The sequence below is a fragment of the Triticum aestivum genome, chromosome 5D (genome assembly GCF_018294505.1).
Source record: "Triticum aestivum cultivar Chinese Spring chromosome 5D, IWGSC CS RefSeq v2.1, whole genome shotgun sequence".
Lineage (NCBI taxonomy): Eukaryota > Viridiplantae > Streptophyta > Magnoliopsida > Poales > Poaceae > Triticum > Triticum aestivum.
The window spans coordinates 200,751,965-200,896,143 of record NC_057808.1 but is presented as its reverse complement, the minus strand read 5'-3'; positions in this window follow the sequence as shown (position 1 = coordinate 200,896,143).

Genomic DNA, 144,179 nt, shown 5'->3' with positions numbered 1-144,179 from the left:
CACATCGTTGCTTTTTTTAGAGTGACCACTAGTGTACCTATGGATCCTTGTCCATCTTCATCCATAAAGCTTTTAACCTCTTTTAATTTCATTGCATTTATTTTCCTATTAATCTCCATACAATCTTTCCACTGTTGTGTTTAATTCCTTTTGTAACTAGCAGGCTAGTGAGGTTGACAACCTCGCTAGTTTCGTTGGGGACAGAAGAGAGTTTTACTTTGCGTGTGCAGGTACTGATCCTTGATTGTAATTGTGTAGCTCCTGTTGGTTCGATAAATCTTGAAGTCACTTGAGGGAAATTGTTGCTTGCTGCAAACCCTTACACTTGAAGGCCCAACACCTTTCTAGTTGAGAGAAAGCGGTGGGTTGCAGAAGTGGGTAGAAGCATTGTATGAAATAGGCTGGATCCCAAAATTATTGCTTGTCCCAAAGGGTTGTGAGTGTCTCATTGTCATGCACTTGATGCTTTTCGATCATCACCATCCAGCTTCTCTCAAATTCTTCTAGGGTCAACCTGTGGCTCACGCATAGCTCAAACGCTCTCTAGAGCTCTTAATGTTCAGCAAACAAGGGTCCAAGTGTTTCTTGGGCTTTCTACAAAATGTGCCATCGACGACGCCTCTGGATTGTTAATGGGAAAACCTTCTCGATGCCTCCACGCATCCCTAAATCTTGATATGTTATTATGTTGAGAGGCGCGACACCACCCATGCACTCAAAGAAAGTACTGATTAGCCATGTGTAGCTCGCTATGTCTTTTCTGATGAATCCACAGCCAAAGCAGAGGGACTGATTGTGGTTGTATATCCCAATGAAAGAGGCGCAATGCACCTTGTCACTACTAGGGAAAACCTTATACACAGAACTTTTGCAGTAGCGCTTGTTAAAAAAGGGCGCTAGTGCTAAATAGAAGTAGCGCGTGCAGGATAAACATGCTACAGATACAAACGCAGTAGTAGCGCGTCTAACTTTAAACGCGCTACTACTAAAGTTCTCACTACTAAGCCAATAGGCTACACATAGTAGTAGCGTTCTTGTAAAAACCGCGCTACCGCTAATTTTATTGTAGCAGCGCGTTTACGTAGAAAGGCGCTACTGCTAACGAAGAGAAAATAAATCGAAAAACAAATAGAAAAGTAAAAGAAAATGAAAGAAATAGAAAAAGGAGAAAGGAAAAAATAAAATGTAAAGAAAAATAAATGAGAAAGGAAAAAAAAAGAGAAAGGCTTAGCAGTAGCGTGTTATGTGAAACGCGCTATAGCTAACTTAGCCGTAGCACGTTTTCTGTAATGCGTTACCGCTATGTTTCACTTAACCGGCAGTTTTCCCTCCCCCCGGCCACCACTTCTCCCCCAAATCCCTCGCCCCACTTCGCCGCTGTGTCCCCAATTCGCCGTCACCGCACTTCGCCGCCGTCTCCTGCCGCCGCCGACGCCCCCGGAGCCACCAGAGCCGCGTGCCGTCGACGCCACCAGAGCCGCCCCCAACGCCACCGGAGCCACGCCGCCTCATCAACGCCACCGGAGCCACCCTCGACGCCCCTGCCTCCCTCGCCACAACTGCCTCCCTCGCCGTCACCGGAGACGCTCCTGCCTCCCTCGCCACCACTGCCTCCCTCGCTACCACCGGAGCAATCCTCTATAAGCACCCCTCCTCTCTCTCTCTCTCATGCATAGCACAAACATTGGACATACTAACTAGTTAGGTTAACTAGTTTAATTAGGTTAATTATCTAGGTTAGTGCAAAAATTTAGTTAGGGCTTGAGAGAGAACTAGTTAGGTTAACTAGTTTAATTAGGTTAATTATCTAGGTTAGTGCAAAAAATTAGTTGGGGCTTTGACAGAGAATTAGTTAGGTTAACTAGTTTAATTAGGTTAATTATCTAGGTTAAGAAAAAAAATATTTACGGACAGAGAACTAGCTAGGTTAACTAGTTTAATTAGGTTAATTATCTAGATAAACTAGGTTAACAAGCTAGGTTAACTAACTAGCTAGGTTAATTAGGTTCGTTAGTTTAACAAGCTAGGTTAACTAGGTTCGCTAGGTTAGAGGAAAAATTTATTTTAGAGCATTAGGTCAGAAGGGTTAGAGAAATGGAGTTCCTTTGCAATTTAATTGGGTTCTGTCCTAGGCAGAGAAGGGTTAGAGAAAATAATATTTGTGTGTGTGTGTGTGAGAGAGAGAGAGTTAGAGAGGAATAGCTAGAACAGAATTTGGGTTATGTCCTAGGCAGAGAAGTGTTTAGTAAGATCATTTTGCAAAGGTTTTTGATTTTTGAAAAGACCACTATTTTTCTAGGAAAAGAATTTAGGCAAGTTTTATTTTAAAGATGACCCCTTCCTAGACTATTATTGTTGATTATATCTTTTCATTGAAGTGGTCATGTTATATCTTTTCATTGAAGTGGTTCTATTGTGCCCAAGTGGCCTTTTATTGTTTCCAGGGAATGAAGCCGAGTGGCCTATGTTTTGCCGGAATGTTGATTCATTTCCGTTCCGGCAAATTTCAGGTGCTCGATTTGTCCACTTTTTAGCAAAGGTCATGCCGAAATTTTCCGGGAATTTCAGCATGACTTGTGCTACAAACTAGGAGATATCGAGTGCCCGGGATTTGCTGCACCGGGAAGGAGTCAACGTTCCTGCAAAACATAGGCCTTTTTATGTCATTATTCATTTTATTAGGTCTAGAATTAATTGACTAGATTTAACCGTAGGAAACATGGCTAGCAACGATGAAGGACAGGGTTCTGGTGATTGCGATGACGTCTACCTGGCGGCAGACGAATTTTTGAGCCTTGCCGACGATCAACGGATGTTGTTGCTGGGCCCACCTATCACATCGGGGGCTGATACCGACATGCAGACCAGCGATGGGACTGAGACCGGCACCGACACCGGCGCCGAGACTAGCGGAGCTGGTCTAGAACCGAAAGCAAAGAGGCCACAACGCCCAAACCAGCTCATGACTACTAGACTGGTGGTCACGGAGATGGAAGATGGCATTTTGAGCCAATAGCGCCCGAGGAAGCGCGATCGTGCTACGACAATCAAATAGGCTGCATCGTACGGACAACCGCCACCATCAACGATGAGAAACTACAGAAGATAGATAATATGAGGCCCTCCCTCCTAAAGAAGCGGCACCAGATATTCTTGTTCCCAGGCCAGAATGAAAAGGATTATAAAGATCCAGATAAGGACCCGGCAATGAATAAGATAAACAAACACGCCATGACCAAGTTTAGCGACACGTTGGCCGCCTGGAAAACAAGGGTGAAACATCGGATCGTCAACAAAAAGGAACCCTACTCCGAGATTGTAAAGGATAATCCGACAATCACAGAAGAGCACTTTGAAATATTCAAGGCGTCTTGCGAGGACGAAGCTGCCAAAAAAAAGTCAAAGTACATGAAGGGGCTTCAACAGAGGAACTTGGGGTGCCACCACCTCGGAAGCCGTGGTTAGGAAGACACTCCATTAGTCGCTGGTGACGTCGCCATAGATGAGGATGAGGATGACGATGACACTCAACAGTATCTCAATACTGGCGCCTACTTAGGGTTTGAGCGTCATGAGTCGGTGCCTGAATTGCCACCTCCGGAGGCTGAACGTATTATAGACGACCTTCCGGTAGCAAAGAAGCCTAGGAAGAGACCGAGGAAAGGCAACAAAGCTACTTCTATGATCCAGCCGCCTCAGCAGCCTCGGGTTCAAGACCGTATAGATATCCCCGGTGCGGCAAAATGGCATATCCTCGGTGAACCAATCCTACCTAAAGCAGCGCTAGGGGCCAGATTCGGCGATCTAAGTGAAAGGCAACAAAGCTGCTTCTATGATCCAGCTTCTTCATGATGATGTGCTGCGGATAGAGAAAGGCCTCATCGCCTCAAAAAATCCAGGATACCCACTCTACATGGTTAATGTGTCGCGGCAATTGTCGTACATTAACACATTCCCCGCGGAGAAGTTCTTCCTTCAATTTGATTACATCTTCGACATGTTTCACTTGAAGAAGCTGGATTTTACGTTTGTCCGCCTTTATGCCTTGCACATGAACTACCTCATCGGGGTTGAGCAGATACCTCATATCTGTGTCGCTGACCCATACTTCATGCACGAGGGCTTCTTGGGGGTCTGCGCAAAGCACCGCCAATACGCGAGGGAATACATCGTCAATTTCATGCTCGCCAATAAGGACAAGGAGGCGATTCTCGTGCCTTATCATCCCCTGTAAGTCATCCGCGCGGATATCCTTCCTTCGATTTCAATCATTCATTTGCATGATGGAGGCTAATTAATTTGAGGTGTACTTATTTTGCGCAGCAGCGGGCGCGCCGTCCTCATCATCCTCTACCCTCGATACTCCCACGCTCTTTACTTGGACTTGTCGAAGAACATTAACAAAAAGGATTACACCCACATCAAGTCTGTTCTCGACAGTGCTATGTTTTACTATGGCGCACGGGGTGGAGAGGTAAAGGATAAGAAGAAAAGGGACGGCAAGCCCGCCTTCGGCCATAAGACCGACTTCTGCTGCATCCAGCAACCGAGTGATTCTCTAAATGATGGATTCTATGTCCTAGACCACATGCTGGAGTACAGACGGGATAGCAAGAACCTTCGCATGTCACCTAGATCCGGCAATGCCCATATTCTGCAATGGGCAAAGAACTTAGGAGATATCGAGGATCATCGACTTCGAGCTGAGTTCTATCACATCCAGCGCGAACTTGCCCAAATCATCATGAAGGAGGTCGTCGAAAAAACAGACATGTTCTATGAAGAAGGACAAATGTCGCGGGAAGACGTCCGAACACGCGTAGCCATTCAGCGTCTCGACCTGAAGCCTTTCACTAGGCTCGGGGACTATATCCCTGACTTGGATGGATGGCACGACATGTTGGACTGATTGTCGATATATGACAATGTGTCTGTTTAGTCCATACTTTCTGTATGACGAAACTTTGAGTTATGCACGACGAAACTTTATTTGTGATGTAATTAAACTGTCCTCCTCGACTAGCGAAGATCACTCTAGTTAGGGCATTTTGGGTAATTCCTCTTGCATCGCTTGAATCCACTCAGGCTCCAGAAATGCCTCATCTACTTCGGTGGGCTCTGTGATAGAGACAAAAGCAAAGTGCCCACAAAAGTTAGACAAATGTGAAGCCTTTGAGCGTGTGAGAGGACCTGGTGCGTTGATGTCGCTGATGATTTTCTCGATCTGCACTTCATTTGCAACGCGAGGATGAGCGGGTTGACGACGTTGAGTGGGCTCAGCATTTTCTTCAGGTGCACCAGCATGATGTTCTTCACGTTCTCGAATGACTTCTTCAGCGGATCCTTCGGTATTAATGACATCCTCAGTAGCCTTGAACTTAATGGATTCCTCAGGAGACATTTCATCTAGCACAGGAGGTAGGTGCTCTCTTTGCGAGCCGTTAGTCTCATCGAACCGCACATCTATAGTTTCAACAACCTTGTGGTGAACAGTGTTGAAGACTCTGTAGGTGTGCGAGTCCTTTTCGTAACCAAGCGTAAAACCTTCATGTGCTTTCGGTGCAAATTTAGAATTGTGATGAGGATCTCTAATCCAACATTTAGCATCGAAGACTTTGAAATAACTCACATTGGGTTTGTTGTCAGTGAGGAGTTCATATGAGGTCTTTTTGAAGAATTTGTGAAGATATACCCTGTTGATGATGTGGCACGCAGTATCAATTGCCTCAGGCCAGAAATGACGAGGCGTCTTGTATTCATCAAGCATAGTGCGAGCCATCTCAACAAGAGTCCTGTTCTTGCGGTTCACGATGCCATTCTGCTGAGGAGTATAAGCAGATAACTCATGAGTAATACCAAGTTCATCAAGATAGTCATCAAGATCAGTATTCTTGAACTCGGTCCCATTGTCACTTCTGGTGTGCTTGATCTTCACACCAAAGTTGGTTGAAGCCCTTGAGGAAAATCGTTTTAAGACTTCCTGCACTTCAGTTTTGTAAGTGAAGATATGCACCCATGTGTAACGAGATAGTCATCAACAATAACAAAGCCATATAGAGATGCAGCTTTAGTGAATGTGGCATAATGAGTAGGGCCAAAGAGATCCATGTGAAGCAATTCAAATGGACGAGTGGTAGCCATGATAGTCTTTGAAGGATGCTTGGCCTTGGTCATCTTTCCAGCTTCACAAGCTCCACACAGGTGATCCTTGAGGAATTTGACGCCCTTGATGCCAATGACATGCTTCTTCTTTGCGAGCGTGTGCAAGTTCCTCATGCCAGCATGACCAAGTCATCGATCCCATAACCAGCCCTCTGAAGCTTTTGCAAGTAGACATGTGGCAGGTTGTGGTCCTGTAGAGAAATCAACAATATACAAGTCTCCTCTCCTAAAGCCTTCAAAGACTTTGGAATGGTCAGCTTCCATGATCACAACACAACGATACTTGCCAAAGACAACAACCATATCAAGATCACAAAGCATTGAGATAGACATGAGGTTGTGTCCTAGGGACTCGACAAGCATGACTTTGTCCATGTGTCGATCCTTTGAGATCGCCACCCTACCTAGACCCAATACCATGCTTTTGCCTTTGTCAGCGTAGGTGATATGCTTCAGATGCGATGGAGATAAAGCAGTGCCCATCAATAAGTTCTTGTTACTAGTCATGTGATTTGTACATCCACTGTCGAGGACCCACTCAGTAGCTTTGGGTTGATCATCTTGTAGATGAATTAGTGCATCTTACGAACTCATAAACTTCATCAGTGAAGAATATGACATCAAATTCATCAGATCAATTTCATCAAGCAATGCAACAGTTAAAACAGTATGAGGACGTGAGAAATGAAAGTTCATTTCTTCATGATTAGTTTGCACCCTTTCAAGCGTATTCAGGTCTCCAGCAAATTCTTCGGACATTTAAGCTCCTCTGGAGACCTGACCCTGCATAAGAGATTAGTTCTTTTTCTTCACCACCCACATCTGGAGGGGTGGCAAAGAATTCATCATTCCGCGAGCTCCATAAGAAAAGGTGGCATAGAAGCCAGTCCACTTCGTTTCACAGAAGAGGGGTTAGAGTAAGCATATGAATAAGCAGAGAAATTCTTCGAGGACTTATGAACATAATGATTTGAAGAATAATGCTCATATTCATAGCCCTTAGGCTTTCCCTGCGAAACAGAAGTGTTAGCACGATGATGTTCATATGAGGATTTTGATCCATATGAGGAATTTGATCCACGTGAGGAATTTGGTCCATATGAAGACTTTGGTCCACATGAAGAATTTGATCTGGGGTTCCTATTCTTCACAGGTGGTGTCATGATGACATTCACCTGAAGACTTTCAAGGCACCTTTTGGGAACCCAGATTTTCTTCATAGGAGGACCATTCCTGCAATTAGTGCCAACATATCTAGCAAATACTTCACCATTCTGATTTTTGAACAGTTTATAGTTGGAGTCAAATGACGCATCAGAATAATACGAAGATTCACATGTAAAGCCAGATAAAGTGGATGGATCTACGGGAGGTCCCTTTGCAGCAACCCACGAGGTTTTGGGATACTGCTTAGGTTTCTAGTAGGTCCCATCAGCATTGAGTTTCCTCTCAAAGGCAATACCCTCTTTCCTAGGGTTCCTGTTGAGGATCTGCTTTTTAAGCACATCACAAAGAGCCTGATGCCCTTTGAGGCTTCTGTACATGCCTGTTACATACAATTCCTTCAGCCCTGCATTGTCAGTGATACTAGTAGCATCCTTAGATGAGGAATTTGTGATAGCAGAGATAGTTGAAGAATTTGCAGCAATAAAAGCATTTGAACTTTCAGGTGTAGAATTAGCAGATTCACGTTCAATGCATTTCAAACATGGTGGAATGAATTCATCCTGAGCGGCACTGATCTGTTGAGCAAGCAATGAATCACGCTCCTTCCGAAGATCTTCATAACTCGCCCTTAGCTTTTCAAGATCCTACTTTCTTTGAAGAAATTCATAAGAAAGCTTCTCATGATCAAATAAGAGAGTGTTATGATGACTCTGAAGGTTAACAAACTTGGACTAAAGTCTCTGAAGATTATCAGTCAAGGTTTGAGTTTGATCCATTTCTTCACCCAACATATCATCGCTTTTGTCTAGCATATTTTGAACCTTTTCAAAAGTATTTTGTTGTTTCACAGCAATCTTAGCAAGTTTGGAATAACTAGGCTTGAGGTTTTCATCGGATTCATCCTCTGTCGGCGTCCTGGGAACGGGGGTGCCCAGACTTGCCTGCTAGTGGCCCGCGGCGTGGCTCCACCAACGGCCCGGTACGGCCCAGCTTCGGCAGCAACAACTCAAGACCCTCACGAGAGGCCAAGCCTCGCGAGGCGGACGACACCAAGACCTGCCTGGGGGCGGCCTCACTAGGCCGGCTCCTGAGGAGCGGAGATATCTATGCAGGGGGCACCTCGCGAGGTTCACATGACGTGAGCCGTGACGACCAAGGCTAGGCGGGCGCCAGTGGGTGCGATGCACCAGTTTCCTCTTTGGTGCTAAGGAGGCAAGTGCAGGCGCGGGGTCCCGAGGCATCAGGCAAAGGTTTCCATATCGGTGCAACAAGGCCAAGACCGCTAGGACGGCAGGACGGAGGTCACCGCAGAGCCCACAGCAGCATCACCACCATAGCCTTTGGCAGGCGAAGACTACTTTTGTCTGGATAGCTTGTACTAGTTGTCTCCCTTCAAAATTGGCCGTTGTGGGATCCCTTCCCACCTACATTAGGGAAGAGGACTAGGGCCTCTATAAATAGGACTAGACACCACCATAGGAGCCAACTAATCTTGGATTGGATCCATTCCATCCTCACATCCACCAACTCATCGAGCTCAAGAACACCTCTCCTCCTGAGGCGGTTCATCCACTGTTCTAGTTCATCCTCATCCCTCGAGGCAATCCACCACACACTGGAGTAGGGTATTACACCGCAAGGCGGCCCGAACCAGTATAAACCCCCGTGTCTCTTGTTCTTTGGGTCCGCCGAGCTAGGCCGTGGGATTGTTGAGCGAGCGAGCTAGGGAGAGAGTGTTCTTCGTGCGCACCCCAGAGTTCGAAGCTCACAAGGGTTTGCCGGAACCCGTAATCCGACATCCTCACTTGATTCAGAGGAGGGATATTTGAGTACCTTGGCACCCTTTGCCATGAAGCAATAGGTGGGAGCATAGTCATCATCGTCGTCGTCAACAGTGTTGGGGAAGTCATTTTCCTCAAAGTTGAAGATAGACTTGCTGACGAACGCAGTAGCGAGGGCTAGGCTCGCCACACCAGAGTCTGACACCACATATGCCTCCTCTTCCTCATTTTCCTCAGATTCAGCTTCAGAGTCCATTTCCTTGCCAATGAATGCCCGAGCCTATTTGGAGCTACTCTTCTTGTGAGATGAAGACTTTGAAGATTTTGACGATGAAGACTTTGAAGATTTATTCTTCTTCTTTGCGTCATCAGAACTGTAATCCTTGTATTTATTCTTCTTTGATTCCTTCTCCCACTGAGGACAATCAGTAATGTAATGACCAGGTTTCTTGCATTTGTGGCAAGTTCTCTTCTTGTAGTCAATGGATGAGGAATCTAATCTCATGTCATCACTTCTTGAGGATTTACCAAAGCGACCACGCCTTGAGAACTTCTGGAATTTTCTCACGAGCATTGCTAGCCCCTGGCTCAGTTCTTTAGGATCACCAAGGCTGCTACCAGAATCCTCTCCTTCAGATTCAGAGACTGCCTTGGCCTTCAGAGCGCGTGATCTGCCATAGCTCGGTCCATAGATATCTCTCTTCTCAGCAAGTTGGGACTCACGAGGGTTTAGCATCTTGAGGATATCAGCGGGATCAAGTGACTTGTAGTCTCCACGTTCTTGTATCATCAGTGCAAGAGTGTCAAATGAGGAATCAAGCGATCTCAACAATTTGTTCACCACCTCATGGTTGGTGATTTCAGTGGCACCAAGTGCTTGAAGCTCATTTGAGATGTTCGTGAGGCGATCGAAGGTTTGCTTAACATTTTCATTGTCGAGTCCTTTTAAGCGGTTGAAGAGATAGTGAAGAACGTCAACTCGAGAGTCACATTGAGTTGAGACAACTTCATTGACCTTTGACAGCCTGTCCCAGATGATCTTAGCTGTCTCCAAAGCACTCACTCTGCCATACTGCCCTTTGCTCAGATGGCCACATATGACGTTCTTCGCTTGAGAGTCAAGTTGCTTGAATCTCTTCACATCAGCAACGTTGATGGTAGGAGTGACAGAGGGAACGCCATTTTCCACAACGTACCAGAGATCATTGTCAATTGCCTCAAGATGCATTCACATCTTATTCTTCCAGTAGGGGTAGTCCGTCCCATCGAAGGTAGGACACCCAGCAGAGACCTTGATCATACCTGTAGTCGATATAACTAAAACTCCAAGCGGTTAAACCAAAATCACACAGAACAAGGGGGTACCTTGCTCTGATACTAATTGAAAGTGTGTTATATCGACTAGAGGGGGGTGAATAGGCGATTTTTATAAATTCGTCACTGAGTAATTTCAAGGTGAGGAAATTCCTAAGTCACGAACAACTAGCAGCGGAATAAGTACTCAGATGCAAGCATAAAAGAGCAGTAGCACAGTCATCATGATGAAATGAAAACAAGCACAGAGTACAAGTAGCGTAAACACAGGATAAGCAGGCTTAGGACAAAGTGACTGAAGAATTAGAACTGAGCAAACTGAGAAAGTCTTCAGTCAAAGTCTTCAAACAGTAACGATCAAGTACAACAGTATATGAATGAGGAAATGGAAGGGTTGAGGAAATGGAACCAGTAGCTCGGTGAAGACAGTGATTTGGTAGACCAGTTCCAACTGCTGTAACAGTCGTATGTCTGGTTGGAGCGGCTAGATACTTAAACCTGAGGACACACAGTCCTCGCCGTATTCTCCTTGAGCAAAGGTCACACAGACCTTGCCCAATCACTCGTGGTAAGTCTTCAGGTGACTTCCAAACATTCACAGACTCGGTCACTCGGCGATCCACAATTTCCTCTTGGATGCTAGACCATGACGCCTAACCATCTAGAGGATGCACAGTCCTCAAAGGTAACAAGCGTCGGTTCCACACAGGAACAATCTCTCCAGTGATGCTCAATCACTTTGGGTTTGTAGGTGTTTGGGTTTGGGTTTTCCTCACTTGATTTTCGCACAAAGTCCTAGGAGGATGGGATGCTCTCAATGACAAGTGTCAGTTTCTCTCGGAGCAGCCAACCAACTAGTGGTTGTAGGGGGCGGCTATTTATAGCCTAGGGAGCAGCCCGACATGATAAGACATAAATGCCCTTCAATGATATGACCGTTAGGTGGGTAGATATTTTGGGACAACTGGCGCGTAGCACGGCAACGGTCGGATATTTGAGTATCAAATTCCTCAGGGCTATCATGTTCCTCACTTGTAGGCAATCTGCACTGGTGAATTCCTTACTCCTCAGTCATAACAAATTTCTCAGAGACCAGAAGATCTTCGTCTCTGTCACTGAAGAAATTGACTGAACTGTATGAGATTTCCAATGGCTTCACTCGAAAGGATTGGTAGGTGTAGGATTTTGAGATGAGCATCACTTGGAAACTTTTCCTTAGTTTTACCTCGACCCCCTTTAACAGTATGGTGTTTCCTATGACTCAAGAAAGAGAAAAAGAAACTACGAAAACAAAAGTCTTCACGCTTCATGTTCCTCCCATGAATATCAAGTCTTCATGGTCACACCAATTTCTTCACTTTCAAAGTCTTCAGAAAGCCAAATCTTCAGTTGAAGACATTCATTTTTAGGGGCCGACTTTCTGTGTAAATATCAAACTCCTCATAGACTTATAGGCATGTGTACACTCACAAACGCATTAGTCCCTTAACCTATAAGTCTTCAATACACCAAAATAACTGAGGGGCACTAGATGCACTTACACTTCCGGCCTGTGCCCTCGCCCCGGCACCATCATCGGCGCCGCCCCATCTCCATCACCACAGCGCCGCCATCTCCATTGTCGTGGACTTGACACGGCAGATGTCCTAGCGGAAGGACTTAGTCATGGAGCCATCGCAACTAGGTTATCTTAAAGGGGTTAATCGGGACAAAGGGCACAAAGAGTTTATACTAGTTCGGCCCCTCGCGGTGGAGGTAAAAGGCCTACTCCAGTTTGGGGTTGTATTGCTTGGGTTACGATTACCAGGGAGCGAATACGCTTGACCTAGTTCTTGATCTGTTGTTTCCTGTCCCTAAACGGCCGCCGGGTCATCCCTTTATGTACACAGGTTGATGCCCGGTGGCTCAAGGAGTCCCGGCTGGCCCATACGCAGCGTGTCCGGCTCGGTGACTAACTACGCTTGCCTTACAAAACAAGTTATACACATATGGTGGTTCATCCTCTTGGGCCTCAAGTCGCCTCTGGGTCTTGGGTCGTCAATGGGCTTGTATGAGCCGCCATCTTCATTGATAAATCGCCAGTGGTATGTGATGACCCACAAGTATAGGGGGTCTATCTTAGTCCTTTCGATAAGTAAGAGTGTCGAACCCAACGAGGAGCATAAGGAAATGATAAGCGGTTTTCAGCAAGGTATTCTCTGCAAGCACTGAAATTATAGGTAACAGATAGTTTTGTGATAAGGTAATTTGTAACGGATAACAAGTAATGAAAGTAAATAAAGTGCAGCAAGATGGCCCAATCCTTTTTGTAGCAAAGGACAAGCCTGGACAAACTCTTATATAGAGAAAAGCGCTCCCGAGGACACATGGGAATTATTGTCAAGCTAGTTTTCATCACGTTCATATGATCCGTGTTCGGTACTTTGATAATTTGATATGTGGGTGGACCGGTGCTTGGGTGCTGTCCTTACATGGACAAGCATCCCACTTATGATTAACTCCTATTGCAAGAATCCGCAACTACAAAAGAAGTATTAAGGTAAACCTAACCATAGCATGAAACATATGGATCCAAATCAGCCCCTTACGAAGCAACGCATAAACTAGGGTTTAAGCTTCTGTCACTCTAGCAACCCATCATCTACTTATTACTTCCCAATGCCTTCCTCTAGGCCCAAATAATGGTGAACTGTCATGTAGTCGACGTTCACATAACACCACTAGAGGAGAGACAACATACATCTCATCAAAATATCGAACGAATACCAAATTCACATGACTACTAATAGCAAGACTTCTCCCATGTCCTCAGGAACAAACGTAACTACTCACAAAGCATATTCATGTTCGTAATCAAAGGAGTATTAATATGCGTAATGGATCTGAACATATGATCTTCCACCAAATAAACCAACTAGAATCAACTACAAGGAGTAATCAACACTACTAGCAACCTACAGGTACCAATCTTAGACTTAGAGACAAGAATTGGATACAAGAGATGAACTAGGGTTTGAGAGGAGATGGTGCTGGTGAAGATGTTGATGGAGATTGGCCCCCTCCCGATGAGAGGAGCGTTGGTGATGACGATGGCGATGATTTCCCCCTCCCGGAGGGAAGTTTCCCCGGCAGAACAGCTCCGCCACAGCCTAGATTGGTTCCGCCAAGGTTGCGCCTCGTGGTGGCGAAGTCTCGTCCCGAAAGCTTGCTTATGATTCTTTCTCGGACGAAAGATTTCATATAGCAGAAGATGGGCACCGGAGGGCCAACAAGGGGCCCAGGAGGTAGGGGGCGCGCCCAGGGGGGTAGGGCGCGCCCCCCACCCTCGTGGCCAGGGTGTGGGCCCCCTCTAGTATTTTCTTCGCTTAGTATTTTTTTTATTTCCAAAAATAACTTCCGTGGAGTTTCAGGACTGTTGGAGTCGTGCAGAATAGGTCTCTAATATTTGCTCCTTTTCCAGCCCAGAATTCCAGCTGCCAGCATTCTCCCTCTTCATGTAAACCTTGTAAAATAAGAGAGAATAGGCATGAGACCATAATGTGTAATAACAGCCCATAATGCAATAAATATCGATATAAAAGCATGATGCAAAATGGACGTATCAACTCCCCCAAGCTTAGACCTCGCTTGTCCTCAAGCAGAAGCCGATAACGATAAATATGTCCACATGTTTAGAGGTAGAGGTGTCGATAAAATAAAATACGGACATGAGGGCATCATGATCATTCTTATAACAGCAACATATATATTTTGTCATATGGTCTCTTATGCTCAAGTAATAATCTATTCACAATGTCAAGTATGAATCAGAAACTTCATTGAGAACTAACAAACTATAATCTCAGTCATTGAAGCAATTGCAATTTATCATAACATTAGAAAGAGTCAATATAAGAGCTTTTCAGCAAGTCCACATACTCAACTATCATTTAGTCTTTCACAATTGCTAACACTCATGCAATACTTGTGGTTACGGAGTTTTAATCGGACACAGAAAGATAGGGGCTTATAGTTTTCGCCTCCCAACTTTTTACCTCAAGGGTAATGTCAACAATAATAGTTCATGCTAACTTACATCCAATTGGATATATATATATATATATATATATATATATATATATATATATATATATATATATATATATATATATATATATATATCAGGATCTTTCCAACACATTGTGCTTGCCAAAGGATAAAATGTAAAAAGGAAAGGTGAAGATCACCATGACTCTTGCATAAGGGTAAGAGATAAAAGTAAAAGATAGGCCCTTCGCAGAGGGGAGCACAAGTTGTCATGCGCTTTCATGGTTGGATGCACGAAATCTTAATGCAAAAGAACGTCACTTTATATTGCCACTTGTGATATGGACCTTTATTATGCAGTCCGTCGTTTTATTTCTTCCATATCACAAGATCGTATAAAGCTTATTTCATCCACACAAATCAATCATACATATTTAGAGAGCAATTTTTATTTCTTGCACCGATGACAACTTACTTGAAGGATCTTACTCAATCCATAGGTAGGTATGGTGGACTCTCATGGCAAAACTGGGTTTAAGGGAATTCGGAAGCACAAGTAGTATCTCTACTTGGTGCAAAGAATTTGTCTAGCATGAGGGAGAAAGGCAAGCTCAACATGTTGGATGATCCATGACAATATACTTTATTTTAGATATAAGAAAACATAACCCATTACGTTGTCTTCCTTGTCCAACATCAACTCTTTAGCATGTCATATTTTAATGAGTGCTCACAATCATAAAAGATGTCCAAGATAGTATATTTATATGTGAAACCTCTCTTTCTTTATTACTTCCTATTAATTGCAACGATGACCAAAGCTATGTTTGTCAACTCTCAACAACGTTTAATCATCATACTCTTTATATGTGAAGTCATTACTCTCCATAAGATCAATATGATCTCTTTATTCTTTCTTTTTCTTTTATTCACTCAAGATCATGGCAAAATAATCGAGCCCTTGACTCAACACTAATCTTTATTATATAGCTGACGGACTCGATTACATAGAGGGATCATAAAGCAAAACTCAAACCTAGATCATACCAAAACTTTATTCTACTAGATCAAGATATTACTAAAAGGATCGAACTAAGAAAAACGGTAAAGATAGAAATGTGATGGTGATACGATACCGGTGCACCTCCCCCAAGCTTGGCAGTTGCCAAGGGGAGTGCCCATACAAGATACTTAGTTTTCCCTTTTCGGAGGAGGTGATGATGGAGTTGTTGATGATGACCGTTGTGTCTTTAGCTTCTTCATACTGTAATTGAGAAGAGCAATTTCCTCCTTTAAATCATCGACCTCCGATTCCAGCTTCAAGATCTTGTCACATAAATCTCCTTTGCTTTTCTGCCAAAAACGAGAAGGAATAGATCGGTTGTTAGATAGTTTAGCCCTCTTAGGGAGACTAGATTTCTTAAACTTCACGTGCATATCCCCAGGTTGAGGTAGAGGGACATCCTCCTCCTCCGAACTTGAATCATTGATCCTCATCAAATGAGCATCCTCCTCCTCATCCGTAGTTCGACCGCAAGGAGATAGACCACCATAGATCTTTGGGTCAGCAATGAGGTGTGAGACATAGCTCTCTCTGTCGGAATCCTGAGATGACATCTTGCTCCAAATCTTCTACAGAAACAACTCGAAACAAAAACAGAGGATAATTGAGCAATACGGGAGTCAAAACCTTCGGGAGATTATATAATGAATTTTTACCGACCAAAATACGTAACGTGCAAGAAAACGGAGTCCGGAGAGCGCACGAGGTGCCCACGAGGCAGGCGGCACGTCCAGGGGGTAGGGCGCGCCCTCCACCCTCGTGGAGGCCTCGTGTACTTCCCGGACTACTTCTTATTTTCCTATTTTTCTAAATATTCCAAAACGGAGAAAAATTGCCATTATAACTGTTTTGGAGTCGGTTTACTTACCGTACCACGTACCTATTCCTTTTCGGAGTCTGAAACGTTCTGGAAAGTGTCCCTTATGTATTCCTCCGGGGTTACGGTTTCAATAATATTAGTTTCAACATTTATAGGATTACCTGAGATATAATGTTTGATTCTTTGACCGTTCACCACCTTCGGATTTGTGCCTTCGAAGTTGTTGATTTTTATGGCACCGGAACGATAGACCTCCTCGATAACGTAAGGACCTTCCCATTTAGAGAGAAGTTTTCCTGCAAAAAATCTTAAACGAGAGTTGTATAGCAATACATAATCACCTACATTAAACTCACGCTTTTGTATCCTTTTGTCATGCCATCTTTTAACTTTTTCTTTAAACAACTTGGCATTCTCATAGGCTTGGGTTCTCCATTCATCAAGTGAGCTAATGTCAAATAGCCTCTTCTCACCGGCAAGTTTGAAATCATAGTTGAGCTCTTTAATAGCCCAATATGCCTTATGTTCTAGTTCGAGAGGTAAGTGACATGCTTTTCCATAAACCATTTTATACGGAGACATACCCATAGGATTTTTATATGCAGTTCTATAGGCCCATAATGCATCATCAAGTTTCTTGGACCAATTCTTTCTAGATCTATTAACAGTCTTTTGCAAAATTAATTTGAGCTCTCTATTACTCAATTCTACTTGACCACTAGACTGTGGGTGATAAGGAGATGCAATTCTATGATTAACATCATACTTGGCAAGCATTTTACGGAAAGCACCATGAATAAAATGTGAACCACCATCAGTCATTAAATATCTAGGGACTCCAAACCTCGGAAAAATAACTTCTTTAAGCATCTTAATAGAAGTGTTATGATCAGCACTACTAGTTGGAATAGCTTCTACCCACTTAGTAACGTAATCAACAGCAACTAAAATATGTGTATACCCATTAGAGGCAGGAAACGGTCCCATATAATCAAAGCCCCAAACATCAAATGGTTCAATAACAAGTGAATAATTCATAGGCATTTCTTGACGTCTACTAATATTACCAATTCTTTGACATTCATCACAAGATAAGACAAACTTACGGGCATCCTTGAAGAGAGTAGGCCAATAAAAACCAGATTGCAATACCTTATGTGCAGTTCTATCTCCAGCGTGGTGTCCTCCATAAGCCTCGGAGTGACACTTGCGTAGGATCTGTTCCTGTTCATGCTCAGGTACACAACGTCTAATAACACCATCTACTCCTTCTTTATAAAGATGTGGGTCATCCCAGAAGTAATGTCTTAAATCATAGAAAAACTTTTTCTTTTGCTGGTATGTGAAACTAGGTGGTATAAATTTAGCAACAATGTAATTAGCATAATCAGCATACCATGGAGCAGTACGAGAAGCATTTATGACATTTAATTGTTCATCAGGAAAGCTATCATCAATAGGTAGTGGGTCATCAAGAACATTCTCTAACCTAGACAAGTTGTCTGCAACGGGGTTCTCAGCTCCCTTTCTATCAATAATATGCAAATCAAATTCTTGTAGCAAGAGAACCCATCTAATAAGTCTAGGTTTAGCATCTTTCTTTTCCATAAGATATTTAATAGCAGCATGATCAGTGTGAATAGTTACTTTAGAATCAACAATATAAGGTCTGAACTTATCACAAGCAAATACAACTGCTAAGAATTCTTTTTCAGTAGTAGCATAATTTCTCTGGGCATTGTCTAGAGTTTTACTAGCATATTGAATAACATTTAATTTCTTATCAACTCTTTGCCCTAGAACAGCACCTACAGCATAATCACTAGCATCACACATAATTTCAAAAGGTAAATTCCAATCAGGTGGCTGAACGATAGGTGCAGAGATTAATGCTTTCTTAAGTATTTCAAATGCTTCTACACAATCATCATCAAAGACAAAGGTATATCTTTTTGTAATAGATTAGTCAGAGGCCGAGAAATTTTTGAGAAGTCCTTAATGAACCTCCTATAAAAACCGGCATGACCAAGGAAACTTCTTATACCTTTGATGTCCTTGGGACATGGCATCTTTTCAATAGCATCAACTTTAGCTTTATCAACTTCAATACCTCTTTCAGAAATTTTATGCCCCAAGACAATACCTTCATTAACCATAAAGTGGCACTTCTCCCAATTCAAGACAAGATTAGTTTCTTCACATCTCTGCAAAACTCGATCAAGGTTGCTCAAGCAATCATCAAAAGAGGATCCATAAACGGAGAAATCGTCCATGAAAACCTCACATATCTTTTCACAAAAATCAGAGAATATAGCCATCATGCATCTTTGAAAGGTAGCAGGTGCATTACATAAACCAAAAGGCATACGTCTATAAGCAAAAGTACCGAAAGGGCAAGTAAAAGTGGTCTTTTCTTGATCATCAGCTGACACAGGTATTTGAGAGAAACCAGAGTAACCATCTAGAAAGAAAAAATGTATATGTTTGGATAATCTTTCTAGCATTTGATCAATAAAAGGTAAGGGGTAATGATCTTTTTTAGTAGCCTTATTTAATTTGCGGAAATCAATTACCATCCTATAACCTGTAATAATTCTTTGCGGAATCAATTCATCCTTATCATTAGGAACGACAGTAATACCTCCCTTCTTAGGGACACAATGGACAGGACTTACCCACTGACTATCAGCCACGGGATAAATTATACCTGCCTCAAGGAGCTTTAGTATTTCCTTTCTTACCACTTCTTTCATCTTAGGATTCAGCCGTCGTTGATGATCAATAACTGGTTTGGCATCTTTCTCCAAATTTATTTTGTGTTGACATAGAGTGGGACTAATGCCCTTAAGATCATCAAGAGTACATCCAATAGCAGCACGGTGCTTCTTCAGAGTTTTCAATAATTTTTCTTCCTCCTTCTCTAAAAGGTTAGCACTAATAATAACAGGATATATCTTCTTTTCATCAAGATAAGCATATTTAAGAGTATCAGGAAATGGTTTAAGCTCAAACACGGGATCGCCCTTGGGTGGAGGAGGATCCCCTAGGATTTCAACAGGCAAGTTGTGTTTCAGAATAGGTCCCTGTTTAAAGAATATTTCATCTATTTCCCTTCTTTCATTCATAAACATATAATTTTCATGGTCTAGCAAATATTGTTCTAAAGGATCACTAGGAGGTACGGCAATAGAAGCAAGACCAATAATTTCATCTTTACTAGGCAATTCCTCATCACGAGGTTGTCTATGAAATTTAGAGAAATTAAACTCATGAGACATATCATCCAAACCAATAGTAAAAATATCCTTTTCGCAGTCTATCTTAGCATTAACAGTATTCAAGAAGGGTCTACCAAATATAATGGGACAAAAGCTATCCTGTGGGGAACCAAGAACAAGAAAATCAGCAGGATATTTAACCTTTCCACACAAGACTTCAACATCTCTAACAATCCCAATTGGTGAATTAGTATCTCTATTGGCAAGCTTAATGGTGACATCAATTTCTTCTAACTCAGCGGGTGCAATATCATGCATAATTTCTTTGTATAAGTCAATAGGTATTGCACTAGCACTAGCACCCATATCACACAAGCCATGATAACAATGATCTCCTATTTTAACAGAAATAACAGGCATGCCTACCACAGGTCTATGTTTATCTTTAGCACTAGGTTTAGCAATTCTAGCAGTCTCATCACAGAAATAAATAACATGCCCATCAATATTATCAGCCAAGAGATCTTTAACCATAGCAATATTAGGTTCAACTTTAACCTGCTCAGGAGGTTTGTGTGTCCTAATATTACTTTTGTTGACTACAGTTGAAGCTTTAGCATGATCCTTAATTCTAACAGGGAAAGGTGGTTTCTCAACATAAGCAGTAGGAACAATAGGATCATTATAAGTGATAGCCTTTTCTTCAACTTTAATAGGTGCAACTAATTTTACTTCAACGGGAGGATTATATTTAAACCACTTCTCCTTAGGGAGATCAACATGAGTAGCAAATGGTTCACAGAAAGAAGCTACTATCTCAGAGTCAAGTCCATATTTAGTGCTAAATTCACGGAAAACATCGGTATCCATAAAAGTTTTAACACAATCAAACTTAGGTCTTATACCTGACCCTTTACCTTCGTCGAGGTCCCAGTCTTCAGAGTTGCGTTTAATTATTTCCAATAAGTCCCATTTGAATTCAATAGTCTTCATCATAAAAGAACCAGTACAAGAAGTATCGAGCATGGTGCGATTGTTGTCAGAAAGCCGAGCATAAATTTTTGAATAATCATTTCTCTCGAGAGCTCATGATTGGGGCACGAATATAACATTGAATTAAGCCTCCCCCAAGCTTGAGCGATGCTTTCTCCTTCGCGAGGCCAAAAATTATATATATAATTACGATCACGATGAACAAGATGCATAGGATAAAACTTCTGATGAAATTCCAATTTCAATCGTTTGTAGTTCCATGATCCCATATCATCACATAGCCTATACCATGTCAATGCATCTCCCTTCAAAGATAAAGGGAAAAGACCTTCTTCTTGATAACATCATCGGGCATACCTGCAAGCTTAAATAATCCACAAACTGCATCCACATAGATTAGGTGCTCATCAGGACGTAATCTTCCGTCTCCTGCAAAAGGATTAGCTAGCAGTTTTTCTATCATACCCGAAGGAATTTCAAAGTAGAAATTTTAATTTCCAGTAGGTTCAGTAGGTTGAGGAGCAACTCTTTGCTCTACTGGTCGAGGTGAAGATACCCCGAACAAGCCCCTCAGAGGATTACTTTCCATAGTAACAAGTGACAGCAAATTTCAGCAAACTATATAAATTTTTCCTTACCAAATTCCATCTACCAAAGGCGCTTCACTCCCCGGCAACGGCGCCAGAAAAGAGTCTTGATGACCCACAAGTATAGGGGATCTATCGTATTCCTTCCAATAAGTAAGAGTGTCGAACCCAACGAGGAGCAGAAGGAAATGATAAGCGGTTTTCAGCAAGGTATTCTCTGCAAGCACTGAAATTATAGGTAACAGATAGTTTTGTGATAAGGTAATTTGTAACGGATAACAAGTAATGAAAGTAAATAAAGTGCAGCAAGATGGCCCAATCCTTTTTGTAGCAAAGGACAAGCCTGGAAAAACTCTTATATAGAGAAAAGCGCTCCCGAGGACACATGGGAATTATCGTCAAGCTAGTTTTCATCACGTTCATATGATTCGCGTTCGGTACTTTGATAATTTGATATGTGGGTGGACCGGTGCTTGGGTGCTGTCCTTACTTGGACAAGCATCCCACTTATGATTAACTCCTATTGAAAGCATCCGCAACTACAAAGGAAGTATTAAGGTAAACCTAACCATAGCATGAAACATATGGATCCAAATCAGCCCCTTACGAAGCAACGCATAAACTAGGGTTTAAGCTTCTATCACTCTAGCAACCCATCATCTACTTATTACTTCCCAATGCCTTCCTCTAGGCCCAAATAATGGTGAACTGTCATGTAGTCGACGTTCACATAACACCACTAGAGGAGAGACAACATACATCTCATCAAAATATCGAACGAATACCAAATTCACATGACTACTAATAGCAAGACTTCTCCCATGTCCACAGGAACAAACGTAACTACTCACAAAGAATATTCATGTTCATAATCAGAGGAGTATTAATATGTGTAATTGATCTGAACATATGATCTTCCACCCAATAAACCAACTAGCATCAACTACAAGGAGTAGTCAACACTACTAGCAACCTACAGGTACCAATCTCAGACTTAGAGACAAGAATTGGATACAAGAGATGAACTAGGGTTTGAGAGGAGATGGTGCTGGTGAAGATGTTGATGGAGATTGGCCCCCTCTCGATGAGAGGAGCGTTGGTGATGACGATGGCGATGATTTCCCCCTCCCGGAGGGAAGTTTCCCCGGCAGAACAGCTCCACCAGAGCCCTAGATTCGTTCCGCCAAGGTTCCGCCTCGTGGCGGCGGAGTCTTGTCCCGAAAGCTTCCTTATGATTTTTTCTCGGACGAAAGACTTCATATAGCAGAAGATGGGCACCGGAGGGCCAACATGGGGCCCCGAGGTAGGGGGGCGCGCCCAGGGGGTAGGGCGCGCCCCCACCCTCGTGGCCAGGGTGTGGGCCCCCTCTGGTATTTTCTTCGCTCAGTATTTTTTATTATTTCCAAAAATAACTTCCGTGGAGTTTCAGGACTTTTGGAGTTGTGCAGAATAGGTCTCTAATATTTGCTCCTTTTCCAGCCCAGAATTCCAGCTGCCGGCATTCTCCCTCTTCATGTAAACCTTGTAAAATAAGAGAGAATAGGCATAAGTATTGTGACATAATGTGTAATAACAGCCCCTAATGCAATAAATATCGATATAAAAGCATGATGCAAAATGGACGTATCAGTATGACCCGGCCCCTCCTGGGCGGTTCATACCCAGTAGTTATTCCCCAACATTAGGCCCCAGGTTGATTTGAACTTGTTCATATCAATCTTCAATACCTGACTTGTCAAAATCTTGCATCGTTTGTTTGATAAACTTTGCTGTAACCCGCCATGGCGTCAGCTCACAGAATCTGCTTAAATTGCCATGACGTCCTTTCGCATTAATTTTGCACGAGGCCCAGAATATCTTTAACTGGTCCTTATCTTAATGACCATCCCGAAAGTCGAGGCATCCATATAGTCACATGATAATTTCAGCCTCCTCGATTCCCGCGCATGCCTTGTATCCATCCTCTTATAAATAGGGACGGGGGTCCTTTTCATTTTTTTCCTCGCTTCCTCGTCTCCGTCTTCCTCCTTTGAAAAGCCGCGCATGCACTCGAGCTCTGCCGCCGCCGTCTTCCGTCCGCTGCATTAACCCAGGCCGCTACATCAACCTGACGGGTCCAGAGAACGCCGGCGCTCCATCGCAGTCCATCTGCAACTGTAAGTGTTCATCTTCTTCAACCTTAGATCTGCATTAGGGTTAGCCTTGTTCATCGGTGTTCTTCATCGTTCTTCATCTTCTCCTTTAGTTCAAGCAGCCTTTGATCTGAACATGATATGAAACTTATGCGGTAGCAGTTTACCATTTGTTTTTATCATCAGAATACTTCCTTTTCATAGAAAATTCCATCGGAGCACACGAACTTTTCTGCTGCCGCCACCTTAGGTTTAGCATTTACTGTCTTTTCTGAATTGTTGTAGATCTAAACACATAGCCCCAGTCTGTGAAATCTGTTTCTGCATCACTTAGCAAAATTTTCACTGATAGATTTGAAGTACCATAACTACCATGGTGTCTTATATCATAAACCGTGATCCACCACACAACACTAGGCCCTGTTTAAACCGCCATCATATGCTTTATAGCTTGCATAACCCAGCAATACTTCTCCGGTTTAACCATGCTTGCTTATTTATCCTCATAATTTGGCTCTGCACAATACACTTGATTTTTAAACTCTGTCCGGCTTAACAGCAGAAACCTTAACCCGGTGGGTACCATTAGTCCCCTTTTAAGCCGCCAATATGAATATCCTCGTACTTCAATGTTCATCGCCTGGCTTAACCTGTCAGCCATTTATAGTACCTTACCTTTGAATCCATGGTCTGGTCTAACAGTATAGTTTTAAACCGGTAATGTTTCTTTCTTTTAGGCTTTGAATCTCCAAATGGGCAAAACTATCACTGCTTGCAATTGGGTCGTTTCCCGGGTCACCGAGGAAGACTTGAACGAATATGTTCAGATAGGTGTTGATGCGGAGCATCCCTCGACTACCCACAATGACACTCCATCACCACCGCAAGCACTGAGAGGACAGATGACAAGAGCATGTGCACGCAACATCGAGAACAAGGTCACTTCTTTCCTCTCCGAGTTCCGTTTGGTTTCAGATGAGAATGAGATTCTACCTCAAAGAGATAAACGCGTTCTTAGGTACATCGAATATCATCGTGAGGAAGCAAGGATGAAGACCCAAGCACCCACAGAACAAGAGAAGGAAGAAGAGGTCGAGAAGAACGAAGGAGAGAAGTCCCTGGCACCCCGGGTGCCCGGACGGGAGGACCCCGGGTGCCCGGACTCGAAGACGAGGGGAGGACCAAACCCCCTGGACACCTCGGGTGCCCGGCCACTACCTGGGCTACGCCCAGCTGGCCCCGGGTGCCCGGCCCCCTACTGGGCCTCGCAGCCCACCCCGGGTGCCCGGCCAACCGGCCCCGGGTGCCCGGCTAGCCACCTGGGCCGCGCCCAGCTCCACTCTGGGTGCCCGGGCCCTCAACCCCGGCTGCCCGGGCCCTCAACCCCGGCTGCCCGGCCTGCATCGCCCCAGCCACCTGCGGCCACCATGGGTGCCCGGTCCTCCTACTCCCAGCGCTCCTGACCAGTCCGGGTGCCCGGCCGGTTTCACCCCGGGTGCCCGGACCCCTCCGGAGCAGCCAGTGTGCTTTTTGACTTTTGGCCCTTGTACCCCTCTCTCCCTCTTGTCTCGTCCCTAAGCTTTATATACTCATCTCCTAGCTCATTTGGAAGGTTGATTCACATCTTGGAGTCCCATCCCCCCATTTGCTAGCTTGATTTTGTTGTTTTTCGTCCAAATTCGAAAATTCCCCACACGAATAGCCCCAAAAAAATTTCTTGCAATTTGTTGGATCTTGTGAGATTTGGTTGTTTTGGTCCATGGATTTGATGTTTGGCAAGTGGATCTAGCCCCTCCCCAATAATCCCCACCCTTCCAACCACGAAATCCACGAAATCTTGCAAATCCCCAAAATTTTCCGCCCAAATCGGCCACCACCGGGCGCCCACACCTCGAACCACCGGGCACCCGCACCCCCGGGCCATTCCCTCCTAACCACCCCGGACACCCGCACCTCCCACCCCCGGGTGCCCGCGCCCCTCCCCGAATTAGTCCAACTACACCACCAATTTGACCATAACTTCCAACTCCCAAGCCCGTTTTTTGTGTGTTCTTTAGCTCGTTTGAAAGCTCTTGACATCCCCCATCCACTCATATCATTACCACCACCATTAGCCTCCATCCAAAAAATCATCACAAAAACACCCACCTTCCGCATTTGACCGATTTTGAGTTGCAATTTCCGTTTCCTAAGGTGTTTCGGCTACTTAGGAGCGTGTGACATCGACATCACCGCCAATCATCATCACCTCGGAGTCTTCACCGCTAACCGTAAGAAAGTACGGTAACCTAGACGACACACACCTTTGCTTTTGCTTCATCAAGCATAGAAAAAAAGAAAGAAAGAAAAGCTTTTAAGCAAAAGAGGAGAAACAAAGAGCTTGTAAGCAATAGCATTGAGCCATTTTGCATAGTCATATCATCTTGGTCACCGCATACAAAGCATAGTTGGGATTGAAGACGGCACGTTTCTCTCATAGGTTGGTGCACAAGCATATCTTGCCCATTTGAGCAATCGAGCTAGCGTCTCTCTAGCATTCGCACAACAAGAGCATTTTCCATGGTTGCACATATTGAGCTCACCCTTGGTTGTGCGGATCCCATCTATCTTCCTTGTGTGTGTTCCTAGTGATACTCTTGGCTTTGATCTATTTGCTTTACTTGCATTTTTGTGAACCTTCTCAACCTTATCGATATCTTGACTAACATTTGCTTGAAATTTTTGCCACCATCCTAACCGAGCTACTCCATAAGCCTTTTATTTGTAGGTGTGAGAAACATACCCGGTTCCAATTCTACTATTGTGGCATTACATTGAGTGACACTTGTTACATCCTCAATCCTCGGAAAAGGTAACTTCGGTATTGTTATCTCATTTTCCTACTCACCCCACTTGGTTATGATGGATAGGCCAAGTTCGTCGGTGAACCCGCTTTTCGAGGAGCAAGGTGATGATACCGGCTACATCACCAAGAGCCACTTCTTCATCGCGCAACGAGCTCTCCATCAAGAAAGTGAGCCTTGGGTGAACACCTTGACCAACTCACCGCCGACCTTCGTCAATCAGAAGCAAGGAACCGTGACTACATCGATGACAAGTTCTCTACACAAATGGAAGAACTCCGCAACATGATCGTGCGGCGCCCATCTTCCTCATCCTCGTCATCAAGATCGCGCCACTCAAGCCGCCGCTCAAGTCGGCAATCTTCGGACTACTCCTCTTATGATGCAAGTCCACCACGAGCTCGAGTCCCTCGACGTGATGATCCTCAAGATCGCCAAGCTCAAGAAAATCCTTTCCATGGCAATGGCTTACAAGACCGAGTCCGAGCACGTGAAAGGGCGCGACAACAAGCGCAAGAACCAAAGGAGCAAGAGCAAATACCTCCACAAGTGCCTCGTCAAGAACATCAAGATGACGACGCCATCCGTCAAGCACAAGCACTCAAAGCACAACGTGCACTCCGCGATTCCACTAGAGCCGTTGAAGAGCGCAACGACCAAGTGCGAGAACAAGAGGAAGCTCTTCGTCGGGAGATCCAAGAAGAAGCCGCGCATCGCGAAGAACAACAAGAAAGGCGCAACCAAGCGCATATTCCTCGTCCTCCTCCACGACAAGAACGACACCAAGTGGACCAAGTGCTTCAAGACCCTCCTCCACGCCAAGAGGGACATCTCGAGGAACGAGCATTTGAGGACCTTCCCCCATGGCAAGAGCGACATCAAAACCGCTACTATGATGAAGAACTTTGCTACGGCAAGCTCAAGTTTACCATGCCCAAGTTCTTCGGAAGCAATGATCCCAAAGAAGATCTCTCATGGGCCTTGAAGGTGGACAAGATATTCCGTCTTCACAACTACGACGAGGAAAAGAAGATAGCCATGGCCTCCCTCGAGTTCCAAGACTACGTCCTCATTTGGTGGGAACAAGTGATCGAGCAACGACATACAAGAGGCGAACCACCAATCACAACTTGGACAGAAATGAAGGATGTCATGAGAGCTCGCTTCGTGCCTACACACTACACCTGTGATCTCTTCAAGAAGTTGCAACTCCTCAAGCAAGGCACGAAGACGGTGGAAGAATACTACCAAGAAATGGAGATTGCCATGATACGAGCCAATGTCAAGGAAGACGACGTGCAAACAATGGCACGCTTCTTGAACGGCCTCAACCACCCAATCAAGCGGATTGCCGACTTCCAACCATACCCAAGCCTTCTCGAGCTAGTTCATCAAGCAACCAAGGCCGAGTGACAAGTGCAAGATGACTTCAAATACGCCAAGTACTCGTCCAAGACCTACGGCTCCTACTCTCAAGCTCCTGCGACTTCGGCAACTCCTACCCCAACTAGAGCATTACCAAGTACCGGTGACAAGTCAAGTTCCAAGCAAGCTACGCCTTCCTCGACTCGTCCTCCGGCAAGCACCTACAAATCCAAGACTTCCTCATCTTTGGCACCACCAAACGACCCCGTCAATACAAGTTCATTCAAGTGCTTCACATGTGGTGGCCGAGGTCACAAGTCCTTCGAATGCACCAACAAGCGGACAATGATCTTCAACGATGATGGCACATATGACTCGATGAGTGAAGAAGAATGCAAGCCCTTAAGAACGTGGCCACGCACCGGTGCGTGAACGAAGATGAAGATGATCAAGTCTTTTGTGACAACGATTCAAGTCCCTCTCTCGTGGTCTCCAAGGTCTTGATGCTCCAACACCATCAAGATGAAGACCAACGGTGCCGCATCTTCCACACCAAGGCCGGCATCAACGGGCGTTCCGTGAAGGTCATCATCGACGGAGGAAGTTGTCACAACTTGGCAAGCGAAGAGTTATGTTCCAAGATGCAATTGGTCAAGAAGAAGCACCCTCGTCCCTACAAGGTGCAATGGCTAAGCGACTCCGGCACTATTCAAGTGGAGCATACGGTGCAAGTTTCTTTCAAGATCGGCGCCTACGAGGACACCTTGGAGTGTGATGTAGTTCCTATGTCGGTGCGCCACCTTCTCTTGGGACGACCTTGGCAATTTGACCGCGGAGTCATCCACAACAGAAGAACCAACCACTATAGCTTCAAGATGAAAGGCAAGGAATATGTGCTTCGACCAATGTCACCAAGCCAAGTGATCGCCGACAAGCAAGCATCCACCCATCGTGGAGATCCTAGTGAGAGAGTGAACCACCAAAAAGAAACTGAGCGCCACAAGCTAACATTGAGCGACTCTTCGCCAGGAGAGAAAAACTTAGTCCTCCTAGCCACAGAAAGAGAGATGAGAGAAGTGTGTGAGAACCCATCAAGTGTCATCCACTTTGTCCTACTTTGCAAAGATGAGGTGGCAAAAACTAATACTCCTAATCATCTACCTCTAGTGTTTTCTAACTTGTTGCGGGAATTCGAGGATGTCTTCCCCGATGAGCTACCTCCCGGTCTTCCTCTCTACGTGGCATTGAACATAGGATCGACCTCATCCCCGGAGCGCCTCTTCCAAACAAGAATCCCTACCACGTCAACCCCGAAGAAACTAAGGAGATCCAATGGCAAGTACAACAACTCATCGACAACGGCCATGTACGTGAAAGCTTAAGCCCTTGTGCCGTTCTGGTTATACTTGTGCCCAAGCAAGATGGTAGTTTTCGCATGTGCTCCGATTATAGACCCATCAATGCTATCACCGTTAGATATAGGCATCCCATACCTCGCCTTGATGATATGCTAGATGAACTTAGCGGTGCCACCATTTTCTCAAAAATTGATCTTAAAAGTGGCTATTATCAAATCCGCATACAAGAAGGTGATGAATGGAAAACCGCTTTCAAAACTAAATTTGGCTTGTACGAGTGGTTAGTTATGCCTATGGGTTTATCGGAAGCTCCCGGTACTTTCATGCGACTTATGCATTTTGTGCTTCGTCCTTACATTGGAGTGTTTGTTGTGGTCTACTTCGATGAGTAACAAAAATGCTCCTTTTGTTTGGGGAGTGTTTGTTGTGGTCTACTTGCGGGTTTCTATCGTTGCTTTGTGAAAGATTTTACAAACACTCCTTTCACAAAGCGATTTTAGCACTATTGCTGCACCTTTGCATGCCTTGAGTAAGAAAAATGCTCCTTTTGTTTGGGGACCTTTGCAATCAACCGCTTTTGATGAGCTCAAATCCTTGCTTACTCATGCTCCGATTCTTGCTTTGCCTAACTTCGACAAAACTTTTGAGGTCCATTGTGATGCTAGTGGTAATGGAATTGGTGGAGTTTTGATGCAAGAAAAGCGAGCTATTGCATATTTTAGTGAAAAACTCGCTGGTGCTCAACTTAACTATCCCATCTATGACAAATAATTGTATGCTTTAGTGCGTGTGTTACATGTTTGGGAACATTATCTTAGACCGCATGAGTTTGTCATACACACCAATCACGAGACACTTAAGTACCTTAAAGGTCAAACCAAGTTGAATAAACAACATGCTAAATGGAGTGAATTTATTGAATCTTTTCCCTATGTGATCAAATACATTAAGGCAAAGAGAATGTTGTGGCGGATGCCCTTTCCCGCAAATGCATGTTACTTACTCAACTTGAATTGAATGTTGTTGGATTTGATCATATCAAAGATTTGTATGAGCATGATGTGACTTTTGCTACTCCTTATGCTAAGTGTGTGACGCATACTTCTTGGGAACGATACTATATCAAAGATTGTTATCTTATGAGAGCTAACAAACTATGCATTCCCGAGTCTTCTCTTCGTTTGTTACTTTTGCAAGAGGCTCATGGAGGTGGACTCATGGGACATTTTGGACGCGACAGGAATTTTGCCACGCTCTCCAAGAACTATTTTTAGCCCAAGTTGTTTCGCAATGTCGCCCGTTTCACCAACCGGTGCTCTACATGTTGCAAAGCTAAGTCACAATCTCAATCCCATGGTTTACATATGCCACTACCTATTCCACATCAACCTTGGGAAGATATTAGCATGGATTTTGTGCTTGGATTACCTAGGACTCAAAATGGCAAGGACTCCGTATTTGTTGTAGTGGACCGCTTCTCTAAAATGGCTCATTTTATCCCATGCAATAAGATAGACGATGCTTCACATGTTGCAAATTTCTTTTGTAGGGAAATCTTGAGGTTGCACGGCGTGCCAAAGACAATTGTGTCGGACCGAGACGTCAAGTTCTTAAGCTACTTTTGGAAGATGCTTTGCGCCAAGCTTGGAATCAAGCTACTCTTCTCTATGGCGTATCATCCTCAAACCGATGGCCAAATGGAAGTCACCAACCGAACACTTACCACTCTCCTACGCGTGTTGATAAAGAAGAACATCAAGGAGTGGGAGGAGTGCTTACCCATCGCCGAGTACGCCTACAACCGTGCAAGACACTCTACCACCTGCAAGTCCCCCTTCGAGGTTGTCTATGGCTTCAATCCATTGTCACCGTTGGACATCCTTCCTCTACCACTTCAAGAACGAGCAAACATGGACGCCAGTGCAAGAGCCACCTACCTCAAGAAGATGCATGAAGAAACACGTTCCACGATCGAGCGCCAACTACAATGACTCGCCTCCAAGCTCAACATCCACAAGTCTCCGATGGTGTTCCAACCGGGTGATCTAGTATGGATAAATCTCCGCAAGGACCGCTTCCCCAAGGAGCGCAAGTACAAGCTACTCCTGAGAGTTGACGGACCATTCAAGGTGCTCGCATGCTACAATGACAACGCCTACAAAGTCGACATCCCACGCGACAAGTACAACGTAAGTGACATCTTCAACGTCAAACACTTGGCCAAGTACCATGGTGATGAAGAGCACGATCCGTGGACGGATCTCTCCCAAGGGGGGGGGGAGATGATGCGGAGCATCCCTCGACTACCCACAACGACACTCCATCACCACCGCAAGCACCGAGAGGACCGATGACAAGAGCACGTGCATGCAATATCGAGAACGAGGTCACTTCTTTCCTCTCCGAGTTCCGTTTGGTTTCACATGAGAATGAGATTCTACCTCAAAGAGATACACTATGCGTTCTTAGGTACATCGGAGATCATCGTGAGGAAGAAAGGATGAAGACTCAAGCACCCACGGAACAAGAGAAGGAAGAAGAGGTCGAGAAGAACGAAGGAGAGAAGTCCGTGGACACCCCGGGTGCCCGGACGGGAGGACCCCGGGTGCCCGGACTCGAAGACAAGGGGAGGACCAAACCCCCTGGACACCCCGGGTGCCCGGCCAACTCGGCTCAGGGTGCCCGACCACTGCCTGGGCTGCGCCCCGGCCGGCCCCGGGTGCCCGGCCCCCTACTGGGCCTCGCCCAGCCCACCCCGGGTGCCCGGCCAACCGGCCCCGGGTGCCTGGCCCGCCACCTGGGCCGCGCCCAGCTCCACCCCGGGTGCCCGATCCCTCAACCCCGGGTGCCCGGCCTGCACCGCCCCAGCCACCTGCGGCCACCCTGGGTGCCTGGGCCTAGGACCCCGGGTGCCCGTTCCTCCTACTCCCAGCGCCCCTGACCGGTCCGGGTGCCCGGCCGGTTTCACCCCGGGTGCCCGGCCGGTTTCACCCCGGGTGCCCGGACCCCTCCAGAGCAGCCCGTGTGCTTTTGGCCTTTTGGCCCTTGTACCCCTCTCTCCCTCTTGTCTCGTCCCTAAGCTTTATATACTCATCTCCTAGCTCATTTGGAAGGTTAGCAAAGTATTAGATAAAACATTGTGAGCTTTGCTCCTTGTATCCCCTCCTCTTGGAGATCAAGCCCCCTCTTGGGAAGAATCCTTGTGGATTACAAGACCTCCCAAGGGAGTAGATCATCATCAAGACCTCACCTCCTCTAGGAGTGGGAAGAACTTTACCTAGTGCTTGTTTCCTTGGATTGATCTTGTAATCTTGTGGATCTCATGTATGCTACTCTAGTGGATGTGATATTTGGGTTTGTTTGAGTGATTTGTGCCTTGTGTTATTGAGTGTTTTCCTCTTTCCCCCCTCCAAGTGTGAAAAGATCCCCTCTAGGGTTTCACCCTACAATAGGTGTCCTGGCCAAAAAGGACGTCATCCATTGGAGGGTCCCAGGCACCAAAACTACTCCCGAGCCCAAGGATGGTGAAGTAGTTGTCTTTATTGATCATATGCTTCGGGGCTTCAGCCCTCCCGGCTCAAAATTCTTTCGCGACATGTTGCATTTCTTCAAGCTCCATCCACAAGATATTGGCCCAAACTCCGTTTCAAACATCTGCAACTTCCAAGTATTCTGTGAGGTGTACCTTCAACAGGAGCCCAACATAGAATTATTCAGGGAGTTTTATTATTTAAACCGGCAGAACGAATTCATAGATGGGCCCAGCCTAGAGCTAGGTGGCATTTCCATACAGCGACGGAAAGAAGCCACTTTCCCAGCCGCCACCTTGCCGAGTCATCCCAAAGACTGGAACCATACTTGGTTTTATTGCAAGGACACTTCTCCCAAAGGGGAAAATCCTCTGTCGGGTTATCGCGGCAGCCGACTTAGCAACAGGCATCCCCATGCCAGTTTTTTCAAAGATCCGGGCCTTGATGGCCAACGGCTTGACTGGAATTGATCTGGTTCGATGCTGGGTCGCCTGGAGAGTATTACCTCTAAGCCAGCGTCCCGGTTTAATGCATGAATATACCGGCGAGTTATCAGATCCTCAACGCCACTGTCAAATTGAATTGACTGATGAAGACATTAATGACATGACCAAGTCTCTATTAAATGAGAGCTTGGAAGATTGCAGTAAAGTCGGATTAAATCCTTTCTGCGTTCTGAACAAGCCGCCAGCTATAAGATTTTAATCAAGTTCACACTTGAATCATGTTTTTCACTTGTACTGCTTGTTCATACTCATTCAATTTTTGCAGGCTGATTCACCTTTTTGGACCAAGAAACTGCAGGATAAACCGGTCAAGAAGACCTGGACAAAGAGCAAAGCTATCAAAAAGCCTGCCAAAAAGAAGACCAATCCCGCCGAGTTATTTAACTTGGATGATAACGATGATGATGAGTCGGAGGTAGAACTTGATTCCCTTGGCTCGTTTTTTGTACATCTTATTGACAATGACCATTATCAGGATGATGCAGAGGCCAGCCGTGTAGATGATGAAGAGGTAATTACTCTTTCCTCCGGCTCAGAACCTCTGCCAACACAGAAAACCTGACAAGCAAGCCGGAAAGTAAGATTTTCTCACCCTTTAGCTTACTTGGATCCCAACTTTATTTTGAAGAAGCAGAAACATGAAGCTCGCCGCACAACCCGGAATAGCGGCGGTGGAGTTTTATCCTCCGGCTTACCGAACACCCCAGCACCTCGCAAACGTCGACCGGAGGTTTCAAATATTTCTGACTTATGTTATCCAAAGGCGGGTCTTTTTCGACAACCTCTTAACCCGTCCGATTCAAACTATCAGGGAACGTCTCATTCTTCCTCCGGCAACTCAACTGCGACTCAAATCCCGACCTTCAAAACTGTGCCTGGGTGAGCACATTAAATCTTATCCACTTTGCATCATGCACTTAATTGTCATATTAACTCTGTCTCATGCTTCCTTTTCAGCGCTATGGCCAAGCCCAGCAAGAAACAAAAATTCGAAAAACCGGCTGAAGAGCCCAAAAATGTTGACCCGGAGCAACATGCTAGGACTGAGACAGAAGACCACCCCGTCACTCAAGACGCCATGGACGTTGATCCAGAAAATGATAAGCCGCCCAGTCCTCCTCAACCGGCTCATGACACTGATGATATAATGATTACTGGGACGGCTTATCAGGCCCCAGGCAACCCCATCGCCATGTCCGAACACAGCGCCAAGGAGGAGTTCTCTATTGTTGACAAGGGAAAATGGAAAGTTGATTTGGAAGGCTGTGCTCAATTTAATGCTCAAGAAATTCACTCTGGTTATTTGAATCGCGTTCACACCAGCCGTGACTTCGAAGCTGGCTTGGTCAACCTGATGAAGGAGCGTTTTGAGGTAATCCAACACAATCCTCTTCATAAATATATCTCTATCAGCCGCCAAGTCTTATAGGATATGATAGAATTGAATACACTTTAGACTTTCAGATAGTCACAAATAGATGAACATCATCACTTGTAGCCCCCAAGGGCCAGCTTAAACTGTCAAGTTAAGCCGGGACTTCAATTAGCAGTGGTCAACTTTGCATCTGTAGCCCCCAAGGGCCAGTTTAATCAGTATGAATAAACTGGGACTTGTCACCATGGCTGAATAAAATCCAATTATGTAGCTTTTATAACCCGGGTCGTACCATTTTGCCCGGGCCATCATATAAACTTGTCTTGAAAAGAGCAATAGGCATTAGCCCCCAAGTGCCAAGAAAAATACTTGTATTGTGCTTGGGACTTTAAAAAATAATCATGATCATAATACCTTCCATGTTGTTCATGTCGCAGGCTGAACTAAATGAGAAGGAATCCCAAGTCAAAGATCTGAGGGCCAATATTCAAACTCAGCAATCTGAGACTACAAAAGCTAAATCAGAACTAAAGACTGCATTGGAAAATATTGAGCAGATGAAACAAAACTTCAGCAATGATAGAACCGGCTGGGAGACCAAAAAGGCAGCACTATTAAAGAGAGCAGAGGATGCCGAGGCGGCCCTTAAACCGTTAACTGATGATTTGTCCGGTTTAAAGCATCAGATCAATAGCATGACATCAGCCATCTTCGGTAAGTAGAAAAAATGACTCTCCTTTGCACCAACATGCATATCATAATCATCTGTCGGTTTATCAATAATTTTCCTGATGCAGGCTCCCGAAGTGTCAAGTTGGGCTCAGACATGCGCATCAAGCTTAAGGCTGTCTATACTCTTGTAGAACAGCTATACACTGGTGCTCAACGGACAATTGCTGCTGCTATTCATAAGAAACATCCGCCCACCCTCATCAAGGAAACATTGGAGAAATTATCGGTGCTGCCCCAAAGGATCAACGAGTTAAAATGAGCATCTGCCAGAGCCGGCGCCATGACTGCCTTAAGCCGAGCAAAGGCATGGCAAGTAGATCTTGATCCAGAAGACTTAGCCAATGGTTTCCCAGGTGTAAAAGAAGACGGGTCTCCCTTCAGTGCTGATGATTTTGCACAAATAGCAAGGGAAATGCGTCCATTAGCAAGCTAGCTAGCCGAAGAAACAAATCTATCTAAATACCAGGCGGCTTATGATGCTGAGAACAAGAAGATAAAGGCGTCGGTTCATCAAGAGGTGGATCTCATCCCACCGACGCATAAGCACACCTTCGCTCCTAACATTGATCCATCAAATCTTATTGATGATGAGGCTGTGTTTAGAGCTTTGACTGGTATCAACTGGGCTACGCCTGACTTCCAGCCAATGGATAACCAAGGAGATGAAGATGAAGCGGCGCAGAATGATCCAGAGTCTTCAACCCGCCAAGACTAAAAGTCTTAATTCATGAGCCGGTTTAAAAAAGATTTATCCTTTTGGGCCGTCAGATGCCTTGTAATAGGCTAGTCAAAAACAATGATCTGCTGTGCCATCGTGCACGTTTATTTACATAGCACTATTGATCCGTTATCCGAAGATCTGCCACTTATGCTTATAATATCATCAATTATACAGATCATACTTATCATTTTTTCTGCACATAAGCAGATAATAGGTGCCTTGGCGGTTTACCCCAGGGCGGGTCATAATACCCTATATAAAGACCACTGATGACTAAATAGCCCATAACCAGGGCCGGTTTATCAAAAAAACTCAGATAATCATAACAGAATGAATATCATACCTGTGATATTTGTTCACACTGCCGGCTTATCATGCATCGTGCAGTAAGGGTCACAGCCCAAATATGAGAGCACAACACCCTCTTCAATTTATTCATACCGTCGGCTTATCATGCCATATGCAGCAAGCACTGGTACGCATCGGTCCTAAACAAACGGTTTTTAACCCCTTTCCGCGACGGCATTTGGAACCGTCGCCAAGTGAGTGTGGCCGATAGGGGGGTCCTTCCCACACGACCCAGAAACCATCGGGGATATGCCCTCCTAGCACACACGCTCCGCAAAATGAGGTCGTGTGCGACCGGCGAGCGCTCAAATACGGAAATACATACAGTAGAGCTTAAAAAATACAATTATACAGGCAAAATTGTTTCCGGTCGCAAGTACATCCCACACAGTCAGTCCCCGCTAAACGTTTCCGTTCGTATGTACATCCCACACAATCGCTCCAAGGAAAACGTTTTCGTTCACAGGTACATCACACACAATTTTCCCCGTTAAATCGTTTGTGATAGCGTTGCCATTGCACAGGATATTAATAATTGTATCGTTTGCGTTATTGAATGCATCACACACAGTGCGTAGAACAAACTGTGTGGCAACGGATGTCCATCATACATAGTTTTAATGTGGTAAACGTTTGCGCAAGGTGGCCTAATGCAAACAGCTTTCAAGAGAAAGTCGTGTGTGTAGTGGAGATTGATCGCACATGTGGTGGATCCTAGAAATGTTTCTGATCTCCACGTATATCGCAGATGTTTCGCTTTCGCAAACCGTGTGCAGTGTAATCCCTAATTAATCCCAAATTTAAAAATCACATGTTTTGAATTTGAAAGTAGGCAATCACTTATTTCATATCCAACCATGTTTATTACAAATATAGGTTCAACAATGAATGCGTAATTCGATGCACAGGTACATACACTGAAGAACTACAGAAGCACCAAGTAAAGAATGATGAACCACAGTTGTACTAAAGACAGTAAAGAGAGAGGCGAAAGACATTCTGGTTGCTGGAGAAGGTAAAGCGGAATGCCCATATTGTGCCCTCCTCCATGCGTAATGCATGCACGACTCTAGGCCAACCCCTTGTGATGGCTGCCCGTCCATCCTTCACTGTCTTCATTAGGACTTCTCGATGCTCATTGTAGTCTGGATGAAATACTTTAACCTTCATTGTGTGTCCACCAATCATGTACTTTGCGAGGTAATCTTGAGTGAACTGCTTCGGGAACCACTGGGAACGAAAAAGATTCACACATTGTTGTCTAACAACTCATTATGGGCAGTAAAAAGAGAAGGCTGCAGAGTTTGTAGTTACCATCCTACAGCTCACTGTTGTGTTGGGTAGAGCATAAACAAATAATTTGCTTGCCACCATTCGTATCTTTTTGCTAATAATCCTTATCAGTTTCCTCACTTGATGCTTGTTCATCAATATCTCATTGCCCCATACGCAAAAAGGGTCGATGCGTGGATCCTTGCCAAGGGCATATGCACCTACAAGAAACAAGTCAATATTAGAAGCTAACTAGTGTCCAGGCCTGGATCTATATGAACTACATTATGGAACGATGAGGGGGGGTACAAGCCGAGGGATGAAGCTAACCTCGGCGGAAAATGGTGGCCACTCCCATTGTTGTCCTGCATAAGTAGTGGAAATGCATGATAAGTAAAGCAACCTTAACATCAAACAAATATAGCAAAGGTAAACAACATCATCTCCAAATGATAGCTTGAATGTGTTGGTTTCAGCATGCTATTAAAGCAGATATAAAATGGAAGGCAATGTTACCGACAGCAGGCTTAACAGCCATCAAACATTGCAATTGAAACTGGTATTGTTGAAAATGAATAGGACGTAGGTAATGCTTAAACATCACACTAGATAAATGTGTAAAACTGAAATAAAGGGCATGTGTTAACTACACCAGGAATAACTGGAACCAAATATAGCCGTTCAAACTGGTATTGATGAGGTCGAGCGGCACAGTTCCGACTTGCACATAATGAACAACACATTGTGACTGACTGAAATAAACAAGGCATAAATGACCAGTATAACAACCAAATATAGCCATTGAAAACTGGACAGAGTCTCACTGCAACCAACCTAACAAGCAAATACAGATAAATAGGGCATATGCTTGAAAACTGGACAAATGCTCACTGCAACCAACCTAACAAGCAGATAAAGATAAACAAGGCATCTGCTTGATAACTGGACAAATGCTAAAAAAGCAACCTAACAACCAAATACAGATAAACAAGGCATCTGCTTGATAACTGGACAAATGCTAAAAAACAACCTAACAACCAAATACAGATAAACAAGGCATCTGCTTGATAACTGGACAAATGCTCACTGCAACCAAATTAAGAACCAAATACAGATAAACAAGGCATCTGCACGATAACTAGAAAAATGCTCACTCCAACCAACCTAACAACCAAATACAGATAACCAAGGCATCTACTCACTATAAACAACCAAATATAGCCATTCGTGAAACTGAAGTGGACAATTCATACTAAACATCACATAGACCTACTGAACAATACATTTTTGCATAACTGAAATAATTAAACACGGCACAGTTAAAGCACCGCATGGCAAATGCTACTACAACAAAGGGTACGGGTTGGCAAGTTAGAAAAGGTAAGATTTGCTGATAGGATGTTGCCTCACATTTCATGGACGGGATCCTTCCAGTTGGAAGAGCACAGACCCATGGTGCGCTCTCTGATGTCACTAATGGGATGATTCACCTTGGAATCGTGGGTGCCCTCCTCGTGGTCGTAGTCGTGGTCGATGAGATCTGACTTGGCAATTGAGGATCCCAAGCCGCCGCCGTAGAACGTGTCCTTTAGAAGTGACAAAATGGGCTCGATGGCGTATAAAGCTCGCAAATCCTTGACTGCTTGCCGGAGAAGATCAGTGGCAGGGCGTCGAAGAGATCGAACCAGAGGGGTTGGGGATGGACCACTTAACCTGTGACATGGCCCACGTGAACCCGTCAATGTGGACGAGCTTGATGTCGTAGCCAGCTTTCCCGAGATACAGTAATACGCTCGCCCGCTGACATGAAGCCTTCGGCATGGCAACGTAGTCAACGTCTTCGCCGGCTTCCGCGGCGACGTGTTGCTCTGGGATCGACAGGTCGGGGCGAACGGCGGCCACCTCGCCAACGTCTTCCGAAGAGGCCATGATAAACCTCTTCTTGGCCAAACGCTCGTCGGGCTCCTCGGGATACGTGGTCGAGCTTAGCCTGCGACATTCTGGAGCAGGGGATGTGGAACTGGCGGGGAGGGACACCGCATGCCTCATCTAAAAACTCAAGGGAGTGGGGCAACGGTATGGGAATCGCTGGGTAACCTGAACTTTATTATCTAAGCTAGGACGAACGGGCAGACCGGGAGGGGTTGGCGGCGGCCGCGAGCTAGGGTTCGAGGGGGGAGGGGCGGGTGGGGGACTGTGGAGGTGGGTGGTGTTTGAGGATCTACTGAAAATTTTAGTAATGGTGGGTGGAGATGGTGGTGGACGAGGGAGGGCGACGGTTCAAATGCCTCGGCTACTGCAATTTTACTATAAGGTCGGTGTTGGAGGAGTGTGGGCGGCGGTTCAAGTACGGCGGCTACTAAAATTTGGGTAAAGGAATTGATGCAGGGCGGGAGTGCCTAAGATCGCGCACGGTCCAATAACAATATCCGTGTATGATAATAAGGAAAAGTGGCGCGGATCCGCTGATTTTTGCAGCGCTCAAGGCGGGTAGTTTGTTTTTTATATTTCTAGCTAGTTGGTCTATCGCACACGGTTCGTCCTAATTTCCAAATAAACTTACCCGTGTTTAGCTTGCACAAGTGGTGGTTTTACAGTGCACTTGCATCGCACACGGTTAAGCCAGTACTGAAAGTGCGTTATATCGACTAGAGGGGGGTGAATAGGCGATTTTTATGAATTCTTCACTGAGGAATTTGCGGGTGAGGAAATTCCTTAGCGAAGAACTACTTGCAGCGGAATAAGTACTCAAGAGTAAACATAACAGGATACAAGCATGGTCATCATGATGAAATGAAGACAGCACAGAGTACAGAAAGCGTAAACACAGGATAGCACAGGATGAAGACAAACAGACTGAAGAAATTGAACTGAGGAAATTGAGAAAGTCTTCAGTCAAAGTCTTCAAACACAGATATGACAAGCACACAACACAGTAATGAGGAAATGAAAGAGTTGAGGAAATAGAACCAGTAAGCTTGGTGAAGACAATGATTTGGTAGACCAGTTCCAACTGCTGTCTCAGTTGTACATCTGGTTGGAGCGGCTAGGTATTTAAACCTGAGGACACACAGTCCCGGACACACAGTCCTCACCGTATTCTCCTTGAACTAAGGTCACACAGACCTCGTCCAATCACTCGTGGTAAGTCTTCAGGTGACTTCCGAACCTTCACAAACTCGGTCACTCGGCGATCCACAATTCCTCTTGGATGCTCTAGACCATGACGCCTAACCGTCTGGAAGAAGCACAGTCTTCAAAGGTAACAAGCGTCGGATCCACGCAGGATCAATCTCTTCAGTGATGCTCAATCACTTTGGGTTTGTAGGTGTTTGGGTTTGGGTTTTCCTCACTTGATGATTTTCGCTCAAAGTCCTCGGAGGATGGGATGCTCTCAAATGACAAGTGTCAGTTTCTCTCGGAGCAGCCAACCAGCTAGTGGTTGTAGGGGGCGGCTATTTATAGCCTAGGGAGCAGCCCGACATGATAAGACATAAATGCCCTTCAATGATATGACCGTTAGGTGGGTAGATATTTTGGGACAGCTGGCGCATAGCACAGCAACGGTCGGAAATTTGAGTATCAAATTCCTCAGGGCTATCATGTTCCTCACTGTGTAGGCAATCCGCACTGGCGAATTCCTAACTCCTCAGTCAGAACAAATTCCTCAGAGACCAGAAGAACTTCGTCTCTGTCACTGAAGAATATGACTGAACTGTATGAGATTTCCAATGGCTTCACTCGAAGGGATTGGTAGGTGTAGGATTTTGAGTTGAGCATCACATGGAAATTTTTCCTTAGTATTTCCTCGACCCCCTTTAACAGTACGGTGTTTCCTATGACTCAAGAAAGAGAAAATGAAACTACGAAAACAAAAGTCTTCACGCTTCATGTTCCTCAAATGAATACCAAGTCTTCAAGGTCACACCAATTTCTTCACTTTCAAAGTCTTCAGAAAGTCTTCAGAAATCCAAAGTCTTCAGTCGAAGAACTTCATTTTTAGGGGTCGACTTTCTCTGTAAATATCAAACTCCTCATAGACTTATAGACCTGTGTACACTCATAAACACATTAGTCCCTTAACCTATAAGTCTTCAATACACCAAAATCACTAAGGGGCACTAGATGCACTTACAATCTCCCCCTTTTTGGTGATTGATGACAATATAGGTTAAGTTTTCAACGGGGATAAACATATGAAGTGTAAATACTGATATTGAGGAATTTGATTGCAAGATATAGAAGAACTCCCCCTGAAGATGTGCATAGTGAGGAATTTGCTTTTGAAGCAATGCACACTTGAAGAGTTGAATCATGGAGATCTCCCCCTATATCTTGTAATTCATACACGCATTTGACATAATATATGAAGAATTTGAAATGCATGATGAAATATGGTGACTGATGTAATTCAGCATGCGTGCAATAACATTAACGAGGAATAAGCATGCAGAAGAAACAGCAAAAGTATCAGGCCACCATAGAGTTTTAAGTTTACAACTCGATCCAACAAAGTCATCAGAAGAACGAGAGTTGCAACTTAGAAAAAACGCCCATAAAAGATAGACCCGCTTGAAGACTAACTCAAATTTCTCCCCCTTTGTCATCAAATGACCAAAAGGGTCGAAAATGAGGACTAACGCCCCTGAAGAATATCAAGTTGATGAAGGAGCGCCAGCGTTGTTGGGGTCGTTTGTTGATGTAGGGCCTGCCGCAGTGTCGTCCAAGTCTTCATGCTCATCAGTTTCGCGCGATGAAGAATAGGAGCTGGCCACCAAGGAAGGAACCTTGACCTTCTTGTATTTCTTCGGTGGAGGTGCAGACCAGTCAAAGTCCTCCTTGAGACCCATGTTCTTCAGATCTTCTGCGCTATAAATGTGAGACAGAACAGCCCAGGTGCGTCGAAGACTTCATGGAGGTAGTAATGGTTTTTCTTCACTGCATTATGTGTAGCAGTCATGTTGTGAAGAATTGAACCAAACTGACGCTTAACCCATTTATGGTTCGATCAACCTTCTGGTGAAGACTGAGGAGAAGCTCACGGTCAGTCATCACCTGGGAGCTGTGCCTTGAGGATTTGGCTTGGTGCATGGGCAGCAGAATCATGGGTGGCAGAGTCATCATTGGTGGAGTAAGATGCAGCCTTGCGAAATTGACCATCCAATGGACGAATGCCTTCATCAATAACAGCAGAAGCCTTGCCCTTTTCATCAGCTGAGGAAAATGTCCGTTTGAGGACTTCAATTGGGGGCAAGTAGCTGCAATGGTTCAGTGTATCAGCTTTGTAGTTGAGTGAAGACCTTATTCTAATGAATCTCATAATCCACGGAGCATAAGGCTTCAACTCAAACGGTGACATTGCGACATTGGCCAGAGTCCTCATGAAGAAATCATGGAAGTTGACGGGAACGCCATGAATGATATTGAAAAGCAGATTCTTCATGATGCCAACGACTTCTTCTTCATTCGAGTCGTGGCCCTTGATAGGACTCAATGTCTTCGTCAGAATGCGATAGACAGTCCAAGGCACATATAGCAATTCCTTCACAAGGAATTTAATTCTTGGGGCCTGACCTGGCTTCAATGGCTTCATCAGCACTTGCATACAGTGATCCGTAAGCTCAGGTTCACTGTAGACGCAATGAGCAGCTTCAAGGGGAGGACTGAGAGGCAAAGCACGAAGCAATTCAGTAGCTGGTGCCTTGTAGTGAGTATTTTCAGACATCCAGTCCAGCACCCATGAATTCACATCTTCAGAGTCTCCGGTGATGTGCAGAGTTGCATAAAATTGAAGAATGAGCTCTTCATTCCAATCACATATATCCGTGCAGAAATTTAACAGCCCAGCGTCGTGAAGAACACTGAGGACTGGCACGAAGCACGGCAGCGATTCCATATCCACGTGAGGAATGTGCTCATGATCGAAGACTTTGTCTTTGTTGAACAGCACTGAGGAATAAAATTTGCCTGGCTGGCAGTCCAGAAAGCGCTCTTCCTATGACGAGCAGAATCATAGGGATTGTAATCAGTGAAGAATACGTGCTCGCCAAAGAAATCATTAGCCTTGAATTTTGCTTCCTTGAGAATGGATCCTTTGGCTTGGGCAGAGGAGTGTCAGTCAGTTGCATTACAACCTCAGGAATCGCAATCTCAGGTTCTTCAGGCTGAGGAATTTCTGCTTCTACTCCAGTGACAGCCTGGGTCTTCAATTCTTCATGTACATTTTCTTCAGCACTAGTGGCTGGAATTTCTTCATGGACAGATGGGGTTGCACGAGGTTCTTCAGATCCCATTTGTACTTCAGTAGCAACAGGGGACTGAGGAATTTGCTGTAAAGGTGTGAAGAGTGGAGAGTTGGGGTGCTGACTTTCCCAAAAGTCATCATTCATCACTGGTGTGGTACAGCCAATGTCCACGTCTTCATCTTCTATTTCTTCAACGCCGGCCTCTTCAGCAGTAAACTGAGGCATAGGCGAGGAAACAGCTGGAGTTGAAGGGATTTCATCCACTTCAATTTCTTCATCCATCTGCTCTGACGAAGCAGCAGAAGGATTTTCTTCATCAGATCCGCTAGGGATCACATATTCTTCATCAAAAGGAACAAGGTCCTTTGATGGCATGGTTGAGATCGGAACAGCATCAATGGGGTTTGCAACTGAGCTGGTCAATTTCTTCATCTTCTTCGGAGCTGAAGAATCTGATGAAGCTGATGCTTTCCTTTTCTTCACTGCTGCACGCTCTGCAGCCTTGGTCTTCTTCACATCTGATGCAGATGGAAGAATTGGAGTTGGGGTAGGCGCAGGAGGAGCAGAGGAATGTGGTTGATTTTCTTCAGGCACAACTGATGCAGTTGCCCTGACCTCTTCATTTTCTTCAGGCGCACCACTAGTGGATGCCCTGGCAATTTCATCAGCGGCTGGAATGCAGTCATCAGCCCTGGAACTCACATTTTCTTCAGCAGCCTGAATGTCATCAGCGGTGCTGGCATGTTCTTCAGTTGGCTGAGCAGATGCTTCAGTCTGAGGAATTTCTTGTTGCGATGGGGCTGCAACATTGGAGGTGAACTTCTCAGTCAGTTTAACAAACCTGACCTTGGCTCCTTGCCAATCAGCATAGTAAGCATTGAAATCATTGCTGAGGACTTTGATTTCAGACTGGATCTTCACAAGATCATCAGTTGTCATAGAGACAACGTTGTTCTTCAGGAATTTCTCCTTCCTGTACTGTGCTTTCTTGATCTGTCTGGCCTTCTCAAATTTCCATTTCTCTTCTTGGATGAAGGCAGTCAGCATATGATTTTGGCCAGGAGTCAGCTTGAAATCAGGCATAGGAGTGTTTGGGTCCTTGTGCCAGAGATCAATGTAATCGAGGATCAACTTTGGATCCAAAAGCAGAGGCACATTTGTGCCCTTGGCTCTAGCGGCCCTGACTTGCCTATCTCTGATGATTTCAGCAAGTTCTTCATCATCAGCTTCGTCTTCTTCAGACGGCACTTGGAAGGCGACCTCCTTCTTGTGAGGACTTGGGCGAGAACCTCGTCCAGCAGTGGTCTTTGTCTTCAGCAGAGAGGGTCCTGTTGAAGAATTTGGAGCAGCTGAGGAACTAGCTGAAGCTCCTGAGGCAATAGAGATGCCAATAGTCCTTTGGCATGTGGCAAGATGCACAGGTGCTAAGGATTTGGTCGGAGCAGCTGAGGACTTATGCGGAGGAGCTGAGGATTTTGGAGGAGCAGGAGCAGCGTGAGGAATTGGCCGTGAGGGCTTTGAGGATTCTGGCGTGAGGGCATTGCTGAGGAACTTGGCCTTGAGGGCATTGAAGGTGAAGCACTTGGCTTACGCGCAGGCTTCTTTGCCATGGATTTCTTCGGCTTGACAGAGGCCTCAGCGGCAGCAGCAGCAGCAGAGTCTTCATTGAATTTCCTCACTGCTTCTCTGGCTTGTCTAGCCAGCTTGGCCTGGCGCTTGGCCCATTCATCAGGATAATCCTCACCACGCTTGAGGCTGGTGGGATCAGCTTCTTGGCCAGGTGCCAACGGAGGTCTTGGGCATGGAGGATTGAGTGCGAATTTCTTCATGTACTTGGGAGTCACATACCTGTACTCCCTCCACTCTCTTGCCCATCTCCTCTCTATCTTCTGAATGCGCACCTTGCGCTGATTTTTATCTTCCTCAGGGGGTGTGCAGTACCCAGCATAGATGTCCTCAGGGATTTCAAATGCAGTGTTGACCTCAGGCCTCTTTCCTCCTTTCTGTGGCTTCTTTCCATCAGCCATTTTCTTCAGATGAGGAATTTGAACAATTGAATTCTCTGAAGAAGTATGCAACTTTTCTTCGAGGAACGCTGCAAATGAGTTAAGTTGATGAGAACCTAGAGATTCAGCAGCGGACATGAGTACCTGTGAACAGAGTATAGTTGCGAGGAATTTGGAGAGGTCATATGCGTTCTCAGAAGGTTTTTCAAAAAGAACAAGTTTGAGGAATTTGACCAGATGAGTCTTGAAGAATTTCACTAAGCGTTCTTTGTCTTAGGTTCCAGAGTTGTATAGATCGAAGATCCACACAATTGAGGAATCTTGAAGAAAAATTATTGCTTAGAGAAACGAATCAAGAACAGATGACATGTGAGGTGTTTAGTGTGTGAAGAATTTGAAGAATAAACACCTTTGAAGATTTTGTAGAAATCATTTGAATCAAAGAGGGCAGTAAAAGTAACTTTTAATTACCCTGGACGAAGAACACGACGAACTGTGAGGTAGAGATGAGAAGTTCGTCTGTGCAGATCTTCCACGCCCTAACTCGGCGGAGGAAGACGGCTACGGCGGCGGCGGAGTGAAGATTTCCGCGGCCGGCGCGAGTACGGCGGCGACGAGGTCGAGGCAGTGAAGCTCTTCCTCACCGGCGACGATGAAGTAGCGGCGGCGCTAGGGTTTGAGAAGCTCGAGCTGGAGAGAGGTCGAGCGGAGTAAAGGAAGTGAGGAAGGGGAGAGGGGGTATTTATAGCCACGGTGAAAAACTGTTCGCCCGAAGATTTTGGACGAACGTGCCCCTGACCCTTCTCATTCGCTTGACATGTGTCACCCACGTACTGAGAAGTGGAGATCGTGTTAGATCGTGGGTGAATAGATAAGTATTTCGTGGGATGCGGAACGGTTTGAGCGGCAAAGCCGAAAATTTGGATAAGATAAGTTAAAAGTTCCGTTCGCAAATTCTTCAGCTGACAAGGACACAGTGAAGATTTTGAACGAGTTTCAAATAGAACGCACATGAAGAATTTGTGAATAGATTGGGTTGAGTATAGCATAGAGGGCGAAGGGTCCGATCACATTCACTTAGCAGAAAAACACAACTTGAAGAATTAGCCATAAGTGAATGCTGTAGAGGACATAAACATATATATATATATATATATATAGCCAATGAAGAAAAACGACGGAAACAGTGAAGACAATGCAAAGTTGAAGAAAATGAACAACTGAGGAATTTCAACTGAGGAAAAACTCAAATTGAAGATTTTCAACTTTTGGTGGTGGCGTGACCCACCGTATAAGAATGATGATTTCAGACACCGCGTACAATTGTCGTAGGGTTCTGAGAATCAAATTCTTCGTTAATTTCTTCACACTTACAGTGTTATTCTTCATTGATTGAAGAAAAACGTTTCTTCATGTGTTGCACATCTAAGTCATCACTTTTGCATAAGTGTTAGGATGAGTGTCCTTTTCAAAGAACATTCGAAGATTCTAAGATATTTAGCTCACACCGCAACTTGCTAAATCTCTTCTCATCCAAGGGCTTTGTGAAGATATCGGCTAGCTGTTCTTCAGTCTTCACATGCTCAATAGAAATGTCGCCCTTCAACACATGATCACGAAGAAAATGATGACGAATCTGAATGTGCTTTGTCTTCGAGTGCTGAACTGGGTTGTGAGCAATCTTGATGGCACTCTCATTGTCACAGTAGAGAGGCACATTCTTCATGTTGACGCCGTAGTCCTTGAGAGTTTGCTTCATCCACAGCAATTGAGCACAGCAAGAACCAGCAGCAATGTACTCAGCTTCAGCAGTAGACAGTGATACGCAGTTCTGTTTCTTCGAGGACCAACAGACCAAAGATCGTCCGAGGAAATGACATGTACCAGATGTTGACTTGCGGTCCACACGATCACCAGCATAGTCAGAGTCAGAATATCCAATGAGATCAAAAGCCGAGCCCTTGGGGTACCATAATCCAAGTGTTGGTGTGTGAGCTAGATATCGAAGAATATGCTTCACAGCCTTATGGTGTGATTCCTTCGGTGTAGCTTGAAATCGGGCACACATGCAAACACTAAGCATAATATCTGGCCTAGATGCACATAAATACAATAAAGAACCAATCATGGAGCGGTATACCTTTTGATCGAAGTCAATACCATTTTCATCAGTGCACAGATGGCCATTTGTGGGCATCGGAATTTTGACGCCTTTGCAATCTTGCATGCCGAATTTCCTCAGTACATCCTTGAGGTATTTCTCCTGAGATATGAATATGCCATTGCGCTGTTGACGAATTTGAAGACCTAAGAAGAATTTCAATTCTCCCATCATAGACATTTGATATTCTTCACTCATCATATAGGCAAATTCATCACTATAACGTTGGTCAGTACAGCCAAAGATAATATCATCAACATATATTTGGCACACAAACAATTCACCATCATAAGATTTAGTGAAAAGAGTAGGGTCGAGTGAACCGGGTTTGAAGCCTTTCTTCATGAGGAATTCCTTCAAAGTATCATACCATGCCCGAGGGGCCTGCTTGAGGCCATAGAGGGCCTTATTGAGTCTGAAGACTTTGTCAGGATGCTTTGGATCTTCAAAACCTGGGGGTTGAGCAACATATACTTCTTCCTCAAGCTTACCATTGAGGAATGCACTTTTCACATCCATTTGATATAAAGTGATATCATGATGGTTAGCATAAGCAAGTAATATGCGAATAGCTTCAAGTCTAGCAACAGGTGCAAAAGTTTCATCGAAATCAATTCCTTCAACCTGTGTGTAGCCTTGAGCTACAAGCCGTGCCTTATTCCTCACCACAAGGCCATTTTCATCTTGCTTGTTGCGGTAGATCCACTTTGTGCCAATGATATTGTGCTTGCGAGGATCTGGACGTTTAACCAGTTCCCAGACGTTGTTGAGCTCGAATTGATGTAATTCTTCTTGCATGGCCTGAATCCACTCAGGCTCCAGAAATGCTTCATCTACCTTAGTGGGCTCTGTGATAGAGACAAAAGCATAGTGCCCACAAAAGTTAGATAAATGTGAAGCTTTTGAGCGTGTGAGAGGACCTGGTGCTTCAATGTCATCGATGATCTTTTCAACTTGCACTTCTTTTGCAACGCGAGGATGAGCTGGTTGTCGTCGAGGAATTTGATCAGCATTTTCTTCAGCACCATTTTCTTCAGCATTTTCTTCAGGTGCATTAGCTCGACGTTCTTCACGTTCTGGAATGAATTCTTCAGCAGATTCTTCGGTAGGAATGACATCCTCAGTAGCCTTGAACTTGATAGTTTCCTCAGGTGCTGGTTCATCTATCACAGAGGGTAGGTGCTCTCTTTGCGAGCCATTAGTTTCATCGAACCGCACATCTACAGTTTCAACAACCTTGTGAAGAACGTTGTTGAAGACTCTGTAGGTGTGCGAGTCCTTTCCGTAACCAAGCATAAAACCTTCATGTGCTTTCGGTGCAAATTTAGCATTGTGATGAGGATCTCTAATCCAACATTTAGCACCGAAGACTTTGAAATAACTCACATTGGGTTTCTTGTCAGTGAGGAGTTCATAGGCAGTCTTCTTGAAGAATTTGTGAAGATATACCCTGTTGATGATGTGGCACGCAGTATAAATTGCCTCAATCCAGAAGTGACGAGGCGTCTTGTACTCATCAAGCATAGTGCGAGCCATCTCAACAAGAGTTCTGTTCTTGCGCTCCACGACGCCATTCTGCTGAGGAGTGTAAGGAGCAGATAACTCATGAGTAATACCAAGTTCATCAAGATAGTCATCAAGACCAGAATTCTTGAACTCAGTTCCATTGTCACTTCTGATGTGCTTGATTTTCACACCGAAGTTGGTTGAAGCCCTCGAGGAAAATCGTTTGAAGACTTCCTGCACTTCATGTTTGTAAGTGACAATATGTACCCAAGTGTAACGAGAGTAATCATCAACAATAACAAAGCCATAGAGAGATGCATCATTTGTGACTGCTGAGTAATGGTTAGGACCGAAGAGATCCATATGAAGCAATTCAAATGGTCGAGTAGTGGTCATGATAGTCTTTGCTGGATGCTTAGCCTTGGTCATCTTTCCAGCTTCACAGGCTCCGCATAAGTGATCCTTGAGGAATTTGACATTCTCAATGCCAATGACGTGCTTCTTCTTCGCAAGCGTGTGCAAATTCCTCATGCCTGCATGACCAAGTCGTCGATGCCATAGCCAGCCTTCTGAAGCTTTTGCAAGTAGGCACACGGCTGGTTGCGGTCCTGTAGAGAAATCAACAATATACAAGTCTCCTCTCCTAAAGCCTTCGAAGACTTTGGAATTGTCAGCTTCCATAACCACAACACAACGATACTTGCCAAAGACAACAACCATATCAAGATCACAAAGCATTGAGACAGACATGAGGTTGTATCCTAAGGACTCGACAAGCATGACTTTGTCCATGTGTCGATCCTTTGTGATCGCAACCTTACCTAGACCCAATACCTGACTTTTGCCTTTGTCAGCGAAGATGATATGCTTCAGATGCGATGGTGATAAGGGAGCATCCATCAATAGATTCTTGTCACCAGTCATGTGATTTGTACATCCACTATCGAGGACCCACTCAGTGGCTTTGGGTTGATCATCCTGCAGATGAATTAGTGCAGCTTACGAACTTCATATACTTCATCAGTGAAGAATATGACATCACAATTCATCAGACCAATTTCATCAAGCAATGCAACAGTTAAAACAGTATGAGGACGTGAGAAATGAAAGTTCATTTCTTCATGATTAGCCTGCGTCCTTTCAGGCACTTTTCAGGTCTCCAGCAAATTCTTCAGACGTTTGAGCACGTCTGGAGACCTGACCCTGCATAAGAGATTAGTCTTTTTCTTCACCACCCACATCTGAAGGGGTGGCAAAGAGTTCATCACTCTGCGAGCTCCATACGAGAAAGGTGGCATAGAAGCCAATCCATTTCGTTTCACATAAGAGGAGTTAGGGTAAGCATATGAATAAGCAGAGAAATTCTTCGAGGACTTATGAACATAATGATTAGAAGAATAATGCTCATATTCATAGCCCTTAGCTCTTCCCTGCGAAACAGAGTTGTTAGCACGATGATGTTCATATGAGGACTTTGATCCTTTTGAGGAATATGATCCACGTGAGGAATTCGATCCGTATGAGGACTTGGATCCATATGAAGAATTTGGTCCATATGAAGAATTTGATCTGGGGTTCCTATTCTTCACAGGTGGTGTCATGAGGACATTCACCTGAAGACTTTCAAGGCACCTTTTGGGAACCCAGATTTTCTTCATAGGAGAACCGTTCCTGCAGTTAGTGCCAACATATCTAGCAAATACTTCACCATTCTGATTTTTAAACAGTTTATAGTTGGAGTCAAATGACTCATCAGAAGAATGAGAAGATTCACATGTAAAGCCAGATAAATTAGATGGATCAACTGGAGGTCCCTTTGCAGCAACCCATGAGGTTTTGGGGTACTGCTCAGGCTTCCAATATGTACCATCAGCATTGAGTTTCCTCTCAAAGGCAATACCCTCTTTCCTAGGGTTCCTGTTGAGGATCTGCTTTTTAAGCACATCACAAAGAGTCTGATGCCCTTTGAGGCTTTTGTACATGCCTGTCATGTACAATTCCTTCAGCCCTGCATCGTCAGTGATACTAGCAATGTCCTCAGATGAGGAATTAGTGATAGCAGAGACAGTTGAAGAATTTGTAGCATTAGAAGCATTTGAACATTCAGGTGAAGAATTAGCAGATTCACGTTCAATGCATTTCAAACATGGAGGAACAAATTCTTCCTGAGCAGCGCTGATTTGTTGAGCAAGTAATGAATCGCGCTCCTTCTGAAGATCTTCATAACTCACTCTTAGCTTCTCAAGATCTTGCTTTCTTTGAAGAAATTCATAAGAAAGCTTCTCATGATCAGATAAGAGAGTGTTATGATGACCTTGAAGGTTGTCAAACCTAGTCTGAAGTCTCTGAAGATTTTCAGTCAAGGTTTTAGTGCGATCCATTTCTTCACCCAACATATCATCACTTTTGTCTAGCATGTTTTGAACCTTTTCAAAAGCCCTTTGTTGTTTCACAGCAATCTTAGCAAGTTTAGAGTAGCTGGGCTTGAGGTTTTCATCAGATTCATTCTCACTAGATTCAGAGGAGGTATATTTGAGTACCTTGGCACCCTTTGCCATGAAGCAATAGGTGGGAGCGTAGTCATCATTGCCTTCATCAGCCTTGTTGGTGAAGCCATTTTCTTCAGAGTTGAAGATAGACTTGCTGACGAATGCAGTAGCGAGAGCTAGACTCGCTACTCCAGACTCGGACTCCTCAGATGCCTCCTCTTCCTCATGTTCCTCAGATTCAGCTTCAGAGTCCATTTCCTTGCCAATGAATGCCCGAGCCTTCTTGGAGCTGCTCTTCTTGTGAGATGAAGACTTTGAGGATTTTGATGATGAAGATTTTGAGGATTTCTTCTTTTTCTTCGCATCATCAGAACTGTAATCCTTGTATTTCTTCTTCTTTGATTCCTTTTCCCACTGAGGACAATCTTGAATGTAGTGTCCAGGTTTCTTGCATTTGTGACAAAGCCTCTTCTTGTAGTCACTGGATGAGGAATCATTGCTCCTTGAGGATCTTCCAAAGCGACCACGTCTTGAGAACTTTTGAAATTTCTTCACGAGCAGTGCTAGTTCCTGGCTCAGTTCTTCAGGATCACCAAGGCTGCTGCCAGAGTCTTCATCTTCAGACTCAGAAACTGCCTTGGCCTTCAGTGCACGTGATCTGCCATAGCTCAAACCATAGAGGTCTCTCTTTTCAGCAAGCTGGAACTCATGAGTATTTAGCCTTTCGAGGATATCAGCGGGATCAAGTGACTTGTAATCAGCACGTTCTTGTATCATCAATGCCAGAGTATCAAATGAGGAATCAAGCGATCTCAACAATTTCTTCACCACCTCATGGTCGGTGATGTCAGTGGCACCAAGCGCTTGAAGCTCATTTGAGATGTCAGTGAGGCGATCGAAGGTTTGTTGAACATTTTTATTGTCGAGTCTTTTGAAGCGGTTGAAGAGATTGCGAAGAACATCAACTCGAGAGTCACGCTGAGTTGAGACTCCTTCATTCACTTTGGACAGCCTATCCCAGATAAGCTTAGCAGTTTCCAAAGCACTCACTCTTCCATACTGTCCTTTGCTCAGATGGCCACATATGATATTCTTCGCTTGAGAATCGAGTTGCTTGAATCTCTTCACATCGGTAGCGTTCAGTGAGGGTGAGACAGAGGGAACACCATTTTCCACAACATACCAGAGATCGTTATCAATTGCCTCAAGATGCATTCGCATCTTATTCTTCCAGTAGGGGTAGTCCGTCCCATCGAAGGTAGGACACCCAGCAGAGACCTTGATCATACCTGCGGTCGACATAACTAAAACTCCAGGCGGTTAAACCAAAATCACACAGAACAAGGGAGTACCTTGCTCTGATACCAATTGAAAGTGCGTTATATCGACTAGAGGGGGGTGAATAGGCGATTTTTATGAATTCTTCACTGAGGAATTTGCGGGTGAGGAAATTCCTTAGCGAAGAACTACTTGCAGCGGAATAAGTACTCAAGAGTAAGCATAGCAGAACATAGGCATGGTCATCATGATGAAATGAAGACAAACACAGAGTACAGAAAGCGTAAACACAGGATAGCACAGGATGAAGACAAACAGACTGAAGAAATTGAACTGAGGAAATTGAGAAAGTCTTCAGTCAAAGTCTTCAAACACAGATATGACAAGCACACAACACAGTAATGAGGAAATGAAAGAGTTGAGGAAATAGAACCAGTAAGCTTGGTGAAGACAATGATTTGGTAGACCAGTTCCAACTGCTGTCTCAGTTGTACATCTGGTTAGAGCGGCTACGTATTTAAACCTGAGGACACACAGTCCCGGACACACAGTCCTCACCGTATTCTCCTTGAACTAAGGTCACACAGACCTCGTCCAATCACTCGTGGTAAGTCTTCAGGTGACTTCCGAACCTTCACAAACTCGGTCACTCGGCGATCCACAATTCCTCTTGGATGCTCTAGACCATGATGCCTAACCGTCTGGAAGAAGCACAATCTTCAAAGGTAACAAGCGTCGGATCCACGCAGGATCAATCTCTTCAGTGATGCTCAATCACTTTGGGTTTGTAGGTGTTTGGGTTTGGGTTTTCCTCACTTGATGATTTTCCCTCAAAGTCCTCGGAGGATGGGATGCTCTCAAATGACAAATCTCAGTTTCTCTCGGAGCAGCCAACCAGCTAGTGGTTGTAGGGGGGCGGCTATTTATAGCCTAGGGAGTAGCCCGACATGATAAGACATAAATGCCCTTCAATGATATGACCGTGGTGGGTAGATATTTTGGGACAGCTGGCGCATAGCACAGCAACGGTCGGAAATTTGAGTATCAAATTCCTCAGGGCTATCATGTTCCTCACTGTGTAGGCAATCCGCACTGGCGAATTCCTAACTCCTCAATCAGAACAAATTCCTCAGAGACCAGAAAAACTTCGTCTTTGTCACTAAAGAATATGACTGAACTGTATGAGATTTCCAATGGCTTCACTCGAAGGGATTGGTAGGTGTAGGATTTTGAGTTGAGCATCACATGGAAATTTTTCCTTAGTATTTCCTCGACCCCCTTTAACAGTACGGTGTTTCCTATGACTCAAGTAAGAGAAAATGAAACTACGAAAACAAAAGTCTTCACGCTTCATGTTCCTCAAATGAATACCAAGTCTTCAAGGTCACACCAATTTCTTCACTGTCAAAGTCTTCAGAAATCCAAAGTCTTCAGTCGAAGAACTTCATTTTTAGGGGTCGACTTTCTCTGTAAATATCAAACTCCTCATAGACTTATAGACCTGTGTACACTCATAAACACATTAGTCCCTTAACCTATAAGTCTTCAATACACCAAAATCACTAAGGGGCACTAGATGCACTTACAAGTACCTCCACCCTTTGCTCACGCTTGCGCGGTCGTGGTGATTTCAGCGCACTTGCATCGCACGTTGTTGAGCCAGTACCTCCACCTTAATTTGCTCGCGTTTGCGCAGTCGTGGTGATTTCAGCGCACTTGCATCGCACACGGTTGAGCCAGTACCTCCACCTTAATTTGCTCGCGCTTGCGCGGTCCTGGTGATTTCAGCGCACTTGCATTGCACACGGTTGAGCCAGTACCTCCACCTTAATTTGATCGCGCTTGCGCAGGCGTGGTGATTCACATCGCACTTGTATCGCCATCAGAGTATTTGCAGCAAAAAAATAACGTTAAGATATTATACCCCGTGTCCGTTGAGCGCCATCAGAGTATTTGCAGCAAAAAAATAACGTTAGAGAGGGTCAAAAGACAGCCACACCAGCATGTGGCCCAAATATATATGAGTGAAAAGGGTGGTCTGTGATGTTCAAAATTCCAATGCACAACTTTGACCGCGCAGGCCCACGGTTGGCCGCGTCGTTGAAGAGCGATGAGAGGGGCCAGAAGTCAAGAACCACCTGGAAGTGGCCAAATATATGTACGAATATTGGGGATGTTTAAAACTTTAAATACACAATGCATAACTCTGGTGGCACCTGCCTCGCAAACCCGAAAGCACCCTAACAACCACCTAGCTAGGATATATATAATGACATAATGTCGTACCTAGCTAGGATGCTTGGCCCACCACCTCCCACTTCGTGTCAGTGGGGCGGATGCACGTAATGATCGATACTTTGGTCATACATGCATGTCGCCATGACCTACCATAAGACGAACCAATGAATCTATCGTTTGGTCAAATGACAGTTGTTGTTGTAGATAAACCGCTTGGGCCAATAGATTGAACCATCATAAAAATTGCACGAGAGGGACCACAAAACCAGCACCTCTTGCATGCGGCCCAAAATGATGTACGTTGGGAAGGGGTGATGTGTGTTTTCAATATAGAATAATGTACAATTTAGATGTGGTGCCTACCTCTCGATACAGACAACAACCATGAAGGCAAGGTAGTTAAGGACAAGATACGCAGGGTTTGATGTAGGTCGAACCCAGCAATCCGAGCATGTGGGAGGGAATCCTGACAACGCATGAGCTCGAGCTTTGGTTGAGCGACATGTGACGGTGACTAGCCCTAACACGAACTAGGAGGAATCCATTCATGGCCAACACATAATACCCCTCATTGTAGGTCAAAGGGATGATATATATACACTCGGGGAGCCCACATATATGCGTGTCGTCACAAAAAACTGCACAAGGGAGACGTGGTCGATCAGAAGACCCCGTATACACTGCACGCGGCCCGAAAATATGTATGGGTACGGTGCTGTGTGATGTGTTTAAATCCCAAATGCACAACTTTGATGGGCCACCAACTACATTACAAACCAAACACCATACCCTACTCCAAGCCTGGTTCAATACATACGATGTCAGTTTCCCAACTTCGAGGCGGCGGCGGGGGGGAGGGGGTCGTCCCACGCATGCGCTCAAACTTTATTTGGTCTAGCATGGGACACACACACACACACACACACACATATATATATATACACATCTATACACCTATATAGTGTGTGAATAACTTCGAAAGTTGGTCGTTGGATGAAGCCAATCCGACGGTACAGAGATGGCAAATCCGAGCACTACTGGTCGTTGGATATCATCTACATTCCACCAGATTCTGCCACATGCATGTACAATCTAGAAGACTCCATGGTTGAACTTAAGCATAATGCACAAACCTCAAACACACAAGCACTTCTCCTTTGTTCTCTAGAATCTTCCATATCTTAATTGCCCAAACCTTTTTTTCCAAATGAATTGTCACTTTTTGTTTTTACCTTTACAATGCACAATTCCATGAATCTTAAAATAGATTTTTTTTATAAAACTAATGGATTTTGGATGAGATGAACTATAAGAATTAAATGAACATCTACATCATGCATATATGACTCAAAGCTTACATGCTATAGTGTGGTATTTACTAATAATTTGGTTACCAAATCTCATGCGTGCAATGCACGCGTACCTTACTAGTATCAATAGGAAACCATCATGGTCAAACCCTTCTCGTTCTGGGTCAAAGGGATAGATTGTGTGGGGCTCCCTAATTGTCGATAAAGGATAGTATATATACCTCGGCGAGCGCACAGATATGTGCCGCGTCTATAAGCCGCATAAGGGAGACATGCTCGAGAAGAACACCCTACCCCCTATACCCTGCATGCAACCTGAAAAAGGTTTATATAATCGCCATACAGGTCAAGTCAATATTTCTTTATTTTTTAGAGGAAAAAATAACCCATAAAAACATAGTAGGTTTATATAATCGCCATGACAAGTCTGGTCAATCATTCTTTAATTTTTTAGAGCAAAAAATAACCCATGAAAACATAGTCTACAAATGAGCAAAACAAGGATCCCAAGGTTTATATAATTGCCATGATAGGTCATCACAAAGATATATTAATATATCTCTATAATGATATTTAGCATGCTTAACTTCTGCATTCTATTCGACTAGGCTAGCAGATGGGAAGCCGGCCCTTGCTGATAAGAATTGCCTCCTTGCCATTAAGGCGTTTCACGCTGTCGAAAGGGCTCGGGGTTGCCGTTAGATGTGGGAGCATCCAACGGTGCGCATGAATGATCCGTGTGGTTTAGGTTCTGGCCAATCAAAACGCACGACTCAGATCGCGCGCGCAGCAAAGGGGGGGCATCGGCCATGGTTTGGTAGGCACACGGCTTTCGTGTGTGAACCGTGTGCTATTTGAAAACAATTTTTTTGGAGGGGCTATTTGAAAACATTTACATGTGATTTCAAAAGGGATGAGGATTGCCGTTCGATCAAGGAGAATCCAACGGTGCAAACGTATGATCCATGGGGTTTGGGTTTTGATGAGGACATCAATACCATTACTGCACCCACAGCCCCTGCTGCTGTACATACTAGACAAATTACTAGAGCTCGCGCACACCAATTAAATTATCAGGTACTTTCGTTTCTTGGTAATGATTCTAATGTTCATGAGAATATGATGCTGCCTAAATTGGATACATTTGTTTTGCTTACAAATGAAGGGCCTGGCATGGATAAGAGGGATGAACACTGGAGCAAGACCAAGCATGGAGATGATGCCATGCGCAAGGAGAACAAGAACAGAGTTACAAGTGATGATTTCAGGACTTTCAAGCCACCAGAAGGAGTGCAAGAAGCCTTGGACGAAATATACAAGATGCCACTTCATAAATTTCGTCCAGAGGCTATTCTAGGTGCTGTGTCACCTTATTATTTGGCCAGGCCCATGTAATTTCGAAATACTTAAGTATAGGCTGTTTTTAGAGTGCGTATGTGTGGGAAAACAAGAGTTAGGGTTGGTTTCAGACCCCTCCTCCAAGGGCCACGAAATTCCCCTCTATTCCTCCATATATATAGCCCTTAGGGCGTCGTTTAGACTTTGGAATTCATTTAGTTAAAAGTTAGCCATTGCAACTTCGTTTACTTTGTTTGTGTCCAACGACCAGACCAAGACCGCTTCCGGATCCCCACCTTTATCAATACTTCATCTATATTCACAGTATTCAGATTGCATTATCATATTGTTGCTTGTTCTTCGATTGCATGCAGGAATAGACCTTCATGGTGAGGCTGATCGTGCTTCTAGCATCGTCGGTAACCTTAGGAGATTGGTTTAGCGAATGCTAAGGCGCAACGTGATGTCTACTAAACAACCTTCTTCTTGTAGACGTTGTTGGGCCTCCAAGTGCAGAGGTTTGTAGGACAGTAGCAAATTTCCCTCAAGTGGATGACCTAAGGTTTATCAATCCGTGGGAGGCGTAGGATGAAGATGGTCTCTCTCAAACAACCCTGCAACCAAATAACAAAGAGTCTCTTGTGTCCCCAACACACCCAATACAATGGTAAATTGTATAGGTGCACTAGTTCGGCGAAGAGATGGTGATAGAAAGGCAATATGGATGGTAGATATAGGTTTTTGTAATCTGAAAATATACAAACAGCAAGGTAGCAAGCGATAAAAGTGAGCGTAAACGATATTGCAATGCGTTGAAACAAGGCCTAGGGTTCATACTTTCACTAGTGCAAGTTCTCTCAACAATAATAAAATAATTGGATCACATAACTATCCCTCAACATGCAACAAAGAGTCACTCCAAAGTCACTAATAGCGGAGAACAAACGAAGAGATTATGGTAGGGTACGAAACCACCTCAAAGTTATTCTTTCCAATCAATCCATTGGGCTATTCCTATAAGTGTCACAAACAGCCCTAGAGTTCGTACTAGAATAACACCTTAAGACACAAATCAACCAAAACCCTAATGTCACCTACATACTCCAATGTCACCTCAAGTATCCGTGGGTATGATTATACGATATGCATCACACAATCTCAGATTCATCTATTCAACCAACACATAGAACCTCAAAGAGTGCCCCAAAGTTTCTACCGGAGAATCAAGACGAAAACGTGTGCCAACCCCTATGCATAGGTTCATGGGCGGAACCCGCAAGTTGATCACCAAAACATACATCAAGTGAATCACGTGATATCCCATTGTCACCACAGATACGCACGGCAAGACATACATCAAGTGTTCTCAAGGCATTAAAGACTCAATCCAATAAGATAACTTCAAAGGGAAAACTCAATCCATTACAAGAGAGTAGAGGGGGAGAAGCAACATAAGATCTAACTATAATAGCAAAGCTCGCGATACATCAAGATCGTGCCAAATCAAGAACACGAGAGAGAGATCAAACACATAGCTACTGGTACATACCCTCAGCCCCGAGGGTGAACTACTCCCTCCTCGTCATGGAGAGCGCCGAGATGATGAAGATGGCCACCGGTGAGGGTTCCCCCCTCCGGCAGGGTGCCGGAACAGGGTCCCGATTGGTTTTTGGTGGCTACAGAGGCTTGCGGTAGCGGAACTCCCGATCTCTTATGTTCCCCGATCGTTTTAGGGTATATGGGTATATATAGGAGGAAGAAGTACGTCAGGGGAGCCACGAGGGGCCCACGAGGGTGGAGGGCGCGCCCTAGGGGGTGGGCGCGCCCCCCTACCTCCTGGCTCCCTCGTTTCTTTCCTGACGTGCACTCCAAGTCTACCAGGTTGCTTTCCTTCCAAAAATAACTTCTCCAGAAGGTTTCATTCCATTTCGACTCCGTTTGATATTCCTTTTCTTCGAAACACTGAAACAAGGGAAAAAACAGGAACTGGCACCGGGCTCTGGGTCAATAGGTTAGTCCCAAAAATAATATAAAAGTGTTTAGTAAAGCCCATAAACATCCAAAACAGATAATATAATAGCATGAATACTTCATAAATTATAGATACGTTGGAGACGTATCAGCATCCCCAAGCTTAATTCATGCTCGTCCTCGAGTAGGTAAATGATGAAAGAAATGATTTATGAAGTGTGAATGCTAGCAGGTGCATAAGTTTGATGTTGATAATTTCAATCACCTTTTCTAGCATCACAATATGTCATAACAGTAGCTCAACTCATAGAACTTTTCATGATCAAGCAACAAACTATTCACATGTTAAAGTATAGGTCGTAAACTTTCTTGAAAACTAACAAACTATGTTCTCAGTCATCAAACAATTGCAATTCATCTTATTTTCAGGAAAAGTCTATGTCAGAGCTTTGATTCAGCAAACTTCACATACTCAACTATCATTTAGTCTTCCATGATTGCTACCACTCAAAGCATATTTTTAGAACAAAGAGCATTCATCGAACACAGAGAAAGATAGGGGCTTAATGTTTCGCCTCCCAACCTTTTACCTCAAGGGTAATGTCAACACTAATAATTCATGCTCAAATATATTTGAATGGCCATATATGCTTAGATCTTTCCATCACATGATGCTTGCCAACTAAAGAGTAGGTTGGAATGAGAAGGAATATTACTGACTCTTGCATAAAAGTAAAAGATAGACCCTTCGCAGAGGGAGGCAGGGATTTGCAGAGGTGCTAGAGCTCGAAGCAAAAACAGAGATGAAAATAATTTTGAGAGGTATGCTTTCATTGTCAACATAACGACCAAGAGTTCCCAATATCTTCCATACTACATACATTATAGGCAGTTCCCAAACAGAAAGGTAAAGATTTTTAGTCCCCCTCCACCAACAATCATCAATCCATGGCTTGCCCGAAACAACGGGTGCCTCCAACTAACATCAAACCTGGGGGAGTTTTGTTTGCATTTATTTTTGATTTGATTTTGATCTTTTGATAATGGGACTAGGCATCCTAGTTACCAGCCATTTTCTCGTGAATGATGAGCGGAGTCCACTCATCGTGAGAATAACCCACCTAGCATGGAAGATACTGCTAGCCCCTAGTCGCTACATGAGCGATTCGGGCATACAAAACAGATTATTATTTGAAGGTTTAGAGTTTGGCACATGCAAATTTACTTGGAACGGCAGGTAAATAACGCATATAGGTAGATATGGTGGACACTCATGGAAGAAACTTGGTTCAAGGGATTTGGATGCAGAAGCAGTATTCCCGCTTAGTACAGATATTTTGGCTAGCAAAGGATTCTAAATAGCTAGCACCACATGTTAGAGGATCCAAAACAATATAACTTATACAAATATACCCAAGCATAACTCATTATGTTGTCTTCCTTGTCCAACTTCAACTAATTTGCTCAGGTTTGGAAATAATTAATGGGGATCACAATCATAGAAGATGTCCAAGATAGTATTATATGTGACATCTCTCTTCCTTCAATATTCTTTCATGAATTGTTCAAGTGACCAATACAAAGTTTGTTAACCTTCAATAAATTTACCACCTCTACTTCTTATATGTAAAATCATTACCCCCCATGGGATAAGAATATGAAACACATATAATTTCAGATTTATGACATTCGACTATTTACTCATAGGATATAAGTGAAGCACACGAGTAAATGACAAACTACTCCAAAAAGATATGAGTGAAGATCAATGAGTAGTTAAATAATTATGTAGCTTTGTGAAGACTCTCTCTCATTTAAGAATTTCAGATCTTGGTATTTTATTCAAACAGCAAGTAAGTCTGATGAAAATAAAATGACGCTCCAAGCAAAACACATATCATGTGGTGAATAAAAATATAGCTCCAAGTAAAGTTACCGATGAACGAAGACGAAAGAGGGGATGCCTTCCGGGGCATCCCCAAGCTTAGGCTCTTGGTTATCATTGAATATTACCTTGGGGTGCCTTGGTCATCCCCAAGCTTAGGAACTTGCCACTCCTTGTTCCATAGTCCATCGAATCTTTACCCAAAACTTGAAAACTTCACAACACAAAACTTAACAGAAAACTCGTAAGCTCCGTTAGCGAAAGAAAACAAAACACCACTTCAAGGTACTGTAATGAACTCATTCTTTCTTTTTATTAGTGTTAAATCTACTGTATTCCAACTTCTCTATGGTTTATAAACTATTTTACTAGCCATAGATTCATCAAAATAAGCAAGCAACACAATAAAAACAGAATCTGTCAAAAACAGAACAGTCTGTAGTAATCTGTATCAAACGTATACCTCTGGAACTCCAAAAATTCTAAAATAAATTGGTGGACCTTAGGAATTTGTATAGTAATCATCTGCAAAAAGAATCAACTAAATAGAACTCTCCAGTAAAAAGTTGAAGCTGATCTCGTGAGCGCTAAAGTTTCTGTTTTTTACAGCATGATCATAAAGACTTCACCCAAGTCTTCCCAAAGGTTCTACTTGGCACAACCACTAATTAAAACACAAAACCACATCTAAACAGAAGCTAGATGGATTATTTATTCCTAAACAGAACAAAAAAGCAAGAAACTAAAATAAAATTGGGTTGCCTCCCAACAAGCGCTAACGTTTAATGCCCCTAGCTAGGCACGATGATTTCAATGATGCTCACATAAAAGATAAGAATTGAAACATAAAGAGAGCATCATGAAGAATATGACTAGAAAATTTAAGTCTAACCCACTTCCTATGCATAGGGACTTTGTGAGCAAACAACTTATGGGAACAATAATCAACTTGCATAGGAAGGTAAAACAAGCATAACTTCAAGATTTTAAGCATATAGAGAGGAAACTTGATATTATTGCAATTCCTACAAGCATATATTCCTCCCTCATAATAATTTTCAGTAGCATAATGAATGAATTCAACAATATAACCAGCACCTAAAGCATTCTTTTCATGATCTACTTGCATAGAAATTTTACTACTCTCCACATAAGCAAAATTCATCTCATTCGGAATAGTGGGAGTATCATAAGAGACTTGAATACTATAAATTGTTTCCACATTAAAAGAGTAATGTTCCGAAAAAGGGTAATCATAATCATGACAAGTTTTATAAATATAATCATCACTACTTTTTATAGCATAACTTTCATCACAATAATCATCATAAGTAGCAACTTTGTTCTCATCATAATCGATTGAAACCTCTTCCAAGATAGTGGAATCATTGCTAAATAAAGTCATGACCTCTCCAAATCCACTTTCATCACTATAATCATCATAAGTAGGAGGCATGCTATCATTATTATAAATTTTCATATCAAAACTTGGGAGACTAAAAATGTCATCTTCATTAAACGTAGCATCCCCAAGCTTGGGACAAACATTAATTGCAGCAAATATATTCTCAAAAACATCATCTTCATCAAACATAGCATCCCCAAGCTTGGGCCTTTTCATATCATAAGCATAATCACTCTCATCATTAATAGTATGGATAGCACCAATAGTATAGCAATTATCATATTCTTCCAAGCAAGTGCCAAAAAGATTTTCAAGATCATAAGAAGTATCATTATCTTCCCAATCATAATCATCACAACAAGCAATAGGCATAACGAGATCATCATCAAATGCATCATCTTCCACAATTATTTTTGATTCATTTTCATGGGGCACAACAATAATAGGAGCAACATTATTTGGGAGAGATATCTTTTTACCTCTCTTCCTCTTTGTTTTCTTCTTCTTCACCTCATGTGTGGGTTCAATCTTCTTTTCGGAGCTCCTTATTAAAGAGATTGGTCGAATAGAAGGCTCCTCCTCGTTACCTGATTCATCATAAGAAATAATAGGAGAATATTGGGAGGTCTCTTCCCTTTCGTTAGCATTCTCTTCATCTTCTATTTGTTTTATTTTCTTTATGTAATTGGCAATATAAGGATTTTCAATGCAATTCACCGCACAATACATATAAATCTCTTCTAGATCAAAACCAAGAAGTTTATAATGGGCAAATTCTGGAAGATGACTAGTTATATGTTTCATTTCTTCACAACCCATAAGCAAGCTAAGTTCATTATAATGTGCAAGGGAAATCAACTCATCACAATTTTTGGACACGATTAGATCATGAAACAATTTGCATCGGATAGCTAAATGACCACTTTCATTGCAAAGTTCACAAGTACGGCCAAGAAAATTTAAATCTTCAGCACAAACATCTAGCCTTTCTTGCAACAATTTAGTTTCTAAATGCTTATGCCTCTTGCAATATCTATCTTCCCTATTTGGTGTGTACTTGCAAACCCAATGCACTCCACAAAAATTGACATGTTTATAGGAGGCATTTTCATCATAACTAGTGCAATCATCATTAATACTATGGATATTCAAGGAGTACATACTAACAATATTGCAACCATGCTCATCATTCAAAGATTTAGTGCCAAACATTTTAATGCATTCTTCTTCTAACACTTTGGCACAATTTTCCTTTCCATCATACTCACAAAAGATACTAAAAAGATGAAGCGTATGAGACAAACTCAATTCCATTTTTTTTGTAGTTTTCTTTGATAAACTAAACTAGTGCTAAAACAAGAAACAAAAAGATTCGATTGCAAGATCTAAAGATATACCTTCAAGCACTCACCTCCCCGGCAATGGCGCCAGAAACTGCTTGATGTCTACTACACAACCTTCTTCTTGTAGACGTTGTTGGGCCTCCAAGTGCAGAGGTTTGTAGGACAGTAGCAAATTTCCCTCAAGTGGATGACCTAAGGTTTATCAATCCGTGGAAGGCGTAGGATGAAGATGGTCTCTCTCAAACAACCCTGCAACCAAATAACAAAGAGTCTCTTGTGTCCCCAACACACCCAATACAATGGTAAATTGTATAGGTGCACTAGTTCGGCGAACAGATGGTGATAGAAGTGCAATATGGATGGTAGATATAGGTTTTTGTAATCTGAAAATATAAAAACAGCAAGGTAGCAAGTGATAAAAGTGAGCGTAAACGATATTGCAATGCGTTGAAACAAGGCCTAGGGTTCATACTTTCACTAGTGCAAGTTCTCTCAACAATAATAACATAATTGGATCACATAACTATCCCTCAACATGCAAGAAAGAGTCACTCCAAATTCACTAATAGCAGAGAACAAACGAAGAGATTATGGTAGGGTACGAAACCACCTCAAAGTTATTCTTTCCAATCAATCCATTGGGCTATTCCTATAAGTGTCACAAACAGCCCTAGAGTTTGTACTAGAATAACTCCTTAAGACACAAATCAACCAAAACCCTAATGTCACCTAGATACTCCAATGTCACCTCAAGTATCTGTGGGTATGATTATACGATATGCATCACACAATCTCAGATTCATCTATTCAACCAAAACATAGAACCTCAAAGAGTGCCCCAAAGTTTCTACCGGAGAATCAAGACGAAAACGTGTGCCAACCCCTATGCATAGGTTCATGGGCGGAACCCGCAAGTTGATCACCAAAACATACATCAAGTGAATCACGTGATATCCCATTGTCACCACAGATACTCACGGCAAGACATACATCAAGTGTTCTCAAGTCATTAAAGACTCAATCCGATAAGATAACTTCAAAGGGAAAACTCAATCCATTACAAGAGAGTAGAGGGGGAGAAGCAACATAAGATCCAACTATAATAGCAAAGCTCGTGATACATCAAGATCGTGCCAAATCAAGAACACGGGAGAGAGAGATCAAACACATAGCTACTGGTACATACCCTCAGCCCTGAGGGTGAACTACTCCCTCCTCATCATGGAGAGCGCCGGGATGATGAAGATGGCCACCGGTGAGGGTTCCCCCCTCCGGCAGGGTGCCGGAACAGGGTCCCGATTGGTTTTTGGTGGCTACAGAGGCTTGCGGCGGCGGAACTCCCGATCTCTTCTGTTCCCCGATCGTTTTAGGGTATATGGGTATATATAGGAGGAAGAAGTACGTCAGGGGACCACGAGGGGCCCATGAGGGTGGAGGGCATGCCCTAGGGGGTGGGCTCGCCCCCTACCTCCTGGCTCCCTCGTTTCTTTCCTGACGTGCACTCCAAGTCTATCAGGCTGCTTTCCTTCCAAAAATAACTTCTCCAGAAGGATTCATTCCGTTTCGACTCCGTTTGATATTCGTTTTCTTCGAAACACTGAAACAAGGGAAAAAACAGAAACTGGCACTGGGCTCTGGGTCAATAGGTTAGTCCCAAAAATAATATAAAAGTGTTTAGTAAAGCCCATAAACATCCAAAATAGATAATATAATAGCATGAATACTTCATAAATTATAGATACGTTGGAGACATATCACAACGTCGTGCACGTTCGTAGTCGGATCGTCAAAGTCGGCTCCACCAAATCGATAGTTATCATCTCATCGAAAGATCAGGACACCCCGCCTCTATCAAGTGGTATCAGATTTCCAGGTTGCTCTGTGAGATTTTACAGTTTTTCATTGTTTAGATTGAGTCTGTTCTTCATACCTAAAGTCCACGAAAAAGCCAAAAAAATTAGGGTTAGTTCATCATATTCGAACCAGTCTGAGCCTTTGCATAGTCTTTTCAGTATTTTGCTTTGTTGAATTTGCGGTTGCATCGTCATGTCAAGTTGTTGGTCTTAGCGTCTAGTTTCCCTTAGAGTTTTGAGTTCTGTTCACAAGTTGTCACGCCACCGCCGCACCATCGTCATCGCTCCTGCCATCTACCACCGCCGCTTATCCGCCACCAATCCGTATCCATATACCACCACCGCTGCCATATCTTACCATCATATATCCACCACCAATCCGAGTTCTTCTCATATTATGTTTGTTTTCGAGATCCATCTAATTTCCGATTCGTGTTTTCTTGCCTGAGTAGGTTTTGAAAAAAAAGAGTCTAGAGACCCCCGGGCAGTTTTTAGGCCAAAATTTCGGCGACCAAAAATATTTTTCCCTATCCTATTTTTAGGTCCCAGGGAGCGTTTTGAGACACTCACCATCAGTGATTTTTTGTCGCACTTTTTCGTCGTCGTTGCCCTGATTTCCGAAAAAAATTGTGAAAAAAAATTTCGTGCCTATCCTGTTAGTTTGACTTGGGAAGAGTTTTGAGACACTCATCATTATAGTGATTTTTCGCAAAAAAAAAAGAGGAGCGCAAAAAAAGAGCAAAAAAAAATTCAGAGTGTGCTTTTCCCTTGTTTACGTGTCGCGCCGTGATTTTGTTCGTGTGTAGGCTCGCGTCTCTAGTACGGTCTAGCCTAGGACCAGCACAGTACCGTCGTTGAGCGTTTATTCAACTTTGCATCTCCGAATTGAGTATTGCTGACCCTTTTTGCTACCATATTATAAGCCTTCCCAGCTCCACATACATCTACGTCGTGCGTTTGACTCTCCCTGGTAATCGCTCTATCCAAGCTTTGAGAGTTTTGACTACAACGGTTGCCGATCACCACCTGGTGCTTGGTAAGAACTGGTAAGAATTTGAGATTTGCTTGACGGATTTGTGACGCCCCACCACCACCATTTTCTAGTAGTTTGTAGGATCATATTCTTGTGTGTTTCTACTGCTGCTAACCATGGCAGGATCACAAGTCGATGAGACTGACTGGGAGAACATGACGAATAAGCAGTTGCATGATAAATTTCAGCAAGTGATGACTGAACAGGTGCAAGATGTGCTGAACAATTTTGAAGAAGCCATGAATAAGATAACCGGCCTTGAGAAGACATTCGAAACAAAGCTCGATAACAAATTTAATGAACTACTTACGCGTCTTCCACAACCACCACCGGCTGCACCTGCCGCACCTCTGCCACAACAACGACGACGATGACTACCTCCACGTCGCGAAACAGCCCTCAGCCGAGCGAGCCGTGTCCCTCTTGAGCCTGGCCAAACTGTTGGTGTTGTTGTTGATACTTTTCTGGCTCCTGCTGCTGATGAGAAGTAGGATGATTATGCGGGAGATTACGAGGATGAGGTTGATCAAAATCAGAACTACGTGCAACCACCAGCACCACAACCACCAGGTCGTCCACATGCAAATAATCGCAATGGTTGGGCTGCACCACCCCCTCAGGTACGAGATCATGACCATCTCCCTAAACTAAAATTGAATATTCCACCATTTGAGGGTAGATACGTTCCTGATATATATCTTACTTGGGAGTTACAAACCGAATAACGTTTTACATGTTTAGAATATCCTGAGGAGAGACGTGTTGCTGCTGCACTTTGTGCTTTCACTAGTTTTGCTTGTGTGTGGTGGTCTGAACATCATAGATTATATCTGGATAATATTCCAACTACTTGGGCTCCTTTGAAAACTGCTATGCATACTCGTTGGGTTCCACCATATTATCAACGTGAATTACTTCAAAAATTGCAGCGTTTAAGACAAGGAAAAAATTCTGTAGAGGAATATTATCAGGAATTACAAACTAGCATGATTAGATGTGGTATTGTTGAGGATAATGAAGCTATGATTGCACGTATTATGGGTGGATTAAATAGAGAGATTCAGACAATTCTAGAGTATAAGGAGTATAATAATATCACTCGTTTATTCCATCTTGCTTGTAAAGCTGAACGTGAAGTGCAGGATCGACAGGCATTGGCACGAACTAACTTTTCTGCAGGTCAACCTTCCTCATGGACACCGCATGCATCCTCTACTTCCACACATTCTACTGCATCGGCACCTCCATCAGCTGCCACCTCCAGTCGTGATACAAGAAAGCAGGCACAACCACCACTATCTACCAAGAGCACACCTGTCGGGCATGTACAGAGCTCTTCTTCTTCCATGGCATCAACAGGGTACACAAGTTATATTGTTTGTCGTCGTTGTAAGGGAAGAGGTCATTATGCGAGAGAATGCAAATCTCAGCGTGTGATGATTGCTACTGAGGATGGTGGTTATGAGTCCGCTAGTGACTATGATGAGGAGACTTTGGCTCTTATTACACGTGAAGAACACAGTGAAGATGATTCTGAAAATGAGACGCAATACATGGCTCCTGAAGATGCTAACAGGTATGAATGTTTAGTTGCTCAACGTGTTTTGAGTGTGGAGGTTACACAAGCTAAGCAAAATCAGAGGCATAATTTGTTCCATACAAAGGGAGTTGTGAAGGAACGTTTTGTTCGCGTCATCATAGATGGAGGGAGATGCAACAACTTGGCTAGCATGGAGATGGTGGAGAAGCTATCTATCACCACAAGACCACATCCACATCCTTACTACATCCAATGGTTCAACAACAGCGGCAAGGTTAAGGTAACATGTACTGTTCGGGTGCATTTTAGTATCTCTACATATGCTGATTATGTTGATTGTGATGTGGTACCTATGCAAGCATGTTCCTTATTACTTGGTAGACCATGGCAATTTGATAAAAAATTGTACACCATGGTAGAAACAATCAGTATACTCTTGTTCATAAGGATACAAATATTACTTTGCTTCCTATGACTCCTGATTCCATTTTGAAAGATGATATTCATAGAGCTAATAAAGCAAAACAGGAGAAAAATAAGAGTGAAAATCAGATTGTGGCAAAAGAATTTGAGCAACAAATGAAGCCTAATAATAAACCATCTAGTGTTGCTTCTGAAATTAAATTGAAAAGTGCATGTTTATTTGCCACCAAATCTGATATTGATGAGCTAGATTTTAGCAAATCTGTTTGTTATGCTTTTGTGTGCAAAGAGGCATTATTTTCATTCGAGGACGTGCCTTCCTCTTTGCCTCCTGCCGTCGCTAACATTTTGCAGGAATGCCACCGGGATTACCACCTTTTTGTGGGATTGAGCATCAAATTGACTTAATTCCCGGTGCATCGCTACCCAACCGTGCACCATACCGTACCAATCCAGAGGAGACGAAGGAGATTATGCGTCAAGTCCAGGAGCTGCTCGACAAAGGTTATATTCGTGAATCCCTTAGTCCTTGTGTTGTTCCTATTATTCTAGTGCTGAAAAAGGATGGTACATTGCGTATGTGTGTTGATTGTAGAGGCATTAATAATATTACTATTTGTTATCGTCATCCTATTCCTAGGCTAGATGGTATGCTTGATGAATTGAGTGGCTCTACAATATTCTCCAAAATTGATTTGCGTAGTGGATACCATCAAATTCGTATGAAATTGGGAGATGAATGGAAAACTGCATTTAAAACTAAGTTTGGTTTATATGAGTGGTTAGTCATGCCTTTTGGGTTAAGTAATGCACCTAGTACTTTCATGAGATTAATGAACGAAGTTTTACGTGCTTTCATTGGACGATTTGTGGTAGTCTATTTTGATGATATGCGGATTTATAGTAAATCTTTGGAGGATCATTTGGACCATTTACATGTTGTTTTTATTTCTCTACGTGATGCACGTTTGTTTGGTAACCTTGGAAAGTGCACCTTTTGCACCGACCGAGTATCTTTTCTTGGCTATGTTGTTACTCCACAGGGAATTGAAGTTGATAAAGCCAAGATTGAAGCTATTGAGAGTTGGCCGCAGCCCAAAATGGTCACACAAGTGAGGAGTTTCCTTGGCCTCGCTGGTTTCTATAGGCGTTTTGTGAGAGATTTCTGCACCATTGATGCACCTCTCAACAAGCTTACAAAGAAGGATGTGCCTTTTGTTTGGGGTACCGCACAGGAAGAAGCCTTCACGGTATTGAAAGATAAGTTGACACATGCTCCTTTACTCCAACTTCCTAATTTTAATAAGACTTTTGAGCTTGAATGTGATGCTAGTGGAATTGGATTAGGAGGTGTGTTATTACAAGATGGCAAACCTGTTGCATACTTTTCTGAAAAATTGAGTGGGCCTAGTCTGAACTATTCTACTTATGATAAAGAATTATATGCTCTTGTTCGGACCTTAGAAACATGGCAACATTATTTATGGCCCAAGGAATTTGTTATACATTCTGATCATGAATCTTTGAAACACATTAAAAGTCGAGTAAAACCGAACCGTATACATGCTAAATGGGTTGAATTCATTGAGACTTTCCCTTATGTCATTAAACACAAGAAGGGTAAAGAAAATGTTACTGCTGATGCATTGTCTCGTCGTTATACTATGCTTTCACAACTTGCCTTTAAAATATTTGGTTTGGAGACCATCAAAGATCAATATGTGCATGATGCTGAATTTAAAGATGTATTGCAGAATTGTAAGGAAGGGAGAACTTGGAACAAGTTCGTCGTTAACAATGGATTTGTGTTTCGTGCTAACAAGCTATGCATTCCAGCTAGCTCCGTTCGTCTTTTGTTGTTGCAGGAGGCGCATGGAGGAGGATTAATGGGACACTTTGGCGTGAAGAAGACGGAGGATATACTTGCTACACATTTCTTTTGGCCAAAGATGAGACGGGATGTTGAGCGTTTTGTTGCTCGCTGCACTACATGTCAAAAAGCTAAGTCACGACTCAATCCTCATGGTTTATATATGCCTTTGCATGTACCTAGTGTTCCTTGGGAGGATATATCTATGGACTTTGTTTTAGGTTTACCTCAAACAAAGAAGGGGAGGGATAGCATATTTGTTGTCGTGGATAGGTTCTCGAAAATGGCACACTTTATACCATGTCATAAAAGCGATGATGTTGTTAATGTTGCTGATTTGTTCTTTTGTGAAATTATTCGCTTGCATGGTGTGCCAAATACTATTGTTTTAGATCGTGATACTAAATTTCTTAGCCACTTTTGGAGATGTTTATGGGCTAAGTTGGGGACTAAACTGCTTTTTAGTACTACATGTCATCCCCAAACTGATGGACAAACTGAAGTAGTCAATAGAACATTGTCTACCATGCTTAGGGCTGTTTTGAAGAATAACAAGAAAATGTGGGAAGAATGCTTGCCTCATATTGAGTTTGCTTATAATTGGTCACTGCATTCTACTACTAAGATGTGCCCTTTTGAAATTGTGTATGGTTTCCTACCTCGTGCACCTATTGATTTGTTGCCTCTTCCATCTTTGGAGAAGGTTAATTTTGATGCTAAATAACGTGCTGAATTGATCTTAAAATTGCATGAGTTAACTAAGGAAAATATTGAGCGCATGAATGCTAAATATAAACTAGTTGGAGATAAGGGTAGAAAACATGTTGTCTTTGCACCTGGAGATCTTGTTTGGTTACATTTGCATAAGGATAGGTTTCCTAATTTGCGCAAATCAAAGCTAATGCCACGTGCTGATGGTCCTTTTAAGGTGTTAGAGAAAATAAATGATAATGCATATAAACTTGAGCTGCCTGCAGATTTTGGGGTTAGTTCCACTTTTAACATTGCAGATTTGAAGCCTTATTTGGGTGAGGAAGATGAGCTTCCGTCGAGGACGACTTCATTTCAAGAAGGGATGATGATGAGGACATCAATACCATTGTTACACCCACAGCCCCTGCTGCTATACATACTGGGCCAATTACTAGAGCTCGCGCACGCTAATTAAATTATCAGGTACTTTCGTTTCTTGGTAATGATTCTAATGTTCATGAGAATATGATGCTGCCTAAATTGGATACATTTGTTTTGCTTACAAATGAAGGGCCTGGCATGGATAAGAGGGCTGAACACTGGAGCAAGACCAAGCATGGAGATGATGGCATGCGCAAGGAGAACAAGAACGGAGTTACAAGTGATGATTTCAGGACTTTCAAGCCACCATAAGGAGTGCAAGAAGCCTTGGACGAAATATACAAAATGCCACTTAATAAATTTCGTCCAGAGGCTATTCTAGGTGCTGCGTCACCTTATTATTCGGCCAGGCCCATGTAATTTCGAAATAATTAAGTATAGGCTGTTTTTAGAGTCCGTATGTGTGGGGGAACAAGAGTCAGGGTTGGCTTCGGACCCCTCCTCCAAGGGCGACGAAATTCCCCCCTCTTCCTCCATATATACAGCCTTTAGGGCGTTGTTTAGACTTTGGGATTCGTTTAGTTAAAAGTTAGCCATTGCAACTTCGTGTACTTTGTTTGTGTCCAATGACCAGACCAAGACCGCTTCCGGATCCCCACCTTTATCAATACTTCATCTATATTCGCAATATTCAGATTGCATTATCATATTCTTTCTTGTTCTTTGATGGCATGCAAGAATAAACCTTCGTGGTCAGGCTAATCGTGCTTCTAGCATCGTCGGTAACCTCAGGAGATTGGTTTAGCGATTGCTAAGGTGCAAGATCGTGCACGTTCGTAGTCTGATCGTCAAAGTCGGCTCCACCAAATTGATAGTTATCATCTCATTGAAAGATCGGGACACCCCGCCTCTATCAGGTTCTGGCCAATCAGAACACACGACTCAGATCGCGCGCGCAGCAGGGGGATATCATACGAAAACAAACATTCGATGGAAACCGGTGAAAACAACGAGAAAAAGATGTTTTGAAGTTTCAAAAAAAATAAAAAAATGCGGGATGTTAAGAGGATGATGTTTTATTGCCACACAAAATTTCAAGTTGAAACACATTACGAGATGTGAGCTATGAAAAAGACAAAATCAGCGTTGAATAGTGCCGAATAGTAACGTCACTATTCAGGGCTGAATTTGTCTTTTTCATAGCTCACATCTCGTAATGTTTTTCAACTTGAAATTTTGTGTCGCAATATAACATCACCTTCTTAACATCCCACATTTTTTTAGATTTTTATGAAATTTAAAATATGGTTTCCGTGAAGTTTTCATTGAACATCGGCTTTCGTGAGTGAACCGTCTGCTATTTGAAAACATTTCGTGAGAAGAATCTCAGTTTTTAAATCCCCGTAAATCCAAAACTAAGACGAAAATCGTGAAACCTGGCATGGTGTCATGACATGGCACTTATATGTCGAGGAATTTTTTTCGTCCATTGTGGCGCAAGTTTTATTACAAGCCTCTTACAAACCGGAGCTTCTCTCAAAGAAGCCTCGTGGTTCCGATAGGGAAATGTGTCCCCCTTGTGGGCGAAACGTAATCACTGCCTCTTTTCGCCTTGTATTTTCTTCTACGGGCAACATGGAACGACATGATATCCGTGTTGAAATTAAACTTATTCAGGGTTTGTTTGGCCTTTTTATACACTAATTAATTGAGTTTCCTAGGCATTTAATGCCCATAATTCAAATCTGAACTACAAATACATGATCCAGTTGACCAAAATGGCTAGAAAAATTATACATGTGTCCTTGGGTGCATGTTTAGGTCTCATGCCAGGAATGGGAACGAATTACAACCGTACCGGTGTCATGGCTCGTCCTCAAACATTTCGAATCTCGGTTTTTAAGTCCCCATAAATCCTAAACTCACCAGAAAGTCATCAAAGGTGGCATGGTGTCACGTCATGGCACATATATGTCGTGGTAAAAACATTGCCAATTTGGGCCAAGCTTTATTACAAACCGGAGCATGTCGCAAGAACCCTCGTGGTTTCGATAGGGAAACGTGTCCCCTTGTGGGCCAAACGATAATCACTCCCTCTTCTAGCCTCGTATTTTCTTCTACACGTGACATGGAACAACTTGATATTCGCGCTGAACATTGAAATTATTCAGGGTTCGTTTGACCTTTTTTATTCATTAATTGAGTTTTCTAGCAATTTCAATGTCCATAATTCAAATCCGAACTACAAATACATGCTCCAGTGCACCAAAATGGCTAGAAAAAAATGTACATGTTTCCTTGGGGTGCATGTTTAGGTCCCATGGAACGAATGGGAATGAATTTAACCGTCTCGTCGTCCTGGCTTGGCCACAAACATTGCGAATCTCGGTTTTTAAATCTCTGTAAATCCAAAACTCACCAGGAAATCATGAAACTTGGCATGGTGTCACTACATGGTACATATAATTGTCCAATTTGGGCGAAGCTATATTACAAGCCTTTTACAAACCAGAGCCTGTCGCAACCCTCGTGGTTCCGGTAGGGAAACATGCCCCTCTTGTGGGCGAAACGATAATCGTTGCCTCTTCTCACCTTGAACTTTGTTTTCTACAGGCAACATAGAATAACAGGAGTGTCGGGCTGAAATTTTTGAAACTGTTCAGGGTTCGTTTGGCCATTGTATATATATTACTAATTACTAAGTTTTCTATGCATTTAATGTAGTCCATAATTCAAATTTGAACTACAACCACATGCTCCAGTGAAGCAAAATGGGTGGGAAATCGTACATGTGTCATCGGGTGCATGTTTAGGTCTCATTTCAGGAATGGGAATGAATTACAAACTTGTCGTCGTCCTGAAAAATTGAGAATCTCGGTTTTTAAATCCCAGTAAATCAAAAAGTAACCCAAAAACATGAAACTTGGCATGGTTTCATGACATGGCACATATATGCCGTGGTAAAAAAATCATCTAGTTTGAGAAGAGGCGCACACATTAGTAGCCAAGGAAGTCCTTTTTGAAACAAAAAGCTGACACGTTAATATCGCAAACGGTTGTATTATATTAACCGTGTCGAAATTTAACCATACTCGGTCGCATGCGTGCAACTGTTTGATTAGACGGGACGAGCGCGAGAAGTCCGCCGTGCAGGCTCGACGGGACGCGTGCGAGCAGTCCGCCGCGTAGGCTCGACGGTACGCGTGCATCCTGTCCACCTCGCAGGTTCGACGGGACACGTGCGAGCAGCAAGGCCGCCCATGCTCACCGGGAAGCGAGCTCTTTGACCTCCATGTACCAGCCGCCGCCCGCCTCGCTCACAACTTCTCCATTAATGGGTTAATTAAAGCACCTGGACGGAGGGTGTTTGCTTGTGATCCCATGGTAGCATTTGCTTTGTTCGTGTTTTCAACTCGTATTCCGCCCTAATTTAAATTGCCATATAGGGCAACGGATAATACGACCACAAATAAAATGGCAACGGATAATACGACGACAAATTTACAACGGCGCAGATAATAATTGTCTTACATATTCCGGATAATTTAAAATGCCACATGCGGCAAAGCCCGGAAGACACAGGGGCAAGAGAAGAAGGAAATTGCAGACAACGATCTGGGCCGCCACTATCTCTACTTGTCGATGGATTGCCGGGCGGCGAAATCCTCCAACTCCTTCTTCAATTCCTCACGACTTTGCTTGAAAGCAGCCACAGATTCCTCCACCTCCTGCTTGCGCTCGATCCGGAGCTTCCTTATGCCACCCATCAATTCCTCGACGACCGCTTTCAGCGTCATCTCCAAGGCACTTCTCTGCTCATGCAGCATCTTCCAGCCGGCGGCCTCCTCCTCCTTATCGGCGACCAACTTGAGGAGCTTCGCATTGTTACCCATGAGTTGCTCAACGAGGTCGGTCGCCTTGTCAACCAAGGCATCACTGATCTTGATCAGCTTCATCAAGCCGTCGACCAGCTCCTGCTGCTTACTGACGCCAGCGAGAATGTCATCATTGCCGGCGAAGGACTTCAGGAATGCCGGCTCGTCGCGGTGGCCAACGCCACGAATGCGCTTGTGAGAGCCCTCGCTTGCCCGTGAGAGCTCGTTCGAGGGCTCCGCGGCGCGTCGGGACATCTCTGCTGCGGCTGCGGCTTCGCGGCGGGACCTCTCTAGTGCTTCCGCGGCCTTGGTCTTTGCTGCCCGGTTATATGTCCATCCTAAACTCCTCCTACTGGTCATGGCGGAAGGACTTGACAGAAAAAACCAGTTTTGTGGGTGATGAGGAGAGGAACTATGAAGTAATTTCAGAGTGGGTGGTTTTTATAGCCCGGTGCTAAGTGTGAACACATATTAGTTTGATAGTTGTGAACATATTTGTAATTACTTATTGCATTGTAATCAGCAATGTGACGAGAAACAAGGTCAAAATTTGTTGATGGTTGAAGGTTGACCACGTGGTTGCTCGCCGTTGAGGCGGCCGCGGCACCCTCCGCTCCGGCGTCCCTGCGCGCGCTCTGCTCGCCATTGAGGCAAAGTTACAATGGCAATGGTTAATAGTTCTTAATAATTGTCTTACATATTCAGGATAATTTAAAATGTCAAATGCGGCAAGGCCCAAAACACTCACGACCTACATATGCATACAATTATAATAAAATATAAGCTAAAAGGCTGAGCTGGCGGCCTTCCAACGATGGTCTTCTCGGACTCCATGATCAGCATAGCACCCTTGCGGTCGTTCACTCCAAGTGTCCCGACCCGCCTCCGTCTACGGAGCTGCTGGCGCTGGGAGGCTCTTGGGGCTGCTGGGCCACTTCCAGAAGAGCTTGACAGCGTGCAATCGCGTGCATGACAACTTCGCGGAACCGCTCCATTTCCATGTCTCTGGCCTGGTAGCAAATTCCGTCGATCACCTACATCCTCAAGATATCACGTTGGCGATGTTCTACTTCATCGGGGACGTCAACTCTGCCAAGGATGCGCTCGAGCCTCGCCACCACATCATCGGGATCGAGATTGACAAGGCCGCCGCGGACAATGATGAAGACGCAGGCTGCCTTTGTCTTGACTGAATCGTAGAGGTCCTCTGTCCATTCCTTGCGGGGCATCAGGCTTTCGATGAGCACTGGTGACGGCGGCTCTTCGGGTGGGTCGTCGATCATGCCGCCGAGCAGCTCTGGATCTTTTGCACGGTGGATGGCGAACTGCTCATCACACCTCCTCTGCAATATGTCGATTGTGCTCCCAAGGACTGTGATGCCGATATCGCTGCTGATGGGCCATGGTGCCTACACCGACCGATGAAGCTCTTGCTCCCCGACCTGCTCCGGCTCGTTCTCCTCGCCGAAGATGTAACGCAGGTAGGCGTTGACGTCGAAGCTTTGGTCGTTGCCTGGGATGCTTGGAATAACTAATGGTAGATGGTGAGGACTAGATCTTCGTAGAGTGTCGCTGTGGTGCGTTGCCGCCTGGGTTATATGCAGCAAGCCGTTAGCTGGTGGCAGGAAACCGGTGAGGGAATAGGCGTGGATTTTACAATTCACCCCTGTGGAGTGCGGGAAGCATTCGCTGGAGCGCGGGAAGACTAAGTGGAGCACACACACAACCAGAATACCATATCCGGTGCCACGTGTTATTTATCACACAAGAACATAAGGAAACGTATGTGTAACTTACTAATCATCGCACACGAGTACTCGCAGACGCATCGTGTGTGATACTCCTAGCCACCACAAGCAACTAGTTTGCATTTTTCAAATTTTTTTGTACACACAGAACACGCGAACTAATTGTATTAACCGTCTGTGTTGTAATTTCTCATGGCAAACAGTTCATCCGAGTGGGTTGTTTTCCACGTATCACACACATCTTCTTAAGTTGAACCATTTCTGTTGCGTTCGCTAATCGAGAATAGTTCGTCCTAGTGAACCGTATGCCCTATATCTCACACACCTTGATTTCGCTAACCGTTTATGTTGCACTCCCTAATAGAAAATGGTTCATCGGAGCGAACTGTATGTCGTATATCGCACACACATTGATATGGCTGCCCGTTTTTGTTGTTCTGCCTCATCGCAAACAGTTCGAATGGGTTAACCGTGTGCCCTGAATCGCACACGCAACTAAAATCTGAACCGTGTTTGATGGCTCCGCCATCGCAAACGTTTTGCACCTTTTTGACGGGTTTTTTACATCCCCATAAGTGATTAATGCATCGCACACAGTTTCATCAAAGGGTCTCTGATCGTAGTGTCGCGTTAGCAGCATCCTACAGTAGTGAAGGGGTAACATCCCAAAGCTTAGAGCCAGAACTCCAAGCACAAGATCATCATATACTGGCGACTTAAAGTCCAAAGCCAGGCCGGGTTAAAAAAACTCTGAATAGATTCATATATGAACCGTAAGGCAACATGGCCCTAATCAGTGTTCGACCATATAGCAAATGGCAACAAAAGATGAATCTCAAAAAATAGTCAAAGCAAATATAAGGCAGAAAAAACCAAGGCATTCATAGGCTGCCAGGCCTCAATTTCAAGTGCTATTCAAGGGCCGCACAACCACTGAGTTAAACCTTAATTCAAACCCGTAAGCCGGACCTCACATGACCAATCGCGTTTTAACTTTGACAAATTCAAGGTCTTCATAACATTGATTGTCAAGAGTACGGCGAGTCATTCCAGGATTACCTGGTCGGAGTGGCACGCAAACAAAGGCAGGATAACCCAGATTTTCGGTGAATACACCTGGCGTCCAAGCCTATTACAAGGGACAACAAAGCTCTTGTTCATTAACAAGGAGCCCCCAAGTAATATTTTATTCTAGGCGTATAAGCAGGAATAGTAGGGTAGTGATACGTCTCCAACGTATCTATAATTTATGAAGTATTCATGTTGTTATTTTATCATTCTTGGATGTTTTACAATCATTCTATAGCAACTTTATATCATTTTTGGGACTAACCTATTGACCCAGTGCCCAGTGCCAGTTGCTGTTTTTTTCTTGTTTTTTACATTGTAGGAAATCACTATCAAACGGAGTCCAAACATCGCGAAACGTCTTGTGGATTTATTTGGACCAGAAGACCACCATTGGGCCAGAGCTGCACCTAGGGGGTGCCCCGATGGGGGCACAACCCACCAGGGCGCGCCTGGGCCCCTAGGCACACCTGGTGGGTTGTGCTCACCTCGGTGGCCTCCTGTACCCCTTCTTTGCACTATAAATTCCCAAATATACCGAAACCCCTCGGGGTTAACCTAGATTAGAAGTTCTGCTGCCGCAAGGCTCTGTAGCCACCGAAAACCAATCTAGACCCTTTCCGGCACCCTGCCGGAGAGGGAATCATCTCCCGTGGCCATCCTCATCAGCCCGGCAACCACCACGATGAGGAGGGAGTAGTCCACCCTCGGGACTGATGGTTTGTACCAGTAGCTATGGGTTTAATCTCTCTCTCGTGATCTATATCATGGGATTTGTTAATATAGTCGGATCATATGATGTTTCTCCCCTCTATACTCTTGTTGTGATGAATTGAGTCTTTACCCTTTGAAGTTTTGTCTTGTCGGATTGAATATTTAGAGATGAGAACACATGATGTAAGTCTTGTGTATGAATACTTGAGGTGACAATTGGGGTATCATATTGATTCACTTGATATGTGTCTTGGCATTCAACTCGCGGATTCCCGCGGTGATATTGGGGTAATCTATGCATAGGGGTTGATGCACGTTTTTATTATCTTTTCTCCGATAGAAACTTTGGGGTCTCTCTGTAGTTCTTTGTGTGGATTGAGTATTATGAATATGAATTTGCTTTGGTGTTATCTTAGTACGAACTCTTGATTAGATCGATCGGAAAGAATAGCTTGCGTTATTTTAGTACGAACTCTAGGATAGATCGATCGGAAAGAATAGCTTTGAGGTGGTTTCGTACCCTACAAACAATTTCTATCTTTTGTTCTTCGCTAATAGGACTCGGGAGTGATTCTCTATTACACTTTGAGGGATAATCAAGCTCTTTTCTGGCGCCATTGCCGGGGAGGTGAGTGCTTGAAGGTATATCTTTAGATCTTGCAATTGAATCTTTTAGTTTCCTGTTTTATCACTAGTTTGGTTTATAAAAATAAAACTACAAAAAATGGAATTTAGGTTGCATCCTATTATTGATCATCTTTATAATATCTTTCTTGAAAATGATGGTTCGGAAAATTGTGCTCAATTGTTAGAAGAAGTCAATAAAATGCTTGGCACAAAATATTTGAATGATGAGCATGATTGCAATGTTGTTAGTATGAATTCTTTGAATATCCAAAATGCTAATGATGATTGCACAAGTCATGACAAAAATGTTTCTTATAAGCATGTCACTTTTTGCGGAGTGAATTGGGAGTGCAATTGCACACACAAAAAGGGAAGATAGATTTTGTAAGAAGCATAAATATTTAGAAACAAAAAATTTGCAAGAGAGGCTAGATGATTGTGCTGAAAGATGTAATTTTTTTCGCCATCCTTGTGAACTTTGCAATGAACGTGGTCATTTAAATCTCCAATGCAAATTATTTCATGATCAAATCATGTCGAAAAATTGTGGTAGCTTGATTACCCTTGAGCATCATAAAAAGCTTAGTCTTCTTTTGGGGTATGAAGAAAAGAAATGTATAACTAAGGGTTTTCCAAATCCTGAAAGATTTCTTGATTTTGATCTAGAAGAAATTTATATGTTTTGTGCGGGAAATTGCATTCAGAATCCTTATATTGCCAACTATATAAAGACAAGAAAACAAATAGAATATGAAGAGAGTACTAATGAAAGGGAAAATATTTCCCAATACCCTCCTAGTGTTTATTATGATGAATCAGGTAATGAGGAGGAGCTTCCTATCCAATCAATCTCTTCAACAAGAAGCTTGAAAAATTTAATTAAACCCACACATGTGTGGTGAAGAAGAAGAAAAGAAGAAGAAAGAATAAAGGTAAAAAGGTATCTCTCCCAAATAATGTTGCTCCTATCACCATTATGCCTCATGAAAGTGAATCAAATATGTTGATGGAGGATGATGATATTGAGTATGATTTTGTGATACCTACTACTTGTTGTAATGATTATCATTGGGAAGACAACGATATCCTTTATGATCTTGAAAATCTTTTTAGAACTTGCTTGGAATAATATGATAATAATGGTTGCTATACTATTGGTGCCATTCATGCTATTGATAAGAATGATTGTGATGATATGCAAAACCACAAGCTTGGGGATGCTATGTTTAATGAGTATGAAATGTTTGAAGATTTATTTGCTGGAAATAATGCTTGTCCTAAGCTTGGGGATGCTTTGCTTAATGAATATGATCCTTTGATTCCTTCTACTTTCGATAAGAAAATTTATTATGATGATAGCATGCCTCCTATTTATGATGATTACATTGATAAAAGTGGGTTTGGAAGAGTGTCAACTCTAGGTAGTAGTGATCCCACTACTTTGGAGGGTGTTGAATCTTATTACAATATTGATGAAAGTGGACTTGGAGAGGCCATGACTTTATTTAGTGATACATCCACTATTTTGGGAGAGGTTTCAATTGATTATGACAATAAAGTTGCTATCTATGATGATTATTCTGATGACATGTATGCCATAAAGAGTGATATATCTTCTATGCTTGTGCATCATGAAAAGAGTGTTGTATGTGATAGTTATATTGTTGAATCCAGTCAAGATGTTTCTGAAAATTATTATGAGGAAGAAACTTATGCTCTTACTTATCTCAATAATATCAAGTTTCTTCTCTATGCGTTGATTGTTTTGAAGTTGCACTTGTTTTGCCTTCCTATGCTAGTTGATTCTTGTTCCCATAAGTTGTTTGCTCACAAAATCCCCATGCATAGGAAGTGGGTTAGGCTTAAATGTGATAGGCATATGCTTCGTGGTGCTCTTTTTCATGTTTCAATTCTTATCTTTTATGCGAGCATCGTTGAGCTCATCATGCCTAGCTAAAAGGCATTAAAGAAAAGTGCTTGTTGGGAGACAACCCAGCATTTACATCTACTGTTTTTGTGTGTTCACATGATTATGCTACTGTATTGATCATTTTTTATTGCTTTTGTTTCAATGAAGTGCCAAGTAAAGCCTTTGGGATCATGTTGGGTGATACTTGATTTGATCTTGCTGAAAAACTGAAACTTTTGCGCTCACGAAAATAATTCTTATTTTTAACAGAAGAGGATTTTGAGTTGATTCTTTTTGCTGAAGTTTAATATACAAATTTCTCACGTGGTCCTAATTTGTTCATAATTTTTGGAGTAGCAGAAGTATGGTTTGAGTACAGATTACTACATACTGTTCTGTTTTTGACAGATTTTGTTTTCAATGCATAGTTTGCTTGTTTTCTAGTTTCTATGGCTTATATTTGATGCGGAGCATCCCAAGGTCATCCCCATGGACCTACCTATGTCTCCCGCGACACCACTTGGACCAATGACAAGAGCACGAGCAAAGGCTGTCGAAGATAAGGTGAACTCGCTCCTCTCCGAACTACCACTTGCTATACATGAGACATGGCTACTACCTCAAGCGGAAACACTATGTGTGATCAAGTACTTGGAGGAAGGCCACAGAGCGGCTACATCCAACGAACAAGACGGAAAGGACACCAAGTGGGAAGGACAAGAAGAAGAGCTGCCACGGAAGCTACAACCACCGGACGACCTGTCGGGACCGGACATCGGTCACCTGAAGCCCAGCCTGCCCAAGTCCCAGCCGACGCAAGCTACAGCGAGCGGACGTCCGGCCAGGACCGAACGACCGGCCACACCCCCAGCGAGCGGATGACCGGCCAGGACCGGACATCCGGCGCCACCACACCGGAGCCAAAATTAGCGGAAGTCCAAAATCACCGGATGTCCGGCGTCACCTTCACAGAACGAAAATAGCGGAAGTCCAGCGACCACCGGACGTCCGGAAGCCCACGAGCCACCGGACGACCGGTCCCCAGCGGACGTCTGGTACCTGTCTGCGTACAGAGATCGGGCCCGAAGCCCATGTATCCCTCTCCCACTTACGCCTTCATGGACCTAGACTATATATACTCCTCCACCTCCTCCTAGTTAGGGTTAGCATTGTGTTAGCTCATATGTGAGATAGAGCTTCGCTCATCCATCCGGATCTACTCCATTGTGAGGGGCCGTCACCTCTTCGGAGAAGATCCACTTGGATTCAAGACCCCTAACGGGAAGACCTCAAGACCTCCTCTCGGAGAAGAACCGGTTACCGTATGTATCGTCTCTTGTTGGATTTGGACCTTGTGATCTCTATGTGTACTCGGATCTAGCATATGTGTGACCTAATCTCATTGGTTTGAGTGTTTCTCTTGTGTTTCCTGATGTCTACTACGCAACCTTCTTCTTGTAGACGTTGTTGGGCCTCCAAGTAAAGAGGTTTGTAGGACAGTAGCAAATTTTCCTCAAGTGGATGACCTAAGGTTTATCAATCCGTGGGAGGCGTAGGATGAAGATGGTCTCTCTCAAGCAACCCTGCAACCAAATAACAAAGAGTCTCTTGTGTCCCCAACACACCCAATACAATGGTAAATTGTATAGGTGCACTAGTTCGGCGAAGAGATGGTGATAGAAGTGCAATATGGATGGTAGATATAGGTTTTTGTAATCTGAAAATATAAAAACAGCAAGGTAGCAAGCGATAAAAGTGAGCGTAAATGGTATTGCAATGCGTTGAAACAAGGCCTAGGGTTCATACTTTCACTAGTGCAAGTTCTCTCAATGATAATAACATAATTGGATCATATAACTATCCCTCAACATGCAACAAAGAGTCACTCCAAAGTCACTAATAGCGGAGAACAAACGAAGAGATTATGGTAGGGTACGAAACCACCTCAAAGTTATTCTTTCCAATCAATCTGTTGGGCTATTCCTATAAGTGTCACAAACAGCCCTAGAGTTCGTACTAGAATAACACCTTAAGACACAAATCAACCAAAACCCTAATGTCACCTAGATACTCCAATGTCACCTCAAGTATCCGTGGGTATGATTATACGATATGCATCACACAATCTCAGATTCATCTATTCACCCAACACATAGAATCTCAAAGAGTGCCCCAAAGTTTCTACCGGAGAATCAAGACGAAAATGTGTGCCAACCCCTATGCATAAGTTCATGGGCGGAACCCGCAAGTTGGTCACCAAAATATACATCAAGTGAATCACGTGATATCCCATTGTCACCACAGATACGCACGGCAAGACATACATCAAGTGTTCTCAAATCATTAAAGACTCAATCCGATAAGATTACTTCAAAGGGAAAACTCAATCCATTACAAGAGAGTAGAGGGGGAGAAGCAACATAAGATCCAACTATAATAGCAAAGCTCGTGATACATCAAGATCGAATCACCTCAAGAACACGAGAGAGAGAGATCAAACACATAGCTACTGGTACATACCCTCAGCCCCGAGGGTGAACTATTCCCTCCTCGTCATGGAGATCGCCGAGATGATGAAGATGGCCACCGGTGAGGGTTCCCCCCTCCGGCAGGGTGCCGGAACAGGGTCCCGATTGGTTTTTGGTGGTTACAGAGGCTTGTGGCGGCAGAACTCCCGATCTATTCTGTTCCTCGAAGGTTTTAGGGTATATGGGTATATATATAGGTGAAAGAAGTACGTCAGGGGAGCCACGCGGGGCCCACGAGGGTGGAGGGCGCGCCCAAGGGGGTGGGCGCGCCCCCTGCCTCATGCCTCCCTCGTTGCTTTCTTGACGTGGACTCCAAGTCTCCCGGGTTGCTTTCCTTCCAAAAATAACTTCTCCAGAAGGTTTCATTCCGTTTCGACTCCGTTTGATATTCCTTTTCTTCGAGACACTAAAAAAAAGGAAAAAAACAGGAACTGGCACTGGGCTCTGCGTCAATAGGTTAGTCCCAAAAATAATATAAAAGTGTTTAATAAAGCCCATGAACATCCAAAACAGATAATATAATAGCATGGAACAATCAAAAATTATAGATATGTTGGAGACGTATCATTTCCCTTCATGATTTCCCCTTGTGTTCTTCGTGTTCATCGCGGGATCCGCTCCTTTCATGAAATATCAGCCGTATAGGGTTCCACCCTACATCATCTTGGTATCATGAGCCACGTTGATCATGATTTCGGAGCCCCCCCCCTCTTCGTTTTCTAGCTTGATTTTGTTGTGTTCTTACCCAATTTCGAAATTCCCCACCAAAAATAGCCCCAATTTTTTTTTGTGATTTGTTGGTGTGATGAAGTTTTGTTGGATTTGATCCATGGATTTGATTTGCCATGAGTGGATCTAGCTTTCCCCCATCATCCCCACCATTTCCATCCACAAAATTGCTCGGATTTGACCAATTTCGCCACTTCCACCTCGAACCCTAGCTGTTCATCCCGTGCCCGAAATCGCCCAGGCATCGGACGTCCGCCAGCCACCGGACGTCCGTTTCTTGACGAAACTGAGAAAGTTCAGTTCGGCCACCACCACATCTCCACCGCCACCTCTGCATACAACCCCGATACACATTCCACCTCCACATACGCACTCCGATACCTCCACCACTTGCCACAACAACCACCGACTACTCATTTCCAACTCCGACAAAATTTTGATACGTTTTGGTCTTTGAGAAGTTGAGTGTGGTTTCTCCATTTCCTTGGGTGTTTAGGCTAACTTGGAACGGAACAACTTCGACGACACCACCGCTCATCTTCGCCACAGACTCGTCATCAACAACGACCACTCCACCATGTTGACACCATACCGTAAGCAACAACGGTAACCTCATCTTGGTATCGTGATACCATTGTACATTATTGCTATTGCATTGATAACCACCATAGCCCAATTTTGCGTATCTTACCCATCATGACTAGACTTTGAGTATTGCTGAAAACATGACTTGTGCACATTAGTGATCATACTTCCCATAGCCTACATACCATACCATCGTGGTGCATATCTTGGTATCATCTCTTGTGTCACAAGGTTGTCATCGCATATACACAATTGCTATCTTGGTTCGTGAAGTTTTGCATGAGAAAAGAGCTCAAATGACAAAGATCCAAACAAGCTTTTAAGCAAAAGGGAAAGATAAGCAAAGAGCTTATAAGCAAGAACCATAGCATCATACTACATTAAGATTGTCATACTCGATCATCTTGGATCATATCATTGGAATACCATACATATAGCATACTTGGGAAAGAAGTCGTTGCATTTTTGCTTAGTAGGTTGTGCACTAGTTTCATATCCGCCTATTGTGCAATCGTGCTAGCGTCTCTCTAGTGTTGTGCAACAAGAGCATTTTCGTGGATTCCACATTTTGGCTCATTCCTTGGTTGCACGACCCCACATATCTATTTGCGTGTGTGTTTTCGTGTACCATATCTTGCTATTGGTCTACTTGTTGCATTTGCAAATTTGTCAATACTTTCCAACATTATTGAGGCTCACTAACAATTGCATCAAATTTTGTGCCACCATCCTAACCAAGCTCCACCATAAGCTTTTATTTGTGTAGGTGTGAGAAACTGACAAGAATTGGTACCAATCGTGCTATTTCCTTGTTACACATTTGAGTGATCATTGATCCATCTTCAACATCGGTCAAGGTACATTTGGTATAAGTTCTTCTCTTTCTACCACTCACATATTTCACTTGGAATGATGGATACGCCAAGTACTTCTACCAACCCAGTCTTCATCGAGCAAGACGATGACATGTCCTCCTACGTCACAAAGATCCACCTCTTTGGTGCATAACGAGCTTTGCATCAAGAGCAACAAGCAATGAGCGACCGCATCGACCATCTCACCACCGACTTGCGACTATCCGAGCAACGTACAAGAGACTACTTCGACAACAAGCTCGACGAACACAAACAAGAGAATGATGCAAGAATGGACGAGATTCGTCCTTGTTGGTCAACCGCTCTTCAACCACTTCGCCCTACTCAAGACGGAGCCGCTCGAGTCGACACTCCAACGACACTATCTCTGGCTCAAGTACTCCTACATCAAACACTCTTCGTCGTGCCGCGCGTCAAGATTGTCAAGCAAACCACAATCCTCTACACGTCAACGACTCTCAAGACCAAGCTCGCGCGCAAGAACATCGACACCGTCAAAACCAAGCTACCTTCGCGCAAGCACAAGAACGACAACGTCAACGACAACAACAAGAGGAAGAGCGTGCACGACAACACCAAGATGCACAAGATGCCAAGGCACAACGCCAAGAACAACAACTACGTGAAGCTCAAGCACTTGAGGCGCAACGTGCACTCTGAGATTCAAGTCGAGCCATAGCCACGCGCAACCGACAAGCTCGTGAGCAACAAGAAGCGCTTTGTGATGAAGTTCAAGAACGAATATTTCAAGCTCGCGTGCATCGTCAAGCTCCTCCACAAGCTCGACAAGAAAATCAAGTTCACCAAGAGCAAGACGACAATGGAAATCCTCCAAGACAAGAGCAAGTTGAGGGAGACAATCCTCCTCGTCAAGGACGTCATCATCCCCGACCCAAACACAATGAAGAGCAATGCTACGGCAAGCTAAAGTTCACGATGTCCAAGTTTTCCGGAAGCAGTGATCCCGAAGAGTACCTTTCATGGGCATTGAAGGTTGACAAAATCTTCCGCTTGCACAACTATGAAGAAGAGAAGAAGATCGCGATGGCATCCCTTGAGTTCCAAGACTACGTGCTCATTTGGTGGGAACAAGTCATCGAGCGCCGAGTGGCAAGAGGTGAACCACCCATCACAACTTGGGCACAAATGAAGGATGTCATGAGAGCACGTTTTGTGCCAACCTACTACAATCGCGACCTTTTCAAGAAACTCCAACTCCTCAAACAAGGAACCAAGAGCGTTGAAGAGTACTACAAGGAGATGGAGATTGCCATGATACGAGCCAATGTCACGGAAGATGATGAGCAAACTATGGCACGTTTCTTGAATGGACTCAATCATCCTATCAATAAGATCGCCGAATTCCAACCATACTCGAACCTCATCGAGCTAGTGCATCAAGCTACCAAAGCGGAACGTCAAGTGCAAGATGACTTCAAGTACGCCAAGTTCTCATCCAAATCCTATGGTTTCTCCAACTCTCAAGCTTCAACGACTCCAACACCTTCTACCTCAACCAAGCCATCTACAAGCAACGGCGACAAGCCAAGTTACAAGAAAACTTCGACAACCTCAAGTCGTCCTCCTACTACAAGCAACTTCAAGCCGAGAGCTTCATCATCCTCTACCCCAACCGATGAGACCATCAAGACAAGTTCCTTCAAATGCTTCACATGCGGCGGACAAGGCCACAAGTCCTTTGAGTGTACAAACAAGCGCACCATGATCCTCAACGACGATGGAACATATGACTCCATGAGTGACGAGGAAATGGAAGCCATTGAGAAGTGGCCATGCATCGACAAGTGAACAAAGATGAAGATGATCAAGTCTTTTGTGACGCTTCATGCGCCTGCTCTTCCTCCCGAGGCATGGCATACAGTGCTCGAGCTCCTGACGGGCGACCCAGCGCCAGCCAATCTGCCAAAGGAGGTTTGCCTCTTGTACTACTGCTTGAACAAGGTGGAGTTTGCGAGGCAGATGCCCCCTTTCGACGAGTGGGGACTGCGCCCGGTCGGCCTTGAAGGGCCTCATGAAAGCCCCGTCTTCGCGTTCCCCCTGCCTGCTATCATCTCGGTGCTCACCCCAGAAGGTGGTGCAGGGGGGCGAGCACCGTCGAACGTCAGCGAAGTGGCCGCTGAGGAAGCGACATCGGTCGTGGCCCCCGTGGTGGTGGCTCCTGGGGCTCGGGCGAGCTATCCCGAGGCGGCGGCCGCGGGGCCGGCGCGGTCCGAGGCTCCTAGGTCGGAAGCCCCCGAACCTCAGGCGAGTTGTCCTGAGGCAGAGACGGAGGGGTCGGCAAAGCCTGATGCTCCCGAGGCCATCCCCTCAGGAGCCCCGCCAACTCCAGGCGAAGGCGATCGCGCCCAGGGCTTCGGCCAGCTCCGCCTGAATTTCGAAGCACTCCGCAAGAGGAAGGTGCTTCCAAGCTGCAATGGTGGTGCCTACCGGCTGTTGAAACAGAGGAAATACATTGCCAAAGACCAGTAAGTACCTTATTTGCATGATTTCCTGAGTGCTGCATCCTTTTTTGACCAAGGATCTTCAGGGTCCCCTCGGCTGGAATGGCGAGATCTCCTGAGGGGCGGCCCTCGCCGGTCACCGGCTCGCCATTAATCCCGAGCTCTGCTTGCCGGACCGCTGCGCGAGGCCCGGGGCCCGCTCCGGAGGTGGGCGCATCGACCTGGGGCCTTGATCCGGCTTTCCTGGTGTCACTTCTTCGCACCCCGGCCTGGGGCGTAGCCGGCGTGCCAAGGACTCCTCCCTTGGTCATCGCCGGCGGCTGGGCGTCCCCAGCACCGGCCTCGTCTTCAGGTGGTGAGGCCACATCACCTAGCACCTTTGCCAAAGCCTGCAACGTGGCGGAGCAGGCGCCGGCCTCGAGCTCCCTGCTGGGGGCAAGCAGGCCAACTCGAACTTCCACAGCAACCCTTGGCGCGGAGGACGGACTTGGCCGTGCACTGGAGCTTGCGCGCGGACGCGGTGTTGTACGCCACGAGCTCTTGTAGGAGGCAATGGGTGCGATGAGCCATCTTGGAGGAAAGCTTGTGGCGGTTGATGCTCGCCTCGAGACGGAGGACCTCCACCTGGCTCATGAGTGGCACCAGTTGAAGGTCGCCATCAACCTTGGGCAGCTTCAGCATGAGCGTGACAAGGCAAAGGCCGCAGTGGACCTCGCGGCCTCCCGCGGGGCCAACGCTCGGGCCTTGGAGGAGGCGAAGGAGGCCAACCACCGTCGTGAGAGTGCCGAGAAGCGGGAGCGCGAGCTTCTGGCCTTGAATGCTGCCTTGGAGCAGCAGATCAAGACGCGCCAAACCGTTTTGGCGTCGATGAGGGGAGCGCCTTCCGAAGAGAAGGAGATCCTAAAGCGCGAGGAGGCACTGGCGCTGCAGGCCTTGGAGAGCGGCCTGGAACACAAACGGCTGGAGACGAGGGAGCGCCATCTGGGCATGGCTGAAGATGTCGTCATCGCCCGCGAAGCCAGAATCTAGGAGGAGGTCGACCGTAGGGTGGTGAAGGCTCGCGGGGATCTCGCTAACGAGTACGGCCTGAAGCTGAAGCTCTCGGAGGCCGAAGCTGATGGCAGGATTTCCTCCCTTAGGTCTGGGCTGGACAAGGAAGAGCAGCGCGAGAGGACCGCTGTGGCAGCCCAGACTTCCGCCCAGGCCCACCTGGCCAGGGCTCGTGCTGATCTGCTTTCGCTTCAGCAGCAGATTGATGACGCTGCGTCCCTCGCACAACAGAACAGGGAGGAGGCATGTCATCGGCAGATGTTGCAGCGCGAGCATGCCCCCATGCTCCAGGCCCTGAGAGTGAGGGCTAACCAGGCACTGGGCATCATCTGCGAGGAGAACGTCCCTCATCCCCGTGTGGAAGACTACGCCAGCCACCTCCACTTCTTCACCGACGTCGTGACGCGCCTGGAGGACCAGGTCGCTAGGGCTCGCGAGCTTGTTGAGGAAAGGAGCCGAGGCCTCCTGGTGTGCGCGTTCTCCCGCTTCTTTAGTCATCTCCAGGACCTCGACCCCCACTTCGACTTCGACGCCGCTATCGCCCCAGTGCCCGGGGCTATCCGAGAAAACCTGGCGCGCTGGGTGGACGACAACGTGGACGCTCTGGTCAGGGATTTCGCCACCGAGGATGACGCGGTGGTAGTCATGGCGGACGAAGACGGCGCGGTTGACGACGGTGAAGACGACGTCGGTGACAGCGCCAGCGGCGTGCACTAGAGCGACCAGGATGACGCTGCGAGTGGCATGTCCAATTGAGCCCACGCTCCTTCGCTTAAACCTGCACGCAAACACTTGGACACGGCCCCGCAAGGCGTAAGAGCATTTTGGAGGGGGGGGGGCTCGTGTATGTAAATTAACATTCTATTCCTTAGGCCAGACTTGAAACGCGCTTCTGCAAGCTCATGAGCCCCTCAGCAGGCTTGCTGCTGTAACTTACCTCGATCCAAGCAGGCCTTGAGCTAGTTTTGCGGTTGCCGATGTGCTTTCCTCCTGAGGGGAGCCCTCCGCGGGCTCGCGAGGTTCTGGATTTCCCGTGGAGCCTAGTAGTCCGCTCGAGAGGGCCTCGCGAGGAGCGAATGCCAGACCATGGCAGGGTGTGCGCGCGGTGGTCATGTGGCAATTGTACTGTTGGTCCTTGGGGGTTTGCCGCCGCCCGGCTTGCCCGAGCGCGGTCGACGTGCGCATACCATGCCCAGCCCCCGCTCGCGAGGCGCTCGCAAGGGGAGGGGTAGCAGGCGCGAGCCTCAAAATAAAGCATGCGATAAAAATGCAAGAAATCAACATGAATGAGAAAAGACTCCCCCCACGCTTGTCAACGAAAATACGACTTCAAGTTCAACTCAAAAATGGGCAGCGAATCGAGTTACAGAAAGAAGGGATGAAAGCAAATGGCCACGTCCGGCACCTAGCTAGTCTTCTTGTCTTCCCACCAGCGCAGAGTTAAGTGCTTTCACTGGCAGTGAGCATAGTCATTGGGGGAGAGTGTCGACGGCCAGCAGGGAGCATGGTGCTTCCACTAGGACATTGGCTGGAGCCCCTGAGGCCCGAGGGCGGCACTCCATACACTCCGGGGCATGTACAGCCCCACTCATTATTATGTGAGAGTGTCACGAGCGGAGACCTTCACAAGAGCGAGCCTTGCTTCATATCGCCAGACGAGGGCCCCGCCCTGCGCCACCCCCGACCACCATTGGGGCGTCCGGAAACCAGGACGAGACCAAGGGGCAAGGAGCACGCTAGCGGCGCCCTCGGCGACCATGGGCCCTCTGCCGGGGGGAAGGGCTCGCTGGCGCCTCCCCTGACAGAGGGCCTACCTACATGCAGCCCCTTGTTCCGTGCGGCGCGGGGGAAGCCCTGGCTCCAGTCCCCTCCCGCGCAGCCCCCGGTGCACCACTCCCGTCGGGGGCGGAGCCACCGCCCTGGGGTCTCCGACCGCTGCTGTGGTCTGGTTCACCTGCAGCCCATGGTTAGCGTAAACTTGTTCCTGAGACATTGGTTGTACCCCACCGTTGTCGTCGCTGAAGGGGTCAGCGAAGCCCCCAGGCGACTCATGAAAGGCCCCGGTCTCGAGCGCTCCGCCTTCCCATCCTAGTGTTGGGGAACGTAGCAGAAATTCAAAATTTTCTACGCATCGCCAAGATCAATCTATGGAGTACTCTAGCAACGAGGGAAGGGGAGTGCATCTACATACCCTTGTAGATCGCGATGCGGAAGCGTTGCAAGAACGCGGCTGAAGGAGTCGTACTCGTAGCGATTCAGATTGCGGTTGATTCCGATCTAAGCGCCGAACCACGGCGCCTCCGCGTTCAACACACGTGCAGCCCGGTGACGTCTCCCATGCCTTGATCCAGCAAGGAGAGAGGGAGAGGTTGGGGAAGACTCCATCCAGCAGCAGCACGACGGCGTGGTGGTGATGGAGGAGCGTGGCAATCCCGCAGGGCTTCGCCAAGCACCGCGGGAGAGGAGGAGGAAGAGGGATAGGGCTGCGCCAAGAGAGAGAGGTTCTCGTGTGTTGGGCTGCCCCTTTGCCTCCACTATATATAGGGGGAGAGGGAGGGCTGCGCCCCCACCTAGGGTTCCCTCCCTAGGGGTGGCGGCAGCCCCAATCCCATCTAGGGTGGCGGCCAAGAGGGGGGAGAGGGGGGGCGCCTCTAGGGTGGGCCTTAAGGCCCATCTGGACCTAGGGTTTGCCCCCTCCCACTCTCCCATGCGCCTTGGGCCTTGGTGGGGGGCGCACCAGCCCACCTGGGGCTGGTCCCCTCCCACACTTGACCCACGCAGCCTTCTGGGGCTGGTGGCCCCACTTGGTGGACCCCCGGGACCCTCCCGGTGGTCCCGGTACATTACCGATATCACCCGAAACTTTTCCGGTGACCAAAACAGGACTTCCCATATATAAATCTTTACCTCCGGACCATTCCGGAACTCCTCGTGACGTCCGGGATCTCATCCGGGACTCCGAACAACATTCGGTAACCACGTACATACTTTCCCTATAAACCTAGCGTCATCGAACCTTAATTGTGTAGACCCTACGGGTTCGGGAACCATGCAGACATGACCGAGACGTTCTCCGGTCAATAACCAACAGCGGGATCTGGATACCCATGTTGGCTCCCACATGTTCCACGATGATCCCATCGGATGAACCACGATGTCGGGGATTCAATCAATCCCGTATGCAATTCCCTTTGTCTATCGGTATGTTACTTGCCCGAGATTCGATCGTCGGTATCCCGATACCTTGTTCAATCTCGTTACCGGCAAGTCTCTTTACTCATTCCGTAACTCACATCATCCCGTGATCAACTCCTTGGTCACATTGTGCACATTATGATGATGTCCTACCGAGTGGGCCCAGAGATACCTCTCCGTTTACACGGAGTGACAAATCCCAGTCTCGATTCGTGCCAACCCAACAGACACTTTCGGAGATACCTGTAGTGCACCTTTATAGCCACCCAGTTACGTTGTGACGTTTGGTGCACCCAAAGCATTCCTACGGTATCCGAGAGTTTCACAATCTCATGGTCTAAGGAAATGATACTTGACATTAGAAAAGCTCTGAGCATACGAACTACACGATCTTGTGCTAGGCTTAGGATTGGGTCTTGTCCATCACATCATTCTCCTAATGATGTGATCCCGTTATCAACGACATCCAATGTCCATGGTCAGGAAACCGTAACCATCTATTGATCAATGAGCTAGTCAACTAGAGGCTTACTAGGGACATGGTGTTGTCTATGTATCCACACATGTATCTGAGTTTCCTATCAATACAATTCTAGCATGGATAATAAACGATTATCATGAACCAGGAAATATAATAATAACCAATTTATTATTGCCTCTAGGGCATATTTCCAACAGTCTCCCACTTGCACTAGAGTCAATAATCTAGTTCACATCACCATGTGATTAACACTCACAGGTCACATCACCATGTGACCAACATCCAAAGAGTTTACTAGAGTCAACAATCTAGTTCACATCACCATGTGATTAACACTCAGTGAGTTCTGGTTTGATCATGTTATGCTTGTGAGAGAGGTTATTAGTCAACGGGTCTGAACCTTTCAGATCCGTGTGTGCTTTACAAATATCTATGTCATCTTGTGGATGCTACCACGCGCTATTTGGAGCCATTTCAAATAATTGCTCTACTATACGAATCCGGTTTACTACTCAGAGTCATCCGGATTAGTGTCAAAGTTCGCATCGACGTAACCCTTTACGACGAACTCCCTTTCACCTCCATAATCGAGAAAATTTCTTAGTCCACTAGATACTAAGGATAAGTTCGACCGCTGTCATGTGATCCATTCCCGGATCACTATTGTACCCCTTGACCAACTCATGGCAAGGCACACTTCATGTGCGGTACACAGCATAGCATATTGTAGAGCCGACGTCTAAAGCATAGGGGACGACCTTCGTCCTTTCTCTCTCTTCTGCTGTGGTCAAGTCTTGAGTCTTACTCAATACTCACACCTTGTAACACAGCCAAGAACTCCTTCTTTGCTGATCTATTTTGAACTCTTTCAAAATCATGTCAAGGTGTGCGTTCTTTGAAAGTATCATCAGGCGTCTTGATCTATCTCTATAGATCTTGATGCCCAATATGTAAGCAGCTTTATCCAGGTCTTCCTTTGAAAAACTCCTTTCAAACAACCCTTTATGCTTTCCAAAAATCTTACATCATTTCGGATCAACAATATGTCATTCACATATACTTATCAGAAATGTTGTAGCGCTCCCACTCACTTTATTGTAAATACAAGTTTCTAACAAACTTTGTATAAACCCAAAAACTTTGATCACTCCATCAAAGCGTATATTCTGACTCCGAGATGCTTGCTCTAATCCATGGAAGGATCGCTGGAGCTAGCATACCTTTTAGCATCCTTAGGATCGACAAAACCTTTCTGATTGTATCACATACAACCTTTCCTTATGAAAACTGGTAAGGAAACTTGTTTTGACATCCATCTGCCAGATTTCATAAATGCAGCTAATGCTAACATGATTCCGACGGATTTAGGCATCGCTACGGATGAGAAAATCTCATCGTAGTCAACTCCTTGAACTTGTGAAAATTCTCTTTGCCACAAGTCGAGCTTCATAGACGGTAACATTACCGTCCATGTCCGTCTTCTTCTTAAAGATCCATTTATCTCAATGGCTTGCCGATCATCGGGCAAGTTCACCAAAGTCCATGCTTTGTTCTGATACATGGATCCTATCTCGGATTTCATGGCTTCTAACCATTTGTCGGAATATGGGCCCACCATCGCTTCTCCATAGCTCGTAGTTTCGGTATTGTCTAACAACATGATATCTAAGACAGGATTACCGTACCACTCAGGAGTAGTACATATCCTTGTCGACCTACGAGGTTTGGTAGTGACTTGATCTGAAGTTTCATGATCACTATCATAAGCTTCCACTTCAATTGGTGTAGGTGCCACAGGAACAACTTCCCGTGCCCTGCTACACACTAGTTGAAGTGACGGTTCAATAACCTTATCAAGTCTCCACCATCCTCCCACTCAATTCTTTCGAGAGAAACTTTTCCTCGAGAAAGGACCCGTTTCTAGAAGCAATTACTTTTGCTTCCAGATCTGAAATAGGAGGTATACCCAACAGTTTTGGGTTTTCTATGAAGATGCATTTATCCGCTTGGGGTTCGAGCTTATCAGCCTGAAACTTTTTCACATAAGCATCGCAACCCCAAACTTTTAGAAACGACAACTTAGGTTTCTCTAAACGGTGTCGTCTCAACGGAATTGCGTGGTGCCCTATTTAAAGTGAATGCGGTTGTCTCTAATGCCTAACCCATAAACGATAGTGGTAATTCGATAAGAAACATCATGGTATGCACCATATCCAATAGGGTGCAGTTATGATGTTCGGACACACCATCACACTATGGTGTTCCAGGCGGTATTAATTGTGAAACACTTTCCACAATGTCTTAATTGTGTGCCAAACTCATAACTCAGATACTCATCTCTATGATCATATCACAGACATTTTATCCTCTTGTCACGACGATCTTCAACTTCACTCTGAAATTACTTGAACCTTTCAATAATTCAGACTTGTGTTTCATCAAGTAAATATACTCAGCATCTACTCAAATCATCTGTGAAGTAAGAACATAACGATATCCACTGCATGCCTCGGCACTCATTGGAATGCATACATCAAAATGTATTACTTCCAATAAGTTGCTCTCTTGTTCCATCTTACTGGAAACGAGGCCTTTCAGTCATCTTGCCCATGTGGTATGATTTGCATGTCTCAAGTGATTCAAAATCAAGTGAGTCCAAACGATCCATCTGCATGGAGTTTCTTCATGCACATATACCAATTGACATGGTTCGCATGTCTCAATCTTTTCAAAAACGAGTGAGTCCAAAGATCCATCTATATGGAGCTTCTTCATGCGTTCTATACCAATATGACTCAAGTGGCAGTGCCACAAGTATGTGGTACTATCATATATCTTTTGGCACGAACATGTGTATCATTGTGATCGAGATTCATTTTAGGTGCAAGACCATTGAAGGTATTATTCAAATAAACAGAGTAACCATTATTCTCCTTAAATGAATAACCGTATTGCGATAAACATAATCCAATCATGCTCAACGCAAACACCAAATCTCGATGGTAGAGGGAGCATGCGATGCTTGATCACATCAACCTTGGAAACACTTCCAACACATATCGTCATCTCACCTTTAGCTAGTCTCCGTTTATTCCGCAGCTTTTATTTCGAGTTACTAACACTTAGCAACCGAACCGGTATCTAATACCCTGGTGCTGCTAGGAGTACTAGTAAAGTACACATTCATATAATGTATATCCATTATACTTCTATCGACCTTGCCTGCCTTCTCATCTATCAAGTATCTAGGGTAGTTCCGCTTCAGTGACCGTTCCCCTCATTACAGAAGCACTTAGTCTCGGGTTTGGGTTCAACCTTGGGATTCTTCACTAGAGCAGCAAATGATTTGCTGTTTCATGAAGTATCCCTTTTTCCCTTGCCCTTCTAGAAACTAATGGTTTTACTAACCATCAACAATTGATGCTCCTTCTTGATTTCTACTTTTGCGGTGTCAAACATCGCGAGTTGCTCAAGGATCATCATCTATCCTTGATATTTATAGTTCATCACGAAGCTCTAATAGCTTGGTGGCAGTGATTATGGAGAACCATCACTATCTCATCTGGAAGATTAACTCCCACTCGATTCAAGTGATTGTAGTACTAAGACAATCTGAGCACATGCTCAATGATTGAGCTTTTCTCCCTTAGTTTGCAAGCTTAAGAAACTTGTCAGAGGTCTCATACCTCTTGACGTGGGCACTAGTCCGAAATCCCAATTTCAGTCTTCGGAACATCTCATATGTTCTGCGACGTTTCAAAAACCGTCTTTGGTGCCACAATTCTAAACCGTTAGCATTACACACTGAACTATCACGTAGTTATCAAAACGTGTATGTCAGATGTTCCGCAACATCTACAGACGACGCCGAGGTTCAGCACACCGAGCGGTGCATTAAGGACATAAGCCTTCTGTGCAGCAATGAGGACAATCCTCAGTTTACGGACCCAGTCCGCATAATTGCTACTACCGACTTTCAACTAAATTTTCTCTAGGAACATATCTTAAACAGTAGAACTAAAGCGTATGACATAATTTGCAAAGACCTTTTGACTATGTTCATGATAATGAAGTTCATCTGATTATTGAACTCCCACTCAGATAGACATCCCTCTAGTCATCTAAGTGATACATGATCCGAGTCAAACTAGGCCGTGTCTGATCATCACGTGAGACGGACTAGTCATCATCAGTGAACATCTCCATGTTGATCGTATCTGCTATACGACTCATGTTCGACCTTTCGGTCTCTTGTGTTCCGAGGCCATGTCTGTACATGCTAGGCTCGTCAAGTCAACCTAAGTGTTTCGCATGTGTTCCGAGGCCATGTCTGTACATGCTAGGCTCGTCAACACCCGTTGTATTCGAACGTTAGAATCTATCACACCCGATCATCACGTGGTGCTTCGAAACAATGAACCTTCGCAACGGTGCACAGTTAGGGGGAACACGTCTCTTGAAATTTTTAGTGAGGGATCATCTTACTTACTACCGTCGTTCTAAGAAAATAAGATGCATAACATGATAAACATCACATGCAATCAAATAGTGACATGATATGGACAATATCATTTTGCTCCTTTGATCTCCATCTTCGGGGCACCATGATCATCTTTGTCACCGGCATGACACCATGATCTCCATCATCATGATCTTCATCATTGTGTCTTCATGAAGTTGTCACGCCAACGATTACTTCTACTTCTATGGCTAACGCGCTTAGCAATAAAGTAAAGTAATTTACATGGTGTTATTCAATGACACGCAGGTCATACAAAAAATAAAGACAACTCCTATGGCTCCTGCCGGTTGTCATACTCATCGACATGCAAGTCGTGATTCCTATTACAAGAATATGATCAATCTCATACATCACATATATCATTCATCACATCTTCTGGCCATATCACATCACATAGCACATGCTGCAAAAACAAGTTAGACGTCCTCTAATTGTTGTTGCAAGTTTTTACGTGGCTTGTATAGGTTTCTAGCAAGAACGTTTCTTACCTACATAAAACCACAACGTGATATGCCAATTTCTATTTACCCTTCATAAGGACCCTTTTCATCGAATCCGTTCCGACTCAAGTGGGAGAGACACACACCCGCTAGCCACCTTATGCAACTAGTGCATGTCAGTCGGTGGAACCTGTCTCACGTAAGCATACGTGTAAGGTCGGTCCGGGCCGCTTCATCCCACAATGCCGCCGAAACAAGATAAGACTAGTAGCGGCAAGAAGAATTGGCAACATCTACGCCCACAACTGCTTTGTGTTCTACTCGTGCATAGAAACTACGCATAGACCTAGCTCATGATGCCACTGTTGGGGAACGTAGCAGAAATTCAAAATTTTCTACGCTTCACCAAGATCAATCTATGGAGTACTCTAGCAACGAGGGAAGGGGAGTGCATCTACATACCCTTGTAGATTGCGATGCGGAAGCGTTGCAAGAACGCGGATGAGGAGTCGTACTCGTAGCGATTCAGATCGCGGTTGATTCCGATCTAAGCGCCGAACCACGGCGCCTCCGCGTTCAACACACGTGCAGCCCGGTGACGTCTCCCACGCCTTGATCCAGCAAGGAGAGAGGGAGAGGTTGGGGAAGACTCCATCCAGCAGCAGCACGATGGCGTGGTGGTGATGGAGGAGCATGGCAATCCCGCAGGGCTTCGCCAAGCACCGCGGGAGAGGAGGAGGAAGAGGGATAGGGCTGCGCCAAGAGAGAGAGGTTCTCGTGTGTTGGGCTGCCCCTTTGCCTCCACTATATATAGGGGGAGAGGGAGGGCTGTGCCCCCACCTAGGGTTCCCTCCCTAGGGGTGGCGGCAGCCCCAATCCCATCTAGGGTGGCGGCCAAGAGAGGGGAGAGGGGGGGCGCCTCTAGGGTGGGCCTTAAGGCCCATCTGGACCTAGGGTTTGCCCCCTCCCACTCTCCCATGCGCCTTGGGCCTTGGTGGGGGGGCGCACCAGCCCACCTGGGGCTGGTCCCCTCCCACACTTGACCCACGTAGCCTTCTGGGGCTGGTGGCCCCACTTGGTGGACCCCCAGGACCCTCCCGGTGGTCCCGGTACATTACCGATATCACCCGAAACTTTTCCGGTGACCAAAACAGGACTTCCCATATATAAATCTTTACCTCCGGACCATTCCGTAACTCCTCATGACGTCCGGGATCTCATCCGGGACTCCGAACAACATTCGGTAACCACGTACATACTTTCCCTATAACCCTAGCGTCATCGAACCTTAAGTGTGTAGACCCTACGGGTTCGGGAACCATGCAGACATGACCGAGACGTTCTCCGGTCAATAACCAACAGCGGGATCTGGATACCCATGTTTGCTCCCACATGTTCCACGATGATCTCATCGGATGAACCACGATGTCGGGGATTCAATCAATCCCGTATGCAATTCCCTTTGTCTATCGGTATGTTACTTGCCCGAGATTCGATCGTCGGTATCCCGATACCTTGTTCAATCTCGTTACCGGCAAGTCTCTTTACTCGTTCCGTAACTCACATCATCCCGTGATCAACTCCTTGGTCACATTGTGCACATTATGATGATGTCCTACCGAGTCGGCCCAGAGATACCTCGCCGTTTACACGGAGTGACAAATCCCAGTCTCGATTCGTGCCAACCCAACAGACACTTTCGGAGATACCTGTAGTGCACCTTTATAGCCACCCAGTTACGTTGTGACGTTTGGTGCACCCAAAGCATTCCTACGGTATCCGGGAGTTGCACAATCTCATGGTCTAAGGAAATGATACTTTACATTAGAAAAGCTCTGAGCAAACGAACTACACGATCTTGTGCTAGGCTTAGGATTGGGTCTTGTCCATCACATCGTTCTCCTAATGATGTGATCCCGTTATCAACGACATCCAATGTCCATGGTCAGGAAACCGTAACCATCTATTGATCAACGAGCTAGTCAACTAGAGGCTTACTAGGGACATGGTGTTGTCTATGTATCCACACATGTATCTGAGTTTCCTATCAATACAATTCTAGCATGGATAATAAACAATTATCATGAACAAGGAAATATAATAATAACCAATTTATTATTGCCTCTAGGGCGTATTTCCAACACCTAGCTCGGGGAATGAATTGGAGCCTTCTCCCGGCGTGTACCCCAGGTTCACCATGCGGGGGACGTAGGCGTCTTCGGCCGCTCCGCCGGAGCCGTCGCCTGGATGCCCCGCGCCCTGAGCCACGAGCCGGGGCGCCTGGCCCTGGTGGCCGCTGGGTGGCACCCCATCGCGTCCTCGAGGTGGACCATCAGCGCTTGTCCCTCCTGGCAATGGCACTGTCATGGTAGGACGGGTCGCATCGGGGTCCATGTTGGTGTTGTCGGGTCCCCCTGGCGCTCCAGGAGGTGCGCGAGCTCGCCAGTGCTTCGCGCGCGCCTCTACCATGACCGGAGATGTGGGCAAGGAACAGAAGGGTGGCGTACCTCTGCAGGCAGCATCCAGCAGTTTGGCGACGCGTTCCAGCAGTGCATCACGACCGCTCTCCGCCAGCCTGCATCGCAGTAGCTCCCGTGCCACGATCAACGTGGCTCGCATGTTCGCCTGCTCCCGTCGGGTGTGTGGTGTTGTTGCTGCAGCGTAGCCTAATGATCATGTGGTGGCGTGTGTGCGCCGCGGCTCCAGGGCGGAGGGCGCCGGTCCGCGCCGCCCACATCCGGCAGTGTTCGCCGGCGTACGGGCCGACTGGAGTGCGGAGTTGAGATCTTCTTGAGCAGACGGCGCCGCCCGGACGGGCCAAGCAGCCCAATGGTCGGCGTGGGTCCTCGGGTCGTCCGACATTGGAACCGCGGGGTGTCGATGGGTCGATCGACGGAAGAGGGGCTTCGGCGCATCCCTACCTGGCGCGCCAAATGTCGGATTACGGGTTCCGGCAAACCCTTGTGAGGTTCGAACTCTGGGGTGCGCACGAAGAACACTCTCTTCCTAGCTCTCTCGCTAAACAATCTCACGGCCTAGCTCGATGAACCCGAAGAACAAGGGAAACAAGGGTTTATACTGGTTCGGGCCACCTTGCGGTGTAATACCCTACTCCAGTGTGGTGGTGGATTGCCTCGAGGGCCGGGGATGAACTAGTACAGTGGATGAACAGCCTCAGGAGGTGAGGTGTTCTTCGCTCAATGAGCTGGTGAACTCATCTCGGTGGAATCCCCTCCTCTCTATGGTGGTGGCTAGCCCTATTTATAGAGGCCCTGGTCCTTCAGGGAGTCCTGGACTAAGGGGTCCTCGGGCGTCCGGCCTGTAGCCATGGGCCGGACTGATGGGATGTGAAGATACAAAGACCGAAGACTGCACCCGTGTCCGGATAGGACTGTCCTTGGCGTGGAAGGCAAGCTTGGCGACCCAATATGTAGATTCCCTTCCTTGTAACCGACCCTGTGTAACCCTAGATCCTCCCGGTGCCTATATAAACCGGAGGACTTAGTCCGGAGAGGGAGATTCATGATCATAGTCATACAAGCTAGACCTCTAGGGTTTAGCCATTACGATCTCGTGGTAGATCAACTCTTGTAACACTCATATTCATCAAGATCAATCAAGCAGGAAGTAGGGTATTACCTCCATATAGAGGGCCCGAACCTGGGTAAACATCGTGTCCCTTGTCTCCTGTTACCATCGACCTTAAACGCACAGTTCGGGACCCCCTACCCGAGATCCGCCGGTTTTGACACCGACATTGGTGCTTTCATTGAGAGTTCCACTGTGCCGTCCCCAAAAAGGTTTCAATGGCCCCTTCAATCGTCAACAATGATGCTGTCCAAGGAGATCAATCGTCACCTGCGGGCCAACTCGTTTGGCCATCTGGAGCAGATCGATAGCTACGCCCCTGGCCATCAGGTCAAATTTGGGAGCTTGAACTACGTCGCCGACGTCCGTGGAGATTTGATCCTCGCCGGATTCGAGACCGCAGCGACCGCTCCTGATCACCTCGATGAACATGACCTAAATCTGTCATCGGACCGCGTTTAGGAGATAGCTCCTGTAACTACTCTGGCCTTAGATCCGAAGCATACTGCGCCATCCAAGGATTGGAGGTTCAACCCCACCACGGAGGCCACAGACTCCCCGGCGTTAGAGCCGCACATGGACTTAACCTCACATAGTATTTGTGCCACCGGAACTCCGGACTCGTCTTCGGTCATAAGTTCCGAACCATATGAGCCCACGGATGCCGAACTTGATCGTTTATCGATCTTCGAATTCAGCACCGCAGACATCTTCCAGCACTCGCCTTTGGGCGATGTGCTAAACTCATTAAAGACCCTGTCCTTGACGGGGGACTGACAGCCGAACTATGTTCGGTTCAAACTAGGGGCTGGTGATGGAGAATCTTGCTTCCCACCCGCCACCCACTTCATAGCCACAGTCGAGGATTTAACCGACACGCTTGATTACGACTCCGAAGACATCGACGGTATGGACGACGATGCTGATGAGGAGCAAAATCAAAATCCACCATTCACTGGACGCTGGACGGCCACTTCTTCGTACGATGTGTACATGGTGGACACACCGAAAATAACCAACAACGATGACAAAGAAAATCCAGTCGAGAATAAACCTCCTGAGAAATAGCAAAAACGCCGGCGTCCTCGGCGCCGCTCTAAGTCACGTCATTCCAAAGACAACAATGCTGGCACCGGAGAAAATAATACTCTGGATGATGCCAAAAACAATGAAGACCTTGCGGAGGTAACATCCGAGCAGGAGGAGCAAGAAAACGGGCACGCTAGCCCTGACGAACAGGCCAGGCAAAATGACTCAGATGACGGTAGTTACCGTCCGCTCTCCGAGGATGAGGAAAGCCTCGGTAACAAAGATTTCATCGTTCCTGAGGAACCTCTCGAGCAGGAGCGCTTCAAGCGCCAGCTAATAGCCACCGCAAGGAGCCTAAAAAAGAAGCAGCAACAGCTTCAAGCTGACAAAGATCTGCTCGTCGACAGGTGGACTGATGTTCTGGCAGACGAAGAATACAGCCTCAGACACCCAGCCAAGAGTTACTCGAAGCGAAGGTTGCTACCCCAGTTCGATGAAGAGGCGCCGGAGCCCATACCTCCCCCGGGTAATGCGGCCGATCGACCACTACGCGGTCGGGACAGTGCGGCGGACGGACCACCACGTGGTCGGGATAGAGCGGCAACTCAGGCCGAACAGCAGCCTGCCCAACCGCCTCGTAAAAATAGAGACAAAACAGTTTGGGGTCATACATACGACCTCCTGCAGACCCTGGATAGTAGAGCAGGATATACCCGATCGATTTATGGATCACGGGGACGTTCCTTGACACGCGATGACGGCTACCTATTCGGATGTGACAAACCTAGTCACACCCGAGACGATAACCGCAGACGGATTCCATCGGAGCTACGACGCGATGTGGCCAGGTATAGAGGCGCCGCACACCCTCTTTGCTTCACTGATGAAGTAATGGATCATGAATTCCCCGAAGGGTTCAAACCCGTGAATATTGAATCATACGACAGGACAAGTGATCCCGCAGTATGGATTGAGGACTTTATCCTCCACATCCACATGGCCCGCGGAGATGACCTATACGCTATCAAATACCTCCCACTAAAGCTTAAAGGGCCAGCTCGGCACTAGCTAAACAGCCTACCTGAAAATTATATTGGCAGCTGGGAGGACTTCGAAGAGGCCTTCCTCGATAACTTCCAAGGTACATATGTCCGGCCACCAGACGCCGATGACTGAAGCCACATAGTTCAACAGCCTGGGGAGTCAGCCAGGAAGTTCTGGACTAGGTTCCTAACTAAAAAGAACCAGATCGTCGACTGTCCGGATGCCGAAGCCCTAGCGGCCTTTAAACACAGCATTCACGACGAATGGCTTGCCCACCACCTCGGCCAAGAAAATCCAAAATCTATGGCAGCCCTCATGGCACTCATGACACCCCTTTTGCACGGGTGAGGATAGTTGGTTGGCTCGTAGCAAAAACACATCCAGCGAGGTAGGCCCCTCTGAGGTTAAGAACAACAACTTCAAGCTCCGACGTAACAGACACAAATGCCGAAGCAACGGTGATAATACCGATGACACTACAGTCAACGCCGGATTCGGCGGCTTCAAGTCCAGCCAGCGGAAGAAACCGTACAAGAGAAACAATCAGGACCATCCAGCCTGGACCGCATACTCGATCGCTCGTGCCAGATACATGGCACCCCAGACAAGCCATCTAATCATACCAACAGAGATTGTTGGGTTTTTAAACAGGCCGGTAAATTAAACGCCGGGAAAAGGGATCACAAAGCAAGGACGACGATGAGGAGCCCCAGCAACTAAACACAGGGGGACAGAAGAAGTCCCCCCCCCCCAAGTCAAAACAGTAAAAATGATATATGCTACACACATCCTAAAAGGGAACGCAAGCGCACACTAAGGGACGTCTACGCGATAGAGCCAGTCGCCCCAAAATTTAGTCCATGGTCGTCATTCCCGATCACCTTTGATCGCAGGAATCATCCGACTAGTATCCGTCATGGCGGTTCAGACGCACTAGTCCTTGACCCAATCATTGATGGATTTCACCTGATGCGCGTTCTTATGGACAGAGGTAGCAGCCTCAATCTGCTCTATCAGGATACAGTGCGAAAAATGGGCATTAATCCATCACAGATCAAGCCCACAAAGACCACCTTCAAAGGAGTCATACCAGGTGTGGAGGCCCATTGCACGGGCTCAATCACGCTAGAGGTTGTCTTCGGATCTCCGGACAATTTCCGAAGCGAGGAGTTAATCTTCGACATCGTCCCCTTTCGCAGCGGCTATCACGCGCTGGTAGGACGAACCGCATTCGTGCAATTCAATGCAGTGCCACACTATGGTTATCTCAAGCTCAAGATGCTCGGTCCACGTGGCGTCATCACGGTCAACGGAAATACGGAACGCTCCCTCCGTACAGAAGAGCACACAGCTGCCTTAGCAGTAGAAGTACAGAGCGGCCTTCTCAAGCAGAACCCTAATTCGGCTGCCGAGCCCACGGACATCGTTAAGAGGGTCCGAACTACCCTATAGCAGGACAGCTCGGCTCGTCAAGAGCTCGACTAGCAATCCGGCCTCCGTCTCAGTCCCGATCAAGCGGTGGCACTCGTGCCGCGCGTACATAACTACGCACTAAAAATTCCATGGACATCGACGGAGGCATAGCTAGCTTGTGATCCACAGTGCGGCTCAACCGGCACCGGATACACACATACTTTCACTTTTACTTTTCCCTTTCAGGCCCCATCCGATGGCCTGATCATAGGTCCTGTCGAAGGACAAACACACCAAGACGGCAAGAAACACAGGCATATGGGGGACTTCTCTAGGTAGTTTCGTTAAATGATCACTCTACCTGTTCTTCAGGACCCACATGTAGCTCTCCCTTGGTTTTGGCATGTTAAATAGCCTGTTGCTCATCGCACTACTTGTATCAAATGCGCCTTGACGTATTAATCAAAATACAATGGAAACAGTTCGTGGCCCGAGCTTTAGGGCCCTAGCTTATTATCTTTGCACCCTCTCTGTTTTCCTTTCTTTTTCTTTCCCTCCTATGGGTAACCTTATGAGATATCACCCGTGCACTTTGGTACGTTTCATATTTGCCAAGGGCTTCATAGCACCCCGCACTACGACAACAAAAGTCTGAACACTTTTTATAGTATAGTTCGGCACCCTGAATTTAGCACTATATGCATTGGCTCCAAATCATGTCTTTGGTCAATAGTTGGGTTGCCCGGCTCCTGTGCTTGCTACCTTACGTTCTGCTATATCGGCTAAGGTAGTAAAGGGAGAACTACTCCGATTGTGCCTTGGTTTATCCAAAGGAGCACCTCAGTAGAGAAATCCGAAAACTGACTGTCATGATGCGGCGAGAGCCGGTCAGCTCTTCGGAGGTTGCAAATCATTGGAGATTTCTTCCGCATTACGCGAAGGATCGGTACTTCCTGATCAGGCGCTTATAGCACTCTAGTTAGGATACTAGGGGCTGCGCTAACATTTTTTATTGTCAAACTCCTATGGCTAAGTGAGGGTGTTCAAGCCGCATAGTCTGATTGCCTGGTTTGTTGCGCTAAACAACTCCTTCTAGGACCATATAATTGGATAAAGAGTGTTTAGATTCCATCCCAAACACCCCTATACTACCTACGTGGGGGCAGAAGCCGACGACTGGCCAACCCTCAGCTTTCATACAACACGGCCACACAGGAGGTAATTTTTTAACATAACAAACATTATATTATAAACTCACTTTGTTTTATCATACAAGGTAGAGGCAACTTGAATGCATTTATTCAAAAATAATGTCTTGCGAACACTGCGTCGCTACAATACGAGGCCCCTCCAGGACGTCTCCAAAGTACCGCTCGGGTGTGCGGTGCTCCTTGCCCTCGGGTGGCACCTCAGTCACAATCTTGATGGTGTCCATCTTCGCCCACCAGACCTTGACACGAGCAAAGGCCATACGTGCGCCCTCGATGCAGACGGACCGCTTGACGGCGTCCAGCCGAGGACAGGCATCCACCAGCCGCTTCACAAGGCCGAAGTAACTGCTGGGTATAGCTTCGGCTGGCCACAGCCGGATTATTAAATCCTTCATGGCCAATTCGGCCACCCTGTGCAGCTCGACCAACTATTTTAGCTGATCGACGAAGGGCACCTGATGTTCTGGCGCAAGATATTGTGACCAGAACAGCTTCTCCGTGGAGCTCCCTTCTTCGGCCCGGAAGAACTCCGCGGCGTCGGACACACTTCATGGCAGATCAGCAAAAGCCCCTGGAGAACTCCGAATTTGGGTTAGTAAAAGATACTTCCTCTTCACATATCTGCTTTGCATATTGAATGCCTTACCTGCCGCGATCTTCCTGGCCTCCTGGATCTCTTGGAGGGCGCCCTGGGCCTCATTCCAAGCCGTCTCCGCGCTCTGGCGAGCCTTGGCGAGTTTGGTCTCTCGAGCCGACGCATTGCGCTCCAAGGTCTCGCACTTCCTCACCGCGTCCTGGAGCTCTTGATGGACCTTGTTGACCCAGGCCTTGAGCTTCTTACGAGCAGCCTGCTCCTTGACAGCCTTCCCCTCGGCTTCGGCCAGGGCATTCTTTAGGGCCTCGACCTCGGTCGTCGCTCCTATACATATCATAACACTTCGGTCAATATATATCATTGTACTCTTTTTGAATATATAATGGGTTATTACATACCTTGATTCTCCTGGAGCTACCTCTTCACCTGGCCGAGCTCCTCCTCGGCCTGCTCTAGTCTCTGCGTCAGTTCGAAAACTTCGGCAGTATGTGAGGCCGCGGCCAGCAGCGACACCTACATATTCATTTCAGACAAGTTTAGTTAGTTTCCTGCAATAAAGGATTGATCCTCTGTCCGGCTTTTCTTTCCGAACACCAGACAACGTCTCAGGGGCTACTGTCTATATTGGGATTTTCTCTTTTTGCGTCGCTTACCTCAAAGCCTGTCAGCAGGCTGCTGTAGGCCTTTGTTAGTCTGCTTTTGGCAGACTAAACCCTTTCAATTACCATGCCCATAAGAACACGGTGCTCATCCACAATGGAAGCGCCTCGCAGCGCTTCCAGCAGATTATCCGGTGCCCCTGGTTCGACATGGGTCACCGGCGGAATGGGCATACCCCCTCCTTTCGAGGGAGGTTGCACGCCAGACTCCGGAGCCGTATTGGTCTCTGGAATCGTATTCGGCTGAGGGCCGAACTGAGTACGGCCCTCATCACCAGTCTCCACGAGGATCGGCTCCCCCTGGTGTCCGGTGATGGAGGCTTTGCCTTCTGGTGCCTCCTGAACCTCTCCCCGGCCTGGGAAAGTCCTTCGGGACAACACCTCAGCGTTGCCCTTGGCCTCGGGGGAGTGAGCGGTCGGTGGTGACGCGCTGGCCATCGCCCTTGAGTCCAACGAACCTCCTGTTGAGGATCGCTGGAAGCTGTCATGGGCCGGACTGCAAAAGCATAATTAATCATGTCAATACAATAAAGAGGAGAGGACGGATATATGGCTATGTACTAGCCCTAGCACTTATGATGCAGCCCGAGGCTTAGGGCGGGGGCGTCGCTCCGGACTGCTGTCGACGTCCCACGCGGAGTTATCCGCGAAGGAGCCCTTCCCTTTCTTGGACGTCTCCGCCTCCAGGTTCGTGGAGGCTGCCCTCTTCTCCTTTCCCTCCTCAGGGGGAGGGTTCTTATCCTCCTCCTCCTCCTCGTCATCGTCGTCCTCGGTGGCGGAGGAAAGGGTCACTTCATCTTCGGACGTCACGTCCGAAGTGCCCCAACGACGGGGGTCGCCTTTGGCCCCCTTGGCCTTCTTCTTGGCCTTCTTTTCTGGCGGCCTATAGGGCGCCGGAATTAGCATCTTCGCCAGAAGCAGGATGACTGGCTCTTTGGGCAGCGGAGCCGAACTATGGATTTGCTCCGCTCTCTCCATCCACTCCTAAGAAAATATAGCAAAGGTTAGGCAACAAACAAGTAGAAGGTACGCCTTAAGAAAAAGGGAACTCACCTCACTGGCAGGGTGGGTGTGATCGTGCCCACGGTCCGAATCTATGACCGGTGGCTTCTCGTTGCCCTTGAAGAGCAACTTCCAGGCACCTTCGTGAGTAGTTCCGAAGAGCCCTTCCAGGGTCTGGTGCTTCGTCGGATCGTATTCCCATAAAGGGAAGCTTCAGCGTTGGCAGGGGAGAATCCAGCAAACCAGCATCACCTAGATCACGTCTACGAGCTTCATGTCTTTATCCACCAAACTCTGGATTCGCGTTTGCAGCGCTATCAACTCGTCTGACGCTGACCAGTTGGGGCCTTTCTCCTTCCAGGAGGTGAGCCGCATTGGGGCTCCGGCCCTAAACTCGGGAGCCACCGCCCAAGTGGTGCCGCGCGGCTCTGTGATGTAGAACCACTGCTTCTGCCACTCCTTGACAGTCTCCACGAAAGTGCCTGTGGGCCAAGTGACGTTGGGCATCTTGCTCACCATGGCGCCTTCGCACTCCGCGTGCTGGCCGTCCACCACCTTCGGCTTCACGTTGAAGACCTTGAGCCATAGGCCTAAGTGGGGATGGATGCGGAGGAAGGCCTCGCACACGATAGTAAATGCCGAGATGTTGAGGAAGGAGTTCCAGGCTAGATCATGGAAATCTAGCCCGTAATAATACATCAATCCGTGGACGAAAGGGTGAAGTGGAAACCCCAGTCCACGGACGAAGTGAGGGAGGAAAACCACCCTCTCAGTAGGCTTCGGGGTGGGGATAACTTGCCCCTTGGAGGGCAGACGGTGGGCGATTCCTTTCACCACATACCCGCCGCCTGGAGCTGGGTGATGTCCTTCTCCTTGACGGAGGAGACCATCCACTTGCCTTGGCCTCCGGATCCGGACATGATTGAGTGCTTCCTAGAGATGGAGAAGATGGGAACTTGGGCGCTGGAGCTCGAGAATGGAAGGATAGAGAGGAACAGAAGGCGTGGGTGAAGAAAGGGGATTCTTATGTCCTTATAAAGGCAGTGAATATTGAACGCCTCCCCACTCGCCTCAAAACTCGCCTATTCCCAAGGGTTGTGTAAATGGCACGGTTGAGTTACCCACGCGCGTATTGATGAGAATCCCGCAATAAGGGGACACGATCTCTGCTTTGACAAGACGTGCCAATAGCAACCGCGTCTCGAAACATGGAGCGGCAGACGAAAAATGGTTCAAAATTATGACCGGGCAGGCGTGATGTCATGTTACCAAAAGTTGTCAGCGGATTGGAGTCGTGGAATATTATATTCTCTCTGCGGTGGTGTGTGGTGTGTGTGTTATAGGTTCGGACACGTTCAACACGTCCGAAGACTATCTTGGAGTTCGGAAGGTGGATCCCGCCTTGCAATGCCGAAGACTGACCTACGCGCCAGATACCTTGTCATTGAAGCCATGTTCAGGGGCTACTGAGGGAGTCCTGGACTAAGGGGTCCTCGGGCATCTGGCGTGTTAGCCATGGGCCAGACTGATGGGCTGTGAAGATACGAAGACCGAAGACTGCACCCGTGTCCGGATAGGACTCTCCTTGGCGTGGAAGGCAAGCTTGGCGACCAAATATGTAGATTCCCTTCCTTGTAACCGACCCCGTGTAACCCTAGATCCTCCCGGTGCCTATATAAACCGGAGGACTTAGTCCGGAGAGGGAGATTCATGATCATAGTCATACAAGCTAGACCTCTAGGGTTTAGCCGTTACGATCTCGTGGTAGATCAACTCTTGTAACACTCATATTCATCAAGATCAATCAAGCAGGAAGTAGGGTATTACCTCCATAGACAGGGCCCGAACCTGGGTAAACATCATGTCCCTTGTCTCCTGTTACCATCGACCTTAGACGCACAGTTCGGGACCCCCTACCCGAGATCCGCCAGTTTTGACACCGACAGTCCTCTTCCCAAATGTTGGGCGGGAAGGGATCCCACAACGGCCATGTTTGAAGGGGGACAACTAGTATAAGCTATCCTGACAAAAGGTGGTCTTCGCCTGCCAAAGGCTCTGGTGGTGACACTGCTGTGGGCTCCGTGATGACCTCCGTCCTGCCGTCATGCTGGTCTTTGTCTTGTTGCACTGATATGGAAACCTTTGCCTGATTCCTCGGGACTCCTCACATGCGCTTGCCTCTTTAGCACCAAAGAGGAAACTGGTACACTACACCCGCTAGCACCCGCATGGCCTTGGTGGCATGGCTCACGTCACATGAACCTCGCGAGGTGCCCCTTACATAGAGATATCCGCTCCTCGAGAGCCAACCTAGTGAGACTGCCCCTGAGGAGGTCTTGGTGTCGTCCGCCTCGCGAGGCTTGGCCCCTCGCGAGGGTCTTGAGTTGTCGCTACTGAAGATGGGCTGTACCAGGCCGGTAGCAGAGCCACGCGTTGGGCCGTAGGCAGGCATGTCTGGGCACCCCCGATCCCAGGACGCCGACAGGGACCAGCCCCGCGAAGAAACTATGCATGAAGAAGGATTAGAAGGTACTACCGAAGGCCTCCGGCTTGGCGGAGCCAACCCGAAGTGCGGTCTCTCCTCCCTCATTGCTGTCTCCCGCCGCCATCAGGAGCTTGGTGGCGAAGTTCTTCTCCGAGACGTTGGGCGCGCTCAAGGCGGGCTCGTACAAGGAGTCCGAGCGTGCGGCCTTCGCCTTGTCGGACGCCATCGGCTGCAAGCTTAGGGAGGAGTCCTGGCGGATCTGGAGTCTCTGGGGGCGAAGAACAGGAAAGGGGATCTGGAGCAAGACGAAGGAGGGCAATGAAGGCTCTGCAGCGTGCGCCAGCCTTTTGTCAGGCGTGAACGGTTGCCGAGGCAGCGTGGGGAAACGGAGATTCCCATGTTCCATCAATCGCCACACGCCAATCAAGGCCGCATGTGGTTGGGGCCCGTGGCGCTCTGCACTTGCCCTTTGGCTTCGTCTCGAAGCCAAGTCCGAGCGCGCCTTGGGCCCGGGGGCTACTGTCGGCGTTCTGGGACCGGGGGTGCACAGACTTGCCTGCCTGCGGCCCACGGCGTGGCTCCACCAACGGCCTGGTATGGCCCATCTTCAGCAGCGACAACTCAAGACTCTCGCGAGGTGCCAAGCCTCGCGAGGCGGACGACACCAAGACCTCCCTGGGGACAGTCTCACTAGGCTGGCTCCCGAGGAGCGGAGATCTCTATGCAAGGGGCACCTCGCGAGGTTCACGTGACGTGAGCCGTGACGACCAAGGCCAGGCGGGCGCCAGCGGGCGTAGTGTACCAGATTCCTATTTGGTGCTAAAGAGGCAAGCACAGGCGAGGAGTCCCGAGGCGTCAGGCAAAGATTTCCATATCGGTGCAACAAGACCAAGACCAGCAGGATGGCAGGAAGGAGGTTACTGCGGAGCCCACAGCAACATCACCACCAGAGCCTTTGGCAGGCGAAGACCACCTTTTGTAGCCTGGATTAGTTGTCTCCCTTCAAACTTGGCCGTTGTGGGATCCCTTCCCGCCTAACATTTGGGAAGAGGACCAGGGCCTCTATAAATAGTACTAGCCACCACCATAGAGGGGGGGTCGATTCGACCCAGACCATCACACCAGCTCATCGAGCCCAAGAACACCTCACCTCCTGAGGCTGTTCATCCACTGTACTAGTTCATCCTCAGCCCCTCGAGGCAATCCACCACCACACTGAAGTAGGGTATTAACCACGCGGTGGCCCGAACCAGTATAAACCTTTGTGTCTCTTGTTCTTTGGGTTCACTGAGCTAGGTCGTGGGATCGTTGAGCGAGCGAGCTAGGAAGAGAGCGTTCTTCGTGCACACCCCTGATACGTCTCCGTCGTATCTATAATTTTTGATTGTTCCATGCCAATATTATACAACTTTCATATACTTTTGGCAACTTTTTATACAATTTTTGGGACTAACATATTGATCCAGTGCCCAGTGCCAGTTCCTGTTTGTTGCATGTTTTTTGTTTTGCAGAAAATCCATATCAAACGGAGTCCAAACGGGATAAAAACTGACGTAGATTTTTTTGGAATATATGTGATTTTTGGCAAGAAGAATCAACGCGATACGATGCCCGAGGGGGCCACGACATAGGCGGGTGTGCCCTGGGCCCTCGTGGCCACCCCGTAAGGCGGTTGGATCCCTTCTTTCGCTTCAATAAAGCTAATATCCGGATAGAGATTGTGTCCAAAATTCAGCCCAATCAGAGTTACGGATCTCCGGGAATATAAGAAATGGTGAAAGGCCAGAATCTGGAGCACAGAAACAGAGAGAGACAGAGAGACGGATCCAATCTCGGAGGGGCTCTCGCCCCTCCCACGCCATGGAGACCATGGACCAGAGGGGAAACCCTTCTCCCATCTAGGGAGAAGGTCAAGGAAGAAGAAGAAGAAGAAGAAGAAGGGGGCTCTCTCCCCCTCGCTTCCGGTGGCACCGGAGTGCCACCGGGGCCATCATCATCACCGCAATCTACACCAACAACTTCACCGCCGTCATCACCAACTCTTCCCCCTCTATGCAGTGGTGTAACCCCTCTTTTACCCGCTGTAATCTCTACATAAACATGGTGCTCAATGCTATATATTATTTCCCAATGATGTATGGCTATCCTATGATGTTTGAGTAGATCCGTTTTGTCCTATGGGTTAATTGATGATCGTGATTGGTTTGAGTTGCATGTTTTATTATTGGTGCTGTCTATGGTGCTCTTCGTGTCGCGCAAGCATGAGGTATTCCCGCTGTAGGGTGTTGCAATACGTTCATGATTCGCTTATAGTGGGTTGCTTGAGTGACAGAAGCATAAACCTGAGTAAGGGGGTTGTTGCGTATGGGATAAAGGGCACTTGATGCTTTAATGCTATGGTTGGGATTTACCTTAATGATCTTTAGTAGTTGTGGATGCTTGCTAGAGTTCCAATCATAAGTGCATATGATCCAAGAAGAGAAAGTATGTTAGCTTATGCCTCTCCCTCAAATAAAATTGCAATAATGATTACCGGTCTAGTTATCGATTGCCTAGGGACTAATAACTTTCGCGTGACAAAAAGCTCTTTACTAAAAATAATTTAGTTGTGTCTTTATCTAAGCAGCCCCTAGTTTTTATTTACACACTCTTTATTATCTTGCAAACCTACCCAAAAACACCTACAAAGTACTTCTAGTTTCATACTTGTTCTAGGTAAAGCGAACGTCGAGCGTGTGTAGAGTTATATCGGTGGTCGATAGAACTTGAGGGAATATTTGTTCTACCTTTAGCTCCTCATTGGGTTCGACACTCTTACTTACCGAAAGAGGCTACAATTGATCCCCTATACTTGTGGGTTATCAAGACCTTTTTCTGGCGCCGTTGCCGGGGAGTTATAGCATGGGGTGAATATTCACGTGTGTGCTTGTTTGCTTTATCACTAAATAGTTTTTATTTGCTGTTCCAAGTTGTTCTCTATCTTTAGTTATGGATATGGAACACGAAGTACCAAAAAAAATAGGTGTACTTGCTACCCATGGAGATGGGGAACCTCCTAAAACCCTCGATGCTCATTATGTGAAAGATATTATGTACTACTTTGATAATCCTGAGAAAACCCCATTCAACTTTGTAATGGGAGACACGTTGGATCAACGTGAATACTTTAGGGATTATCGCTTGACTCAAAAAGGGAAACTATTGTGGGATCAAATTTATATGTTGCATTGGTATGCTAGGCAACTATGCTTGAGATATGTTTATACTTGTTGCTCTAGGATGAAGGCTCCACACTTCCCTTTTCATGCAAATTTAATGATAATGAAACCTTGGCTTCTTATGCTAGAGGTATATATGATTACTATGATGTGGAACAAATAGAAGAATTTGTTGCTTTTATGGGTGCTTATGAAATTGAATCTTTGTTTAAAGAGTTTGAAGATTCTGATGATTCAGTTTATAGACCTGAAAATTTTGCTATACTTAAATATTGCTATGAGAATTATGAATTCAATTCCGATATTGATGATTTTATTGAGAGAGTCCCCGCTGTCCAAGAAGAGATTAATATTTTGCAGGAGTCTATGGAAGAAGAAATTGATGAAATTGTGAGCTCATTGGATGAAAAAGATGAGGAGGAGAGCGAAGAACAAAAGGAGGAAGAGCGGATTAGCTACCCGTGGCCACCTTCTAATGAGAGTAACTCTTCAACTCATACATTGTTTAATTTCCCTTCGTGCTTACCGAAGGATGATTGCTATAATGATTGTTACGATCCCGTTGATTCTTTTGAATATTCCCTTTTTGATGATGCTTGCTATGCTTGTGGCCAAGATGCCAATATGAATTATGCTTATGGAGATTAACTTGCTATAGTTCCTTATGTTAAACATGAAATTGTTGCTATTGCACCCACGCATGATAGTCCTATCTTTTTGAATTCTCCCGACTACACTATATCGGAGAAGTTTGCCCTTATTAAGAATTATATTGATGGGTTTCCTTTTACCGTTGCACATGATGATTGTGATAGATATAATATGCATGTGCTTGCTGCTCCTACTTGCAATTATTATGAGAGAGGCCTCTCCATGTTTCCAATATGATAAAATTGCAAGAAACTGTTTATACTATGCATTGGCCTTTACTATGTGTGCATGAATTGTTCTTTTATGACATGCCGATGCATAGGAAGAGAGTTAGACTTCGTTGTTGCATGATATATGTTGCTTTGTGCTCACTACTAAATCACAAATCACTGTTAATTAAAATTGGCTTTGATATACCTTGCGATCCGGGTGGATCCATTACTTGAGCACTATATGCCCAGCTTAATAGCTTCAAAGAAAGCGCTGCCAGGGAGACAACCTGGAAGTTTTAGAGAGTCATTTATTTCTGTTGTGTGCTTTTATAAAGTTTAAAAACAAAAAATAAATAAAAAGTGGAACCTAAAACTTTTTCATTTATTTCTGTTGTGTGATTTTACATTTTTTACTGGAACGTCAAACGGTTTGAAACTTCTTGCACTGTATTTCCATACAAATTATTTATTTTTCCTAATTTTGGCAGAATTTTTGGAGTACCAGAGATATGGTGAATGTTCCGATTACTACAGACTGTCCTGTTTAAGACAGATTCTGTTTTTATGCATAGTTTGCTTGTTTTGATGAAACTATCGATTTCTATCAGTGGATTAAGCCATGGAAAAGTTATATTACAGTAGCTACAATGCAAAAACAAAATATGAGGCAACAGTACATAGAGTAGTGATTTGCTTTATTATACTAACGGATCTTACCGAGTTTTATGTTGAGTTTTGTATGGATGAAGTGTTCGAAGATCGAGGAGGTCTCGATGTGAGGAGAAGGAGGAGAGGCAAGAGATCAAGCTTGGGAATGCCCAAGGCACCCCAAGTAAATATTCAAGGATACTCAAGCGTCTAAGCTTGGGGATGTGCCAGAAGGCATCCCATCTTTCTTCAACAAATATCAGTATGTTTTCGGATTCGTTTCGTTCATGCGATATGTGCAAATCTTGGAGCGTCTTTTGCATTTAATTTTCACTTTTCTTTGATGCACCATGCTGGTATGAGATAATCCATGGTTGATTTATAGAATGCTCATTGCACTTCACTTATATCTTTTGAGTATGGCTTTATAGAATGCTTCATGTGCTTCGCTTATATCATTTGAAGTTTGGATTGCCTGTTTCCCTACACATAGGAAACCGCCATTTGTAGAATGCTCTTTTGCTTCACTTATATTTGTTAGAGCGTGGGCATATCTTTTGTAGAAAGAATAAAACTCTCTTGCTTCACTTATATCTATTTAGAGAGATGACAGGAATTGGTCATTCACATGGTTAGTCATAAAATCCTACATAGAACTTGTAGATCACTGAATATGATATGTTTGATTCCTTGCAATAGTTTTGCGATATAAAGATAGTGATATTAGAGTCATGCTAGTGGGTAGTTGTGGATTGTAGAAATACTTGTGTTGATGTTTGTGATTCCCGTAGCATGCATGTATGGTGAACCGTTATGTAACAAAGTTGGAGCATGAGGTATTTATTGATTGTCTTCCTTATGAGTGGCGGTCGGGGATGAGAGATGGTCTTTTCCTACCAATCTATCCCCCTAGGAGCATGCGCATAGTTCTTTGTTTCAATGACTAATAGATTTTTGCAATAAGTATGTGAGTTCTTTAGGACTAATGTTGAGTCCATGGATTATACGCACTCTCACCCTTCCATCATTGCTAGCCTCTTCGGTACCGTGCATTGCCCTTTCTCACCTCAAGAGTTCGTGCAAACTTCGCCGGTGCATCCAAACCCCGTGATATGATATGCTCTGTCACACGTAAGCTTCCTTATATCTTCCTCAAAACAGCCACCATACCTACCTATCATGGCATTTCCATAGCCATTCCGAGATATATTGCCATGCAACTTCCATCATCATCATATACATGGCTTGAGCATTTATTGTCATATTGCTTTGCATGATCGTAAGATAGCTAGCATGATGTTTTCATGGCTTGTCCGTTTTTTGATGTCATTGCTACGCTAGATCATTGCACATCCCGGTACACCGTCGGAGGCATTCATATAGAGTCATATGTTTGTTCTAGTATCAAGTTGTAATATTGAGTTGTAAGTAAATAAAAGTGTGATGACCATCATTATTAGAGCATTGCCCCAAGAAAAAAAGAGAGGCCAAAGAAGCCTAAATAAAAAAAGGGGGCCATAGAAGCCCGCAAAAAAGGGGCAATGTTACTATCCTTTTACCACACTTGTGCTTCAAAGTAGCACCATGTTCTTCATATAGAGAGTCTCTTGAGTTATCACTTTTACATACTAGTGGGAATTTTCATTATAGAACTTCGCTTGTATATTCCGATGATGGGCTTCCTCAAATGCTCGAGGTCTTCATGAGCAAGCAAGTTGGATGCACACCCACTTAGTTTCCGGTTTGAGCTTTCATACACTTATAGCTCTTAGTGCATCCGTTGCATGGCAATCCCTACTCCTCACATTGACATCAATTGATGTGCATCTCCATAGCCCCTTGATTAGTCGCGTCGATGTGAGACTTTCTCCTTTTTTGTCTTCTCCACACAACCTCCACCATCATATTCTATTCCACCTATAGTGCTATGTCCATGGCTCACGCTCATGTATTACGTGAAAGTTGAAAAGGTTCGAGAACATCAAAAGTATGAAACAATTGCTTGGCTTGTCATCGGGGTTGTGCATGATTTGAATATCTTGTGTGGTGAAGATGGAGCATAGCCAGACTATATGATTTTGTAGGGATAACTTTCTTTGGCCATGTTATTTTGAAAAGACATGATTGCTTTATTAGTATGCTTGAAGTATTATTGTCTTAAGGTCAAATGATAGACTATTGCTTTGAATCACTCATGTCTTAATATTCATGCCATGATTAGATTACATGATCAAGATTATGCTAGGTAGCATTCCACATCAAAAATTATCTTCTTTATCATTTACCTACTCGAGGACGAGCAGGAATTAAGCTTGGGGATGTTGATACGTCTCTGTCGTATCTATAATTTTTTATTGTTCCATGCCAATATTTTACAACTTTCATATACTTTTGGCAACTTTTTATACTATTTTTGGGACTAACATATTGATCCAGTGCCCAGTGCCAGTTCCTGTTTGTTGCATTTTTTTGTTTTGCAGAGAATCCATATCAAACGGATTCCAAACGAGATAAAAACTGACGGAGTTTTTTGGAATATATGTTATTTTTGGGAAGAAGAATCAACGCGGTACGATGCCCGAGGGGGCCACGAGGCAGGGGGCGCCCCCCAGGGGGTCAGGCGCACCCTGGGCCGTCGTGGCCACCCCGTAAGGTGGTTGGAGCCCTTCTTTCTCTGCAAGAAAGCTAATATCCGGATAGAGATTGTGTCCAAAATTCAGCCCAATGGGAGTTACGGATCTCCGGGAATATAAGAAACGGTGAAAGGCCAGAATCTGGAGCTCAAAAACAGAGAGAGACAGAGAGACAGATCCAATCTCGGAGGGGCTCTCACCCCTCCCACACCATGGAGACCATGGACCAGAGGGGAAACCCTTCTCCCATCTAGGAAGAAGAAGAAGGAGGGGGGCTCTCTCCCCCTCGCTTCCGGTGGCACCGGAGTGCTGTCGGGGCCATCATCATCACCGCAATCTACACCAACAACTTCACCGCCATCATCTCCAACTCTTCCCCCCTCTATGCAGCGGTGTAACCCCTCTTTTACCCGCTGTAATCTCTACTTAAACATGGTGCTCAATGCTATATATTATTTCGCAATGATGTATGGCTATCCTATGATGTTTGAGTAGATCCGTTTTGTCCTATGGGTTAATTGATGATCGTGATTGGTTTGAGTTGGATGTTTTATTATTGGTGCTGCCGTATGGTGCTCTCCATGTCGCGCAAGAGTGAGGAATTCCCGCTGTAGGGTGTTGCAATACATTCATGATTCGCTTATAGTGGGTTGCTTGAGTGACAGAAGCATAAACCCGAGTAAGGGGGTTGTTGCGTGTGGGATAAAGGGGACTTGATGCTTTAATGCTATGGTTGGGTTTTACCTTAATGAGAGTAGTTGCGGATGCTTGCTAGAGTTCCAATCATAAGTGCATATGATCCAAGAAGAGAAAGTATGTTAGCTTATGCCTCTCCCTCAAATAAATTTGCAATAATGATTACCGGTCTAGTTATCGATTGCCTAGGGACAAATAACTTTCTCATGACAAAAAGCTCTTTACTAAAACTAATTTAGTTTTGTCTTTATCTAAGCAGCCCCTAGTTTTTATTTACGCGCTCTTTATTATCTTGCAAACCTACCTAAAAACACCTGCAAAGTACTTCTAGTTTCATACTTGTTCTAGGTAAAGCGAACGTCGAGCGTGCGTAGAGTTGTATCGGTGGTCGATAGAACTTGAGGGAATATTTGTTCTACCTTTAGCTCCTCGTTGGGTTCGACACTCTTACTTATCGAAAGAGGATACAATTGATCCCCTATACTTGTGGGTTATCAACCCCAAAGTTCGAACCTCACAAGGGTTAGCCGGAACCCGAAATCCGACAGACCGCCACGTGGACGGAACAAAATAGCTAATTATACCGAATACTAACCCGCGCCCCCTCACCGTAGAGGCAAGGAGACAGCGGCTCCGAGCTACAACTACTACCTATGTCAGGACCTGACCAATAGAGCTGAATAGACCCGATCAATCAATGGATCAAGAGGATGTGCTCCAGCACGAGATGATGGCCACCAGGCCTGGCACGACAAACATAACCAAGTCCGGGGTCAGGCCCGAACTCAAATGTCATCTGAACTCCGAGCGTGATGTGGCCCGATATAGAGGCGCCGTGCACCCCATGTGCTTTACTGATGAGGTAATGCAGCACCAGTTTTCGGAAGGGTTTAAACCGGTAAACATTGAGTCATACGATGGAACGACATATCCTGCTGTATGGATTGAAGATTTTCTTCTCCACATTCACATGGCTCATGGAGATTATCTCCACGCCATTAAATACCTCCCTCTAAAGCTAAAAGGACCAGCACAGCACTGGTTAAATAGCCTCCCAGAGAACTCCAGTGGTAGCTGGGAGGACTTAGAGGATGCTTTTTGGGACAACTTTCAGGGCACTTATGTCCGGCCACCGGACAATGATGACCTGAGTCACATAGTCCAGCAACCCGGAGAGTCAGCGCGCAAACTTTGGACTCAGTTCTTAATTAAAAAGAACCAAATTGTCGACTGTCCGGACGCCGAAGCCTTAGCGGCATTTAACCACAGTGTGTGTGACGAATGGCTCGCCCGACGCCTCGGTCAGGAAAAGCCGAAGACTATGGCAGCTCTTACTGCACTTACGACCCGCTTTTGTGCGGGCGAAGATAGCTCGTTAGCTCGTAGAAGCAATAGTACCAGCGACCCCGGCACCTCCGAGGCCCGGGATGGCAATGGAAGGCCACGACGCAGCAAAAACAACTGTCGGAACAACAATGAAGAAATAGAGGATACGGCAGTAAATGCCGGATTCAGCGGACCTAAGCCCGTTCAGCGGAAGAAGCCGTTCATAGGAAATAGGGGCGGTCCATCTAATTTAGACGAAATACTAGATAGGCCTTGCCAGATCCATGGCGCCCCTGAGAAGCCTGCCAACCACACCAACAGAAACTGCTGGATTTTTAAACAGACCGGTAAATTAAATACCGAACATAAGGGGAAGGGACCTCAAAGCAAGGACAATGATGAGCCTTGCCCTCCGAACACTGGGGGACAGAAGAAGTTTCCCCCGAGGTGCAAACGGTGAACATGATATATGTCACTCACATCCACAAGAGGGAGCGCAAACGCACATTAAGGGACGTCTACGCCGTAGAGCCTGTCGCACCAAAATTCAACCCATGGTCGGCTTGTCTAATCACCTTCGATTGTAGGGAACACCCAACCAGTATCCGTCACGGAGGTTCGGCGGCCCTGGTGCTCGATCCTATCACCGATGGATACCATCACACTAGAGTCCTTATGGACGGCGGAAGCAGCCTCAACTTGATCTATCAAGATACTGTCTGCAAGATGGGCATGGACCCGTCAAGAATCAAGCCTAGCAACACTACCTTTAAAGGAGAAATACCCAGTGTGGAGGCCCGCTGCACGGGCTGCTTAATGATGGAGGTCGTATTCGGCTCTCCAGACAACTTCCGAAGCGAAGATTTTGATCTTCGACATCCTCCCTTTTCGCAGTGGTTATCATGCACTGCAAGGACGAATGGCTTTCGCCCGCTTTAATGCAGTCCCACACTATGGTTATCTGAAGCTCAAAATGCCTGGACCTCGTGGCGTCATCATGGTAAATGGGAATATGGAGCGCTCCCTCCGTACTGAGGAGCACACCGCGGCCCTAGCAGCCGAAGTAGAAGGCGGCCTCATCAAGCCGAACAACTCATCGGTCATCAAGACCAACGACCCTCCTAAGCGGGTCTGATCCGCATTACAATGCGATAGCCCGGCGCAGCCGGAGCTTCAATAGCAGTTTAGCCTCCGCCAACTTCCCCATAAGGTCGCGGCATACGCACCGCGCGTACATAACTACGCACTTAAAATACCTTCGGCAGCGTCGGAGGCACACTGCGGAAAAGGTCCATAGTACGGATTGACCCTATTCGGACCTCAACAATTTTTTCCACTATAGGTTCATTAGAAAACCTACCTGATCTACGTAGGCTCTTTTCTAGGTCCCTCTTTCTTGCAGACGAACTTCGACTCCTCCTCTCAAAGGATTTCTCACCAAGGAGAAATGGCGCAGACGTGCAGCAGGGCACCATTGGGATCTTCGAACCACTACTTTTAGGCCCTGTGTAAACCTTTCCCTTGTGTAAAACTCTTGGCATGTAAAATGACCTCGATATTTATAACATTATCTGTAATAACACGCCTCGACGTATTAATTGTTGGGGAACGTACTAATTCAAAAAAATTCCTACGATCACGCAAGATCTATCTAGGAGATTCATAGCAACGAGAGGGGAGAGTGTGTCCACGTACCCTCGTAGACCGAAAGCAGAAACATTATGTTAATGCGGTTGATGTAGTCGAACGTCTTCACGATCTAACCGATCCAAGTACCGAATGTATGGCACCTCCTTGTTCAGCACATTTTCCACTCGATGACGTCCCTCAAGCTCTTGATCTAGTAGAGGGTCGAGGGAGAGTTCCGTCGGCACAATGGCGTGGCAACGGTGTTGGTGATGCGATTTGCACAGGGCTTCGCCTAAGCACTATGACGCTATGACCGGAGGAGTAAACTATGGAGGGGGGCACCGCACACGGCTAAGACAAATCTTGGTGTGCCTTTGGGGTGCCCCCTGCCCACGTATATAAAGGAGGGGGGAGAGAGGCCGGCGGCCAAGAGGGGTGTGCCATGGGGGGAGTCCTACTTGGACTCCTAGTCCAAGTAGGATTCGGCCCCCCTTTTTCCTTTCTTCCACCGGAGGGAATAGGAAGGAGAGGGAGAGGGAAAGGGAAGGGGGGCACCGCCCCCTCCTCCTTGTCCTATTCGGACTCCCAAGGAGGGGGCACGCGGCCACCCCCGCGGGCTTCCCTCTCTCTCCCTTAGGCCCATGATGGCCCAACACTTCCACGGGGGGTTCTGGTAACCCCTCGGTACTCCGGTAAATTACCCGAATCACTCGGAACCATTCTGATGTCCGAATACAACCTTCCAATATATGAATCTTTACCTCTCAACCATTTCGAGACTCCTCGTCATGTCCGTGATCTCATCCGGGACTCCAAACAAACTTCGGTCACCAAAACACATAACTTATAATACAAATTGTCATCGAACGTTAAGTGTGCGGACCCTACGGGTTCGAGAACTATGTAGAAATGATCGACACACATCTCCGGTCAATAACCAATAGCAGAACATGGATGCTCATATTGGCTCCTACATATTCTATGAAGATCTTTATCAGTCAAACCACATAACAACATTCGTCATTCCCTTTGTCATCGGTATGGTACTTGCCCGAGATTCGATCATCGGTATCATCATACCTAGTTCAATCTTGTTACCGGCAAGTCTCTTTACTCGTTCTGTAATGCATCATCCCGCAACTAACTCATTAGTCACATTGCTTGCAAAGCTTATAGTGATGTGCATTACCGAGAGGTCCCAGAGATACCTCCCAATACTCGGAGTGACAAATCCTAATCTTGATCTATGCCAACTCAACAAACACCATCGGAGACACCTGTAGAGCATCTTTATAATCACCCGGTTACGTTGTGACGTTTGATAGCACACAAAGTGTTCCTCCGTTATTCGGGAGTTGCATAATCTCATAGTCAGAGGAATATGTATAAGTCATGAAAAAAGCAATAGCAATAAAACTAAACGATCATAATGCTAAGCTAACGGATGGGTCTTGTCCATCACATCATTCTCTAATGATGTGATCCCGTTCATCAAATGACAACACATGTCTATGGTTAGGAAATTTAACCATCTTTGTTTACTGAGCTAGTCAAGTAGAGGCATACTAGGGACACTATGTTTGTCTATGTATTCACACATGTACTAAGTTTGTGATTAATACAATTCTAGCATGAATAATAAACATTTATCATGATATAAGGAAATATAAATAACAACTTTATTATTGCCTCTAGGGCATATTTCCTTCAGTCTCCCACTTGCACTAGAGTCAATAATCTAGATTACATAGTAATGATTCTAACACCCATGGAGTCTTGGTGCTGATCATGTTTTGCTCGTGGAAGAGGCTTAGTCAACGGGTATGCAACATTCAGATCTGTATTTATTTTGCAAATCTCTATGTCTCCCTCCTTGACTTGATCGCGGATGGAATTGAAGCGTCTCTTGATGTGTTTGGTTCTCTTGTGAAATCTGGATTCCTTCGCCAAGGCTATTGCTCCAGTATTGTCACAAAATATTTTCATTGGACCCGATGCACTAGGTATTACACCTAGATCGGATATGAACTCCTTCATTTGCTGCTTCCGAAGCAGCTATGTACTCCACTTCACACGTAGATCCCGCCACGACGCTCTTCTTGGAACTGCACCAACTTACAGCCCCACCATTCAATATAAATATGTATACGGTTTGTGACTTAGAATCATCCGGATCAGTGTCAAAGCTTGCATCGACGTAACCATTTATGACAAGCTCTTTGTCACCTCCATAAACGAGAAACATATCCTTAGTCCTTTTTAGGTATTTCAGGATGTTCTTGACCGTTGTCCAGTGATCCACTCCTGGATTACTTTGGTACCGCCCTGCTAAACTTATAGCAAGGCACACATCAGGTCTGGTACACAGCATTGCATACATGGTAGAACCTATGGCTGAGGCATAGGGAATGACTTTCATTTTCTCTCTATCTTCTGCAGTGGTCGGGCATTGAGTCTGACTCAACTTCACACCTTGTAACACAGGCAAGAACCCTTTCTTTGACTGATCCATTTTGAACTTCTTCAAAACTTTATCAAGGTATGTGCTTTGTGAAAGTCCAATTAAGCGTCTTGATCTATCTCTATAGATCTTGAGGCCCAATATATAAGCATCTTCACCGAGGTCTTTCATTGAAAAATTCTTATTCAAGTATCCTTTTATGCTATCCAGAAATTATGTATTATTTCCAATCAACAATATGTCATTCACATATAATATTAGAAATGCTACAGAGCTCCCACTCACTTTCTTGTAAATACAGGCTTCTCCAAAAGTCTGTATAAAACCATATGCTTTGATCACAGTATCAAAGCGTATATTGCAACTCCGAGAGGCTTGCACCAGTCCATAAATGGATCGTTGGAGCTTGCACACTTTGTTAGCACCTTTAGGATCGACAAAACCTTCTGGTTGCATCATATACAACTCTTCTTTAAGATTTCCATTAAGGAATGCAGTTTTGACATCCATTTTCCAAATTTCATAATCATAAAATGCGTCAATTGCTAACATGATCCAGACAGACTTAAGCATCGCTACGGGTGAGAAGGTCTCATCGTAGTCAACTCCTTGAACTTGTCGAAAACCTTTCACAACAAGTTGAGCTTTGTAGATAGTAACATTACCGCCAGCGCCAGTCTTCTTCTTGAAGATCCATTTATTCTCTATGGCTTGTCGATCATCGGGAAAGTCAACCAAAGTCCACACTTTGTTCTCATAAATGGATTCCATCTCAGATTTCATGGCCTCAAGCCATTTCGCGGAATCTGGGCTCATCATCGCTTCCTCATAGTTCGTAGGTTCGTCATGGTCAAGTAACATGACCTCCAGAACAGGATTACCGTACCACTCTGGTGCGGATCGTACTCTGGTTAACCTACGAGGTTCAGTAGTAACTTGATCTGAAGTTTCATGATCATCATCATTAGCTTCCTCACTAATTGGTGTAGGAATCATTGGAATTGATTTCTGTGATGAACTACTTTCCAATTTGGGAGAAGGTACAATTACCTCATCAAGTTCAACTTTCCTCCCACTCACTTCTTTCGAGAGAAACTCCTTCTCTAGAAAGTATCCATTCTTAGCAACGAATATCTTGCCTTAGGATCTGTGATAGAAGGTGTACCGAACATTCTCCTTTGGGTATCCTATGAAGACACATTTCTCCGATTTGGGTTCGAGCTTATCAGGTTTAAGCTTTTTCACATAAGCATCGCAGCCCCAAACTTTAAGAAACGACAGCTTAGGTTTCTTGCTAAACCACAGTTCATATGGTGTCGTCTCAACGGATTTAGATGGTGCCCTATTTAACGTGAGTGCAGCCGTCTCTAAAGCATAACCCCAAAACGATAGCGGTAAATCGGTAAGAGACATCATAGATCGCACCATATCTAATAAAGTATGGTTATGATGTTCAGACACACCATTACGCTGTGGTGTTCTAGGTGGCGTGAGTTGCGAAACAATTCCACATTGTTACAAATGAAGACCAAACTCATAACTCAAATATTCACCTCCACGATCAGACCGTAGAAACTTTATTTTCTTGTTATGATGATTTTCCACTTCACTCTAAAATTCTTTGAACTTTTCAAATGTTTCAGACTTATGTTTCATTAAGTAGATGTACCCATATCTGCTCAAATCATCTATGAGTGTCAGAAAATAATAATACCCGTCGCGAGCCTCAACACTCATTGGACCGCATACATTAGTATGTATTATTTCCAATAAGTCAGTTGCTCGCTCCATTGTTCCGGAGAACGGAGTCTTAGTCATCTCGCCCAAGAGGCATGTGTCGGATTTTGGGTTCCGGCAAAACCATTGAGGTTCGAACACTGGAGTGCGCGCGAAGATATCCCCCTACCTGATCATGCCCTCAGCCTCACCGCGATCTCAAAGCCTAGCTCGACGAACTCGTAACACAAGAGACATGAGATTTATACTGGTTCGAGCCACTGTTGTGGTGTAATACCCTACTCCAGTGTGGTGTGGTGGATTGCCTCTTGGGCTGTGGATGAACAATACAAGGGAAGAACAGCCTCCTGAGGTGAGGTGTTCTTATGCTTGGTAAACTTGTGTGGGTGAGGATGGTCTGAATCCCTTCCCCCTACTGTGGTGGCTAGTCCTATTTATAAAGGCCCTGGTCCTCTCCCCAAATATTGAGCGGGAAGGGATGCCACAACGACCAATTTGAAGGGGGACAGCTAGTACAAGCTATCCTGACTAAAGGTGGTCTTCGCCTGCCAAAGGCTCTGGTGGTGACGCCGTCTTGGGCTCCACGGTGACCTCCGTCCTGCCGTCCTGCTGGTCTTGGTCTCGTTGCACCGATATGGAAACCTTTGCCTGATGCCTCGGTTCTCCTCGCCTACGCTTGCCTCCTTATAACCAAAGAGGAAACGAGGACACTATGCGCGCTGGCGCCCGCTTGGCGCCCGCCTGGCCTTGGTCGTCATGGATTACGTCATTGGAACATCGCGAGGTTCGCCTTGCCTTGATCTCTCCGCCCCTCGCAAGCCAGCTTGGTGAGGCTGCCCACGAGGAGGTCTTGTGTCGTCCGCCTCGTGAGGCTTGGCCCCTCGCGAGGGTCTTGAGTGTTTGCTGGTGAAGACGGGCCGTACTGGGCCGCGAGTGGAGCCATGCCGTGGGCTGCAGGCAGGGAAGTCTGGGGACCACCGTTCCCAGAACGCCGACAGTAGCCCACGGGCCCAAGGCGTGCTCGGACTTGGCTTCGAGGATAAGCCAAAGGGCAAGTGCGGAGCACCGCAGGCCCCAACAGCCTGCGGCCTTGGTCGACGCGTGGCGATTGATTGGACGTGGGCGTCTCCGCTTCCCCATGCTGCCTCGGCAACCGCCCGATTTGACGAGTCCCTGCTGCATGCAGAGAAATATCATCATTACCTGCGATCGTGGAGGTCGATGGTTGGCCTCCTTGGGCTATAAATGAGGAGGGAGGCGGAGCCCCCATCGCCCATCTCTTCCTGCTCCGCTCGCTTCTTCTCCCTTGCTCCATTGCTAGTAGCGACACCATGGCGCCAATCCGAAGATTCTCGGCCGCGGAGAAGGGAAAAACTCCCCACGACGAGCCCGGGCCGCTTCCACCGAAGAAGAGGCATGTCCACCGCCGTGACGTAGTTGTGAGGCAGGAGGTGACAAGGCCGTGGTACGAGCGGCCACCTCCTGGGTATCCGCTGCCTTTATACGCCCAAGCAGAGGGCTCAGGAGGAATAGGCACCAAGCGGCGCCACCCACGCTGCGGCCGTGGTCGCCGCGCCACGGTGGCGCACGCCGTCGCCCCAGGGGCCCATGCCATGGACTCCTCGCGCGAACTCGTGCTGTGGGCGGTGATGCCTCCGCGCACTTGGATCCGCTTTCCTCAGTTCTTCTCCGCCGAGATGCCGCCGAGGGGGCCCCTCGAGCTATGGCTGCAGCATGCCGACTGCGACGCCCCGGCGACTGGAGCGAAAGTGGAAGCCGTCTCCCCGGGAAAGATCTTCAAGACCCGAGGCTGGGGCAAGGTCGCCCGGGTTTGCCGTGCAGAAGGCGCCCTTGCGATCCACTTCGAGTACGACGGCGCCTCCACCATGCTCTTCAAGGTCTTCGACGCGGAAGGCCGTCGCTTGGAGTGCTGCCCCGGAGAGGGCCGCCTGGATCGTGCCGCGGCAGAAGCTGGGCCTGCCGCCCATCTCACCAGCGACTCATCCAGCAGCAGTGGCATTGCTTGGGAGTCCAGCGACTCTCCCGAGCCCTACGAGACTCCAGAGACGAGCGACGACAGCTACGTGCCTCCGAGCTCTTGCCGGGCCCGGAGCAAAGCCGCAGCGTCCGGCCGCCGCCGTCGCTGATCTGGACGGGGTTGGCGCTGGCCTCCCGTGGCCCACTGTTGATGATGGCGTCGGCTGCGCTGGCGTGTGTAGATAGGGCTCCTTGAATTTCCTTCCTTTTGTTCCCTGCAAGGAATCGAGAAGAACCCCGCGGGGGGTGTAAAGGGCATGTAATGTCTTTTGTTGATATTATCCTTATTATGAAATTGTGCGAGCGCGTGTCCTGCTTCGGCTAAGTCTCCCCTTTCTATCCTCGCGGCGGCTTGGTGCTCTACACTGACAGGTCCCGGTCCCCAGGCAGGCTGCAGCCATCGCTGGTATGCCAGGTTGCGATGCCGTGGTCAAGGCCAGGAGGTGAGCGGCCCGAGGTCCAGTAAGAGCTCCTAAGACGCGAAGCTCAGGAGGTCCCCTTTAGCGCGCAAGCGGCCACCAAGAGGTAAGAAAGGGAGGCGACGCTGTCGTGGAAGGGCTGCAGCAAGTGAGAATCCCATGCCGTAGCGATTTGTTGGTCTGAGCGTGAAACTTATCTTGGTAGTCCGGAGCCGTTTCCTTGTGTTGCGCCAGATTCGTGCGTTGGCGGCCATAGCGCAGCCGGGTTAGTCCCGTGCGTGCTTTCCCTTCTTCCCCAGGCTCTCCTTCGTGCTCTACGTCCTCAGGTCCCAGCCCTCGAGCGAGCTCAGCCGCCGCTGGTATGCCAGGTCGCGGTGCCGTGGTCAAGGCCAGGGGGTGAGGGCTGGAGAGCCAATAGGAGCTCCTGAGTCGCGATGCTCAGGAGCCCCCCTTTTAACGCGCAAGCGAATCGCATGGGAGAAGAGGGAGCCCGCGGTACCGCCCGCTGTTGTCCTCTGGAGGTTCTTGCGAGCCAGCGCGAAGAGGGGCACAGATTGCCATTGTAATTGTCGGCCGGCCACTGGTCGCTTCGTAAGAGGATGAAGGCACTGAGGGCCTGGTGAGGTGGCGCGCGCGGGGCGTGCCGCGGGTCAGAGCTCGACCGCTCGGATTTATCGACGTTGTAGGGACGGACCCAAGCACAAGCGTCGTGCCGGCGTGGACAGCTCCCGTGGTAGGTGACCAGCAAGCAGGTGACAATCACAGATAGGTTAAGCATCAAAAGCAAACTGGCTCAGGTGAATGCAAGAACGATACACGCCACTGGGTCAGGCCCAAGCGGCTTGGGGATGATGCAGCCCAAGGGGCGCCCCCAACAGAGTAAGCTAAAGACATAAAAGGATACATGCCGCAGGGACGGACCCACACGGCCTGGGAATGATGCAGCCCGAGGGGCGCTCCCAGCTAAATAAACTTGGAAGATGTCACCTGGTTCTGTTGTCGAAGGGGTGCTGAGGTAGCTGAAGACGCGTGATGAAGGGGTTGCTCCTCACGAGCCACTGGGGCCCTGAGCCTCGGGAGGCTCTGGGGGGCCAGGTGGTTCCTTGAGGACCGTCTCCATCTCCACCAGGACTGCGTGGTGCCTGGCCTCCTGAGCCACCAGGATGCTCCGCAGGTTGCGCTGGAAGGCGGACGCCACGCTTGGCAGGCCAAAAGGCATGCGAACGTAGCTGTGAGGCGGGCCCTCGCACCGTCCCATGCGCGAAGGCCAGAAAAGCTCATGAGATGCGGCCCTGTTAAGCCCTAGGATGTCGATGCAGACGCACAGCCCGCCATCCTCGCCTGGATGGGGAGCCACGCCAGGTGAGCGGCGATCGCCGTGCATGGCTCTTGCATCCTACAGTTCCTGAGTGGTCTTGGCGATGAACTCCTGAGCGCCGGGTGCTCTTCGCCTGGTGTCCTCCTGACGGAAACGTGTTGTGAAGCACGCCTCCACATGGTGCCCGAGCGCCTCCCTCGTGATGTTGGCAAGGTCGGAGGCCCTCTAGAAGAGAGCCCTCGAGCCCTGCCCGAGGAGGGCGCCAGGTGCGCCTTCCTATGCGAGGGACGGAGGCGCCCCAGGCACGGGCGCCGATCCTGACGTGGCTCCGCTTGCGGCGCCGCTCTCCTGAGGCCCTGTGCGGAGTAGCTGCTTCTTCTTCTTGGGGACGACCTCAGGAGGGTACTGTGTTGCATTGCTGTCGGGGTATTCGATTGACGCTGCTTGGAAGGCGTGCTCGAGGGAGCACACTGCATCTTTTTCTTCACAGGGGACTGTGATGATTCCGCCGCTTCCTGGCATCTTGAGGACGTTGTAGCCATGGTGTGTCACCGCCATGAACTTGGCCAGGGCCGGATACCCAAGGATGGCATTGTATGGCAGACGGATGTGGCCGACGTCGAAGTCCATGAGCTCGGTGCGGTAGTTGTTGCGCTGTCCAAAGGTGACAGGGAGGCGGACCTGCCATATCGGCATGGTGGAACCGTCGGTCACTCCTGAGAAGGGCTTGGTAGGCTGAAGCTGATCGTAGGGCACTTGAAGGCTGTCGAACGTCTCGACGGACAGGACGTTAAGCTCTGCGCCGCCGTCGATGAGGGTCTTGGTGACTTGTATGTTGCTGATGACGGGTGAGCAAAGCATCGAGAAGGCGCCAGCGGTGGCCGCGCACTTGAGCTGATCTACTGAACTGAAGGTGATGGCGCACTTGGACCACCTAAGCGGGCGTGTGGCCTCAAGCCTGGGGAGGACTGCATTCACCTCGCGAGCAAACTGCTTGAAGATTCGCTAAGAGGCTGGGGCTTGAGCTCCACCCAAGATGAAGGCGATAGCTCGCGGCTCCTGGAAGCCCCCAGCCCCCTCGTCCTGATGCTGGTCGTCGTTCCTTCTTGGTGGTGGCGGTAGTGGAGGAAGACCGACATTGCCCTGAGGACGGTCCTCGCGAGTCTGATCCCTCCAGGCGCCTTCGCGAGGCTGATCTTGCCAGCGGTCCTCACGAGGCCGGTCACGCCACTCCTGGCGAAGGCCACGGTCGTCCCAGCGTCCTCCGCCACGTCCTCCTCCTCGGCCGTAGCCCCGGTCGTTGCGCTCGGGGCGTCGACCGAGGCATCCGTCTCGAATGGCCCTGAGCTCTTGACAATCATTGGTGTTGTGGCTGTGAACGTTGTGGAAGGCGCAAAATGGTCGGCTGCTCTTGGATGACTCTGGTTGGTCCCGGCCGCGCTTCATGTCTGGCTCCGCCGCGAGTACGGCCACTCCCTTGCGCTTCATGTCCTTGGCCTTGGCTTTCTTCTCCTCCAGGTCGGCAGCTGGGAGCTCGAGAAGGGAAAGGCGCCCTTCCTCAGCCCTTGCGCGCTTGGTCGCCAGGTTGAACAACTCCAAGGACATGCACAGCTCCTCGTGGATGGCGAGCTCCTCCTTCATCTTGACGTCACGGACGCCATCGGAAAACGCGGAGATGATGGCCTCGTCCGTCGCCTTGGAGATCTTGAGGCGAACGTTGTTGAAGCGCTGGATGTACTTCTAGAGGTTCTCTCTTGGCTGCTGCTTGATGCGGCGCAGGTCACCCGCGGCCGGAGGTCGGTCGCGAGTGCCCTGGAAGTTAGCGACGAAGCGGTCGCGCATCTCGATCCAGGAGGAGATATGGAGCCTGGAGGCAGGTTCAGGAGCCACGAACGAGCGCCATCCTTGAGAGCCATGGGGAACCAGTTTGCCATGACTTGTTCATCGCCGTTGGCCGCCTCGATGCTCAGCTCGTAGAGTTGCAGGAACTCCGTGGGGTCGGGGGTGTCGTCGTAGCATGGAGGCAGGTTTGGCTTGAACTTGCCCGGCCATGCGATGATACACAGCTCAGGAGTGAAGGCGCGGCAGCCCGCGGTGGCCACCGGGACCCTTGCTGATGCGGAGCCTGCCCTTGATGTCCACGCACCGCCACTGCAGGCGGCGCACGGTCTTGTCGTAGTGGTGCCGGGAGCGCGGGAGCGTTTTCTTGCGGACAAGGAACTTCTTGGCAGCTTCCTTCTTCGCGCACGGGCGCCCGACGCGGTGAGTCGCGCCGAGGGGCCGCATGCCTTGGCGCCAGGACGCCGTCTTGGTGCGGAGGTGGTGGTGGTGGCGCTCCATGAGCCACGTCGCCTGTAGCTGGTGGAGGGCGAGGCAGTGAGACAGATGGCGCAGGGGAGCCCCCTGCGGCGCTGACGAGCTCGGCGATGCGGTCCAACCAGTCCTCATAGAGGTCATCGGCGGGGCGGTAGCATAGGAGTTCGCGTGCCATGCACAACGTGGCCTGCGCGTCCATGGGAGTACGACAAGCGTGACATGATGAGCCGGCCGGGGTCAGCGATGGAGTGGCGGTGCGGCCGTCCCGCCGCACCAAGGGGCACAGCGAGGATGCTTGCTGCTCGTTTCCCGCCGGGCCGGTGGCGGCGTTGGCAGAAGGTGACGGAGAACGATGGGGAGGCTCGCTGACGGGAGCCGTCTGAGCAACGCGGGCGGCGAGGGCGGCCCGGTGCTCAACGCGAGCTCGGCGTGCGTCCGCCATGGATGCGATGAAGCGACGGGACGCAGATCGATGGAAGGAAAGCTTCGGCGCACCCCTACCTGGCGCGCCAAATGTCGGATTTCGGGTTCCGACAAAACCCTTGAGGTTCGAACACTGGAGTGCGCGCGAAGATCTCCCCCTACCTGATCGCGCCCTCAGCCTCACCGCGATCTCAAAGCCTAGCTTGACGAACTCGCAACACAAGAGACACGAGATTTATACTGGTTCGGGCCACCGTTGTGGTGTAATACCCTACTCCAGTGTGATGTGGTGGATTGCCTCTTGGGCTGAGGATGAACAGTACAAGGGAAGAACAGCCTCCTGAGGTGAGGTGTTCTTGTGCTTGGTAAACTTGTGTGGGTGAGGATGGTCTGAATCCCTTCCCCCTACTGTGGTGGCTAGTCCTATTTATAAAGGCCATGGTCCTCTCCCCAAATATTGAGCGGGAAGGGATGCCACAGCGGCCAATTTGAAGGGGGACAGCTAGTACAAGCTATCCTGACTAAAGGTGGTCTTCGCCTGCCAAAGGCTCTGGTGGTGACGCCGTCTTGGGCTCCACGGTGACCTCCATCCTGCCGTCCTACTGGTCTTGGTCTCGTTGCACCGATATGGAAACCTTTGCCTGATGCCTCGGTACTCCTCGCCTGTGCTTGCCTCCTTAGCACCAAAGTGGAAACGAGGACACTATGCGCGCTGGTGCTCGCCTAGCACCCGCCTGGCCTTGGTCGTCATGGCTTACGTCATTGGAACCTCGCGAGGTTCGCCTTGCCTTGATCTCTCTGCCCCTCGCGAGCCAGCTTGGTGAGGCTGCCCATGAGGAGGTCTTGTGTCGTCCGCCTCGCGAGGCTTGGTCCCTCGAGAGGGTCTTGAGTGTTTGCTGGTGAAGACGGGCCGTACTGGGCCGCGAGTGGAGCCACGCCGTGGGCCGCAGGCAGGCAAGTCTGGGGACCCACGTTCCTAGAACGCCGACAGCATGGTTCGCAAGCATCAAGTGATTCATAATCAAGTGATTCCAAAAGCCCATCAGCATGGTGTTTCTTCATGCGCTTTACACCAATATGACCTAAACGGCAGTGCCACAAATAAGTTGCACTATCATTATTAACTTTGTATCTTTTGGCTTCAATATTATGAATATGTGTATCACTACAATCGAGATTCAACAAAAATAGACCATTCTTCAGGGGTGCATGATCATAAAAGATATTACTCATATAAATAGAATAACCATTATTCTCTTATTTAAATGAATAACCATCTCGCATCAAACAAGATCCAGATATTATGTTCATGCTCAACGCTGGCACCAAATAACAATTATTCAGGTCTAAAACTAACCCCGAAGGTAGATGTAGAGGTAGCGTGCCGGCGGTGATCACATCGACTTTGGAACCATTTCCCACGCGCATCGTCACCTCGTCCTTAGCCAATCTTCGTTTAATCCGTAGCCCCTGATTCGAGTTGCAAATATGAGCAACAGAACCAGTATCAAATACCCAAGCACTACTACGAGCATTAGTAAGGTACACATCAATAACATGTATATCAAATATACCTTTCACTTTGGCATCCTTCTTATCCGCCAAATACTTGGGGCAATTCCGCTTCCAGTGACTTGTCCCTTTGCAGTAGAAGCACTCAATCTCAGGCTTAGGTCCGGACTTGGGCTTCTTCCCTTGAGCAGCAACTTGCTTGTTGTTCTTCTTGAAGTTCCCCTTCTTCCCATTACCCTTTTTCTTGAAACTAGTGGTCTTGTTAACCATCAACACTTGATGCTCCTTGATTTCTACCTCCACAGCCTTTAGCATCACGAAGAGCTCGGGAATTAGTTCATCACGAAGCCTTTATAGCTTGGTGGCAGTGATTGAAGAACTCTGTCAATGACACTATCATCGGGAAGATTAACTCCCAGCTAAGTCAGGTATGGTTGTGGTACCCAGACATTCTGAGTATGTGTTCACTGATAGAACTATTCTCCTCCATTTTGCAGCTATAGAACTTGTTGGAGACTTCATATCTCTCAACTCGGGCATTTGCTTGAAATATTAACTTCAACTCCTGGAACATCTCATATGCTCCATGATGTTCAAAATGTCTTTGAAGTCCCGATTCTAAGCCGTAAAGCATGGCACACTGAACTATCAAGTAGTCATCAGCTTTGCTCTTCTAGACGTTCATAACGTCCGGAGTTGCTCCTGTAGCGGGTCTTGCACCTAGCGGTGCTTCCAGGACGCAATTCTTCTCTGCAACAATGAGGATAATCCTCAAGTTACGGACCCAGTCCGTGTAGTTGCTACCATCATCTTTCAACTTAGCTTTCTCTAGGAACGCATTAAAATTCAAGGGAACGGTAGCACGGGCCATTGATCTACAACAACATAGATATGCAAAAAAACTATCAGGTACTAAGTTCATGATAAATTAAAGTTCAATTAATCATATTACTTAAGAAATCCCACTTAGATAGACATCTCTCGAGTTATCTAAATGATCATGTGATCCATATCAACTAAACCATGTCCGATCATCACGTGAGATGGAGTAGTTTTCAATGGTGAACATCACTATGTTGATCATATCTACTATATGATTCACGTTCGACCTTTCGGTCTCAGTGTTCCGAGGCCATATCTGCATATGCTAGGCTCGTCAAGTTTAACCAGAGTATTATGCACGTGCAAAACTGGCTTGCACCCATTGTATGTGAACATAGAGCTTATCACACCCGATCATCACGTGGTGTCTCGGCACGATGAACTGTAGCAACGGGGCATACTCAGGGAGAACACTTATACCTTGAAATTTAATGCTACCACTGTACTAAGCAAAATAAGATGCATAAAGGATAAACATCACATGCAATCAAAATATGTGACATGATATGGCCATCATCATCTTATGCCTTTGATCTCCATCTCCAAAGCACCGTCATGATCTCCATCGTCACCGGCTTGACACCTTCATCTCCATCGTAGCATCGTTGTCATCTCGCCAACTATTGCTTCTACGACTATCTCTACCGCTTAGTGATAAAGTAAAGCAATTACATGGCGATTGCATTTCATACAATAAAGCGACAACCATAAAGCTCCTGCCAGTTGCCGATAACTTTTACAAAACATGATCATCTCATACAACAATTTATATCTCACCGCGTCTTGACCATATCACATCACAACATGCCCTGCAAAAACAAGTTAGACGTCATCTACTTTGTTGTTGCAAGTTTTACATGGCTGCTACAGGCTTCTAGCAAGAACCGTTCTTACCTATGCATCAAAACCACAACGATTTTTCGTCAAGTGTGTTGTTTTAACCTTCAACAAGGACTGGCCATAGTCAAACTCGATTCAACTAAAGTTGGAGAAACAGACACCCGCTAGCCACCTGTGTGCGAAGCACGTTGGTAGAACCAGTCTCATGAACGCGGTCATGTAATGTCGGTCCGGGCCGCTTCATCCAACAATACCACCGAATCAAAGTAAGATGCTGGTGGTTAGCAGTATGACTATTATCGCCCACAACTCATTGTGTTCTACTCGTGCATATCATCTACGCATAGACCTGGCTCGGATGCCACTGTTGGGGAACGTAGTAATTCAAAAAAATTCCTACGATCACGCAAGATCTATCTAGGAGATGCATAGCAACGAGAGGGGAGAGTGTGTCCATGTACCCTCGTAGACCGAAAGCGGAAACGTTATGTTAACGCAGTTGATGTAGTCGAATGTCTTCACGATCCAACCGATCCAAGTACCGAACATACGGCACCTCCGTGTTCAGCACACGTTCAGCTCGATGACTTGCCTCGAGCTCTTGATCTAGTAGAGGGTCGAGGGAGAGTTCTGTCAGCATGACGGCGTGGCAACGGTGGTGGTGATGTGATCCGCGCAGGGCTTCGCCTAAGCACTACGACGCTATGACCGGAGGAGTAAACTATGGAGGGGGCACCGCACACGGCTAAGACAAATCTTGTTGTGCCTTTGGGGTGCCCCATTCCCATGTATATAAAGGAGGGGGGAGATAGGCCGGCGGCCAGGAGGGGCGCGCCATGGGGGGGAGTCCTACTTGGACTCCTAGTCCAAGTAGGATTCGACCCCCCTTTTTCCTTTCTTCCACGTGAGGGAATAGGAAGGAGAGGGAAAGGGAAAGGAAAGGGGGGTGCCGCCCCCTCCTCCTTGTCCTATTCGGACTCCCAAGGAGGGGGCACGCGGCCATCCCCGCGGGCTTCCCTCTCTCTCCCTTAGGCCCATGATGGCCCAACACTTCCCCGGGGGGTTCCGGTAACCCCTCGGTACTCCGGTAAATTACCCTAATCACTTGGAACCATTCCGATGTCCGAATACAACCTTCCAATATATGAATCTTTACCCCTCGACCATTTTGAGACTCCTTGTCATGTCCGTTATCTCATCCGGGACTCCAAACAAACTTCAGTCACCAAACCACATAACTCACAATACAAATCGTCATTGAACGTTAAGCGTGCGGACCCTACGGATTCGAGAACTATGTGGACATTACCGAGACACATCTCCGGTCAATAACCAATAGCGGAACCTGGATGGTCATATTAGCTCCTACATATTCTACGAAGATCTTTATCGGTCAAACCGCATAACAACATACATCATTCCCATTGTCATTGGTATGTTACTTGCCCGAGATTCAATCGTCAGTATCATCATACCTAGTTCAATCTCGTTACCGGCAAGTCTCTTTACTCGTTCTGTAATGCATCATCCCGCAACTAACTCATTATTCACTGATACATCTCCAACGTATCTATAATTTATGAAGTATTCATGCTATTATATTATTCGTTTTGGATGTTTATGGGCTTTACTAAACAGTTTTATATTATTTTTGGGACTAACCTATTAACCGGCGGCCCAGCCCAAATTGTTGTTTTCTTTCCTATTTCAGTGTTTCGAAGAAAAGGAATATCAAACGGAGTCCAAACGGAATGAAACATTCGGGAGAGTTATTTTTGGAACGGAAGCAACCCAGGAGACTTGGAGTAGACGTCAGGGAAGCTTCGAGGAAGCCACGAGGCAGGGAGGCGCGCCCTACCCCCTGGGCGTGCCCCCCACCCTCGTGGGCCCCTCGTAGCTCCCCTGACCGACTTCTTTCGCCTATATATATCCATATACCCTAAAAACATCGGGGAAGAGAATAGATCAGGAGTTCCGCCGCCGCAAGCCTCTATATCCACGAAAAACCAATCGGGGCCTTGTTCCGGCACCCTGCCGGAGGGGGGGGGGAATCCCTCACCGGTGGCCATCTTCATCATCCCGGCGCTCTCAATGACGAGGAGGGAGTAGTTCACCCTCGGGGTTGAGGGTATGTACCAGTAGCTATGTGTTTGATCTCTCTCTCTCGTGTTCTTGAGGTGGTACGATCTTGATGTATCGCGAGCTTTGCTATTATAGTTGGATCTTATGATGTTTCTCCCCCTCTACTCTCTTGTAATGGATTGAATTTTCCCTTTGAAGTTATCTTATCGGATTGAGTCTTTAACGATTTGAGAACACTTGATGTATGTCCTGCATGTGCTTATCTGTGGTGATAATGGGATATTCACGTGATCTACTTGATGTATGTTTTGGTGATCAACTTGCGGGTTCAGTGACCTTGTGAACTTATGCATAGGGGTTGGCACACGTTTTCGTCTTGACTCTCCGGTAGAACCTTTGGGGCACTCTTATAAATTCTTTGTGTTGGTTGAATAGATGAATCTAAGATTGTGTGATGCATATCGTATAATCATACCCGCGGATACTTGTGGTGACATTGGAGTATCTAGGTGACATTAGGATTTTGGTTGATTTGTGTCTTAAGGTGTTATTCTAGTACGAACTCTATGATAGATCGAACGGAAAGAATAGCTTCGTGTTATTTTACTACGGACTCTTGAATAGATCGATTAGAAAGGATAACTTTGAGGTGGTTTCGTACCCTACCATAATCTCTTCACTTGTTCTCCGCTATTAGTGACTTTGGAGTGACTCTTTGTTGCATGTTGAGGGATAGTTATATGATCCAATTATGTTATTATTTCTGGGAGAACTTGCACTAGTGAAAGTATGAACCCTAGGCCTTGTTTCCTAGCATTGCAATACCATTTACGCTCACTTTTACCACTTGCTACCTTGCTATTTTTATATTTTCAGATTACAAAAACCTATATCCATCATCCATATTGCACTTGTATCACCATCTCTTCGCCGAATTAGTGCACCTATACAATTTACCATTGTATTGGGTGTGTTGGGGACACAAGAGACTCTTTGTTATTTGGTTGCAGGGTTGTTTGAGAGAGACCATCTTCATCCTACGCCTCCCACGGATTGATAAACCTTAGGTCATCCACTTGAGGGAAATTTGCTACTGTCCTACAAACCTCTGCACTTGGAGGCCCAACAACGTCTACAAGAAGAAGGTTGTGTAGTAGACATCAAGATCTTTTCTGGCGCCATTGCCGGGGAGGTGAGTGCTTGAAGGTATATCTTTAGATCTTCCAATCAAGTCTTTTAGTTTCTTGTTTTATCACTAGTTTAGTCTATAAAAGAAAACTACAAAAAAATGGAATTGAGTTTGCCTCATAGGCTTCATCTTTTTAATATCTTTCGTGAGAATGATGGAAAGGAAAATTGTGCTCAAGTGCTAGAAGAAGTCTATAAAATGTTTGGCACTAAATCTTTGAATGATGAGCATGATTGCAATGTTGTTAGTATGAACTCTTTGAATATCCATAGTACTAATGATGATTGCACTAGTCATGATGAAAATGTCTCTTATAAGCATGTCAATTTTTGTGGAGTGCATAGAGTTTGCAAGTACACACCAAATAGGGAAGATAGATTTTGCAAGAGGCATAAGTATTTAGAAACTAAATGGTTGCAAGAGAAGCTAGATGTTTGTGCTGAAAATTTAAAATTTCTTCACCATACTTGTGAACTTTGCAATGAACATAGTCATTTAAATATCAAATGCAAATTGTTTCATGATCGAATCTTGTCCAAAAATTGTGATGACTTGATTTCCCTTGCACATCATAATGAACTTAGTTTGCTTTGGGTTATGAAGAATGAAACGTAAAACTAAGCATATTCCAGAATATAACCTTGAGAAATTCCTCGATATTGATCTAGAAGAAATTTATATGTATTGTGCGGTGAATTGCATTGAAAATCCTTATATTGCCAATTACATAAAGAAAAGAAAACAAATAGAATATGAAGAGAATACTAACGAAAGGGAAGAGACTTCCCAATATTCTCCTATTATTTCTTATGATGAATTAGGTAACGAGGAGGAGCATTCTATTCAACCAATCTCATTAATAAGGAGCTCCAAAAAGAGGATTGAACCCACACATGATGTGAAGAAGAAAAAGAAAATACGGAGAAGCAAAGGTAGAAAGGTATCTCTCCCAAATGATGTTGCTCCTATTACTCATTGTGATGATGATAATTGCTATACTATTGGTGCTATCCACACTATTAATGATGAGATTGATTATGCTTATGATATGAAAAGGCCCAAGCTTGGGGATGCTATATTTGATGAAGATGATGTTTTTGAGAATATATTTGCTGCAATTAATGTTGGTCCCAAGCTTGGGGATGCTACGTTTAATGAAGATGATATTTTTAGTCTCCCAAGTTTTGATATGCTAATTTATAATGATGATAGCATGCCTCCTATTTATGATGGTTATATTGATGAAAGTGGGTTTGGAAGAGTGTCAACTTTAGGAAGTAATGATCCCACTATTTTGGAGGGTGTTGAATCTTATAATATTTATGAAAGTGGATTTGGAAAGGTCATGACTTTATTTAGTAGTGATTCCACTATTTCGGAAGAGGTTTCAATTGATTATGATGAGAACAAAGTTGCTACTTATGATGATTATTGTGATGATACTTATGCTATAAAGAGTAGTGATGATTATATTTATAAAACTTGTCATGATTATGATTACCCTTTCTCTGAACACTACTCTTTTAACGTGGAAACAATTTATAGTATTCGAGTCTCTTATGATACTCCCACTATTCCGACTGAGAAGAATTTCGCTTATGTAGAGAGTAGTAAATTTTCTATGCTTGTAGATCATGAAAAGAATGCTTTAGGTACTGGTTATATTATTGAATTCATTCATGATGCTACTGAAAATTATTATGAGGGAGGAATATACGCTTATAGGAATTGCAATAATATCAAGTTTCCTCTCTATGTGCTTAAAGTTTTGAAGTTATGCTTGTTTCGCCTTCCTATGCTAGTTGATTATTGTTCCCATAAGATGTTTGCTCACAAAATCCCTATGCATAGGAAGTGGGTTAGACTTAAATGTGCTAGTCATATTCTTCATGATGCTCTCTTTATGTTTCAATTCTTATCTTTTATGTGAGCATCACTGAAATCATCATGCCTAGCTGGGGGCGTTAAACGATAGCGCTTGTTGGAAGGCAACCCAATTTTATTTTTGTTTCTTGATTTTTGGTTCTATTTAGGAATAAATAATCTATCTAACCTCTGGTTAGATGTGATTTTATGTTTTAATTAGTCTTTGTGCCAAGTTAAACCTATATGATCTTTTTGGATGATGGTTATTTGATCTTGCTGAAAATTCCAGAAACTTTCTGCTCATGAAAACAGTTGTTAAAAATCACCAGAAAGTGATAAAATACTGATTCCAATTGCAGTAGATCAATAATAAAATTATCTAGGTCTTCCTATTTTGGCAGATTTTTCTTAGTTCTAGAAGTTTGCGTTTGATGCAGATTACTACAGATTGTTCTGTTTTTGACAGATTCTGTTTTTCGTGTGTTGTTTGCTTATTTTGATGAATCTATGGCTAGTAAAAGAGTTTATAAACCATAGAGAAGTTGGAATACAGTAGGTTTAACACCAATATAAATTAAGAATGAGTTCATTACAGTACCTTGAAGTGGTGTTTTGCTTTCTTTCGCTAACGGAGCTCACGAGATTTTCTGTTAAGTTTTGTGTTGTGAAGTTTTCAAGTTTTGGGTAAAGATTCGATGGACTATGGAATAAGGAGTGGCAAGAGCCTAAGCTTGGGGATGCCCAAGGCACCTCAGGGTAATATTCAAGGACAACCAAGAGCCTAAGCTTGGGGATGCCCCGGATGGCATCCCCTCCTTCGTCTTCTTTCATCGGTAACTTTACTTGGAGCTATATTTTTATTCACCACATGATATGTGTTTTGCTTGGAGCGTCATTCTATTTTATTTTGTTTTGCTTGCTGTATGAATAAAATACCAAGATCTGAAATTCTTGAATGAGAGAGAGTCTTCACATAGCTACATAATTATTTAACTACTCATTGATCTTCACTTATATCTTTTTGGAGTAGTTTGTCATCTACTCGTGTGCTTCACTTATATCCTATGAGTAAATAGTTGAATGAGCGAATATCATAAATCTAAAATTATATATGTTTCATATGCTTATGCCATGGGGAGTAATGATTCACATAGGAGAAGTAGAGGTGGTAAATTTATTGAAGGTTAGCAGACATTGTATTGGTCACTTGAACAATTCATGAAAGAATATTGAGGGAAGAGAGATTTCACATATAAATATACTATCTTGGACATCTTTTGTAATTGTGAGCACTCATTAAAATATGACATGCTAAAAGGTTGATGTTGGACAAGGAAGACAACGTAATGGGTTATGGTTTCTTATATCCGAAATAAAGTATATTGTCATGGATCATCCAACATGTTGAGCTTGCCTTTCTCCCTCATGCTAGCCAATTCTTTGCACCAAGTAGAGATACTACTTGTGCTTCCAAACATCCCTTAAACCAGTATTGCCATGAGAGTCCACCATACCTACCTATGGATTGAGTAAGATCCCTCAAGTAAGTTGTCATCGGTGCATGCAATAAAAATTGCTCTCTAAATATGTATGATCTTTTAGTGTGCAGAAAATAAGCTTTATACGATCTTGTGATATGGAAGCAATAAAAGCGACGGACTGCATAATAAAGGTCCCTATCACAAGTGGCAATATAAAAGTGACGTTCCCTCGCATTAAGATTTTGTGCATCCAGCTATAAAAGCGCATGGCAACCTCTCCTTCCCTCTGCGAAGGGCCTATCTTTTGTTCTTGTCTTTTACCTTATGCAAGAGTCATGGTGATCTTCACCTTTCCTTTTTACATTTTATCCTTTGGCAAGCACATTGTGTTGGAAAGATTCTGATATATATATCCAATTGGATGTAAGGCATCATGAGCTATTATTGTTGACATTACCCTTGAGGTAAAAGGTTGGGAGGCGAATCTA